Source organism: Paroedura picta, chromosome 5 (assembly GCF_049243985.1).
Source record: "Paroedura picta isolate Pp20150507F chromosome 5, Ppicta_v3.0, whole genome shotgun sequence".
Taxonomy (NCBI): Eukaryota; Metazoa; Chordata; class Lepidosauria; order Squamata; family Gekkonidae; genus Paroedura; species Paroedura picta.
In genome coordinates this window covers 18,946,452-19,090,630 of record NC_135373.1, presented here as the reverse complement: position 1 = coordinate 19,090,630, position 144,179 = coordinate 18,946,452, and the positions used below count along the sequence as shown (strand labels likewise).

General features: G+C 46.3%; 1 protein-coding gene and 3 long non-coding RNA genes across 4 annotated transcripts; 2 read left to right on the top strand and 2 right to left on the bottom strand.

The window, feature by feature from the left end:
* Window positions 1-33,899: 33,899 nt before the first annotated feature.
* LOC143838966 (uncharacterized) lies at window positions 33,900-43,728 on the bottom strand. The gene is made up of 3 exons (XR_013231500.1): window positions 43,606-43,728; window positions 37,842-37,991; window positions 33,900-34,052 (listed from the first exon to the last, which is right to left on the bottom strand). It is a non-coding gene; the product is annotated as an uncharacterized LOC143838966 (long non-coding RNA).
* Window positions 43,729-64,290: 20,562 nt separating this feature from the next.
* Window positions 64,291-86,809, bottom strand: LOC143837211 (uncharacterized). The gene is made up of 5 exons (XR_013230935.1): window positions 86,760-86,809; window positions 73,504-73,623; window positions 70,058-70,190; window positions 68,999-69,156; window positions 64,291-65,980 (listed from the first exon to the last, which is right to left on the bottom strand). It is a non-coding gene; the product is annotated as an uncharacterized LOC143837211 (long non-coding RNA).
* LOC143837210 (phospholipase A2 inhibitor and Ly6/PLAUR domain-containing protein-like) lies at window positions 81,788-104,149 on the top strand. The gene is made up of 6 exons (XM_077336804.1): window positions 81,788-81,952; window positions 84,941-85,108; window positions 92,483-92,602; window positions 95,370-95,519; window positions 100,482-100,628; window positions 103,662-104,149. The coding sequence occupies exons 2-6, from the start codon at window positions 85,060-85,062 to the stop codon at window positions 103,865-103,867; spliced, it is 672 nt and encodes a 223-aa protein (XP_077192919.1). The 5' UTR covers window positions 81,788-81,952; window positions 84,941-85,059; the 3' UTR covers window positions 103,868-104,149.
* A 7,019-nt stretch (window positions 104,150-111,168) lies between these two features.
* LOC143838965 (uncharacterized) lies at window positions 111,169-126,395 on the top strand. The gene is made up of 5 exons (XR_013231499.1): window positions 111,169-111,330; window positions 113,372-113,491; window positions 116,288-116,437; window positions 124,831-124,977; window positions 125,963-126,395. It is a non-coding gene; the product is annotated as an uncharacterized LOC143838965 (long non-coding RNA).
* The last annotated feature ends 17,784 nt before the right edge of the window (window positions 126,396-144,179 follow it).

Here is a 144,179-nt window from a genome sequence, read left to right as displayed (position 1 = left end):
TCCAATGAATTGCCAGGAGTCAACGGGTCCCACAGAGCATTCCAGAATCCAATAGGATCCATTAGCCTCCGCTACTAAAATATGTCCACTGCCCAACTGGGGGAGGGGTGGGGATTTGAGCCGGGCCTGTAGGGCATAGTGGTCTGACCACGGAACGGCAATAATGTTGAATATGGTTCTGAAGCATAGCTAGGTACTTGCCCAGTTGGGGCCCCTCCCCTTCCCACCCCCTGCAGGCCCATCAGGCCCATCATTGGCAATAATGAGGGGTGGATAGGTTAACAATTCCATAACTGGTCATATCACCTGATAAATGTTTAATAAATTTGAAAAATATATTAAAATTAATTAACTCCCACCATTCAGGAAACCCCTCCAGGGCCATCAGGATACCAAAGTTTTCACGAAACCTGGGTTGAGAACCCCTGCTGTAAGGGCTTCAGGAGACCCAGCAGATTTCCCACCCCACACTTGGTAGAGACATAGACCAGGAAGCCTCTGACATAGGCCTCCACATCCCCATGAGGATATGGCCACCAGAATTGCCAGTGGACTTAACAATAGGTTTTCATGAAGCTGAGTTGACTAGATGCTTTGTCATGGCACACCTCCAGAATGATAACCCTAAGTGTCTCTGGAACATATACCTTGTTGCCACTGTAAAACAGACCATTCAATTTCATGAGGGAACTCTTCAGTTTCAGGAAGTCGGGGTCCTTACTAAGCACTTCCCTGAATGCATCCGAGCAAACAACCCACAAGTTCTGAGGCAGTGATGGTGGACCTGCCTTCACTTTGCTACAGGTTTGGACCAATATTCCAAGCTGGTAAGAGGAAGACACTATGTCCACTAATACCTCCCATTTGATACCCTGCTCAGGCAAACAGGAGAAGGTATCTGCAAGAAATTTTGAATGTTCCAGAATATGACTTAACATAAAGTCAAAGAGGAAGAACTCAGCCAATCTGATTTGTTTGGCATTTAGCTTTAGTAACTTGCATAAGATTTCTTGTGATCTGTCTAGACCTGAAAAGATACACCCGTCACATCCAGGAAATGGTGCCTTGAAGTCAGGGCAGTTTTCCAAAAGCTGCCTCTTTTCCCCACACCACCCAGTTCCATTCTGCTTTGGTGAATTTACGGGATTGGAGGCACACAAGCACAACCAATCATGCTCCCCTTGGTAAAACAGAACTCCACCCATATGCCTATCAATATCATCTATTTGCACAATAGATTGGTGGCTAGGGTCTGGCCAGGTCAACACAAATTCAATGGTGAACAGCTTCTTGAGTTCCTCAAAAGCCAACTGGCACACCTCCATCCAATCTAGGAGGATACCTGGCTTAGTCACCCCCCTCCCCATTTCCATGCGTTTTTAGGAAGTTGATGAGATGTACAGTAACTAGGGAGATGTGGGTCTGGAAGTGTTGACAAAAACTGCCAAAGCCAAGAAGGACTGCAGCTGTAAGTGTGTTCAGGACATGTCCAAATCGAGGATGTCTCGGATCTTATCTGGTCTATTTGGATGGCCTCCAAGGAGACCTATATCCCAGATATTAAAATTCTCCCTATGGAACTTGCATTTGGAGAGCTTGGCATACAGTTTGTTGTCAGGGAGAAACTGGAAAACCTCATGCACCAAGGGTTCATGTTCTTCCAACGTCTGTCTGTACATAAGAACATCATCAAGCTAAATAACAATACCCCTGTAGAGTAGGTCATGTAAGACCTCAGCATGACAAGGTGCTCAAACTGCAATATGGGTGTGTTAAACACAGTTTCTCATTCATCACAGAGGACTATCCTCACATGAAATTATGCCTCCCTCAGGTTGAGCTTAATAAATACCTTTCCCCTCCCAACTGCCCCAACAAGTCCTTGATTAGGGGGATGGGTAGGCATTGGATTTTTAAATTCCATTGATGGCCCTGTAGTCCATGCATAGCTGGAAGGTCCCATCCTTCTTTTTCACAAAGAGAACCGGGGTGCTCATGGAAGCAGTACCAGGCCAGATAAAACCTTGGACGAGAGACAGATCAGGGAATCAATCCTGGTAACCAGATTAGAAGCCATTGCTCTCAACTATTTCACCAAGCTGTATTATCTACTAAAATTCCTGTTAGCATCTTAACTAGGGGATCCTTCAAACAGGCATTCATTCCTTAACCTTTTAATGTATTACATTTATTTAAGAAACCCATTGAGAATTACATCAATCTCAGGACTTTCCAGAATTCAGCCAAACTAATAAATTGCCATGCAGATTCTAATAACATTCTAATAACATTGCCATCTTATAAATAGAAGGGGATGGCACATAGGAAAATCCTCCAATGATGGTCTGTAATTATATAATCCATATTGCTTACTGGTTAGTTTTTCCCTTGCAGCCTTTTCGGGAGGCAAAAAGTTCTGACCGAGCAGAGAGGAAACACCAGAGGGGAATCCCATATGGAGGAATGCAAATGTGAGGTTTACCATCCTATGTTTGCAAGCAGGAGGCCATGTGCATTTTACCCCTCCTTGTGGAAATAGTCAGGGGATCTGGGTACCTACCAACCCAACAGGTTGACATCTCTAGCTGGAAAACCTTTAGATAAAATCATCAAACAGTTGATCCTTGAGCAGCTGGAGCACATGTCTGTAATTTCTAAGAGTCAGCATGGCTTTCATAAGAACAAGTCAAAACAGACTAACCTTATATTTTTTCTTATTTTCAGAAAGTTATTGCCTTGCTTGATTAGGGCATTGATGTGGATATAGTTTCCCTCAATTTCCGTAAACCTTTTGGCATGGTTCCACATGATATTCTCGTTGACAAGTTAGTAAAGTGTGGTATGGATCCTATTACTGTTAGGTGCATCAATAATGGGTTGACATATAACACCCAAAGTTTGCTTGTGAATGGTTCATCATCCTCTTAGTGAAGAGGGTCTCAGGCATTTGTCCTGCCCCCTGTGTTGTTCAACATATTTTTAAATTATGTGGATGAAGGAATAGAGGGAATGCTTATTAAATTTGAAGATTATCAAACTGGGAGGGGTAGCAAACACAGCAGAAGATAGAATCAGGATATAAGATCATTTTGACAGGCTGGAAAACTAAGATAAAATGAATTTCTATCGTTATAAATGTAAAGCTTTATAAATGTAAAGCTGTTTAAACAGGAAAAATCAAAAAGCATTATAGAATTGGGGAGCCGCACCTTGACAGTAGTTTGTTCATTTAGGATCTATGCGTCCTGGTAGACCATACACTGAACATGAGTCAGCAGTATGACTCGGTGGCTAAAAAGGCAAATGGGATTTCAGGCTGTATCAGAAGTACAGTAGATGTTACAGCTTAACTCTGCGCTGGTTGGACCTCACTTAAACTATTTATTCAATTTTGGTCTGGGAGACCAAGACATATGAGGAATGGTTGAGGGAGCTTGGTCTGTTTAACATGGAGAGGAGATGACTAAGTGGTGATATGGTATTCATCTCCAAGTACTTGAAGGGCTGCCACATAGAGGATGGAGCAGTGGTGTTTTCTGGTGCCCAGGTGGATTCAGCCAGAACCAATGGTTTGAAATGAATTCAAAAGGATTTTCGGCTAAACATCCAGAAGATGTTCCTGACAGAACAGTTCCTTAACAGAATAAGATTCCTCAGAAGAGAGCAAGTTCTCCTTCTTTGGAAGTTTTTAAGCAGAGTCCAGATAGCCAGATGACAGAAATGCTGATTTTGTGAACTTAGGCAGACAGTGAGTGTGTGGCCAGAAGGGCATCATCTGGGCATGGAACTGGGGTCACTGTGGTGGGCCGAGAGTTGTGACTTTCCTACATTCTGCATGGGGATGGTCCTTTCCAACTCTTGATCAAAAGAAAATAGCCTCCCTTTGGGATTTCCTCTCTCCAGCACCATCACACCATTAAGACAGGTCATCCGTGCAGAGAGAGAGAGAGAGAGAGAGAGAGAGAGAGAGAGAGAGAGAGAATTTTAGAATTGTCTGTTTGCAGGAGTCTCCCACAGGCGAAGGCTAGAGGGTTTGAAATTTGCTACCCAGGCTTCAGATAAACTGAAGGAGGTCCCCTGCAGTTCCAGCAGACATTTGAACCTTCTGTCTCTGAGTCTGAGATCTTTCTCCCAGCAGATTCTGTCTCAAAAGATCATCTGTTATCCCAGCATTAGGGACCCTGTCTTTGTTTGCATCCATGGTGGGATAGGATCCAAACATCCACATCGAGCCAGAGAAGTCTTCCAATTTATCCTTTGAATGGAAGCAGCAATTAAAAGGTGACACTATGGCTCACATTCGAAATCCAGTGTGTCCAGCCACCCCGGGAATGACAGCTACATCATGAATGTTTGCTCCAATGAGACAACACACCTCTTGGAACGTATTACCAGATCTACCAATTACTGCCTCCATTCCTCTCAGCAAGGAGTCTCCCACCACCACCACCATCTCCTCTGCAGTTCTTGCTCAAACCAACCTATCCTGGCCAATGGGGTGGGTTTTAGAGTAGGGGACATCCTCACACGCATCAGCCCTGGTAGATTGCCTTTCAACATATCCTGTGGAAACACAGAATCACAGGCTGAAAACCAAAGAATAAAGGCCAGGACCAATTTGCTTTTGACTCCTGCCTTTTGACTTGTGATGACACAAATATGTCAAGGCAAGGATTAAGGTACCTGCAAAGAAGAGACAACCAGACACAGTGACACAGATGTGGATCAGATTTTCCTAATTCCCCTCCACCCTTCTATACATTTGTGCCTTCTTGGGCCTGTAAGATGTTTTACAAACAGATATCAGTATCAAATGACCCTGATGCTGGGAAGAAGCAATTATGTGAGGTACAAATTGATGTCTTTAAATGTTTGTAGACTTATTGTCCCACATGTCCTATTACACCGTGATATTATGGGACATCTGGGAACAGCCTCAGTTTTCATCATTTTCAGCACCTCACCATTCCAGCTATTCCCATCTGTTGCCGTGAGGCTCCTGCTCTTGGCTTATAAATACCTGGCCATCATCTACCTTTTTCACTTCATCTCTGATACAAGCCCTTCCTGGCATTATGAGGACACTCCTAAGCACATGCCTGCTTTGGGCCCTCTTCTCTACAGGTTAGTAGAAACTCAAACTCCAGGGAAGGGAATATAAACAGTAGTTAGACAAAACCAGAAGAAAACAAGATTGAAAGGATTTGTGGGTTGACCTAGAAAAATAAAGCTAATGGCTTTCATGTCCATATTAGTATTACTGCCCTAATGTCCCAAGATATTAGGTGGGTACACATTGCATGCATCTAGTGAAGCAGGCTATTTCTTATGGAACTTAAATGTGCAACAGAGTCTAGAGGCTTGTAGTGAAATGACAGGAAGGAATCTTTCATTACTTGATTTAAACAAAATAAGAATGAGATGGTTAGTCATTTTACTGTTATGCCCATTCCTGTCCCTCAAAAAAGGAAAATTTCCCCAAAATTAAATAAAACTGTGTGTCCTGTCTATGGTGTACAGGTGGTTTACGTCAATAGCAGAAGACACAAAAGAATCATTGGGCTGATCCTGCGTTGAGCAGGGAGTTGGACTAGATGGCCTGTATGGCCCCTTCCAACTCTATGATTCTATGATTATATGATCAGAGGATCTGTAGCTTTCTCTGACACTTTGTGGTTAACCTCCACAAAGGGTGAGGGAATAAGATATTGTGGGTAGAGAGCATTTCTTTGAGGCCATTTTGCCTTTTAAAGTGATTTTTCAACACACACATATATACCCAAAGCTCTAAGAACTTGTCCCAGCCGGCATCAACACTCAGCACTATAAAACAACAGCCAATGTGCTAGGGCCTATCTGGCTACTCTCGTGGTAGCTATCGGTACTGGCCCTTTTTCTGTCAGTAACAAGAGATCAGAATAAAAATCATATCCAGGAGATTTTTTCCCCTCTCAGTTTTGTTAACATAAACAAGGTGGAAAACAAGGTATTGTGTGTCACAATGCCATAAAATGAGTTGTTGTTAGTTGTGAAGTCATTTCTGACCCATTGCGAACCCATGGACAATGATCCTCCAGGCCTTCCTGTCCTCTACCATTCCCCGGAGTCCATTTAAGGTCACACCGACAGCTTCAGTGACACCATCCAGCCACCTCTTCCATTAATGTGGTATCATCTGCATATCTGAGGTTGTTGATATTTCTCCCTGCAATCTTAGTCCCAATTTGTGACTCATCTAACCCTGTCATTCCCATGATCATAGAATCATAGAATCATAGAGTTGGAAGAGGCCATACAGGCCATGATGTGCTCCGCATACAAGTTAAATAGGCAGGGCGACAGTATACAGCCTTGCCACACTCCTTTCTCCATTTTGAACCAATCAGTGATTCCGTGCCCGGTTCTCACTGTTTCTCCACAACCTGTGTATAGGCTTCTCAAGAGACAGATAAGATGCTCTGGTATTCCCATCTCTTTAAGAACTTGCCACAATTTGTTGTGCTCCACACAATTAAAGGTTTTAGCATAGTCAATAAAGCAGAAGTAGATGTTTCTCTGGAACTCCCTGGCTTTCTCCATGATCCAGTGTATGTTGGCAATTTGGTCTCTGGTTCTTCTGCCTCTTCAAAATCCTGCCTGTATTTCTGGAACTTAAACTTACCTTTTCCAATTCTGTGGCTACTGTTGAGTTTTCCAAATTGGCTGCCATATTGAGTGTAGCACTTTTACTACAGTGAGTTTAAAGATTCTGAATAGTTCAACTGGAATGCTGTCACCACCACTAGCTTTATTGTTGCTCAGACTTCCTAAGGCCCTTTTGACTTCACATTCCAGGATGTCTGGATCCAGGTCAGTGACTCCCCCATCATGGTTATCAAGGATGTTAAGCTCGCTCTTGTATAGTTCTTCTGTATAATTTTGCCACCTGTTCTTAATCTCTCCTGCTTCTGTTAGGTCCCTAACATTTTGGTCCTTTATCATACCCATCTTTGCATGAAACATTATCTTCATATCTCCAATTTTCTTGAAAAGATCTCTGGTCTTCTGTATTCTATTGTTTTCTTCTATTTGTTTGCAGTGTTCATTTAAGAGGGCATTCTTATCTCGTCTAGCTATTCTCTGGAATTCTGCATTCAGTTGGGTGTATCTTTCTCTTTCTCCCTTGCCTTTCACTTCCCTTCTCTCCTCAGCTATTTGTAAAGCTTCCTCAGACAGCTATTTTGCTTTCCTGCATTTCTTTTTCTTTGGGATGCATTTAGTTCCTATCTCTTGTGCAGTGTTGTGAACCTCCATCCATAGTTCTTCAGACAATCTGTCTATCAGATCTAATCCCTTAAATCTATGTGCCACTTCTACCGTATATTCGTCAGGGATATGATTTAGGTCATACCTGGGTGGCCTAGTGCTTTTCACAATTTTCTTCATTTTAAGCCTGTTTAACAGCATTTCTGCCTCTTACCACTCTGCGCCACAAGAGGCTCTTTCTGGAAAATTTACCCCACTACGTATTTGACTGCTTACTTTACACTCAACTCAGGGCCAAATATCTCAATGAGATCTTACAGGGCTCTAACCTTCCCTCTGTTGCTGAAAAGAAAATCTCTCTCTTATCTGACCAGGTTAATAATGTAACATGTAAAACTGCACTATTTGCTTTGGCTGCAAGCAAAATAAGTGCCAACGTTACAACCGTTAAGGCAGGCTTTTAACACTCTTGCATTCTGTAGACATGTATGCTGTTTCAGTTCTTTGGTCTTAAATTTGGTATTTTTATACAGTTTCTTCTATTCTATCTTACTGTTTGTAGATTTATATTTTATATTTTGCAAAGCCTATGGCTATATTCAAATAAATGTATCTACTACAATAGATTCCTTCAATAAACGCCAAGAACAGATGCATCCTAATTCTGTGGTTCTAAAAGAAAACAATGGTCTGCTTTGTGAAATGTCATATCAGTGCTGCATCTGGCATGGATTCTCTCTCTTCTCTCTTTGCAGGGGCATCCCTGCAATGTTACGCATGTGCGAGCATAACAGGGCGATGTGCTGATTCTGAAATTCAACAGTGTTCACCTGGTGAAGATGCTTGTGTTTCCATAAAGGGATCAGCTACATTGCGTGAGTAAAAACAGGATATCTGCCTAAGGTGTAGCTTATCTTTCAATTTCCTATTCTAACATCAGCAAATGGGTCATTTACTCCCAGTCATAATTTGGTGTCTCTGTACAAGGCTGCACAAGAACAGAATTTCAGCCCAGAGACCCTGGAAACACTGACAGCGGAATTGTAAGAATAATTTGCTCAGAATAAGCCCCATTAAAGAAAGCAGTGTGTGGGCCTGATTATATGAGAACCTCGTTTGACTACATTTAGGACCAATACTATTTAATCCTGGATATAAAATTCTATGGTCAATAATGCCATGTTCAATAATAATCTTTAAACCGCTCCTGAGGAGCGGTATAAATAAAAGAGTAAGCCCTAAGGGGGAGGAGAAAGGGCGAGCCCTGTCCATGATAAAAACTCGAAGGGCCCAATCAGGAGCCCTGAAGAGGCTCCTGATAGGGCCCTCCGAGTGTCTCTCCAGGGCCAAGCTGCCAATGGGGAGCCACGCCTAGCGCAGCTTCTCATTGGCTGCTTGGCCCGGCCTTGCATGGGCCGGCCAGGGACTCACCAAACACAAGGAGAGACAGCCTTCCCTGAGAGTGAGTTATCCAGCGGCTTCCCCTCGCCCTCGGGATAGGAGCAGGGATGCGGCATCCCTGCTCCTTTCCCATCCCCCCCACCAGCGGCCTTCACCAGGGAACGCGGGGCCGTGACCCTCCTTTCCTGTCCAGCAGCCGCTGCCCAGGCCCACACAACCCATGCAGAGCATCTCGCCGCGCAAAGGCTTCCCAGGGCCTGGCGTGCTTCCGGTGGATGCTCTGTGCGGCCTGCATGGCCCTGGCCCACGGCTACTGGAAGGGAAACGAGCCCCGTGGCCCCGCGTTCCCCAGCGAGCCCGTGCCTCCCAGGCCCAGTGAAGGCTGTGCGTCCCCGGCCCTCCGAAGGCCTGCCCCTCCCCGGCCCAGTGAACACCGTGCCTCCCTGGTGTCAAGCGCTGACAAAACTCACAACCAAAACTTCTATAGCAAGAAAGCTTTAATTGGCAGCTGATCAGATCACTATAATATTCAAAGTCAAATCTGTCCGATACAGGAACAGTAGGCACTTATCAATACTTTTCTCCCGCCCAAAACTTGAGCGTTCCCAAGGGAGGGGGGCTCACTCAGGTGCCATCCCAGGCATCCTGCCAAGGTGTTGAAGTTGGTCAAGCCGGCGCCTTGGGCTAGGAGATAAGCTGTTTACAGGAACCAGGCAACATTGTTTCACAGTAGGGGAAATATGCAGTGTGAAAATCCAAGGATCAAAGCAAAGGGAAATCAAAGGAAAACTACAAGCAGGGGTTTTGGTTACATGGGAATGTTTCAGCAAAGACACAGCATACAAGATGGAGTCAGACAGGTTCACTGAATACTAACATGGCAGAGAGCAGGGACTGATCCTGACACCTGGCCCAGCAGAGGCCGCACCTCCCCAGCCCAGCGAACCTTCGCCTCTCCGCCCCGGCAAACAACTGCGCCTCCCAGCCCCAGCAAACGGCTGCGCCCCAGCACTGACCCCTACAGGAGCCTCACCGCGAGCTGCAACCCCTGCTGCAACCATGCCGCCGCCCTGCTCTGCCGTTGACGCAGAGGCCGCCCCCCCCCTCACACTGCCTTCTCCACCCGCCTACACATGGCCATTTTTACAAATGGGCTCTTTTACTAATACAAATAATAAAAGTTGAATTGCAGGCTGGCACTGTGCTAAATAAGACGTGACTCTCTATGCTGGCGTTAACATGGAGTGTACTCAGCCTCAATTCATAAACAGAGGGTTGGCCCAATTTGACCATGCAACCCCACAGCCCTCCAGCTGCTCCAATGCGGAGCCCAGAGGCGCCCCGGGACCACCCTTCCCAGCTGGAAAAGCCGATCCCTTGCCTCTGGAGTTCTCCACGAGGGACATGGCCTGTGCGAGGAGCCAATGGACAACCCTCTCATTTGGCTCCCCAGGTCGCTTGGCTTTGAGCCCCTGGCCACCCAGCAGGATCAGCCGTGCTTAAATCAGCCGGATCCTTAATGGGACTTCCAACACCTCAGGGAGTCCGGTGAACAAACCAGCTTCCTGCCAAACATGCTCCTCCTCATGTGCCCTAATCCGAAACTGTGACAAAACTGACAATATAAGAAGAAGAGGAAGAAGAGTTGGTTCATATATGCCGCTTTTCCCTACCCGAAGGAGGCTCAAAGCAGCTTACAGTTGCCTTCCCATTCCTCTCCCATAAATCAACAACATAAATCAGCCATAACCCATAAATAACCCATAAATCAACAACAACAACCGACAAAACTCTCGGGGTGGGAGGGCAGGAAGCTGTCCCGGCAGAGTCTCGAGTGGAGAGGCCAGGCCATGTCCTCATGGTGCCTTATAAAGGTGCTCGAATAGCCCCGCCTCCCCGCAGGACATTGTTTCTTCTCCCAGGACCCATGGTCCCAGGCCGTCATACCTAATTTGGTGGCCCGCCACTGCTTCAATCCGTGGCTGCTCTTAATGGCAGCTGCTCTTAAACAATCACATCATTCTCATTAACTGTCTTATTCCTCACATGTTGGCTAATGCACTTTAGAAGTAGATTACCCTGTTCCACACAGGAACGTCTAGCTGCAAAAGCGCATTGAGAGTCCATTACCCAATGTGTGAGGAATGAGCTGTTTCCTAATATGTTGCTAATTGGTAGTCTCACCAAATGTTTTAATCCAATTTTTACAAATAGCATGATAATAGCAACACAGTCATAACAGGAGAACAATAGCATAATGGTGATAACGTCCATTTTAACTGTAGCATGGTGATAGCACCATGGGATAGACATGTCGGTGGTGGTTTTCATGGGGCAGGCTCAGGGGCCATTGAGAAGTGATTAAAATCAGGTCGACTTCAACCAAAAACCTGGTGGAAGAGCTCCCTTTTACAGGCCCTGTGGAACCGTTTAAGCTCCGCTAGGGTTCTGATCTCCTCCAGGAGCTCGTCCTACCAGGTGGGGGCCAGGATGGAAAAAGCTCTGGCCCTGGTTGAGGTCAAGCCAGCTTCCTTGGGACTAGGGATCACTAGGCAGTTGTTAGTAGCAGAGCATAAGGCTCTTTGAGGGGTGTAGGCAGAGAGGCGATCCCTTAGTTACACTGGGCCCACACATCGGATGGCCTTAAAGGTGATTACCAGAACCTTAAGCCTGATCCGGAATGCGATTGGAAGCCAGTGCAGTTGTTGCAGGAAGGGCCAAATATGGGACCTCGCTGACGTTGCTGTGGGAACCAGAGCTACAGTGTTCTGGCCCAGCTGCAGTTTACAGATCAAGGTTAAGGGCAGGCCTGTGGACAGCAAGTTACAATAGCCTACCGGTGACCATTGCGTGGATCACTGTGCCTAGGTGTTCTGGCGTCAAGTAGGGAGCTAGTAGTTGGGCTTGGCGGAGGTGGTAGAATGCCAGCCATGCTACATGGGTGACCTGAGCCTCCATTGATAGGGAGGCATCTAAAACCACACCCATGTTCCTGGCAGAGTGAGCCAGTGATAGCTGCACTCCATCCAGGGTGGGTAGACACGTTTCCTCACTTGAGCCCTTCCTGCCCAGCCACAGCCGTCTTTGAAAGGTTGAGCTTCAGATGACTCTGCTTGAGCCATCTCGTCACTGCTTTCAGGCAGCTGGCTAATGCTTCTGGGGAGTCAGGGCAGCGATCCATCAGGAGGAAGAGCTGGGTGTCGTCAGCATATTGATGACAACCCAGCCCAAACCTCCGCACCAGTTGAGCAAGAGGGTGCATGAAGACGTTGAATAGGACTGGAGAGGGAACAGCTTCCTGAGGAACTCCACATGCAAGCTGGAGACGGCTTGAGGAGCTCTCTCCTATTGCTAGCCCCTATTGCTATCCTGGAGAAAGGAGATCAGCCACTGAAGGGCAGTCCCTCTGATCCCGGCATTGGCGAGGCAGGGAGCTAAAAGCTCAAGAAGTATGCCTGGCCTCAACATATATATTAATATTATTATTGATGATGATGATGATGATAATAATAATAATAATGTTGATGATGATGATGATGATAATGAGGTCCTGGAAGAGCTAAGGGCCCTCACAGAGCTTTCATAGTACTGCAGGGCGTGCTAGATGGAGCTGTTTCTCCAGGCATTTGGTTGAAGCCAGGTGAGATTAGATCAGGGCCCCTCCTTAGCTTAGCAGGGACAGCAGTCTATTCCCCCGTTAACATCCCCCTGAGATACGCAGTAGGATATTGTTGAGCAGGGGGGTGGAGGTAAGGTTTTAGTGTTAGTTTTTTTAAGCTGCAGATTTGTTTTTACTCTTTTATTGTGGGGTCGTACTGTTTGTAACCTACCATAACTGAGGCTGCAGGGAGCGGTGTGTATGAAATCCAATGGATAAATCAATAATAAATTAATATAAATAATACATTTGTTTATGAAGATTCTATACCATCCTTCCCAGGGGCTTACACCAAAAATACATTAAAACATTTCTGTCATTATCATACCACAAAAATTCATTAAAATTAATTAAAACCTGCCCAAGGTCTTGTCAAATAGCAAACCTAAATTTGACAATTTTGTGATTCACCCCTTGTATAAATTATATTTTAAGTATTTGGTGGACAAAATCCATTTTTCCCGTATTTCTACTTTTTAAAATCATCAGCCAATGTACATTTTTGACAATGGCACAAACAATTAAATCCAGAGATAATGGAACCAAACTGTTGGTCCTCTACACCTTCTTTCTTATTCCTCTTCACAGCTGTTATCCCCACGTACACTATCAAGGCTTGCGTGTCGTCATCACTGTGTAAATCAGGAAATACCAGCACAACCACATCACAGAACTTACAAGTTCAAATAATATTGCATTGTTGCAAAAACGACCTTTGCAACAATGGCATTCTTCGGGGTGAGTATCTGCATCTTTTCAGAAGCTGTAAAAACTCTGGTTCTTTTCCATCTTTGTGTTTTAGTACCAATGTGCCTCTGAGGGAAATTACATAATTACACTTGAAGACACCAACATTTGGGCAAGATTTGCCCTTCTACCCTAGCTGAACCTCCATGTCTTAGGAGAACAACTAGAGATTGTTCTCTCTTGCCCCAGTGGGACAGAGCAGAACGAATGGGATGAAATTAATTCAAAAGAAATTCCATCTAAACATCCGGAGGAAGTTCCTGACAGAGCGGTTTCTCAATGGAACAGGCTTCCTCGGGAGGTGGTCGGTTCTCCATCTTTGGAAATTTTTAAACAGAGGCTAGATAGCCATCTGACAGAGAGGCTGATTCTGTGAAGGGAAAGGGGTGGCAGGTTACAATGGATGAGCAATCGGGATGTGAGTGCCCTGCATAGTGCAGGGGGTTGGACTAGATAACCATGAGATCCCTTCCAACTCTATGATTCTATGATTCTGTCAGTGACCCTCACATTACACCTGTAAAATATTTGCACACATTATGGCCATTCTGTAGGAACTGAAAATTCACAACTCAGAACCTGAGTTTTCTTTTGCCACATATTTCTTAGAGGTCTTATGTTTCTGATTTTTTTTTAATTATTAGAATGGGAAACAGAGTCCGTGGACTTCTGTTGCTTTCCAGATACCTTCATTTTTCCCATTCGTTTTTCCTTTCTTTCTGATATTCCTTTATTGTTCTGTCCGTCTCTTTGTTCTTTCTTTTTTTGTTTTGCTCCTGACTTCCTGTCCTTTTCTCCCTTCATTCTCACGTTCATGTTTGCTTTTTCTCCATCCTTCACTTATTAAGAACTACTAGGGATTGAGCGGTGAAATCTGCTAGTTGCTGGTGCAGTAAGGAGAAGTCTTAGAATAATCCCTAAAACCCTCCATTAAAGGTATTAAGCAATGTGTTAGATCTGTGACTTCAGAGACTAGGGCAGAGTCTGCACTTACTTTTTTTATTCCATTGTCAATCCTGTTGAATTCAGATTGCTTTGAACTCGAGTCTTCCTCTTTCCCCCCCTCCCCATTGAAACAGGAAAGTCTTCTGCACGTGGTTAGGGAGGCTCAGAAGAGGAGGGGGGCAAATGAAGACTCTTTCTTTGTTTTCTTGAAGGGGGGAAAGGATCCAAGAAGTCAGAGGAGGGAGGGAAAAAATCCTGTCTTTTCTTGAAGGGGGGGGGGGGGGACGAAGAAGGCACACAAAAAAATCCAAGGCCGACAGAAGTTGAATGAACATAGGGGCTTCTCCTTTAAGGCAGGCTTGTCACATGACCATCTGTAGCCAATCACGGTCCTCTACCACGGAGAAGAGCCCAGATTCAAAACAATTTGATTTTCTGAATATATTCCGGATTTTCAGCACTCCAAGATAAAACACAATAAATGTAGGGTCACTCCGGATCAATCCTTCTTGCTGCAGAAGGAAAATTAAAATCGCCCCAAATCCAAACGGAAATCTCATTCTGTGTAGAGGGCAGGGACTGAATCGATCTGGGGTTGGAATAAAAACTCCGTGCAGTTTACACCCAGGACACTGGGAGTTCTTTTCAGTTCTTTATTGTGAGTCCAGCATGATGGTAAAAGAGGCAAAAACTGAACCAAAATTGAACCAGAGAACCCCTCCAAACCCCCCAACTTGTATCTCCCTCTTAAATGGAGAATTCCCAGTGGGGCTGAAGGAGCCGGTGGTTCACCCTTTCCTGATGAAAACTTCTCTGGATCTGCTGTGACCCCAACTGCGACCCCGTTTCACACTTAGTGTTCCTAGGGAAGGTGCTGGAAAGAGCTGCCGTGGGCCATCTGGCAGCATTCCTGGATGAAGCTTTGGTCCTAGACCAGCTCCATAGGGCTTCTGGCGTGGCCACGGGATTGAGACAGCACTGGTCACCCTTATGGATGATCTCCACCACCAGCTGGACCGAGACGGGTCAGCACTGCTAGTATTACTTGACTTTTTGGCAACATTTAACACATCTATTTGCAGCATTCGATGATGAGGTATTAGCTTGCCACCTCACCGATGCCAGGATATGAGGGACAGCCCTCCAATGGCTGATCTCTTTTCTATTGGAGAGAACCCATTACATAGTGGGAAATGCTCATGCAGGGTGCCTCAAGGAGTGATTCTCTCCCCATTCATATTCAATATTTTTATGCCCCTTCTTGCCCAGCTGGTATAGAGTTTTGGACTGGGATGTTACCAATACGCTGATGACACCAGCTCTTCCTCATGATGGATGGCCATCCTGATTTACCCCCAGATTTATTAGCCAGATGTCTGGAAGCAGTGACAGGCTGGCTCAAGCAGAGCTGTCTGAAACTCAATAAGACAGAAGTCCTGTGGTTTGGTAGGAAGGGTCCCAGTGAGGAATCGCAACTGCCCTAACTGAATGGGGAGCAACTACTAGTAGCTCACTCCATTAGGAATCTGGTGTGATCTTTCTTACCTCCTTTTTCATGGAGGAACAGGTCACAAGAGTAGCATGGCTAGAGTTCTTCCACTTGCACCAAGCTACTTGCGCCCGACCTGGCCCTCCTAGCCACAGTGATCCAGGTGATGGTCACCTGTAGGCTGGATTTCTGCAACTCGCTCTTTGGGTTCCCCTTATCCCTGATCCAGAAACTATAACTGGTGCAGAATGCAGAAGCCAGGGTTCTCACAGGAACACCTTAAAGGGCCTACATCCAACCCATTCTCCAACAGCTGCACTGGCAACCAGTTGCATACTGGATCAGGCTTAAGGTCCTGCTAATCACCTTCAAGGCCATACATGGTCAGGTCCCGGAGTCCCTGAGGGACTGCCTCTCTACCTGTGCCCCCCAGAGAGCACTACACTCTACGAACAACAACAGACTGGTGATCCCTGAGCCCAGGGAGGCTCATCTGACCTTGACCAGCACCACAGCCTTCTCTGTCCTGGCCCCCACTTGATGGAATGAGCTCCCAAATGAGATCAGGACTCTGCAGGATCTCAAACAATTCAGCATTGCCTGCAAAGTGGAGCTCTTTCACCAATTTTTCAGTCGAGACACACAAACCAACCAGAGCCAGAGGCCCCTATCACCAAAACCTTCCAGATGAAGAGCTGAACCACAGTGAAGTTAAATGCACAGTTGTAAAGTTATAATATTCTAATGTTAATTGTTAAAGTATTAAATCTATTGTTCTACTCTAGGGTTCTACTCTTAAAAATGTTCCACTGTTATGTTCTTGATGCTTCCTTATACTGTAGCGGCAAGAACATCTTATTGCATCCTTATGAGGGCATATGAGATGGTGGTTAGGGCACCAAAACATGAATTTTATGCCACCTCTATCGCGTCTGTGAGCTCTTGAGTGGCCCAATTATTTAGGGTATTTTGATCTCTGACCACCCTCGAGGAGAGATGCCAAAATAGTAGTCAATTGCCTTTAAGGAAATAGTGTGCTTTTTTGAGGACAAGGTCTTGTCACTCCACCTGGACCTTCCTGCCACTTTTAATACAGAGAGAAAACTAGAAGCCCCTTGGCCACCTTGGGTGGATATGTTTGATGGTTCCAGGCAGTTCTCGGGAACCAAAGTGGATGAGTTGCTGGGATCAGTGAAGGGAACCACCAGCCCCCTTGATCCCTGTCTGTCTTAGTTGCTCAAGATAAGGTACCAGAAGATCGGAGGCCCAGTCTCTAGGTTAGATCTCAGAGGTGCTGAAGGAGGCAGAGGTTCATCCCTTACTGAAAAATCCTTCGCTGGATCCTCAGGACCTGGCCAATCACCACCCAGTTCTGCATCTTGTATTTCTGGGCAAGGTGATTGGACAGGCTGCAGCAGACCAGCTCCTTGCATACATTAGAGGATGTTTCAGTGCTTGACCTATGCGAGTCGGGCTTCCGTCCTGATCACAGGGTGGAGATTGTGTTGGTTGCCTTGGTGGATGATCTCCAGCACCATCTGGATCAACGTCAAGGGCAGACAGACTGACAACTTGCTTCTGGGTTAATAGAAAGCTTTATTGATAGCAGATCAGAACACCTTAACGCTCAGGGTCGATTCTGGCCAATTCACAGACAGCAGGAACTTTTACCAGTTCTTTCCCACCCAAAGTTCCCCCGTTCCCAGAGAGCGAAAGCCCCCCTCTCACAGGTCCCATCCTGGGCTCCCGTCCAGACAATAACCAGGCTGTCATAGCCTTGGATGTTAGATAGTTCCTCCCTTCCTGTTAACACAGAACAGAACAGCAATTGCTAATCTAAATTACAGCTTGAAGCGGGCAGCTCAGGGTTACATAAACAGAGTTACACAGAGATCCTTAAAACAACACACACTAAACCAAAAAGCTGTTACACAGGTCATCGGTCACAAATCATGGCAGAGATCAGACCCCTGATCCTGACAATGAGGGTGGTTCGGCCATAATCATGATGCTTGATCTGTTGGCTGTGCTTGACATGGTCAGCCACAAGTTGTTGGGCGACTGCCTCACCAGAGCCGGAATTCAGGGGCCAGCCATTCAAGGGCTGTGCTCCTTTCTCTGGAATTGGACACAGAGGGAGGAATTATTGTGTCCTTATCAATTCCCTCCTGGGGTTCCGCAGGAGGTGGTACATCATTTAACATCTTTATGTGCCCTCTGGCACAGCTGGTCCAGAGTTATGAGCTGGAGTGTCACCAGTATGCGGATTACACCCAGCTTTAGCAGCAGACTGGCTCCTTGCATACTTAGAGGATGTTTCAGTGCTTGACCTATGCGATTCGGGCTTCCGTCCTGATCACAGGGTGGAGATGGTGTTGGTTGCCTTGGTGGATGATCTCCAGCAGCACCTGGATCAGGGTGGTTCGGCCATACTCATGATGCTTCCTCTGTTGGCTGTGTTTGCCATGGTCAGACACAAGTTGTTGGCCGACTGCCTCACCAGAGCCGGAATTCAGGGGCCAGCCATTCAAGGGCTGTGCTCATTTCTCTGGAATTGGACACAGACGGTGGCAGTGGGGGAGGAATTATTGTGTCCTTATCAATTCCCTTCTGGGGTCCAGCAGGAGGTGGTATTCTCCCCTACATTATCTAACATCTTTATGTGCCCTCTGGCACAGCTGGTCCAGAGTTATGAGCTGGAGTGTCACCAGTATGCGGATTACACCCAGCTTTAGCTCCTCATGGGCCACCATCTGGATTCACCTGCAGATACATTTGCCAGTTGTTTGGAAGCTGTTTCTGAATTGTTAGAGCAGAGTCACCTGAAACTCAACACCTCCAAGACAAAGTTCCTGTGGCTGGACAGTAAGGTGGCAGACCAGGAAGCGCACATACCCACCCTACCCAGGATGGAACTTAACATCTTGTCCTCAGCCAGGAATCTGGGGATTATTCTGGATACCTCTCTTTCTATGGAGGCCCAGGTAACAAGGGTAGCTCAGATGGCATTTGGCCACCTATGCCACGTAAGGCTACTAGTTCCCTATCTTATCCCGGACTATCTAGCCACAGTGATTCATGCATTAGTCAACTCAAAGCTGCATTTCTGTAACTTGCTCTATGCAGGCCTACTTTCTTCCTTGACCTGGAAACTCCAGCTGGTGCAGAATACAGCTGCTAGTGTCCTCAGTGGTACATCTTGGAGCACCCATATCCAGCCGGTGCTGAGGAAGCTGCATTGGTTGCCAGTCCTTCCTACCAGTGTGCACTATTTTTCAGTTTCCATTTAAACTGACTGGATCCAACAGTTGGGATCAAGTCATGCACTGGGTGATTACAGCACAGGATACGACCCTGCCTCAAGCCTCAAGGTCGGCCCTTGATAGATCTACAGACACCAATACAATGTACAGGCTATTTTTTTTCTAGGGAGGGACAAGGGGATGATAGTTTCATTAAATGTTGAATAGTGTATGGTGGAATGCTGAACCAACGGTCAGAGTTGTTTTTGCAGGGACTCAGGACATATATTTGGTTCCCAATGGGCATCTGTGTCCAGCCTGCTTTTCCATGGGGAGAAATAACTGCCAGCCAGTGGCATCAATTGCCTGCACTGGCAAGGAGACTCTATGTGTCAATTTTTCTGGTTCTGTGACTTTAGGTGAGTAGAGGTACTTTTTATATATGTAGAAGATGGATAGATATTTCTTTGTCTTCTGTAAAAAAAAAAACTATCCATGTGCATGCCCCCAACAGGGATCATATAATGTTTAATACTATTGGAGGTAAAAATGCAATGCAACAAGAGACAGAGAATCCAAATAGAAAGTGTGAGCCATAAACGTGCTGAAAAGGGAACACCAAGTAGCCAGACCATTCTGGTGAAGTAGTCCTGGCAATGGGGAAGGTTGACAACCAGAGCCCAGAGATGGAGTCCATTTCAGGCCACCTGTTTGATTATGTCACTCAGAGAGTGCTGTGATTAGCTAATTCCAACCATCTGAATGACCCCAGACCCAAGGGAGGATGCTTAGCTTCGACCAGGGCCTTTTCAGCGTTGGCTCCTACTTGGTGGAATGAGCTCCAACACAATATCAGAATCCTGACGAAACTCACCCAGTTTCACAAGCCCTGCAAGATGGAGCTCTTCCACCAAGCTTATGGTTGAGCCAGTGGAACCCCAATTACTACAACCAGACTGAGCCTCCCTCATGTTGCCCTCCCCTACTCTTCTATACTCTCCATGGGGATGATTTATTTATATATTATGTATTTATTTGATTTGCAGACCCCCACGTCCACACAGTTTCAGAGAGTGAGCAAAGCAGTCCTAAAGCCCCCCCCCCCCCCCCATTTTGCCAGGCTTATTGTAAAGGAGAGGAAAATGCCAGCAGAGTTTAAATATGCAATGAATTCCAAGCACCAGGCTGCATAAAATAATAAAATAATTTTATTTGGAAGAGAAACAAACTTTGTAGGGAAAGTGAGACAACCAGGGAGGAAGTATATACAAAAGAGCAAGAACTCTCCAATTAAGCCAATCAGGATTTGAAAATTATCAGAAATTTCCTGACCTAAGTCTGCTTAGGTCAGGAACATATTCTGTAGTAACCCAACAGGACATTCCCCATATTTCAATAAATCATGCACAGTACAGATTTTGTTCTCCCCCCCCCTTTTTTTTAAAGTGTGTTTTGTAAAATGGTGCCTGATTGCACCTTTGTTTTCATTACACATCACAATCCTACCATTCTGTGTCCTTGATGACCTCCAGCCCCACCCCCCAGCCCTCCATTCCCTCCAAAGTGTCCTGAATGTTTTTTTTTCTCCTTTTAACCCTGGGTTATCTGTTCCGCTTAATATTTCTGGTAAGGCCCAGGGGGAGGAGCTGGTCTCATGGCTTAAGTGCCACTTAGCACTTAACACCCACTCAGGGTGGCTGTCCTGCCGCTGAGTGCCTCTGCCTCCAACCAGCAGCCTGTCTGTCCAATAGCCAGCCAATCACCCTCCATCCCCCACCCCGACCACCCCCTCCTCCTTCCACGTCCCTCCAATTCTCAGAGGCTACAGATCCCTGCTGGTGAGTTCCCTGCCCAGGAGCCTGCAGCCTGCAGCCTTTCCAGGTCCTGGGGGGAGGGAGAGGCCATCTGCAGAGTTCTTCCACCCCCTATTAGTGCCCGTTGTATTCCTGAATGCAACAGGCTTTGGCCCTCGTCATATTATTATGCGCAAGACAACAATAAGCTAAAGGTAAAGGTAAAGGTATAAGAGCCTCTTGTGGCGCAGAGTGGTAAGGCAGCCGTCTGAAAGCTTTGCCCATAAGGCTGGGAGTTCAATCCCAGCAGCTGGCTCAAGGTTGACTCAGCCTTCCATCCTTCCGAGGTCGGTAAAATGAGTACCCAGCTTGCTGGGGGGTAAACGGTAATGACTGGGGAAGGCACTGGCAAACCACCCTGTATTGAGTCTGCCATGACTCAATACAGGGTGGTTTGCCAGTGCCTTCCCCAGTCATTACCGTTTACCCCCCAGCAAGCTGGGTACTCATTTTACCGACCTCGGAAGGATGGAAGGCTGAGTCAACCGTGAGGTGGCTGCTGGGATTGAACTTCCAGACTCATGGGCAGAGCTTGCAGACTGCATGTCTGCTGCCTTACCACTCTGTGCCAGAAAAGGCTCTAATAAGGAAAGGGGCATGCCCAAATGACTAAAAATGGCAGGCATGGGTGTGAGACGGGGTGTATGCACTTCTGCATTGGGCAGCCCCAAATCAGACTCAACCTTGACAGATGAAATTGTTGCAGCCAGGAATTTACAAAATGCATGGTAAGTGAGACAGTAATTTCAGACTTTTCCTAGACATGAGAATTTTAATGTGGAAAGAGATGGAAAAACCAGCCCTTTAAAAATGCAGCCCTGAATGATATTGCTGGAAACAGTCAATGAGTGATCAGGTGACAATAGTTCATCCTTGCAGATTATTAATCTGTACCCTCCCATCTGACAGAACATCTGACAAAAATGCTTGGAGCACAAAGGCCAGATTCCAGATGTACATGCACATCTGCTTTCTTGGCATAAGTACATCTGTAGCATCCTTGAGATGTAGAAACAAGTTTCTGTTCATATGTGGTGGGGGAGTTCTCCTTTTGAAGCTCTGGAAATCGATTTCCCTTGCTGATCAAATTGATTGTTCCTAAATATTCTACCTAGCACAGCTCCATGGTTTATTTGGGAGGTGGGAACTATTAGTTGAGTAAGGAGGCAATTGAAATTCGAAATCTCAAAGCAAGCATGTGTGACAATTTTTCTCCAGCACTCTTGGCTTTAAGTAAAGGTATGGGGGTGCAAGGAGATCAGAATAGCATTTTTCAGTTCAAGAGGCCACAGACCCCTTAAAAGGCATGTTCAACGCTAAAGAATCCATCTTCCGAAAGAGCCATTTTCTCCAAGACAACTGAACTTGCTAGTCTAGATATCAATTGCGATAGTAAACGATTTCTAAGTGTCAGCTGGAGACCACTAACTACTAGCAACCCCAGTACTCCCTATAGGATCAACTCCCTGCAAAGGACTGACTTGCGAGAAACTTCTTTAGAGTAGTGAAATGGAAGGACTGAACTGAAAACATTCACTATTTGAAGAAAAAATGTTGATTTTAGAGGCCTCAGAACATCATTCCCACTCTCTTCATCATTAAGGTCCCATTCTGCAACTTATGTGGATGCTCTTCCTTTTTTTCCCCTTGCAGAAATTGCAGGTGTCCTTATTCCACTGAGTGGTGCTGTCCAGGGATGCACTACACCAATCACATGTATCTACCGACCCCTGGAAGCGAGGCTTGCTAATAGAGTCAACATCAGTATCACTCGCATGGAATGTAGCAGTGGTACCATTGTGGGCACCCCACTGACCAACAGCACCTTGGACACTACCACACTACCCTTCCCGGGATAGCAAAGCTGACTCCTTGCAGATTATACCATTTATGGAAATAGGGAAGGAAGCTGTGGATTAAGTGCTTTGAACATCCTGGCTCCCTTCTTAAGAAGGGTGGAGGTGAATGGGTTTCCAAAAGGCACAGAAAACGGGTAGAAATTTTGCAATGGGGGCCTCTAGCTAAATAAAATCAGTAGAATGGGTCAATTTTCAATGAATTATAATCAAAATAAATTGATGCTTGCAAGCAATATCACTGGTTTCTGTGTTTAAAAAACGAGTCATTTGTTGAATGAGACAACAGTATATGTTTTTAAAAATCATTTTATTAGTAATAATTAAGGAGTTATTTGTTCAGTTCTTCCAAGAATGGGTCCCGGCATTCTTGAAATTCTTTCGGTGGTCTTCTATTGACGAGATTTGTAAGTTTAGCCATCACTGCAAGCTCTCTGATCTTTTCCACTCATTATTCTAGTCCAGGGAGTTGTTGCTGTTTCCATCTTGAGGAGATCTGTGACCAGTCAGCAGTGGTTGTGTTAACTTTGGCTAAATGCCCCTTTCTGCATTCAACAGGTTAAGCCCAATAGAAGGAGTGATCCATAGGCAGAACACTGGGGGCCGTTCCATACTTGTCCAGACAGACTATCAACAATGCTTCTTGATTAATAAAAAGCTTTATTGCTAGCAGATCAAGACGCCTCCACGTTCATAGTCGATTCTGATCAATACATGTAAAGCAAGCACTTTTACTCTCTCCCTTTCCCGCCCAAAGTTGCACAGTTTCCCAGGGAGGAGAAACCCCCCTCCCACAGGTACCAGCCCGGACTCCTTTCCAAGCGATAGCCAGGTCGCCTTGGCCTTGGGTGTTAGACAGTTCCTTTCCTCCAGATAACACGGCCCAGCAGAAATATTTGCAAAGACTAAATCACAGCACAAAGCAGACAGCTCATGGTTATACACAGGCTCTTAAAACAGCACACAGTGATTCAAGATAGAGTCAAACAGGTCAAATAGAAATGGCAGAGATTAGGGCGTCTGATCCTGACATTCTGCCCTTCCATAAACAATCCCACAAATCAACCACCTTCCGCAGGCTGAGGGCACACCGGAAATTTACGATGGAATTCCTTACCAATTTGGGTGCCCGCTTGTTCCCTGCCTCCACCCACTGATAGCCTGACATCAGAGCTTGCTCTACCCCTAAGAGGCTCAAAAGCTCCCGCCAGAACTTGGCAACATTCTGAGTTCCGCAGTCTGACAAAGTTCGCTCAGGTAGTTTATATACGTTTTCCACAATCAAAGAGGCTAGTTTGGGGGCTGAGGGCAGTCCAGCACATGGGATTGACTAGACATTCTGCTAATAATTTGGGGGGTTAAATACTGAGATTGATATCGCTAACATCGAGATCATTGTTAGATCTATTGTACTGGTGCCACCCTCTTCTGAATATTATTCTCCCCACCAGGCTGAACTTGGGGGGAAGTCGGGTAACTACGATCAGAATTGTGACCACTGAGATGGGCGGAGACATGGCACTTGGATAGCTCGAATACTTCGAGCTCCTGTTCCACTGAGCGTCAATTGCTGCTGTGATTGACAGAACCGGGTTTTGGGTACGCCAACCCACCCACCATCTACTCGGGAATTCCTTGTGAATCTCTGGGGCCTCTCTGTTCCGCAGGGAAATTAATTTTCCATGGAACGCAAGCTCAGTGTGCACAGGGTCCAGTAAGTGCCGTCCGCCATTTTAAAACTTTTTTCTTTTCTTTCAACTCTGCAATCTACAAAGCTCTTATTTTAATCTACAAAGCTAATTGGATACTTGCCTGCAAGACTTTCAACTCATCATAACTCCGGAGTGAAAACAACTGGCAGACATCAGATCGAGCCAACAAACAGTGAGTGGGGGTTTCCCCCGGCACCTTCTCCCCTGGAACAAACTCTCGCCGTGGAAAGCTGCTTTCTTTAATTTAAGCAAGATAGAGTGTAAGTGAAGCTACTTTGTTCCTCTACTATGATTTACTGCAAACGAATGCTGTGAACTGAGGGGAGGACATCTGCTAAATTCCAAGATATTAAGACATCAATTAACGCACAGAGACGCAAGTATTTTTCCGTTCCTCCGTTCCTCCCGTTTCTGGCTCTGCTTGAAGCCACCTCGATATGAGGCAGCTAATTCTTTTCTAAGAAGAAGAAGGACTTAAATCAACTCAAACTAATTAGTAATAGCTCTTACTGCATTTGTTTTGGTTTTCGGAGATAAGAGATAAGAGCCGTGGGTGGGAAGATCTCGTGAGAATTCTGTTCCAGTACGAGACATTGCTTTACTATGCTGCTTTACTGAGTTCAATATCATAACAGACTGTTGCTTTTCGTTAGGACTCCGAAGGACCTCTACTGATTATTTGCAAAATTGCCTAAGACTAAGAAAATTTCAAGCCTAGAACATGTCTACGCTAAAAAAATTTGCTTACTTATTAGAGAAACAAACTCAAGATTTGAAAGCATTTACAGATGGCTTGCTTAAAAATATGCTCAAGGAGTTCAAAGGCGGCAAGGAAGAAGTCTCTAACAAGAATGACGAATCAACAACAGTGGCTGATGATAGCTCTAAACAAGGTGGAAAACTACCAGCAGAAGAGAAACTTGAAACTATGGAGATGGAAAAGGGGATGTCGGAGCTTTGCAGTCTAGATAAGGACACCCTACCTAAGAAGACATACAGCCACTCTAAAGCAACAGTACAACAGTACACAAGAACCAATCAAAAGATATATGGATCTGCAGTGAAACTAATCGTTTTAAAGGAGCTTCTTGGAAAAAAAACTGTACTGATATTGGAGCCCAGGAGGTACAACTGCTTCAAGATTCACCGATGTATACTCCAAGGGAAAGAAAGTGCAGTTGTACTTTCTAAGCCAAAGGCCAACTGGACAGAACATAAGTCAATGGGAACAACAAGATGCAACAAGCCTCGATATGAGATCCCCTTAAGAAGCTTGGGGAACAGAAATAAGACACAGTGGTTGAAATTCTTTTCCTCTTTTTTTCTTTTTTCCGTAGCCATATAGGCAATATAACTAGTTAAGAAGTTAATCTGGGGTCTAAGATCTTCTAAGTAAGCTGAATTTGTATTATCAAATCTAACTTCGTAGTGTCTACCAGCCGAAAATTAAAGCTTAATTAAAAGGAGACACTTAATGGAATGGGTTTATACTACCATGTAAGTGTGGGGTCTTAGATTTCCTATGTTAGCTGAATTTGAATTATTTAACGTATCTCTGTAGTGACTCTCAGCTCAAACTTAAAGCATAACTAAAAGGAGGCACCTAACTGAGGAGGTGTAAATGTAACTAACGAAGACTTTATTTTACTAACTAATGAAGACTCTATTTTATCATTTTTGGTATCAATAATGTACACTTATATAACTTAACAACCTTAACAACCTATATATATATATATTTTTCTTTTTCTTTCCGTACAACTAAGTAGGCTTTTATTTTTCATTTTTTTATTTTCCCTAGTGGAAATGTGGATAAGTATAAATTGTTTATGATTGTTAAAATTGTTAAAAACTATGCAAACAAATGTTGAAACGATGGTAACAAAGTAGACTTCTCTTTTTAAATGTGGTGGAAACGTGAAAAAGTTTATAAGCTTTGGGTAAAAGTCCATAATATTGTAGCCATGTGGAGTCTTATAATCTTAAATGAAGAGAAGAGGGTTTTCAAGAACAATGGGGCCCTTATCTGATTTACCTAAAAGGGGATTGAAACGGGGTATCAAGTGTATCAAACGAAGAGCATAATCCTTTTCTTTCTGTATCAATAATGTAGATTACTTGCATTGTATTATCTTTAAATATTTTAAAAGGGGATTGAAACGGGGAACTAAATGTATCAAATGAAGAGCATAACCTTTTTTCTTCTGTACTAACAATGAAGATTGCCTGTATTTCATTATCTTTAATCCTGGAAAATAAAAATCTTATAAAAAAAAGAATTGTGACCACTGCCGCTTATATGTTATCTGTGATTTGTTGTTGTTGTTAATTGGGGTTTTTATGGGGATTTTATTGTGTTTTAACTGTTTATGTTGTAAACCGCCCTGAGACCTATTTGGAGAAGGGCGGTCTAAAAATTAAATAATAATAAATAATAATAATAGTAATAATAATAATAATAATACCACCTGTAAAACATCTTATCCTAATTTTCATATAAGAACTGACATTTAGTTATTTCGAGACCATAATTGTTCCCAAACTTCAAAAAATTCTGCATCTATTTTACCATGCACATTTTCACCTCCTCAATTTCTTATTCAATTTTCATCAAATAATCACTAAACATTATAAAGGTCAAGTTACGTGCAGACAACTCACTCCCTACCTGATTGGCTCTCCCTCGGGGTGTGTCATCAATAGCAAGAGTGCACTCTTCCAATGAGATCCAATCAAGTTCAAATTGTGGGCAGACAACTCACTCCCTATCTGATTGGACCTCCCTGGAAGTTTGCAACGGGGAAAGCAAAGCAAAAGAAACAATGAATTGTTTGGCCAACAATGAAGAAAAGGCGTATCTAATGTCTCTTTATTGTGTTTCATTTAAGCACTGATGAGAATTGATGCAGAAAACTGAGCTGAACAAAGTTCCAGTATATCCTTGTTTCAATTATATTTCAGCAACAGCAAAAGCTAAAAATGTGAGATAAGATAATAATACAAAATAGAAGTCTTGTTACAATTTTCAAGAATGGACAATGAATAAATTAGACTTACTCTATAAAGCGTAGAAAACAGTTCTAAGAACAACCAAGCTCAAGGTGGCTCTTTTAGCTTGTCGTGATCTAATTAAAAAATGGGGGAGGGAAATAATAATGGATGAAGATTTATCAAAATGAATTTTGTAAAATCCAGACAAAGACACACAAAAAAACTTTTTTGTGGAAAGTTACTTTATTCTCATGCTGCAGCATTTAACATTATGTAACATTCCCTGTAGATTTGAGATCTTCTCATGTTAAGATATTTCAATCACAGCAAGTTCTGTATTTACGTCTCACTCCCCCTTTGTGTCTAGTTTAAAGCCCTCTTCACCAGGTGTGCAAGGGTTCTCCCCAAAGTACCTTTTCCATCCCTTGTGAGATGTACACCATCTCCTGATAATAGCCCCTCATATTAACATCGTTCACCATGATCCAGAAATCCAAATTGTTCCCGTCGACACCATTGACGTAGCCAGTCATTTACTTGTATAATTTTTCTCTGTCTTCCTATGCCTCGGCCACTTACAGGAAGGACTGATGAAAACACAACCTGTGCTCCCAGGTCCTTTACCTTTTCCACCAGATCCACAAGGTCTTTATTTTCCATGTTCTACTGGGCAGTATTATTTGTTCCTAAATGGATGAGAAGGAAGGGGTAATGATCTGTAGGCTTGATGAGCCTGTCCAGCCGTTCTGTCACATCCTTGGTGCGTGCACCAGGTAGGAAGCAGACCTCTCGAGACAACAAGTCTGGTCTACACACTTCGGCCTCTACACCTCTTAGCAAGGAATCCCCCACTACCAGTACCCATTTCTTCATACTTCAGGCCATCATGGCTACTCATTTGAATCTCTAAAAGAAACTGTTTATCTTACTGGAGACTGTTGTTGCTGATAAAGCTGCTCTCGTGAGAACAGCTGGAAATGTAAATAAGGAAGTGGAAGTTTTAATTCGAGAGCAGCAGAGTGACAGGATGGACAAAGAAAGCATAAAGTTGGAAGTTGAAGAGGCGGAGAAGAAGAATAGGGGCGAAGAGACCAAATTGCCAGGGCTTATGAGATTCCAGGGCTTATGAGATTCCAAAGTGATTGGCAGACTGGAACTTCCTGCAACAGCTGCATGTAATTGAGAGAATCCCCGGTTGTTATTAGAAGCGGAGTGAGTGGAGGCTTTAGAGAGGATTCCATGTGACAGAGTATGACTCTGAAGACAAGCCTGGAGGCTGGAGGCCAAGCTATGAAATCAAACTATAGGAAAATTGTAGATAGCCACAGGAAAAAGGTCATTATATGTGTGTGTGTGTGTGTGTGTGTGTGTGTCTATTTGTAAGCCCTCTCTTTTGTTTCTTTCAGAGCCAGTTTGGTGTAGTGGTTAGGAGTGCGGATTTCTAATCTGGCGAGCTGGGTTCGATTCTGCGCTCCCCCACATGCAGCCAGCTGGGTGACCTTGGGCTCGCCACGGCACTGATAAAATTGTTCTGACCGAGCAGTGATATCAGGGCTCTCTCAGCCTCACCCACCCCACAGGGTGTCTGTTGTGGGGAGAGGAATGTGAAGGCGACTGTAAGCCGCTTTGAGCCTCCTTCGGGTAGGGAAAAGCGGCATATAAGAACCAACTCTTCTTCTTCTTCTTCTTCTTTCTTTTTCTACTGGAAGCCTTGCTAGATCTTCAGGCATCTTTTTTCTGTGGACCAGGTTTCATTTAACACAGTTTTTTCTTAGTGTTGAATTTTTGGGGCGAATTATTTTAAAATCTTTTTTTTTAAATAAAAGATTAGTAATACCATATCAACTAGCCCTCTGAAATAATCAGTTGTTTAATTAGCTGAATCAAATAATCAGTTGCTCTAATTTTACATTGATTGTTGTGATAATAAATTTTTATTGGTCATATTTTGGGGGTAAAGATTGATACTATAGGCAATCCGTGAATTTAAATTGTATACAGTATATTAGGTATAAAGGTAAAGGTAAAGGTATCCCCTGTGCAAGCACCGAGTCATGTCTGACCCTTGGGGTGACGCCCTCTAGCGTTTTCATGGCAGACTCAATACGGGGTGGTTTGCCAGTGCCTTCCCCAGTCATGACCGTTTACCCCCCAGCAAGCTGGGTACTCATTTTACCGACCTCGGAAGGATGGAAGGCTGAGTCAACCTTGAGCCGGCTGCTGGGATTGAACTCCCAGCCTTATGGGCAAAGCTTTCAGACGGCTGCCTTACCACTCTGCGCCACAAGAGGCTCGTATATTAGGTATATTAGCAGTATAATTAACAAATAATTAATATTGATAATTATAAGGTAAAGGTAAAGGTAAAGGTATCCCCTGTGCAAGCACCAAGTCATGTCTGACCCTTGGGGTGACGCCCTCCAGCGTTTTCATGGCAGACTCAATACGGGGTGGTTTGCCAGTGCCTTCCCCAGTCATTACCGTTTTACCCCTCAGCAGCAAGCTGGGTACTCATTTTACCGACCTCGGAAGGATGGAAGGCTGAGTCAACCTTGAGCCAGCTGCTGGGATGGAACTCCCAGCCTCGTGGGCAGAGCTTTCAGACTGCATATCTGCTGCCCTAGCACTCTGTGCCACAAGAGGCTCTTAATAAGCAGGTCACACAAAAAATATATATATATTTACAGTATAGTACCATTAAAATGTCCATTTATAAAACACCTATGATGGTGACAATTCTAAATCCCATAGAGCTAGCTATCATCTGCTCTCATCCGGTCTCAGGGGGATCCCGAGCACCAACCCATCACTCACATCAAGGGTCAGCTAATGGGGAATTCCAAATTCAGGTCTTCCTTCTCCTCTGCCAGGGGGGTATCAGATCTTCCTGGGCTGGCTTCAACCAAAGACCCGGTGGAAGAGCTCCGTCTTACAGGCCTTGCACAACACTGAAAGCTCCCTCAGCTTATCCTCAGCTCATTCCACCAGGTTAGGGCCAGGACTGAAGAATCCCTAGCCCTGATCAAGGCCAACCCTACTTTTAGAATCGTCTTGAAGTGATTTTAACTGCAAGTTAATTAATCTGTATATAAACTGTTATGTATTCACCTCACTGTGCATTTTGTTTGGGAAGAGACAAATCCTTAGTGTTCCACCTACGGATCCCTCCTTCTATTGGGCTTAACCTGTTGAATGCAGAAAGGGGCATTTAGCCAAAGTTAACACGACCACTACTGACTGGTCACAGATCTCCTCAAGATGGAAACAGCAACAACTCCCTGGACTGGACTCATGAGTGGAAAAGATCAGAGAGCTTGCAGTGATGGCTAAACTTACCAATCTCATTAATAGAAGACCACAGAAAGAATTTCAAGAATGCCGGGACCCATTCTTGGAAGAACTGAACAAATAACTCCTTAATTATTACTAATAAAATGATTTTTAAAAACATATACAGTTGTCTCATTCAACAAATGACTTGTTTTGTAAACATAGAAACCAGAGATATTGCTTGCAAGCATCAATTTATTTTGATTACAATTCACTGAAAATTGACCCATTCTACTTATTTTATTTAGTTAGAGGCCCCCAATGCAAAATTTCTACCCGTTTTCTGAGCCCTTTGGAAATCCATTCACCTCCACCCTTGTTACGAAGGGAGCCAGGATGTTCAAAGCACTTCATCCCCAGCTTTCTTCCCCATTTCCATAAATAGTATAATCTGCAAGGAGTCAGCTTTGCTATCCTGGGAAGGGTAGTGTGGTAGTGTCCAAGGTGCTGTTGGTCAGTGGGGTGCCCACAATGGTACCGCTGCTACATTCCAGGCGAGTGATATTGATGTTGACTCTATTAGCAAGCCTTAATTCCAGGGGGTGGTAGGCACAGGTGTTTGGTGTAGTGCATCCCTGGACAGCACCAATCAGTGGAATTAGGACACCTGCAATTTCTGCAAGAGGAAAAAAAGGAAGAGCATCCACAAAAGTTGCAGAATGGGACCTTAATGATGAAGAGAGTGGGAATAATGTTATGAGGCCTCTAAAATCAATATTTTTTCTTCAAATGGTGAATGTTTTCAGTTCATTTCACTACTCTAAGGAAGGTTCTCGCAAGTCAGTCCTTTGCAGGGAGTTGATCCTACAGGGAGTACTGGGGTTGCTAGTAGTTAGTGGTCTCCAGCTGACACTTAGAAATCGTTTACTATCGCAATTGATCTCTAGACTAGCAAGTTCAGTTGTCTTGGAGAAAATGGCTCTTTCGGAAGATGGATTCTTTAGCGTTGAACATGCCTTTTAAGGGGTCTGTGACCTCTTGAACTGAAAAATGCTATTCTGCCCCCTGCTACCTTTACTTAAAGCCAAGAGTGATGGAGAAATATTGTCCCACATGATTGCTTTGAGATTTCAAATTTCAATTGCCTCCTTAGTCAACTAATAGTTCCCACCTCCCAAATAAACCATGGATCTGTGCTAGGTAGAATATTTAGGAACAATCAATTTGATCAGCAAGGGAAATCGATTTCCAGAGCTTCAAAAGGAGAACTCCCCCACCACATATGAACAGAAACTTGTTTCTACATCTCAAGGATGCTATGGGTGTACAAGAAAGCAGATGTGCATGCACATCTGGAATCTGGCCTTTGTGCTCCAAACATTTTTGTCAGAAGTTCTGTCAGATGGGAGGGTACAGATTAGTAATCTGCAAGGATTAACTGTTGTCACCTGGTCACTCACTGACTGTTTCCAGCAATATCATTCAGGGTTGCATTTTTAAAGGGCTGGTTTTTCCATCTCTTTCCACATTAAAATTCTCTAGGCAAAGTCTAAAATTACTCTCTTACTTACCATGCATTTTGTAAATTCCTCGCTGCAACGATTTCATCTGTCAAGGTAGAGTCTGGATTGGGGCTGCCCAATGTAGAAGAGCATACACCCCGTCTTCCACCCATGCCGGCCATTTTTAGTCATTTGGGCAGGCCTCTTTCGTTATTAGGGCCTCTTCTGGCACAGAGTGGTAAGGCAGCAGACATGCAGTCTGAAAGCTCTGCCTATAAGGCTGGGAGTTCAATCCCAGCAGCCGGCTCAAAGTTGACTCAGCCTTCCATCCTCCCGCAGTCTGTAAAATGAGTACCCAGCTTGCTGGGGGGTAAACCGTAATGACTGGGGAAGGCACTGGCAAACCACCCCATATTGAGTCTGCCATGAAAACGCCAGAGGGCGTCACCCTAAGGGTCAGACATGATCCAGTGCTTGCACAGGGGATACCTTTACCTTTCCTTTTCCTTATTGTTGTATTGCACATAATAACATGACTAGGGTCAAAGCCTGTTGCATTCAGGAATGCAACGGGTACTAGATAGGGGGTGGAAGAACTCTGCAGATGGCCTCTCCCTCCCCCAGGACCTGGAAAGGCTGCAGGCTGCAGGCTCCTGGGCAGGGAACTCACCAGCAGGGATCTGCAGCCTCTGAGCCTTGGAGTGAAGTAGAAGGAAAAATGGGTGGTCGGGGTGGGGGGTGGAGGGTGATTGGCTGGCCATTGGACAGACAGGCTGCTGGTTGGAGGCAGAGGCACTCAGGGGCAGGACAGCCGCCCTGAGTGGGTGTTAAGTGCTGAGTGGCACTTAAGCCATGAGACCACCTCCTCCCCCTGGGCCGTACCAGAAATATTAAGTGGAACAGATAACCCAGGGTTAAAAGAAAAGAAAAAAAACATTCATGACACTTTGGAGGGAATGGAGGGCTGGGGGGGGGGAGTGGAGGTCATCAAGGACACCAAATGGTAGGATTGTGATATGTAATGAAAACAAAGGTGCAATCAGGCACCATTTTACAAAACACACTTTAAAAAAAAGAAGGGAGGGAAAGGAACAAAATCTGTAGTGTGCATGATTTATTAAAATATGGGGAACTAGAAATTAAGCCCATTTTATCATTGAATAAAGTGGGCACTAGGGGCCACCCCCCAGGGAAGCCCTCGTAGGGCGAAAGGCTTTCTGGGAGTGTGAGATGCAGGGGCAAGAGGGTGGGACATGAAAGGTTCTCCCGGCTGCGGGCTGGTGTCCTGGGGCCGGGAGTATGCGGGGGCTTCGTGCCGGGGGGCTTCTCCTGGTGGCAGGAGCAGCCTCGCTGTGTGTGCGACGCGGTGTGTCTACTCGTTGGGCCGGGAGAAGGCATCGTCCCCCCCCCACGGCAGAAGCGGGAAGGCGGCTCCCGGAGCCGAGAGAAGGCCGGCGTCCTCCCCCCACCCTCCCTGGAAAGGAAAAACGTGTTCTCTTGGCCCCGGGAGCCAAGAGAAGGCCTGAGGCAGCCCCCCCACCCGCCCCAAAGACGGAGGAAGGCTTCTCTGGGCCCCGGGAGCCGGCTCGCCGCAGTGAGGCAGCTCCCAGGGCCGAGAGAAGGGCGGCAGGAGGTGCCCCCCAGGCAGAAGCCTTCGGAAGCGGGGACGTGGGCCGGCTCCCGGGGCCAAAAGAAGGCCAGCAGCTGCCCCTCCATCCCCAGAAAGGAAAAACGCGTTCTCTCGGCTCCGGGAGCCGAGAGAAGGCCTGAGGCGGCCCCCCCCACCCTCCCTGAAGACGGAGGAAGGCTTCTCTGAGCCCCGGGAGACAGCTCGCCCCCGGGGCCGAGAGAAGGGCGGCGGGAGGCGCCCCCCAGGCGGAAGGATCCCAGTTGGGGGCATGCACATGGATAGTTTTTTTTTTTACAGAAGACAAAGAAATATCTATCCATCTTCTACATATATAAAAAGTACCTCTACTCACCTGTAGTTATGGAACCAGAAAAATTGACGCATAGAGTCTCCTTGCCAGTGCAGGCGACTGATGTCATTGGCTGGCAGTTATTTCTCCCCACGGCAAAGCAGGCTGGACACAGATGCCCATTGGGAACCAAATATATGTCCTGAGTCCCTGCAAAAACACCTGTGTAACAGCATTTTGGTTTAGTATGTGTTGTTTTAAGGATCTCTGTGTATCTCTGTTTATGTAACCCTGAGCTGCCCCTTCAAGCTTTAATTTAGACTAGCAATTGCTGTTCTGTTCTGTGTTAACAGGAAGGGAGGAACTATCTAACACCCAAGGCCACGACAGCCTGGCTATTGTCCAGAAGGGAGCACAGGATGGGACCTGTGGGAGGGGGGCTATTGCTCTCTGGGAACGGGGGAACTTTGGGCAGGAAAGAACTGGCAAAAGTGCCTGTTGTCTGTGAATTGGCCAGAATCAACTAAGAGTGTTAAGGTGTTCTGATCTGCTATCAATAAAGCTTTCTATTAACCCAGAAGCAAGTTATTTGTCTGCCCTTGACATTGATCAAATCACCTTGCCCAGAAATACAAGATGCAAAACTGGGTGGTAATGGGCCAGGTCTTGAGGGTCCAGCAATGGATTTTTCAGTAAGGGATGAACCACCGCCTCCTTCAGCACCTCTGAGACCTCCCCTAGAGACAGGGCCTCCGATCTTCTGGTACCTCATCTTGAGCAACTAAGATAGACAGGGATCAAGGGGGCTGGTGGTTGCCTTCACTGATCCCAGCAACTCATCCACTTTGATTCCCGAGAACTGCCTGGAACCATCAAACATATCCATCCAAGATGGCCAAGGGGGCTCTAGTTTTCTCTCTGTATTAAAGGTGGCAGGAAGGTCCAGGTGGAGTGACAAGACCTTGTCCCCAAAAAAGCTCACTATTTCCTTAAAGGCAATTGACTACTATTTTGGCATCTCTCCTCGAGGCTGGTCAGAGATCGAATTGCCCTAAATAATTGGGTCACTCAAGAGCAGGGATAGTCAAACTGCGGCCCTCCAGATGTCCATGGACTACAATTCCCACGAGCCCTTGCCAGCGAATGCTGGCAGGGGCTCATGAGAATTGTAGCCCATGGACATCTGGAGGACCGCAGTTTGACTACCCCTGCTCAAGAGCTTGCAGACGCGATAGAGGTGGCATAAAATTCATGTTTTGGGGCCCTAACCACCATCTCATATGCCCTCATAAGGATGCAATAAGATGTTCTTGCCGCTACAGTATAAGGAAGCATCAAGAACTTATAACAGTGGAACATTTTTAAGAGTAGAACCCTAGAGTAGAACAGTAGATTTAATACTTTAACAATTAACAGTAGATCATTATAACTTTACAACTGTGCATTTAACTTCACTGTGGTTCAGCTCTTCATCTGGAGGGTTTTTTTGATGGTGATAGGGGCCTCTGGCTCTGGTTGGTTTGTGTGTCTCAACTGAAAAATTGGTGAAAGAGCTCCACTTTGCAGGCAATGCTGAATTGTTTGAGATCCTGATCTCATTTGGGAGCTCATTCCATCAAGTGGGGGCCAGGACAGAGAAGGCTGTGGTGCTGGTCAAGGTCAGATGAGCCTCCCTGGGCTCAGGGATCACCAGTCTGTTGTTGTTCGTAGAGTGTAGTGCTCTCTGGGGGGCACAGGTAGAGAGGCAGTCCCTCAGGGACTCCGGGACCTGACCATGTATGGCCTTGAAGGTGATTAGCAGGACCTTAAGCCTGATCCAGTATGCAACTGGTTGCCAGTGCAGCTGTTGGAGAATGGGTTGGATGTAGGCCCTTTAAGGTGTTCCTGTGAGAACCCTGGCTTCTGCATTCTGCACCAGTTATAGTTTCTGGATCAGGGATAAGGGGAACCCAAAGAGCGAGTTGCAGAAATCCAGCCTACAGGTGACCATCACCTGGATCACTGTGGCTAGGAGGGCCAGGTCGGGCGCAAGTAGCTTGGTGCAAGTGGAAGAACTCTAGCCATGCTACTCTTGTGACCTGTTCCTCCATGAAAAAGGAGGTAAGAAAGATCACACCAGATTCCTAATGGAGTGTGCTACTAGTAGTTGCTCCCCATTCAGTTAGGGCAGTTGCGATTCCTCACTGGGACGCTTCCTACCAAACCACAGGACTTCTGTCTTATAAGGATTGTGTTCCAGACAGTTCTGCTTGAGCCGGCCTGTCGCTGCTTCCAGACATCTGGCTAATAAATCTGGGGGTAAATCAGGATGGCCATCCATCATGAGAAAGAGCTGGGTGTCATCAGCGTATTGATAATATCCCAGTCCAAATCTCTATACCAGCTGGGCAAGAAGGCGCATAAAAATATTGAATATGCATTGGAAGAGAATCACTCCTTGTGGCACCCTGCATGAGCATTTCCCGCTATGTGATTGGTTCTCTCCAATAGAAAAGAGATCAGCTATTGGAGGGCTGTCCCTCATATCCTGGCATTGGTGAGGTGGCAAGCTAATACCTCATGATCGAATGCTGCAAATAGATGTGTTAAATGTTGCCAAAAAGTCAAGTAATACTAGCAGTGCTGACCCGTCTCGGTCCAGCTGGTGGTGGAGATCATCCATAAGGGTGACCAGTGCTGTCTCAATCCCGTGGCCACATCAGAAGCCCAATGGAGCTGGTCTAGGACCAAAGCTTCATCCAGGAATGCTGCCAGATGGCCCACTGCAGCTCTTTCCAGCACCTTCCCTAGGAACACTAAGTGTGAAACGGGGTCGCAGTTGGCAAGTCACAGCAGATCCAGAGATGTTTTCATCAGGAAAGGGTGAACCACCGGCTCCTTCAGCCCCACTGGGAATTCTCCATTTGAGAGGGAGATACAAGTTGGGGGTTTTGGAGGGGTTCTCTGGTTCCATTTTGGTTCGTTTTTGCCTCTTTTTCCATCATGCTGGGCTCACAATAAAGAACTGAAATGAACTCCCAGTGTCCTGGTCTCTGAACTCACAGATCTAACACATTGCTTAATACCTTTAATGGAGGGTTTTAGGGATTATTCTAAGACTTCTCCTTACTGCACCAGCAACTAGCAGATTTCACCGCTCAATCCCTAGTAGTTCTTAATAAGTGAAGGATGGAGAAAAAGCAAACATGAACGTGAGAATGAAGAGAGAAAAGGACAGGAAGTCAGGAGCAAAACGAAAAAAGAAAGAACAAAGACGGACAGAACAACAAAGGAATATCAGAAAGAAAGGAAAGACAAATGGGAAAAATGAAGGTATCTGGAAAGCAACAGAAGTCCACAGACTCTGTTTCCCATTCCAATATATTTTTTAAAAAAATCAGAAACACAAGACCTCTAAGAAACATGTGGCAAAAGAAAACTCAGGTTCTGAGTTGTGAATTTTCAGTTCCTACAGGATGGCCACAATGTGTGCAAATATTTTACAGGTGTAATGTGAGGGTCACTGACAAAATCATAGAATCATAGAGTTGGGACCTCATGGGTCATCTAGTCCAACCCCCTGCACTATGCAGGACACTCACATCCCGATTGCTGATCCACTGTGACCTGCCACCCCTTTCCCTTCACAGTATCAGCCTCTCCGTCAGATGGCTATCTAGCCTCTGTTTAAAAATTTCCAAAGATGGAGAACTGACCACCTCCCAAGGAAGCCTGTTCCACTGAGAAACCGCCTTGTCAGGAACTTCTTCCGGATGTTTAGATGGAATTTCTTTTGAATTAATTTCATCCCATTCGTTCTGCTCTGTCCCACTGGGGCAAGAGAGAACAATCTCTAGTTGTTCTCCTAAAACATGGAGGTTAAGCTAGGGTAGGAGGGCAAATCTTGCCCAAATGTTGCAGTGTCTTCAAGTGTAATTCTGTAATTTCCCTCATAGAGGGGCATGGTACTAAAACACAAAGATGGAAAAGAACCAGAGTTTTTACAGCTTCTGAAAAGATGCAGATACTCACCCCGAAGAATGCCATTGTTGCAAAGGTCGTTTTTGCAACAACGCAATATTAATTGAATTTGTAAGTTCTGCGATGCGGTTATGGTGTAATTTCCTGATTTACACAGTGATGACGGTATACAAGCCTTGACAGTGTACGTGGGAATAACAGCTGTGAAGAGGAATAAGAAAGAAGGTGTAGAGGACCCAAAGTTTGGTTCCATTATCTCTGAATTTAATTGTTTGTGCCATTGTCAATAATGTACATTGGCTGATGATTTTAAAAAGTAGAAATACGGGAAACATGTATTTTGTCCACCAAATACTTAAAACATCTTTAACCGCTCCTGCGGTATTAAATAAAAGGGTAAGGCCACCTGGGGAGGGGTTGGGTGGGCCCTGTCCAGGATAAAAGAGGGCCCAATCAGGAGCCGCAAAGCGGCTCCTGATTGGGCCGTCCGAGTGTCCCTCCGAGTGTCCATCCAGGGCCAAGCAGCCAATGGGGAGGCGCGCAAAGCGCCTTCCTATTGGCACCTCACCAGGACAGACCAAAATTCCATTCACCCAGCCCAGCCCAGTCTGGCTGCCAGTCTCCAGAAAAGCCCCTTCTCACTTAAAATACTGCTCTGCCCGGAGGTTAGACACAGCCAAGCCATGTGTATTTCTTCTTTGCAACTCTCTGCAGATTTAAGGCCACTGCACAGTGTTATTCTGCAGAGGAAACTGGCTCTTTTGTCTCCTGTTTCATCTGCACAGCAACCCTGTGCAGTAGGCCTCAAGTCTTTCAATTCAACAACAACCTGTGTGGGAAGCCTTAAATGTTTCTTCTCTACCACAACCCTGTCCAAAGTAGCCCTTTCTGCCTGGGGAGCTGATCTTTTTACTTTGCAGGTGAGCTGTAATTCCAGGAGCTCTCCAGGCCACACCTGTAGGTTGGCTACCCCTGGGTTGGAAATATTCCTGGAGGTTTGGAGGTGGGACTTCAAAATCATTCAATGCCTCAGAGTCCAGCCTTCAAATGAGCCATTTTTGCCTGCATTTGGTAGGGAGTGGTGCAGGAGTGTCCCTCCTGGCCTGTGGGTTACGGCCAGCCCTTACCAGCAACTGTTTGTATTCTGGGGCACAGACAGGCAAACCAGCATCAGTCCTGTAAGTCTGGAAAGTGCAGGAAGATCTAAATAAATATTTACAGCCTGAAACTGTAAATAGAGAACAAGTAAATGTCTGGAGACACATAGTAACTGAAATGACTTATTGGCCTGGCAAATAACCTTGGCCTGGCAAATTAAAAAAAAAACAGTATAAAAAACCTTACTAAGGTCAAGACTGCTGTGCACAGAGAGTCTTCCTCTTAGGGTTGCCAGCTTCCCTGTGAGGCTCGCTACCCCACCTCCCTCATGTGGAGTCTGCTATAGGGAGAGAAAGGGAAGACAATTGGAAAATGCTTTGAGACACCTGGGGCCAGCTGGGTCACTGCGGCCCATTCCCAGTTCTCTCAGATCTCTCACAACCCCACATACCTCACAGGTTGACTGTTGTGGAGAGACAAATGGAAAAGGTGTTTGTTAACCGCTTTAAGACGCCTTTGGGTAGTAAGCAATAGGGTACACAAATCCGTTCTTCTAAGGAGCAACCATGAAAGAAGCATGTAGGCACATAACATTTTATCAACAGTGAAAACATGGGAGACAGAAGGAACAGGGTGGACACCTGTGTCCTGTGACTACCCCATGTGTATTAGGGCAGAGGGGCATTTCGGTGAATGTGGCCTAATTCACACAAGAAAGGAAATGACGCAGAACTGGGAGGAATTGGTTGCCATGTTATCTTCCCCTAAGAAGAGTCTCCAGTCTGATTTTCCCTTCACATATCTGAGGACATGGCTCTGGAAAGCTCATCTGTAACCACTATGCCAAAATTCCCAAAGGTCAGTCCTCTCCCACACTCAACGAACATTCCACACCACAGGTTCTTGACACCCATATCTCCACACCCATGTCCTCATTTGCCACCATGCCACCACAACCTCCCTCACAACACACCCATTCAACCCCATGTCCTTACAGACTGGACAACTCCTCTCCTTCCTCTTCCCACTGCCAAGCTCTAGCGCCCGTTGTATTCTTGGATACAACGGGCCTTGCCCCTAGTAATTTATACAAGGGATGAATCACAAAATGGGCAAATTTAGGTTTGCAGCTTTGACAAGTCCTTGGGCAGGTTTTAATGAAATTTAATGAATTTTTGTGGTTTGATAATGACTGAAATATTTTAATGTATTTTTGGTGTAATCCACCCTAAGCCCCTGGGAAGGGTGGTATAGAAACTTAATAAACAAATGTATTATTTATATAGATTTATTATTGATTTATCAATTTGATTTCATACACTGCTCCATTTTTATTAGTATTATTATTATTATTATCATCATCATCATCATCATTAAATGTATATATATTAATTTATATTATATTACATCATGTTGAGGTCAGGCATAGTTCTTGAACTTTTAGCTCCCTGCCTCGCCAATGCCGGGATCAGGGGTATTCCCCTTCAGTGGCTGATCTCCTTTCTCCAGGATAGCAATAGGGGCTAGCAATAGGAGAGAGCTCCTCAAGCCATCACCAGCTTGCATGTGGAGTCCCTCAGGAAGCTGTTCTCTCTCCAATCCTATTCAACGTCTTTATGCACCCTCTTGCTCAACTGGAGCGGAGGTTTGGGCTGGGTTGTCATCAATATGCCTACCCACCCTGGATGGAGAGCAACTATCACTGGCTCACTCTGCCAGGAACATGGGTGTGGTTTTAGATGCCTCCCTATCAATGGAGGCTCAGGTCACCCATGTAGCATGGCTGGCATTCTACCACCTCCGTCAAGCCAAACTACTAGCTCCCTACCTGACACCAGAACACCTAGACACAGTGATCCATGCAATGGTCACCTCTAGGCTATTGTAACTTGCTGTCCACAGGCCTGCCCTTACCCTTGATCTGTAAACTGCAGCTGGGCCAGAACACTGTAGCTCTGGTTCCCACAGCAACGTCAGTGAGGTCCCATATTTGGCCCTTCCTGCAACAACTGCACTGGCTTTCAATCGCATTCCGGATCAGGCTTAAGGTTCTGGTAATCACCTTTAAGGCCATCCGAGGTCTGGGCCCAGTGTACCTAAGGGATCGCCTCTCTGCCTACACCCCTCAAAGAGCCTTATGCTCTGCTACTACCAACTGCCTAGTGATCCCTAGTCCCAAGGAAGCTTGCTTGACTTCTTCAAGGGCCAGAGCTTTTTCCATCCTGGCCCCCACCTGGTAGGGCGAGCTCCTGGAGGAGATCAGAACCCTAGCGGAGCTTAAACAGTTCCACAGGGCCTGTAAAAGGGAGCTCTTCCACCAGGTTTTTGGTTGAAGTCAACCTGATTTTAATCAGTTCTCAATGGCCCCTGAGCCTGCCCCATGAAAACCACCACCGACATGTCTATCCCATGGTGCTGTCACCATGCTACAGTTAAAATGGGCGTTATCACCATTATGCTATTGTTCTCCTGTTATGACTGTATCACTATTGTACAACTTATCATGTTATTTGTAAAGATTGGATTAAGACATTTGGTGAGACTACCAATTAGCAACAAATTAGGAAACAGCTCATTCCTCACACATTGAGTAATGGACTCTCAATGCGCTTTTGCAGCTAGACGTTCCTGTGTGGAACAGGGTAATCTACTTCTAAAGTGCATTAGCCAACATGTGAGGAATAAGACAGTTAATGAGAATGAACAGATGAGTTTGTTTAAGAGCAGCTGCCATTAAGAGCAGCCACGGATTGAAGCAGTGGCGGGCCACCAAATTAGGTATGACGGCCTGGGACCATGTGTGCTGGGAGAAGAAACAATGTCCTGCGGGGAGGCGGGGCTATTAGAGCACCTTTATAAGGCACCATGAGGACATGGCCCGGCCTCTCCACTCGAGACGCTGCCGGGACAGCTTCCTGCCCTCCCACCCCGAGAGTTTTGTCGGTTGTTGTTGTTGATTTATGGGTTATTTATGGGTTATGGCTGATTTATGTTGTTGTTGATTTATGGGAGAGGAACGGGAAGGTGACTGTAAGCGGCTTTGAGCCTCCTTCGGGTAGGGAAAAGCGGCATATAAGAACCAACTCTTCTTCCTCTTCTTCTTATATTGTCAGTTTTGTCACAGCTTCGGATTAGGGCACATGAGGAGGAGCCTGTTTGGCAGGGAGCTGGATTGTTCACCGGACTCCCTGAGGTGTTGGAAGTTCCATTAAGGATCCGGCTGATTTAAGCACGGCTGGATTGTGCTGGGTGGCCAGAGGCAAAAAGCCAAGCGACCTGGGGAGCCAAATGAGAGGGTTGTCCATTGGCTCTTTGCACAGGCCATGTCCCTCATGGAGAACTCCAGAGGCAAGGGATCGGCTTTTCCAGCTGGGAAGGGTGGTCCAAGGGCGCCTCTGGGCTCCGCATTGGAGTAGCTGGAGGGCTGTGGGGTGCAGGTCCCCTCCTTCATGGTCAAATTGGGCCAACCCTCTGTTTATGAATTGGGGTGGAGTAAACTGCATGTTAACGCCAGCATAGAGAGTCACGTCTTATTTAGCACAGTGCCAGCCTGCAATTCAACTTTTATTATTTGTACTAGTAAAAAAGCCCATTTGTAAAAATGGGCATGTGTAGGCGGGTGGAGAAGGCAGTGTGAGGGGGGGCAGAGCGTCGACAGCAAAGCAGGGCGGTGGCATGGTCGCAGCAGGGGTTGCGGCCCCCTGTAAGGGTAAGTGCTGGGGCGCGGGCATTTGCCGGAGCGGATAGGTGCGGGCTTTGCCGGGCTGGGAAGGTGTAGCCTCCGCTGGGCCGGGGAGGCACAAGCCTTCACAGGGCCGGAGACGTGCACCCTTCTCTGGGTCTGGGAGGCAGGGGCTTGCCGGGGAACGCGGGGCCATGGGGCTCGTTTCCCTTCCAGTAGCTGTGGGCCAGGGCCACGCAGGCAGCACAGAGCATCTACCAGCAGCACGCCAGGCCCCGGGAAGCCTTCGGGTGGCTGGTGCGCGGCGAGAGGCTCTGCGCGGGTTGTGTGGGCCTGGGCAGCGGCTGCTGGACAGGAAAGGAGGGCCGCGGCCCCGCGTTCCCTGGCGAAGGCAGCTGGTGGGAGGGAGAGGTAAGGAGCAGGGATACCCCATCCCTGCTCCTATCCCGAGGGCGAGGGGAAGCCGGCGGATGTGTTCAGCAATTCCCTGGCCGGCCCATGCAAGGCCAGGCCAAGCAGCCAATGAGAAGCTGCGCTAGGTGTGGCTCCCCATTGGCAGCTTGGCCCTGGAGAGACACTCGGAGGGCCCTATCAGGAGCCTCTTCAGGGCTCCTGATTGGGCCCTTTGAGTTTTTATCATGGACAGGGCCCGCCCTTTCTCCTCCCCCTTAGGGCTTACTCTTTTATTTATACCGCTCCTCAGGAGCGGTTTAAAGATTATTATTGAACATGGGATTATTGACCATAGATTTTTATATCCAGGATTAAATAGTATTGGTCCTAAATGGAGTCAAACGATGTTCTCATATAATCAGGTCCACACACTGCTTTCTTTAATGGGGCTTATTCTGAGCAAATTATTCTTACAATTCCGCTGTCAGTGTTTCCGAGGTCTCTGGGCTGAAATTCTGTTCCTGTGCAGCCTTGTACAGAGACACCAAATTGTGACTGGGAGTAGATGACCCATTTGCTGATGTTAGAAGGGGCAACTGAAAGATAAGCTACACCTTAAGCAGATATCCTGTTTTTACTCACGCAGTGTAGCTGATCCCTTTAAGGAAAGGCAAGTATCTTCACCAGGTGAACACTGTTGAATTTCAGAATTAGCACATGGCCCTGTTATGCTCGCACATGCGTAACATTGCAGGGATGCCCCTGCAAACAGAAGAGAGAGAATCCATGCCAGATACGTCACTGATATGACATTTCACAAAGCAGACCATTGTTTTCTTTTAGAACGATAGCATTAGGATGCATCTGATCTTGGCGTTTATTGAAGGAATCTATTGTGGTAGATACATTTATTTGAATATAGCCATAGGCCTTTGCAAAATATAAAATATAAATTTACAAACAGTAAGATAGAATAGAAGAAACTGTATAAAAATACCAAATTTAAGACCAAAGAACTGAAACAGCATACATGTCTACTGAGTGCAAGAGTGTTAAAAGCCTGCCTTGATGGTTGTAACGTTGGGCCTTATTTTCCTTGCAACCAAAGCAAATAGTGCAGTTTTACATGTTACATTATTAACCTGGTCAGATAAGAGATAGATTTTCTTTTCAGCAACAGAGGGAAGGTTAGAGCCCCATAAGATCTCATTGAGATATTTGGCCCTGAGTTGAATATAAAGTAAGGAGTCAGATATCTAGAGGGGTAAATCTTCCAGAAAGAGCCTCTTGTGGCGCAGAGTGGTAAGAGGCAGAAATGCTGTCTGAAGATGTCTGTCCATGAGGTTGGGAGTTCGATCCCAGCAGCCGGCTCAAGGTTGACTCAGCCTTCCATCCTTCCGAGGTTGGTAAAATGAGTGCCCAGCTTGCTGGGGGGTAAGCGGTAATGACTGGGGAAGGCACTGACAAGGCCACCCTATATTGAGTCTGCCATGAAAACGCTAGAGGGCGTCACCCCAAGGGTCAGACATGACTCGGTGCTTGCACAGGGGATACCTTTACCTTTATATCTTCCAGATATTGTGCACCAGAAATACAAAAACACTGGGGTTTTTTGGTGTACAGCTAAAAATGGCCCGCCAATACCTCTGTGGGCATCTTTTCGAATTGAAGTGATGTAAAAGCTGCTCTGAGATTATGGTTAGTGATCTTAATTAGGTAAGAGGATCTACAGTGGTCATATTTAAACCACTTGAACCATGTTGCTGACTTCAAAATTTGCATTCTGTCTAACTGGGCATCACTTTTGAAGATCCAGTCTCTAAGGTGAGTTATTAGCTGAAGGATTTAGGAGGCCATCAGGGATGGAGTAGCGTGCAAGAAGGCTATTAATAAGGCTATGCCACTCGGGCACTAAGAGAAGGCAGACCGGTTTCTGCCCTCATCAAAACAGCCGGAGTTCCCCTTGGTAGGGCTAGAATTCACCTTATGTATTTTGAACAGATTCTAGCCTAGGTATGATGTTTTCCTTCCATTCCCAGACCTCTACTCCACACAATAGATGGAGGATAACCTTGTGCTTATATAATTTGAGGGCTGAATCAATGAGGAAGTCTCCTTTTGTATAATAAAACTTCAGAATAGTGCCCACTAGGCGTGTTGCAGAGGCCCTAATGGTGTCCTGATTAAGTTTCCAATTCAGGCTCTCACTAAATGTGATACCCAGATATTTGAATGAATTGCACTGGCTAACAGAATTTCCAGATATACTCCAAGATAACATTTGGCCCTTTTTAAAAAGACCATTACTTTTGTCTTATTGTAGTTTATTTTAAGACATTGAAGGATCTGTTGGGAAAGCAGGGAAAGTGTACACTTTCAGATTAAAAGTAAAATCTTACGCCCAAATTTGCATAGATATTTAACATTGAAAGAAATTTAATTTAATACATCTTTTGTTGTTGTAGTCATCCGTTCAGTTGTCTCTCACCCTTGGCGATACTATAGGAAATTTCCTGCCACTTGTCTATGTCAATGACCGCCTCTTTTAGTTGGTTCATGGTCAACCCTGAGTTGGCTTTGATCGTGTCGAGCCAGCAGATCCTTTGGCGACCACATTTCCTTTTGCCGTTGACCATGCTGAGCATTAATGAGTAACGAGTTTGATCGCTTGACGTGTCCAAAGTAAGTGAGCTTAAGCCATAGTATTTTGCCTTCTGATGGCATTTAAAACTGTCTTGTTGGTAACATTAGCTGTCCACGGTATTCGCAGCATTCATCTCCAACGCCATAATTCGAAAGCATCTATTTTCCTCCTGTCTTCTTTCTTTAGGGTCCAGCTTTTGCATCCAAGTTTGTTATGGGGATTACAATGACGTTGACTAGCCAGCGTTTTGTATTAAGGCTGATAGAAAACACCAGACGGTCAACACAGAAAACAGATTGACTATGTGCTCTGCAGCCAAAGATGGAGAAGTTCTAAACAGTCAGTAAAAACAAGACCAGGGGCAGATTGTGATTCAGATCATCAACTTCTTGCTGCAAAATTTAGGCTTAAAATGAAGAAAGTACGGAAAAGCACTAGGCCATGCAGGTATGAACTGGATCATATCCCTGACGAATATACGGTAGAAGTGGCACATAGATTTAAGGGATTAGATCTGATAGACAGAGTGCCTGAAGAACTATGGATGAAGGTTCACAACATTGCACAAGAGATAGCAACTAAAACCATCCCAAAGAAAAAGAAATGCAGGAAAGCAAAATAGCTGTCTGAGGAAGCTTTACAAATAGCTGAGGAGAGAAGGGAAGGCAAGGGAGAAAGAGAAAGATACACCCAATTGAATGCAGAATTCCAGAGAATAGCTAGACAAGATAAGAATGCCTTCTTAAATGAATAGTGCAAACAAATAGAAGAAAACAATAGAATACAGAGGACCAGAGATCTTTTCAAGAAAATTGGAGATATGAAGAGAATGTTTCATGCAAAGATGGGTATGATAAAGGACCAAAATGGTAGGGACCTAACAGAAGCAGGAGAGATTAAGAACAGGTGGCAAAATTATACAGAAGAACTATACAAGAGCGAGCTTAACATCCCTGATAACCATGATGGGGGAGTCACTGACCTGGAGCCAGATATTCTGGAATGTGAAGTCAAAAGGGCCTTAGGAGGTCTAGCAACAATAAAGCTAGTGGTGGTGACAGCATTCCAGTTGAACTATTCAAAATCTTAAAAGTCACTGTAGTAAAGGTGCTACACTCAATATGGCAGCCAATTTGGAAAATCCTGGAATGTGAAGTCAAAAGGGCCTTAGGAAGTCTGAGCAACAATAAAGCTCGTGGTGGTGACAGCAATGCCAAAGAATGTTCAAACTACCTCACTATTGCACTCATTTCTCATGCTAGCAATGTATGCTCAAAATCCTACAAGATAGGGTCCATTAATATGTGGACCAAGAACTTCCAGAAGTACAGGCAGTATTTTGAAGAGGCAGAGGAACCAGAGACCAAATTGCCAACATATGCTGGATCATGGAGAAAGCCAGGGATTTCCAGAGAAACATCTACTTCTCTTTCATTTACTATGCTAAAGCCTTTGATTGTGTGGAGCACAACAAACTGTGGCAAGTTCTTAAAGAGATGGGAATACCAGAGCATCTTATCTGTCTATTGAGAAACCTATATACAGGTTATGGAGAAACAGTGAGAACCAGGCATGGAATCACTGATTGGTTCAAAATTGAGAAAGGACTATGGCAACGCTGTATACAGTCGCCCTGCCTATCTAACTTGTATGCAGAGCACATCATGGAAATGACACGGTTAGAGGAGTCACAAATTGGAATCAGATATGCAGATGATACCACTCTAATGGCAGAGGTGGCTAGATGGAGTCACTGAAAGAGTTGGTGTGAACTTAAATGGACTCCGGGGAGTCGAGGACAGGAAGGCCTGGAGGATCATTGTCCATGGGGTTGCAAAGGGTCAAAAATGACTTCACAACTAACAACAACAAGTCATTTTATGGCCTTGTGACACACAATACCTTGTTTTCCAGCTTGTTTATGCTAACAAAACTGAGAGGGAATAAAATCTCCTGGATATGATTCTTATTGTGATCTCTTGTTAATGACAGAAAAAGGGCCAGTACCTATAGCTACCACGAGAGTACCCAGACATTGGCTTTTGTTTTATAGTGCTGAGTCTTGATGCCAGCTGGGAAAAGTTCTTAGAGCTTTGGGTATATGTGTGTGTGTTGAAAAATCACTTTAAAAGGCAAAATGGCCTCAAAGACATGCTCTCTACCCACCATATCTTATTTCCCCACCCTTTGTGGAGGTTAACCACAAAGTGTCAGAGAAAGATACAGGTCCTCTGTTCCTTTGGTGTCTTCTGCTATTGACGTAAGCCACCCGTCCCATCCTTTGTACATCATTTCACCAAGGTTGAAGTATGAGGCTTTCCCACATGTACATCTTATTTCAGCCATGAGATTTACACCATAGACAGGACACACAGTTTTATTGAATTTTGGGGAAATTTTCCTTTTTTTGAGGGACAGGAATGAGCATAATAGTAAAATGATTGACTAGCCCATTCTTATTTTGTCTAAAATCGAGTAATGAAAGACTCTTCCTGTCATTTCACTACAAGCCTCTAGACTCTGCTGCACATTTAAGTTCTATAAGAAATAGCCTGCTTCACTAGATGCATGCAATGCGTACCCACCTAACATCTTGGGTCATCATCATTATTATTATTATTATTATTATTATTATTATTATTATTATTATTATTATTATTATTTCGATTTATTTCCCGCCACTCCCAAATGGCTCGCGGCGGGTTACAATGTCTTAAAAACCCCATTAAAACTCCCATTAAAAGACTTTAAAATGTCACAACATGGCAGCACAATAATAAGATCCCCTTCCTACCCCCATTCCTAAAAAAGGGGGGGTGGAAGAGAAGGAGGTCAACGATGTTCAAGAAGCCCGGGGGAGAGCAGTCGATGTACCCCGGCAGCTCCAGCCTCAACCATAGACCTGGCGGAAGAGCTCCGTCTTGCAGGCCCTGCAGAACGTTAAAGGGTCCCGCAGGGCCCGCAGCTCACCTGGGAGCTCATTCCACCAGGTGGGGGCCAGGACCGAAAAGGCCCTGGCCCTGGTCGAGGCTAGGCGTGCTTCCCTAGGGCCGGGAACGACCAGAAGATTCTCACTCGCAGAGCGCAGAGCCCTGCAGGGGGCATAGGGCACTAGGCGGTCCCTCAGGTATGTGGGTCCCAGCCCGCGTAAAGCCTTAAAGGTTAGAACCAGAACCTTGAACCGGATCCGGACAGCAATTGGTAACCAGTGCAGCTGCCTCAGCACAGGAAGGATGTGGGCCCTCCAAGGTGTGCCGGTGAGGACGCTAGCGGCTGCATTTTGTACCAGCTGGAGTTTCCGGATCAGAGACAGGGATAGGCCCGCGTAGAGCGAGTTACAGAAATCTAATCTGGAGGTGACCGTTGCATGGATCACAGTGGCCAGGAGTTCGGGGGACAGGTAGGGCGCTAGTAGCCGGGCTTGGCGAAGATGGAAAAATGCCTGGCCGGCTACTTTCCTGACCTGCGCCTCCATAGTCAGGGAGGCATCAATGGTCACACCCAAGTTTCTGGCCTGGGACGCGATGGTAAGATGCGCCCCTGCCAGGGTGGGTAAATGCGCTTCCTGTTCCCGCCCCCTACTTCCCAGCCACAGGACCTCCATCTTGGAGGGGTTGAGTTTCAGGCGACTCTGCTCAAACCATTCTGTCACTGCTTCCAAACATCTGGCGAATGGTTCCGGGGGGGAGACTGGGTGGCCGTCCATGAGGAGATAGAGCTGGGTGTCATCAGCGTACTGATGGCAGCCCAACCCAAAACTCCGTACCAGCTGGGCCAGAGGGCGCATGAAGATGTTAAATAGTGTGGGGGAGAGAACCGCGCCCTGTGGGACCCCACAAGGGAGTCCATAAGGGCGCGAAAGCTCATCCCCCACTGCAACCCTCTGGGTCCGGTTCTGGAGGAAGGAGCGTATCCAGCGCAAGGCTGTAGGGCAATAATACTAATATGGACATGAAAGCCATTAGCTTTATTTTTCTAGGTAAACCCACAAATCTTTTCAACCTTGTTTTCTTCTGGTTTTGTCTATCCACTGTTTATATTCCCTTCCCTGGTGTTTCTACTCACCTGTAGAGAAGAGGGCCCAAAGCAGGCATGTGCTCAAGAGTGTCTTCATAGTGCCAGGGAGGACTTGTATCAGAGATGAAGTGAAAAAGGTAGATGATGGCCAGGTATTTATAAGCCAAGAGCCTCATGGCAACAGATGGGAATAGCTGGATTGGTGAGGTGCTGAAAATGATGAGAACTGAGGCTGTTCCCAGATGTCCCATAATATCACGGTGTAATAGGACATGTGGGACAATAAGTCTACAAACATTTAAAGACATCAATTTGTACCTCACATAATTGCTTCTTCCCAGCATCAGGGTCATTTGATACTGATATCTGTTTGTAAAACATCTTACAGGCCAAAGAAGTCACAAATGTATAGAAGAGTGGAGGGGAATTAGGAACATCTGATCCACATCTGTGTCACTGTGTCTGGTTCTCTCTTCTTTGCAGGTACCTTAATCCTTGCCTTGATATATTTGTGTCATCACAAGGCAAAAGGCAGGAGTCAAAAGCAAATTGGTCCTGGCCTTTATTCTTTGGTTTTCAGCCTTTGATTCTGTGTTTCCACAGGATATGTTGAAAGGCAGCCTCCCAGGGCTGATGCGTGTGAGGATGTCCCCTACTCTAAAACCCACCCCATTGGCCAGGATAGGTTGGTTTGAGCAAGGACTGCAGAGGAGATGGTGGTGGTGGTGGGAGACTGCCTGATGAGAGGAATGGAGGCAGAAATTGGTAGACCTGGTAATATGTTCCAAGAGGTGTGTTGTCTCACTGGAGCAAACATTCATGATGTTGCTGTCATTCCCGGGGTGGCTGGACACACTGGATTTCGAATGTGAGCCATGGTGTCACCTTTTAATTGCTATTTCCATTCAAAGGATAAATTGGAAGACTTCTTTGGCTCGATGTGAATGTTTGGATCCTATCCCACCATGGATGCAAACAAAGACAGGGTCCCTAATGCTGGGATAACAGATGATCATTTGAGACAGAATCTGCTGGAAGAAAGATCTCAGACTCAGAGACAGAAGGTTCAAATGTCTGCTGGAACTGCAGGGGACCTCCTTCAGTTTATCTGAAGCCTGGGTAGCAATCTTCAAACACTCTAGCCTTCGCCTGTGGGAGCGTCCTGCAAACAGAGAATTCTAAAATTCTCTCTCTCTCTCTCTCTCTCTCTCTCTTTGTGCACAAATGACCTGTCTTAATGGAATCACAGAGTTGGAAGGGACCATCCCCCTGCAGAATGTAGGAAAGTCACACCTCTCGGCCCACCACAGTGACCCCAGTTCCATGCCCAGATGATGCCCTTCTGCCCACCCACTCACTATCTGCCGAAGTTCACAAAAGCAGCATTTCTGTCGTCTGGCTATCTGGAGTCTGCTTAAAAACCTCCAAAGAAGGAGAACTTTTGCTCTCTTCTGAGGAATCTTATTCTGTTGAGGAACTGTTCTGTCAGGAACTTCTTCTGGATGTTTAGCCAAAAATCCTTTTGAATTCATTTCAAACCATTGGTTCTGGCTGAATCCACCTGGGCACCAGAAAACACCTCTGCTCCATCCTCTATGTGGCAGCCCTTCAAGTACTTGGAGATGAATACCATATCACCACTTAGTCATCTCCTCTCCATTTTAAACAGACCAAGCTCCCTCAACCATTCCTCATATGTCTTGGTCTCCCAGACCAAAATTGAATAAATAGTTTAAGTGAGGTCTAACCAGCGCAGAGTTAAGCTGTAACATCTACTGTACTTCTGATATAGCCTGAAATCCCATTTGCCTTTTTAGCCACCAAGTCATACTGCTGACTCATGTTCAGTGTATGGTCTACCAGCAGTGGTCCCCAACCTTTTTATCACTGGGGACCACTCACCGGGGACCACTCAACGCCTTTTACTGAGGCCTGGTGGGGGGGTAGTTTACTCCTCTACTCTCAACCACTGCCCTAATGCTCTCTGATCGCTATGGTAATGTTTAAACATCCCTTCAAAATAAGATACAGACACACCACAACAATGAGCATAAGGAACATTTTATTTTCATGGAAATTTTAACTCATGACAATGACAAATCAATGGGAACCTTGAGCTTGTTTCTCTGCAACGAGATAGTCCCATCTGGGAGTGATGGGAGACAATGGCACCTGAAGTGTGTTGTAAAGGGCCGGGGGGTATGAAGTAAAGGGCCGGGGGGGGGGAGAAGGCGTCCTTCGGGGCCCACCTCCAATTAGTTGAAGGACTACATGTGGTCCGCGGTCCACAGGTTGGGGATCGCTAGTCTACCAGGACACATAGATCCTTTCTGCATAAACTACTGTCAAGGTGAGTCTCCCCAATCCTATAATGCTTTTTGATTTTTCCTGTCTAAACGCTGAGCTTTACATTTGTAACTATAGAAATTCATTTTATCTTAGTTTTCCAGCCTGTCAAGATTATCTTATATCCTGATTCTATCTTATGCTGTGTTTGCTACCCCTCCCAGTTTGATAATCTTCAAATTTAATAAGCATTCCCTCTATTCCTTCATCCAAATAATTTAAAAATATGTTGAACAACACGGGGGGCAGGACAGATGCCTGAGATCCTCTTCACTAAGAGGATGATGAACCATTCACAAGCAAACTTTGGGTGTTATCTGTCAACCCGTTATTGATGCACCTAACAGTAATAGGATCCATACCACACTTTACTAACTTGCCAACAAGAATATCATGTGGAACCATACCAAAAGGTTTACTGAAATTGAGGGAAACTATATCCACATCAATCCCCTAATCCAGCAAGGCAATAACTTTCTCAAAATAAGAAAAATGATAAGGTTAGTCTTTTATGACTTGTTCTTATGAAAGCCATGCTGACTCTTAGAAATTAAAGACATGTGCTCCAGCTGCTCAAGGATCAACTGTTTGATGATTTTATCTACAAATTTTCCAGCTAGAGATGTCAACCTGTTGGGTTGGTAGGTACCCAGATCCCCTGACTATTTCCACAAGGAGGGGTAAGATGCACATGGCCTCCTGCTTGCAAACATGGGATGGTAAACCTCACATTTGCTTTCCTCCATATGGGATTCCCCTCTGGTGTTTCCTCTCTGCTCGGTCACAACTTTTTGCCTCCCGAAAAGGCTGCAAGTGAAAAACTAACCAGTAAGCAATATGGATTATATAATTACAGACCATCAGTGCAGAATTTTCCTATGTGTCATCCCCTTCTATTTATAAGATGGCAATGTTATTAGAATCTGCATGGCAATTTATTATTTTGGCTGATTTCTGGAAAGTCCTGAGATTGATGTAATTCTCAATGGGTTTCTTAAATAAATGTAATACATTAAAAGGTTAAGGAATGAATACCTGTTTAAAGGATCCCCTAGTTAAGATGCTAACAGGAATTTTAGTAGATAATACAGCTTGGTGTAATAGTTGAGAGCAATGGCTTCTAATCTGGTTACCAGGTTTGATTCCCTGATCTGTCTCTGGACCAATGTTTTATCTGGCCTGGTACTACTTCCATGGGCACCCCGGTTCTCTTTGTGAAAAAAAAAGGATGGAATCTTCCAGCTATGCATGGACTAAAGGGCCATAAATGGAATTTAAAAATCGAATGCCTACCCATCCCCCTAATCAAGGACTTGTTGGGGCAGTTGGGACGAGAAAGGTATTTATTAAGCTCAACCTGAGGGAGGCATAATTTCATGTGAGGATAGTCCTCTGTGATGAATGAGAAACTGTGTTTAACACACCCATGTTGCAGTTTGAGTACCTTGTCATGCTGAGGTCTTACATGACCTACTCTACAGGGGTATTGTTGTTTAGCTTGATAATATTCCTATGTACAACCAGACGTTGGAAGACCATGAACCCTTGGTGCATGAGGTTCTCCAGTTTCTCCCTGACAACAAACTGTATGCCAAGCTCTCCAAATGCCAGGGAGAATTTTAATATCTGGGATATAGGTCTCCTTGGAGGCCATCCAAATAGACCAGATAAGATCCGAGACATCCTCGATTTAGACATGTCCTGAACACACTGACAACTGCAGTCCTTCTTTGGCTTTGCCAGTTTTTGACAAGACTTCCTGACCCAAATCACCCTGGTTACTGTACCTCTCACCAACTTGCTAAAAAGTTGTGCTTGTGTGCCTCCAATCCCGTAAATTCTCCAAAGCAGAATGTAACTGTGAGGTGTGGGGAAAAGAGGCAGCTTCTGGAAAAATGCCCTGACTTCAAGGCACCATTTCCTGGATGTGGTGGGTGTATCTTTTCAGGTCTGGACAGATCACAATAAATCTTATGCAAGTTACTAAAGCTGAATGCCAAACAAATCAGATTGGCTGAGTTCTTCCTCTTTGACTTTATGTTAAGTCATATTCTGGGACATTCAAAATTCCTTGCAGATGCCTTCTCCTGTTTGCCTGAGCAGGGTATCATATGGGAGGTATTAGTGGGTATAGTGTCTTCCTCTTACCAGCTTGGAATATTGGTCCAAACCTGTAGCAAAGTGAAGGCAGGTCCACCATCACTGCCTCAGAGCTTGTGGGTTGTTTGCTCGGATGCATTCAGGGAAGTGCTTAGTAAGGACCCCAACTTCCTGAAACTGAAGAGTTCCCTCATGAAATTGAATGGTCTGTTTTACAGGGGCAACAAGGTATATGTTCCAGAGACACTTAGGGTTATCATTCTGGAGGTGTGCCATGACAAAGCATCTAGTCAACTCAGCTTCATGAAAACCTATTGTTAAGTCCACTGGCAATTCTGGTGGCCACATCCTCATGGGGATGTGGAGGCCTATGTCAGAGGCTTCCTGGTCTATGTCTCTACCAAGTGTGGGGTGGGAAATCTGCTGGGTCTCCTGAAGCCCTTACAGCAGGGGTTCTCAACCCAGATTTCATGAAAACTTTGGTATCCTGATGGCCCTGGAGGGGTTTCCTGAATGGTGGGAGTTAATTAATTTTAATATATTTTTCAAATTTATTAAACATTTATCAGGTGATATGACCAGTTATGGATTTGTTAACCTATCCACCCCTCAATATTGCCAATGATGGGCCTGATGGGCCTGCAGGGGGTGGGAAGGGGAGGGGCCCCAACTGGGCAAGTACCTAGCTATGCTTCAGAACCATATTCAACATTATAGCCGTTCCATGGTCAGACCACTATGCCCTACAGGCCCGGCTCAAGTCCCCACCCCTCCCCCAGTTGGGCAGCAGACGTATTTTAGTCTGCCTGCAGAGGCTAATGGATCCTATTGGATTCCGGAATGCTCTGTGGGACCCGTTGACTCCTGGCAACTCGTTGGATGCCATAGTGGAGGACTGGCAGTCCGCCTGGCAGATGCCATCGACAAGATTGCCCCTAGACATCCTTTCTGTCCTCGACTCAAACAGTCGCCATGGTATACCGGGGCGCTCTGGGCGAAGAAGAGGGAATTGAGACGTCTTGAGCGAGTGTGGCGGAAAACTCTTGACAAGGCCACAAGAACACCTTATTGCATGCTTATGAGGGCGTATGAGATGGCAGTGAAAGCGGCAAAACGTGATTATTTTGCCGTGGAAATTGCGTCTGCAAGCTCTCGCCCAGTCCAATTGTTTAGGGTAGTTCGATCCTTGACTGCCCTGGAGCATGGGTGCCAGAATATTAGGAGATTGGATCTTGGCTGTGAGCATTAGCGAGCTTTTTGGTGGATAAAGTCTTGTCACTCCGCCATGACTTTCCTGCCACACTTGATACAATAAATGCACCTAACAGTAATAGGATCCATACCACACTTTACTAACTTGTCAACAAGAATGTCACGTGGAACCATACCAAAAGGTTTACTGAAATTGAGGGAAACTATATCCACATCAATCCCCTAATCCAGCAAGGCAATAACTTTCTCAAAATAAGAAAAATGATAAAGTTAGTCTGTTTTGACTTGTTCTTATGAAAGCCATGCTGACTCTTAGATATTACAGACATGTGCTCCAGCTGCACAAGGATCAACTGTTTGATGATATTATCTAAAAGTTTTCCAGCTAGAGATGTCAAACTGTTGGGTTGGTAGGTACCCAGATCCCCTGACTATTTCCACAAAAAGGGGTAAAATGCACATGGCCACCTGCTTGCAAACATGGGTCAGTTTTTTGCCTCCTGAAAAGTTTGCAAGGGAAAAACTAAGCAGTAGGTAATATGGATTATATAATTACAGACCATCAGTGGAGAATTTTCCTATGTGCCACCCCCTTCTATTTATAAGAAGGCTGTGTTAGTAGAATCTGCATGACATTTCTGATTTCTGGAAAGTCCTGAGATTGATGCAATTCTCAATGGGTTTCTTAAATAAATGTAATACATTAAGAGGGTAAGGAATCGATACCTGTTTAAAGGATCCCCTAGTTAAGATGCTAACAGGAATTTTAGTAGATAATACAGCTTGGTGTAATAGTTGAGAGCAATGGCTTCTATGACCAAGCTAAAGAGGTTATCAAACAGCGAGTAGTGGATATAGAACGCCAACATGATCTAGCGAATACCACTGCCTTCATTGTTAGTGAAGGCTACAGGTATGTCACAGCTCCCTTGGCTTATTTAAAGAATCTTGAGGTGCCTAGCCACCGGAGGGCCTTCACTTTAGCTCGTTGCAATGCCCTTCCCTCAGCTGTCCTTGAAGGGAGATACAAGAAAATCCCCTATGGTGAAAGGAAGTGCCCCTGTGGCTCTGGTCAGATAGAAACATTGGAACATATCCTTTTGTATTGTCAGTTTTATGATGACATACGTTCCATATTTATCACACCATGGCTACATAGAGTCCCAGGGTGCTCAGGACAATTTTATATCCCCCTGCTGCTCACAGACACAAATTGTTCCATCACATATAGTGTCGCCAGGTTTTGTGCTGCAGCCATGAAAAGGCGGTGGAAGTTGACTAAAACTTAACAGACCCTGAGAGCATTTAGAACAATTTCCTATATTTCCATTTAATTCTAATTTATATTTTAGCAGACTCATAGTCTAAGTGTTTAACATAATGCTATTTTAGGAGTAAAACTGTGTTTTAGCCATATTATTTATGTAACTGTGAAATTGTTTTGATTTTGCTGGTCTATGACCGTAATAAAGAATACTACTACAGCTTGGTGTAATAGTTGAGAGCAATGGCTTCTAATCTGGTTACCAGGATTGATTCTCTGATCTGTCTCTGGTCCAAGGTTTTATCTGTCCTGGTCCTGCTTCCATGAGCACCCCAGTTCTCTTTGTGAAAAAGAAGGATGGGAACTTCCAGCTATGCATGCACTACAGGACCATTGATGGCATTAAAAATCTAATGCCTACCCATCCCCCTAATCAAGGACTTGTTGGGGCAGTTGGGAGGGGAAAGGTATTTATTAAGCTCAACCTGAGGGAGGCATAATTTCATGTGAGGATAGTCCTCTGTGATGAATGAGAAACTGTGTTTAACACACCCATGTTGCAGTTTGAGTACCTTGTCATGCTGAGGTCTTACATGACCTACTCTACAGGGGTATTGTTGTTTAGCTTGATAATGTTCCTATGTGCAACCAGACGTTGGAAGACCATGAACCCTTGGTGCATGAGGTTCTCCAGTTTCTCCCTGACAACAAACTGTATGCCAAGCTCTCCAAATGCAAGTTCCATAGGGAGAGTTTTAATATCTGGGATATAGGTCTCCCTGGAGGCCATCCAAATAGACCAGATAAGATCTGAGACATCCTCGATTTGGACATGTCCTGAACACACTGACGACTGCAGTCCTTCTTTGGCTTTGCCAGTTTTTGACAAGACTTGCTGACCCACATCTCCCTGGTTGCTATACCTCTCACCAACTTCCTAAAAACGCATGGAAATGGGGAGGGGGTGACTAAGACAGGTATCCTCCTAGATTGGATGGAGGTGTGCCAGTTGTCTTTTGAGAAACTCAAGAAGCTGTTCACCATAGAATTTGTGTTTACCTGGCCAGACCCTAGCCACCAATCTATTGTGCAAATAGATGATATTGATAGGCATATGGGTGGAGTTCTGTTTTACTAAGGGGAGCGTGATTGGTTATGCCTGTGTGCTTACATCTCCCGTAAATTCACCAAAGCAGAATGGAACTGGGTGGTGTGGGGAAAAGAGGCAGCTTTTGGAAAAATGCCCTGACTTCAAGGCACCATTTCCTGGATGTGGCGGGTGTATCTTTTCAGGTCTGGACAGATCACAAGAAATCTTATGCAAGTTACTAAAGCTGAATGCCAAACAAATCAGATTGGCTGAGTTCTTCCTCTTTGACTTTATGTTAAGTCATATACTGGGACATTCAAAATTCCTTGCAGATGCCTTCTCCTGTTTGCCTGAGCAGGGTATCAAATGGGAGGTATTAGTGGACATAGTGTCTTCCTCTTACCAGCTTGGAATATTGGTCCAAACCTGTAGCAAAGTGAAGGCAGGTCCACCATCACTGCCTCAGAGCTTGTGGGTTGTTTGCTCGGATGCATTCAGGGAAGTGCTTAGTAAGGACCCCGACTTCCTGAAACCGAAGAGTTCCCTCATGAAATTGAATGGTCTGTTTTACAGTGGCAACAAGGTATATACTCCAGAGAAACATAGGGTTATCATTCTGGAGGTGTGCCATGACAACAAAGCATTTAGTCAGCTCAGCTACCCGGATTCCCCCCCCCCTGTCCTGGCCACGGGGTGGAGACAGTGTTGGTCGCCCTGACAGATGATCTCCGTCGCCAGCTGGATCAAAGCGGTTCTGCTTTGTTAGTTCTATTAGATCTGTCGGCCACTTTTGATGTGGTCGACCATGAGCTACTAGCATGCCGCCTCGCCGGGATGGGGATAAGAGGTACAGCATTATGCTGGATACGCTCCTTCCTCCTAAACCGAATCCAGAGGATGGCCTTGGGGGATGAGTTAACAAGTCTATTTGGGTTCCCTTGTGGAGTTCCACTGGGCTCGGTGCTCCCCCTCACACCAGCTTGGTGTAGTGGTTAGGAGTGCGGACTTCTAATCTGGCATGCCAGGTTCGATTCTTTACTCCCCCACAGCAACCAGCTGGGTGACCTTGGGCTCGCCACGGCACTGATAAAACTGCTCTGACCGGGCAGTGATATCAGGGCTCTCTCCGCCTCACCCACCCCACAGGGTGTCTGTTGTGGGGGGAGGAATGGGAAGGCAATTGTAAGCCGCTTTGAGCCTCGTTCGGGTAGGGAAAAGCGGCATATAAGAACCAATTCTTCTTCTTCTTCTTTAACATCTGTATGCTCCCTCTGGCCCAGCTGGTCAGGAGTTACAGGTTGGGTTGCCATCAGTATGCTGATGACACCCAGCTGTATCTCCTGATGGATGGCTGCCCGGATTCCCCCCCGGATCCATTTGCCAGATGTTTGGAAGCCATAGCTGGATGGCTCAAGCAGAGTCGCCTGAAACTCAACCCTGCCAAGACAGAGGTCCTGTGGTTTGGGGGAAAGGGAGCAGCTCAGGAAGTGCGACTACCCACCTTGGCCGGGACGCAACTGACCATCGCGTCCCAAGCCAGAAATTTGGGTGTGACCTTGGATGCCTCATTAACACTGGAGGCCCAGGTCACGAAGGTAGTGGCCCAGGCTTTTTTCTATCTTCGCCAGGCTCGGCTACTAGCACCCTACCTGTCTCCTGACAACCTGGCCACAGTGATCCATGCGACAGTCACCTCCAGAATAGATTTCTGTAACTCGCTCTACGTGGGCCTACCCTAGTGCCTGATCCAGAAATTACAGCTGGTGCAAAATACAACTGCTAGGGTCCTCACAGGAACATCTTGGAGAACCCACATCCAGCCTATGCTGAGGCAGCTGCATTGGCTACCGATTGCTTGCCGGATCAGATTCAGGGTTTTGGTTTTAAGCTTTAAGGCCCTCCGTGGTCTGGGACCCACATACTTGAGGGACCGCCTGGCGCCCTCTGTCCCCTCGCAGGGCGTTACACGGGGACAAATTTGTTGGTAAATCCCAGCCCCCGGGAGGCACGCCTGGCCTCGCCCAGGGCCAGGGCCTTCTTGGTCCTGGCCCCTACCTGGTGAAATGAGCTCCCAGAAGAACTGTGGGCCCTGCGGGATTTACCAGTTTTCCGCAGGGCCTGCAAAACGGAGCTCTATGGTCTATGGTTGAGACCATTGCCTCCTTGTAAGATCGGGCCCCCCTTCCCCCCTTCCCCTCCAAGGGCTATATATGCAGAGCTCCCTGGTCCCCTCCTTGGGAATGCCACCACTGTCGGGTTGGTTGGGTTGGACGGTGTATTTTTTTTGTAGGATGTTTTTATGTATTAGGGGTTTTGTGGGTTTTGTTACTCGCCACGAGCCTTAGGGGAGTGGTAGCCTATAAATTGAAGTAAGAAAGAAAGAAAGAAAGAAAGAAAGAAAGAAAGAAAGAAAGAAAGAAAGAAAGAAAGAAAGAAAGAAAGAAAGAAAGAAAGAAAGAAAGAAAGAAAGAAAGAAAGAAAGAAAGAAAGAAAGAAAGAAAGAAATATTTGAGGGTTTCAGGGGTTTTTCAGGGGTAAAAAGTTTGAGAAAGGCTACTCAGTGGACTTATCACTGATTGACCTCCTGGTAATGCAAATATGGTAATTTGGGTGGTAGTGGATCTATTTCTCAAGCAAGCCACATTGTGCCTTGTGCCTCCCTTCCCACCCTGCAATGTTTAGCAGAACTGCTTGTGCAGTACATTCTTGATCTCCACTTTTGACAAGACCAAATTGTGTCTGATTATGGGGCCCAGTTTACCACTGAGTTCTGGCATGCCCTTCTGAAACTGGCTCTGGCTTAGTTCTATCTACTACTTTGCCACTAATGCTTACCGAAATGACTCAATCAAATCTTTTAACAGTACCTCCATTGCTTCATTAACTATCAACAGAATGACTGGATCTCAGTGTTGCTCCTGGCAGATTATACTTATAATAACACTCCTCATATGAATACTGGTTTATCACATTTCGAAGTGGTCTATGGGTATGCCCCATACCTATTTCTTGCCTTGGCACCTTCAACTGCAACTTCCATCACAGTTCCCTCGGGGTGGATGAGTGGGCTGCTAGGGTGCAGGTTTCCTGGGTAGGTGTTTTGGAGGCACTAGATGTATCCTAGGAAACATACAAAAAATGGGTGGATCAAAAGCAGCCCCCGAATCCAACCTTTAAGGATGGGGATATGGTGCTTATCTCTACCAAACACTTGAAAAATATGCTGCCCCAATAAGAAATTAAACTATCATTACGTTGGGCCCTTCAAGAGTCTGATAATGGTAAATGACATAGCGGCTTGGGTGGAGCTGCTGCTGTCATTCCACAGAGTCCACTCAGTGTTTCCCATCAACCTGCTGAAGATGGCTCTGGCCCTCAATAAATAGCATCTTGATTCTCCACCTCCTCCTCCAGACATGGTTGGAGAGGACAGACAGTATGAACTCTCCAGTCTCCTGAATTTGGGGAAATTGCAACATTTGGTTTCTTGGAAGGGTTTCCCTAATTCTGGTAAGTGGGTGGATGCAGTGGATGTCTCCAACCTGTCAGGATGACAGACTTGAAAACAAACAACTTCTTAATAAAGAAAGAGTTTATTTCAGCAGATCTATCCAGGACGAAAACAAAGCCAAATCTGGCATGCCAATGCAAAAATGCAGTTCTTATAACCCCTACTTTGAAGAAGAAGAAGTGTTGGTTTTTATATGCCACTTTTCTCTACCCAAAGGAGGCTCAAAGCGTCTTACAGTCACCTTCCCTTTCCTCTTCCCATAAGAGAAACCTTGTGAGGTGGGTGAGGCTGAGAGAGCCCTGATATCACTCCTCGGACTGAACAGTTTTATGATCGCAGTGGTGAGCCCAAGGTCACCCAGCTGGAGGAGTGCAGAATCGACCCCGGTAATCAGTGGGTGGATTCAGTGGTTGTCTGCAGATATATTATTTCAGCAGATATATCCAGGATGAAAACAAAGCTGAATCTGGCGCATCTATGCAAAAATGCAGTTCTTATCCCCCCTCAACTTTCCCGCTCAAACGATGTTCACACACATAGAGACAAAATAGGCAGTCAAGTCCAGGTGCCACCTGGGAACACATCCAACAAATGATAACATGCCTATCATTGGCCTTGGAGCGCTCATTGTTACTACTTCTACTATAACAACAGTTGTTACATTAATAAATGGGTAGCAGACAGGTCAGTGTCAGGATCAGTCCCTGCTCTCTGCCATGCTTGAGTTTCAGTGAACATAAGAGACTCCATCTTGGAGTGCTGTGCCTTTGCAGAACATTCCCATGTAACCAGAATGCTTATGTCTGTAGTTTTCCTTTGATTCTCCCCCTCCTTTGATCCTTGCATTTTCACACTGCATAATCTCCCTGCTGTGATACAATATTGCCTAGTTCCTGTAAACATCTTATCGGCTAGCCCGAGGCTCCGGCCTGACCAAGGCCGTGCTAACCTTAACACCTTGGCAGGAAGCCTGGGATGGCACCTAGGTGAGGGGATCCCCCCTCCCCTGGGAATGCTTGGGTTTAGGCGGGAGAAATGTATTGATAACTGTTTGCTGTTCTGGTATCGAACAGTCTTGACTTCGAATGTTATAGTGACCAGATCTACTCCCAATTAAAGCTTTCTTTCCATAGAAGTTTGTTTGTGAGTTTTGTCTGCACTTGACAGTCAGGGCTAAAATGCAGACAGCCAGATAGATACACAGAGCCTAAGCATAGTCAATCATGGCAGTAATCTGTGGATTCTGACACAACCTGAAGTTGGTCTGCAATTTTCATGAGGCTTATCCAGACAAGCCATATTCCCAATCACTTTGAGGTGGGGAAGGGGCTCAAGGGAGGAGGGTCCTCTTGGGTGGTGTCATTTCCCCATGTCAGTCTTTAGTATTTGTCCAGGACTTGGAGATGGATTCCTCCATTCCACCCCTCCCCTTCATTCCTTCATTCCTTTGCTTCAACATGAAAGGTGAGCAGCATTGCAGTGTTCCTCTTTGAAATGCTAAACAACCCTTGTAGGGGCTAGGCATGGAAGGCCAGCTGGAAAGATAACCCAACCCAGCTGGGACCAGTACTTGCACCTCTGATTTCAAACACTTTACTTGAGGACTCTGTTTCCTGCCTAGGCTCTAGGGGCAGGAGCCCTAACCTATATGGATATCCCTATGAGGTTTTTGTTTAAATTTTCTCCATTAATTTCTCTGCTGTGGAACTTCCATTTATGCCTGTTGATTGTACTGGATTTTAACAGTTTTGAATATTTTTATGCAGACTGCCTTGAGCCAGCTGGGCCAAGAGTGGTGTTATAGAAATGTAATAATAAACAAACAACCAAACCATTGGTCACTTCTGCTGCCTCTGTGTTGCCCAGTGATTCAATTCTCCCTAGAGAAGATGAGAGGTTTAACCATACTGGGGTGAGCTATAAACTGAACAAACGACAGGTGAAACTGGATAATTGCAGCCTCCAATTGAAAAATCTCATCCTTCCATGCTGGGATATATGAACACCAATGGGCCCACTGAGGCCGAGGAACCTCTGAGATGTCATCAAGTTTGCCCACAGGTTTCAGGTCACAGCGGCTCTGCCTACCAATTTTTCTTTACTTTCTTTTCTTCTTCATGCTGAATAAACGCTCTAAGGGATAAAAACTCTGATATCAATTAGAATTTTTAGCTTCTAGGGATTTTGGTGAGATTAATCTCTGAATACATTGCTGTGAATTTTCCGCCTCCCCCCGCCCCCCGGTTAGCTTGTTGCTGCTACCTATTTAATCTGAGTTAGTTGACCCTTTATTGTTATGCAGAAATAGAGCTTTAGTGGAATGTGTTGGCAAAACTCAAAGTAAAGCTAAGAGAAAGTATAAAAGAAACTGTTTATCTTACTGGAGATTGTTGTTGCTGTTATAGCTGCTCTCGTGAGAACAGCTGGAAATGTAGTGGAAGTTTTAATTTGAGAGCAGCAGAGCAGCAAAATGGAAAAAGAAAGCACAAAGTTGGAATTTGGAGAGGTGGAGAAGAAGAATAGGAGTGAAAAGTCCAAATTGCCAGTTCGTATGAAATTCGAAAGTGATTGCCAGACTGGAACTGGGTGTGGCAGCTGCGTGTGATTGAGAAAAACTCAGGCTGTTATTTGGAGCAGAGTGAGTGGAGGCTTAAAGAGCATTCCTTGCGATAGAGTATGACTCTGAAGACAAGCCTGGAGGCTGGAGGCCAAGCTAACACATCGAGCTATAGCAAAATTGTACACAGACACAGGGGGAAATATCTGTCTGCCTGTCATGTCTATTTGTAAGCCCTCTCTTTTGCTTTATTTTTCTTCTTTATTTTTCTATTGGAAACCTTGCTAGATCATCAAGTATCCTTGTTTTCTGTGGACTGGGTTTCATTTAACACAATTTTGACTTTGTGTTGGTCTAGAACTATAGGGGGGAATTATTTTAAAATCATTTTTATCTAATACGGGCTTAGTAATACCATAACCAACTAGCCGTCTGAAATAATCAATTGTATAAGTAGCCGAAGCAAATAATCAATGGCTCTAATTTTATGTTGATTGTTGTATTAATAAGTTTTTATTAGGAGTGCAGATTGATACTATAGGCAATCAGTCAATTTATATTGTATACAGTATATTGGGTGTATTGATGATTCTGAACGGTTATTAATTGTAGGAATTAATTTTTTGATTTTTATTTTATTTAATAAAGAAACAATATAACACAAAGATATCAGAATAATTTGCAACTACATCTCAGATACATGACACTCATAGCTTCCTCGAATTAGTGAGGGTATTATTATACCTCTAGCTACCTTTCTTTAGGTAGTCCAAATATTGGCTCTATTGTTCTTCAAATACATCCGTTGACCTTCGATTAATCAAGCAGGTAAGTCTGGCCATTTTAGCCAGTTCAGATAGTTCATCAAGCCAATGCGCGATAGAGGGGTCCTCCGTCGATTTCCAGTTTTTTGCCCAGATCAGTCTCACTGTGGTGGACGCATGGAAGAATAAATCCCTATGTGGCAGCTCCTCTGGATGCATGCTCAGCAACATGAAGGACGGCTTTAATGGAAAGCCAACTGAATATTTCCCGCAGTATTGTGTGAATTTTAGCCCAATAGCTTTTCGCTGACTCACAATTCCACCACATATGAAAAAAGGAACCAACACTATTATTACACTTCCAGCATTTGTTATTGTACCCTTTAGATATTTTTGCTATAACTTTGGGCGTGATGTACCATCTGTAGAGCATTTTGTACCAGTTTTCCTGTAATATCTGGCTATTCGTTTGTTTAGAGATTTTACACCACGATGTTTCCCAATCCTCCATGGTAATGGCTGCTCCAAAGTTTTGCATCCATTTTATCATAAAGCCTTTGACTTGTTCCTCTTCAGTGCCTGAAGAAACAGTGCAGAGACAGGACTTTGGTGAAAGCAAGAACCTCCAGATCAGAAGGCACTGCTCCTTTTTATTACCTCCCCACCAGCTTAGACAAAGGATTTCCTCAAGGCATCGTGTTCTGTCAGGATTGGTTTAGGCTACATTCCAAGCCAAATAAGGAAATAGGTCAAAAAGGTCGTCTTTGCAGGCTGGGGTCAGATGGAGAAGTTTTAGCTAACCAGGAGTGTGGTTTGCCAACACTCTCATCTAAAACTCCTACAGATGTCAAATTTCAAGAGGAGTTTATATATTTGCCCTTGCATATGGGGTTTATTTAAAAGAAGCATATTTTCAAACTCAGAGAGGGGAGCAGTCAAATCTGGTTGTTCGACAAAGTCTGTTGAAACTCTAGATAGTAGTTGATTATATTCCAGCCAGCGTATGTCTACATGTTCATTTTTCAATGTTTGTAGGCTCTTAAATTCACCAATCTTTATTAAGAGATCCTTATATTTGAAACAAAATATTCTCTTCTGCTGTGGCCTTGATAAATAAGACTCTAGAGGTGATTTGAATAGGCTGGTAGATAAGCATCGTCTTTTTTCATATTTATACCATACTTTCAATAAAGCTTTTGTCCAGGAATTCAGATTGTACTTTTTCTTAGCTTTTGTTTTCTGATGTGGCCAGAGAATATTATGAAAACCACAATCCAGATTGACCTTTTCCAACACCAAATCTCTGGACATTGGTTCAACTATATGCCCTGCTAAGGCTGTCAGAGTTGCTGCATGTAGTTAAGTTTAAAGTTGGGAACCGCTAGCCCTCCTCTTTTTTTTCATCTTGCAGAACTTTGAAGGCTATTCTGGTTCTCTTATAGCCCACATACATTTGTTCATTGCCGACTGCCATTTATCAAGTGTGGAGTTGTTGACTGCCAGTGGTAATACCTGAAATAAAAAATTAAAATTTTGGCAAAACAGACATTTTGACAGCTGTCATCCTTGCTGACCATGAGAGTTTTAAGTTATTCCATCTCTTCAAATCTTGTTGAATAGAGAGTCAAAGTTTGTCATAATTATATTCACACAATTGATCTGGATTAACACCAATCTTATTTGACCATTTTAGGATTGATCTCACAATCTAAATTGTGTTTGAGAATAGATACAGTCAAGTATCCAGAATCACCCCCAGTTTCCTGGCTGAGAACAAGATGTTAAGTTGCATACTGGCTACGGTGCGTATGTGCACTTCCTGTTTCTGTCCAGCCACAGGAGCTTTGTCTCAGAGGGGTTCAGGTGACTCTGCTCTAACAATCCAGAAACAGCTTCAAAACAACTGGCAAATGTATCTGCAGGTGAATCCAGGTGGTCGCCCATAAGGAGCTAGAGCTGGGTGTAATCTGCATACTGGTGACACTCCAGCTGGACCAGCTGTGCCAGAGGGCACATAAAGATGTTAAATAATGTAGGTGAGAGTACCACCTGCTGCTGGACCCCAGAAGGGAACTGATTAGGACACAATAATTCCTCCCCCACTGCCACCGTCTGTGTCCAAATCCAGAGAAAGGAGCACATCCCTTGAATGGCTGGCCCCTGAATTCCGGCTCTGGTGAGGCAGTCGGCCAACAACTTGTGGCTGACCATGTCAAGCACAGCCAACAGATCAAGCATCATGATTATGGCCGAACCACCCTCATTGTCAGGATCAGGCATCTGATCTCTGCCATGATTTGTGACCGATGACCTGTGTAACACCTTTTTGGTTTAGTGTGTGTTGTTTTAAGGATCTCTGTGTACCTCTGTTTATGTAACGCTGAGCTGCCCGCTTCAAGCTGTAATTTAGACTAGCAATTGCTGTTCTGTTCTGTGTTAACAGGAAGGGAGGAATTATCTAACACCCAAGGCCACGACAGCCTGGCTATTGTCTGGAAGGGAGCCCAGGATGGGACCTCTGGGAGGGGGGCTTTTGCTCTCTGGGAACTGGGCAACTTTGGGCAGGAAGGAACTGGAAAAATTGCCTGTTGTCTGTGAATTGGCCAGAATAGACTCTGAGCGTTAAGGTGTACTGATCTGCTATCAATAAAGCTTTCTATTAACCCAGAAGCAAGTTGTTAGTCTGTCGGCCCTTGACGTTGATCCAGATGGTGCTGGAGATCATCCACCAAGGCAACCAACACAGTCTCCACCCTGTGATCAGGACAGAAGCCCGACTTGCATAGGTCAAGCACTGAACCATCCTCTAAGTATTCAAGGAGCTGGTTTGCTGCAGCCTGTCCAATCACCTTGCCCAAAAATACAAGTTGCAAAACTGGGTGGTGATTGGCCAAGTCCTGAGGGTCCAGTGATGGATTTTTCAGTAAGGGATGAACCACCACCTCCTTCAGCACCTCTGAGACCTCCCCTAGAGACAGGGCCTCCGATCTTCTGGTACCTCATCTTGAGCAACAGGGATCAAAACAGACAGGGATCAAGGGGGCTGGTGGTTCCCTTCACTGATCCCAGCAACTCATCCACTTTGGTTCTCGAGAACTGCCTGGAACCATCAAACATATCCACCCAAGATGGCCAAGGGGCCTCTAATTTTCTCTCTGTATTAAAGGTTGCAGGAAGGTCCAGGTGGAGTGACAAGACCTTGTCCTCAAAAAAGCTCACTATTTCCTTAAAGGCAGTTCACTACTATAACAGTAGACCATTTTTAACAGTAGAACTCTTTTAACAGTACAAAATTTAATACTTTAACAATTAACAGTAGATCATTATAACTTTACAACTGTGCATTTAACTTCACTGTGGTTCAGCTCTTCATCTGGAGAGTTTTTTTGATGGTGATGGGGCCTCTGGCTCTGGTTGGTATGTGTGTCTTGATTGAAAACTTGGTGAAAGAGCTCCACTTTGCAGGCAATGCTGAATTGTTTCAGGTCCTGCAGAATCCTGATCTCATTTGGGAGCTCATTCCATCAAGTGGGGGCCAGGACAGAGAAGGCTGTGGTGCTGGTCAAGGTCAGATGAGCTGTCCCTGGGCTCAGGGATCACCAGTTTGTTGTTGTTCATAGAGTGTAGTGCTCTCTGGGGGGCACAGGTAGAGAGGCAGTCCATCAGGGACTCAAGGTCCTGACCATGTATGGCCTTGAAGGTGATTACCAGGAGCTTAAGCCTGATCCACTATTCAACTGGTTGCCAGTGCAGCTGTTGGAGAATGGGTCGGATGTAGGCCCTTTAAGGTGTTCCTGTGAGAACCCTGGCTCCTGCATTCTGCACCAGTTATAGTTTCTGGATCAGGGAACCCATAGAGCGAGTTGCAGAAATCCAGCCTACAGGTGACCATCACCTGGATCACTGTGGCTAGGAGTTCTGGGGCCAGGTCGGGCGCAAGTAGCTTGGTGCAAGTGGAAGAACGCTAGCCATGCTACTCTTGTGACCTGTTCCTCCATGAAAAAGGAGGTATCAAAGATCACACCAGATTCCTAATGGAGTGAGCTACTAGTAGTTGCTCCCCATTCAGTTAGGGCAGTTGCGATTCCTCACTGGGACCCTTCCTACCAAACAACTTCTGTCTTATAAGGATTGAGTTTCAGACAGCTCTTCTTGAGCCAGCCTGTCACTGCTTCCAGACAACTGGCTAATAAATCTGGGGGTAAATCAGGATGGCCATCCACCATGAGGAAGAGCTGGGTGTCATCAGCGTATTGGTAACATCCCAGTCCAAAACTCTATACTAGCTGGGCAAGAAGACGCATAAAAATATTGTATATGAATGGGAAGAGAATCACTCCTTGAGGCACCCTGCATGAGCATTTCCCGCTATGTCATTGGTTCTCTCCAATAGAAAAGAGATCAGCCATTGGAGGGCTGTCCCTCATATCCTGGCATCGGTGAGGTGGCAAGCTAATAGCTCATGATCGAATGCTGCAAATAGATGTGTTAAATGTTGCCCAAAAGTCAAGTAATACTAGCAGTGCTTACCCGTCTCGGTCCAGCTGGTGGTGGAGATCATCCATAAAGGTGACCAGTGCTGTCTCAATCCCATGGCCATGCCAGAAGCCCAATGGAGCTGGTCTAGACCAAAGCTTCATCCAGGAATGCTGCCAGATGGCCCACGGCAGCTCTTTCCAGCACCGTCCCTAGGAACACTAAGTGTGAAACAGGGTCGAGGTTGACAAGTCACAGCAGATCCAGAGATGTTTTCATCAGGAAAGGGTGAACCACCGGCTCCTTCAACCCCACTGGGAATTCTCCATTTGAGAGGGAGATACAAGTTGTGGGTTTTGGAGGGGTTCTCTGGTTCAATTTTGGTTCAGTTTTTGCCTCTTTTACCATCATGCTGGGCTCACAATAAAGAACTGAAAAGCACTCCCAGTGTCCTGGTCTCTGAACTCACAGATCTAACACATTGCTTAATACCTTTAATGGAGGGTTTTAGGGATTTAGGTTCTGAGTTCTGAATTTTAAGTTCCTACAGGATGGCCATAATGTGTGCAAATATTTACCTTTGTAATTTGAGGGTCATTGACAGAATCATAAAATCATAGAGTTGGAAGGGTCCTCCTGGGTCATCTAGTCCAACCCCCTGCACTATGCAGGACACTCACAACCCTATTGCTCATCCACTGTAACCTCCCAACCCTTTCCCTTCACAGAATCAGCCTCTCCGTCAGATGGCTCTCCAGCCTCTGTTTAAAAATTTCCAAAGATGGAGAACCGACCACCTTCCAAGGAAGCCTGTTCCACTGAGAAACCGTTTTGTCAGGAACTTCTTCCGGATGTTTAGATGAATTAATTTCTTTTGAATTAATTTCATCCCATTCGTTCTGCTCTGTCCCACTGGGGCAAGAGAGAACAATCTCTAGTTGTTCTCCTAAAACATGGAAGTTCAGCAAGGGTAGGAGGGCAAATCTTGCCCCAATGTTGCACTGTCTTCAAGTGTAATTCTGTAATTTCCCTCATAGAGGGGCATGGTACTAAAACACAAAGATGGAAAAGAACCAGAGTTTTTACAGCTTCTGAAAAGATGCAGATACTCACCCCGAAGAATGCCATTGTTGCAAAGGTCGTTTTATTTTAATTTGTACGTTCTGTGATGTGGTTATGGTGTAATTTCCTGATTTACACAGTGATGACGGTATACAAGGCTTGACAGTGCATGTGGGAATAACAGCTGTGAAGAGGAATAAGAAAGAAGGTGTAGAGGACCAAAATTCTGGTTCCATTATCTCTGGATTTAATTGTTTATGCCATTGTCAATAATGTACATTGGCTGATGATTTTAAAAAGCAGAAATACGGGAAACATGGATTTTGTCCACCAAATACTTAAAACAGAATTTATACAAGGGGGGGGGGGACAGGGGTGAATCACAAAATGGGCAAATTTAGGTTTGTTATTTGACAAGACCTTGGGCAGGTTTTAATTAATTTTAATGAATTTTTGTGGTATGATAATGACTGAAATGTTTTAATGTATTTTTGGTGTATACCCTAAGCCCCTGGGAAGGGTGGTATAGAAACTTCATAAACAAATGTATTATTTATATTGATTTATTATTGATTTATCCATTTGATTTCATACACACCGCTCCCTCCAACCTCAGTTATGGTAGGTTACAAACAGTACGACCCAACAATAAAACAGTAAAAACAAATCTGCAGCTTTTTTATTATTATTAATCTGCAGCTTAAAAAAGCTAACCCTCCTGGACAGTGCACACTAAAACCTTATGTTCACCCCCTGCTCAACAATATCCTACTGCGTATCTCAGGGGGATGTTAATGAGGGAATAGCCTGCTTTCCCTGCAAAGCTAAGGAGGGGCCCTGATCTAAACTCCCCTGGCTTCAACCAAATGCCTGGTGAAACAGCTCCATCTAGCATGCCCTGCAGTACTATGAAAGCTCTGTGAGGGCCCTTAGCTATTCCGGGACATCATCATCATCATCATCATCATCATCATCATCATCATCATCATCATCATCATCATCATCATCATCATCATCATCATCATTATTAAATTTTTATTATAATAATTTATAATATATATTATATTAATTTATATTAATTTACATCATGTTGAGGCCAGGCATAGTTCTTGAGCTTTTAGCTCCCTGCCTCGCCTTCATAAGCATGCGATCAGATGTCCTTGTAGCTTCGTCGCGAGTCTTCCTCCACACTCGCTCAAGCTGTCTCACTTCCTTCTTCCTCTCCCGAAGCTCCTGGGAGTACCATGGAGCCTGTTTGAGGTGAAGGCGGAGAGGGCGTCTAGGAGCAATCTTGTCAATGGTGGCCGTAAGGCGGGACTGCCAGTCCTCCACCAAGGCCGTCAACGAGGTGCCAGAGGGCATTGGGTCCCGCAGAGCATTCAGGAATCTCTCGGATTCCATGAGTCTCTGCGGGCAGACTAGAATACGTCCGTCAACCAAACGGAGAGGGGGTGGTATCCTCAGTTGAGTCTTCAGGGCATGGTGGTCTGACAATGGAACGATGTTATTCGCCACCAGATCTACCGCTACACCTGCACCAAAGATCAAATCGAGGGTGTGACCAGCCTGATGGGTGGGACCAGCAACAATCTGCGAGAACCCTAGTGTCTCTATGGCTGACACTAGATCCAGGCCAAGTCCTGAAGATGCCGCATCCGTGTGAACGTTGAAGTCCCCCAAAACTAAATGTTTTGGGTACTGCTACATCCAGGCAGCCACCGCCTCCAGCAGGCCTGGCAGGGAATCTGTAGGGGCAGTGGGTGATCAATACACCAACCAGATCGCCACATTCTCGATCGATTCCCACCCAAGACCGACACACTCAATCCCCAGAATCGTTGGCGCAGGGAGAGCCCTGAAGGAGAAAGTCTCTCTGACCAGAATTGCCACCCCCTCCCCTCCCATGGAGCCGGGGTTGATGCAGGACGGAAAACCCAGGCGGTGACAGATCTTTCAAGGCGACGGTCTCACCTTTGTGCACCCAGCTTTCCGTCACGCAAGCCAGGTCAGCCTCATGCCTTACGAAGTAATCCCGCAGAGTTGAGGACTTGTTGTTTATTGACCTGGCATTGCATGGGATCAACACCGGTGCCACCCTAGCCCTCTCCCCCATGAACCTGGGGATGGGACGAAGATTTGAAGGGCAACGTCCATATCGACCAGGCCACCAACCGTGGAAATTCCATGGTCAGGGCCTTCTTGGACTTAAGTACGTCGTTGCCCCCCTATTACTGAATCTCCTCCCACCGCTATGTTTGCCTTGGCCCAGAAGAACTGGTATTATATTCCCGGGCCGGATCCCCATCTCAATATCCACACTCACTTCCCTAGGCCACCATGTAGGGCAGTCCTTCATCTAACAATCTAATAGCTGTCTAAAAACCTCCCATCCCAAATCCTCCCTCAAAAACCCTCCCTCGACTAACTACAGCTATACTGGTCCTACCCACTAGCTAGCCAGGGTGTTATACCAAGGATACAGCTGAATACCCAGCTGCTCTCCTCTGGCCGTTCACCCCTACCTAACACTCTGGAAAAATAAAATCCCATCCCCCAACTGTCAGAACTTAGTCAGAGCAGTTCTGTCAACATCCAGGAGGTGGCGCAGGGGGATAGCTCGAGACAATCTCCTTCTTCTGCTACTCTTCAGACGTTGTCGTTGCACTTTGTAGCAGCAGGGGCCACGGGGCTCGTTTACCTTCCAGTAGCCACAGGCCAGGGCCACGCAGGCCGCACAAAGCATCTACCGGTAGCACGCCAGGCCCCGGGAAGCCTTCGGGTGGCTGGTGTGCTGCGGCGAGAGTCTCTGCGCGGGTTGTGTGGGCCTGGGCAGCGGCTGCTGGACAGGAAAGGAGGGCCACGGCCCCACGTTCCCTGGTGAAGGTGGCTGGTGGGGGGGACAGGAAAGGAGCAGGGACGCCGCATCCCTGCTCCTATCCCGAGGGCGAGGGGAAGCCAGTGGATAACTAACTGTCGGGGAAAGCTGTCTCTCCTTGTGTTCGGGGAATCCCTGGCTGGCCAATGCAAGGCCGTGCCAAGCAGCCAATGGGAAGCCATGCTAGGCTTCACGGCCCCTGATTGGGCCCTCTGAGCTTTTATCATGGACAGGGCCCGCCCTTTCTCCTCCCCCTTAGGGCTTACTCTTCTTTTTATACTGCTCCTCAGGAGCGGTTTAAAGATTATTATTGAACATGGCATTATTGACCATAGAAATTTATATCCAGGATTTAATAGTATTGGTCATAAATGAGGTCAAACTATGTTCTCATATAATTAGGTCCACACACTGCTTTCTTTAATGGGGCTTATTCTGAGCAAATTATTCTTACAATTCCGCTGTCAGTGTTTCCAAGGTCTCTGGGCTGAAATTCTGTTCCTGTGCAGCCTTGTACAGAGACACCAAATTATGACTGGGAGTAAATGACCCATTTGCTGATGTTAGAAGGGGCAATTGAAAGATAAGCTACACCTTAAGCAGATATCCTGTTTTTACTCACGCAGTGTAGCTGATCCCGTTAAGGAAATGCAAGCATCTTCACCAGGTGAACACTGTTGAATTTCAGAATTAGCACATGGCCCTGTTATGCTCGCACATGCGTAACATTGCAGAGATGCCCCTGTAAACAGAGAAGAGAGAGCATCCATGCCAGATGCATCACTGATATGACATTTCACAAAGCAGACCATTGTTTCCTTTTAGAACGACAGCATTAGAATACATCTGATCTTGGAGTTTATTGAAGGAATCTATTGTGGTAGATACATTTATTTGAATATAGCCATAGGCCTTTGCAAAATATAGTGAGTGAATTATCTAGTGCGGTAAATCTTCCCGAAAGAGCCTCTTGTGGCGCAGAGTGGTGAGAGGCAGAAATGCTGTCTGAATCTGTCTGCCCATGAGGTTGGGAGTTCTATCCCAGCAGCCGGCTCAAGGTTGACTCAGCCTTTCATCCTTCCGAGGTCAGCAAAATGAGTACACAGCTTGCTGCTGAGGGGTAAAACGGTAATGACTGGGGAAGGGAATGGCAAAACCACCTTGTATTGAGTCTTCCAAGAAAACGCTAGAGGGCGACATGACTCGGTGTTTACACAGGGGATACCTTTACCTTTATATCTTCCAGAGCTTGTGCAGCACTAATACAAAAACGCTGTTTTTTTTGGTGTACAGCTAAAATGGCCCGCCAATACCTCTGTGGGCATCTTTTCGAATTGAAGTGATGTAAAAGCTGCTCTGAGCTTATGGTTAGTGATGGTTAATTAAGTAAGAGGATCTACAGTGGTTATATTTAAACCGCTTGAACGATGTTGCTGACTTAATTTTCAAAATTTGCATTCTGTCTAACTGGGCATCCAGTCTTGAAGATCCAGTCTCTAAGGTGAGAGTTATTAGCTAAAGGATTTAGGAGGTCATCAGGGATGGAGTGGCGTGCAAGAAGGCTATTAATAAGGCTATGCCACTCGGGCACTAAGAGAAGGCAGACCGGTTTCTGCCCTCATCAAAACAGCCGGAGTTCCCCTTGGTAGGGCTAGTATTCTCCTTAAGAATGTATTTTGAACAGATTCTAGCCTAGGTATGATGTTTTCCTTCCATTCCCAGACCTCTACTCCACACAATAGATGGAGGATAACCTTCTGCTTATATAATTTGAGGGCTGAATCAATGAGGAAGCCTCCTTTTGTATAATAAAACTTCAGAATAGTGCCCACTAGGCGTGTTGCAGAGGCCCTAATGGTGTCCTGATGAAGTTTCCAATTCAGGCTCTCACTAAATGTGATACCCAGATATTTGAATGAATTGCACTGGCTAACAGAATTTCCAGATATACTCCAAGATAATTTTTTGGCCCTTTTTAAATAGACAATTAATTTCGTCTTATTGTAGTTTATTTTAAGACATTGAAGGATCTATTGCGAAAGCAGGGAAAGTGTACACTTTCAGATTAAAACTAAAATCTTATGCCCACATTTGCATAGATATTTAATGTTGAAAGAAATTTAATTTACCTTTTGTTGTTTTAGTCATCCGTTCAGTTGTCTCTGACCCTTGGCGATACTATAGGAAATTTCTTGCCACTTGTCTATGTCAATGACCGCCTCTTTTAGTTGGTTCATGGTCAACCCTGAGTTGGCTTTGATCCTGTCGAGCCAGCAGATCCTTTGGCGACCACGTTTCCTTTTGCCGTTGACCATGCTGAGCATTAATGAGTAACGAGTTTGATTGCATGACGTGTCCAAAGTAAGTGAGCTTAAGCCGTAATATTTTGCCTTCTAATGATGTCTAAAACTGTCTTGTTGGTAACATTGGCTGTCCATGGTATTCGCAGCATTCATCTCCAACGCCATAATTCGAAAGCATCTATTTTCCTCCTTTCTTCTTTCTTTAGGGTCCAGCTTTTGCATCCAAGTTTGTTATGGGGATGACAATGACATTGACTAGGCAGCATTTTGTATTAAGGCTGATAGACAACACCAGACGGTCAACACAGAAAACAGATTGACTATGTGCTCTGCGGCCAAAGATGGTGAAGTTCTGAACAGTCAGTAAAAACAAGACCAGGAGCTGATTGTGTTTCAGATCATCAACTTCTTGCTGCAAAATTTAGGCTTAAAATGAAGAAAGTCACGAAAAGCACTAGGCCACTCAGGTATGAACTAAATCATATCCCTGACGAATATACGGTAGAAATGGCACATAGATTTAAGGGATTAGATCTGATAGACAGAGTGCCTGAAGAACTATGGGTGCAGGTTCACAACATTTCGCAAGAGATAGCAACTAAAACCATCCCAAAGAAAAAGAAATGCAAGAAAGCAAAATGGCTGTCTGAGGAAGCTTTACAAATAGCTGAGGAGAGAAGGGAAGTGAAAGGCAAGGGAGAAAGAGAAAGATACACACAATTGAATGCAGAATTCCAGAGAAAAGCTAGACGAGATAAGAATGTCTTCTTAAATGAACAGTGCAAACAAATAGAAGAAAACAATAGAATACAGAGGATCAGAGATCTTTTCAAGAAAATTGGAGATATGAAGAGAATGTTTCATGCAAAGATTGGTATGATAAAGGACCAAAATGGTAGGGACCTAACAGAAGCAGAAGACATTAAGAACAGGTGGCAAAATTATACTGAAGAACTATACAAGAGCGAGCTTAACATCCCTGATAACCATGATGGAGCCAGACATCCTGGAATGTGAAGTCAAAAGGGCCTTAGGACTTCGGAGCAACAATAAAGCTAGTGGTGGTGACAGCATTCCAGTTGTACTATTCAAAATCTTAAAAGTCACTGTAGTAAAGGTGCTACACTCAATATGGCAGCCAATTTGGAAAACTCAACAGTGGCCACAGGATTGGAAAAGGTCAGTTTAAATTCCAATCCCAAAGAAGGGCAGTGCCAAAAAATGTTCAAACTACCTCACCATCATTTCTCATGCTAGCAATGTATGCTCAAAATCCTACAAGATAGGGTCCATTAATATGTGGACCAAGAACTTCCAGAAGTAGAGGCAGGATTTTGAAGAGGCAGAGGAACCAGGGACCAAAATGTCAACATACGCTGGATAATGGAGAAAGCCAGGGAGTTCCAGAGAAATATCTACTTCTGCTTCTTTGACTATGCTAAAGTCTTTGATTGTGTGGAGCACAACAAATTGTGGCAAGTTCTTAAAGAGATGGGAATACCAGAGCATCTTATCTGTCTCTTGAGAAACCTATACACAGGTTATGGAGAAACAGTGAGAACCAGGCATGGAATCATTGATTGGTTCAAAATGGAGAAAGGAATGTGGCAAGGCTGTATACTGTCGCCCTGCCTATTTAACTTGTATGCAGATCACATCATGGCCTGTATGGCATGTATGGCCCCTTCCAACTCTAAGATTCTATGATTCTATGATCATGGGAATCTCGGGGTTAGATGAGTCACAAATTGGGATTAAGATTGCAGGGAGAAATATCAACAACCTCAGATATGCAGATGATACCACTCTAATGGCAGAGGTGGCTGATAATGCCACTGCCTGGAGGATCATGATACTAATGGCAGAGTCACTGAAGCAGTCGGTGTGAACTTAAATGGACTCCGGGGAATGGCCGAGGACAGGAAGGCCTGGAGGATCATTGTCCATGTGGTTGCAAAGTGTCAGAAATGACTTCACAACTAACAACAACAACAACTCATTTTATGGCATTGTGACACACAATACCTCGTTTTCCAGCTTGTTTATGCTAATGAAACTGAGAGGGAAAAAAATCTCTTGGATCTGATTCTTATTGTGATCTCTTATTAATGACAGAAAAAGGGCCGGTACCTAAAGCTACCACGAGAGTAGACAGATAGGCCCTAGAACATTGACTGTTGTTTTATAGTGCTGAGTCTTGATGCCAGCTGGGACAAGTTCTTAGAGCTTTGGGTATATATGTGTGTGTTGAAAAATCACTTTAAAAGGCAAAATGGCCTCAAAGACATGCTCTCTACCCACAATATCTTATTTCCCCACCCTTTGTGGAGGTTAACCACAAAGTGTCAGAGAAAGATACGGGTCCTCTGATCTTTTGTGTCTTCTGCTATTGATGTAAACCATCACCCATCCTTTGTACACCATTTCACCAATGGTGAAGTATGAGGCTTTCCCACATTTACAGCTTATTTCAGCCATAAGGTGTACACCATAGACAGGACACACAGTTTTATTGAATTTTGGGGAAATTTTCCTTTTTTGAGGGACAGGAATAGGCATAACAGTAAAATGTCTGACCAGCCCATTCTTATTTTGTCCAAAATCGAGTAATGAAAGACTCTTCCTGTCATTTCACTACAAGCCTCTAGACTCTGCTGCACATTTAAGTTCCATAAGAAATCGCCTGCTTCACTAGATGCATGCAATGTGTACCCACCTAACATCTTGGGTCATTAGGGCAGAAATACTAATATGGACATGAAAGCCATTAGCTTTATTTTTCTAGGTAAACCCACAAATTGTTTCAACCTTGTTTGCTTCTGGTTTTGTCTATCCACTGTTTATATTCCCTTCCCTGGAGTTTGAGTTTCTACTCACCTGCAGAGAAGAGGGCCCAAAGCAGGCATGTGCTTAGGAGTGTCTTCATAGTGCCAGGGAGGACTTGTATCAGAGATGAAGCGAAAAAGGTAGATGATGGCCAGGTATTTATAAGCCAAGAGCAGGAGCCTCACGGCAACAGATGGGAATAGCTGGATTGGTGAGGTGCTGAAAATGATGAGAACTGAGGCTGTTCCCAGATGTCCCATAATATCACGGTGTAATAGGATATGTGGGACAATAAGTCCACAAACATTTAAAGACATCAATTTGTACCTCACATAATTGCTTCTTCCCAGCATCAGGGTCATTTGATACTGATACCTGTTTGTAAAACATCTTACAGGCCCAAGAAGGCACAAATGTATAGAAGGGTAGAGGGGAATTAGGCCACACCTGGAGTACTGTGTACAGTTCTGGAGGCCTCACTTCAAGAAGGACGTAGATAAAATTGAAAGGGCACAGAGGAGAGCGACGAGGATGATCTGCGGCCAAGGGACCAAGCCCTATGAAGATAGGTTAAGGGACTTGGGAATGTTCAGCCTAGAGAAAAGGAGGTTGAGAGGGGACATGATAGCCCTCTTTAAGTATTTAAAAGGTTGTCATTTGGAGGAGGGCAGGATGCTGTTCACATTGGCTGCAGAGGAGAGGACACGCAGTAATGGGTTTAAACTACAAGTACAACGATATAGGCTAGATATCAGGAAAAAAAACGTTCACAGTCAGAGTAGTTCAGCAGTGGAATAGGCTGCCTAAGGAGGTGGTGAGCTCCCCCTCACTGGCAGTCTTCAAGCAAAGGTTGGATACACACTTTTCTTGGATAAGTTGAAGGACTGCAATCTGGATTTTCAGATAGTTAAGTGGATGGGGAATTGGTTAGAGAACCGCACTCAAAGAGTTGTTGTCAATGGTGTTTCATCAGACTGGAGAGAGGTGAGTAGCGGGGTACCTCAGGGCTCGGTGCTCGGCCCGGTACTTTTTAACATATTTATTAATGATCTAGATAAGGGGGTGGAGGGACTACTCATCAAGTTTGCAGATGACACCAAATTGGGAGGACTGGCAAATACTCCGGAAAATAGGGAGTTCAACGAGATCTGAACACAATGGAAAAATGGGCAAATGAGAACAAGTTGCAATTTATTAAAGATAAATGCAAAATTCTGCATCTGGGTCAGAAAAATGAAAAGCATGCCTACTGGATGGGGGATACGCTTCTAGGTAACACTGTGTGTGAACGAGACCTTGGGGTACTTGTGGATTGTAAACTAAACATGAGCAGGCAGTGTGATGCAGCGGTAAAAAAGGCAAATGCCATTTTGGGCTGTATCAACAGGGGCATCACATCAGAATCACAAGATGTCATAGTCCCATTGTATATGACACTGGTCAGATCACACCTGGAGTACTGTGTGCAGTTCTGGAGGCCTCACTTCAAGAAGGACGTAGATAAAATTGAAAGGGTACAGAGGAGAGCGACGAAGATGATCTGGGGCCAAGGGACCAAGCCCTATGAAGATAGGTTGAGGGACTTGGGAATGTTCAGCCTGGAGAAAAGGAGGTTGAGAGGGGACATGATAGCCCTCTTTAAGTATTTGAAAGGTTGTCACTTGGAGGAGGTCAGGATGCTGTTTTTGTTGGCTGCAGAGGAAAGGACATGCAGTAATGGGTTTAAACTTCAAGTACAACGATATAGGCTAGATATCAGGAAAAAAAAATTCACAGTCAGAGTAGTTCAGCAGTGGAATAGGCTGCCTAAGGAGGTGGTGAGCTCCCCCTCACTGGAAGTCTTCAAGCAAAGGTTGGATACACACTTTTCTTGGATGCTTTAGGATGCTTTGGGCTGATCCTGCATTGAGCAGGGGGTTGGACAAGATGGCTTGTATGGCCCCTTCCAACTCTATGATTCTATGATTCTACTAGAAAGAAAGCCCATTTATAAAAACGGGCAGAGGTCGGGCTTGAGGCGAGGCTCCCGTACCTGGCAGGCTGTTGGGCCACTGGTGGGGGCAGGTTGTGAAGCGGCGCAGCGTGGAGTTCGGTCAGTGCAGGCGACGGGGAAGGGAAGGAGGGCTTCTGTGGAGTCTGGGCATGGTGGGCATGCGTGGTGTAGGTGAGGGGCGGGAGGCAGGGCAACGGGCTGAGCAACCAGGCATGCGCGTGAGTCCGCGCGTGCCTGGTTCATTCGCGTGCCGTGCGGCCCGGCGAGCAGGCAACGCTGGCTGGCGGCGTGGCTTGCAGGCCGAAGGGAAGATAGGGACAGGGATGAGGAGAACCGGCAGAAGGTAAGGTCAGATCAGGGAGCAGGGAGCGGCCGGGGGAAGGGTCAGTTGTTGTGGGGATTGGAAGGGCGGGGACAGGGTCTGGGGTAGAGGCAGCGGATGGTAGTCGGGGCGTCGGGGTGGGTCAGGAAGGGGTCTGGGGAGGGTGCGCGGGTGAGTGGGCAGCGGGTGGGTGGCGGAGTGTGTGACTGGGTGGTTGGCTTGGCGTCGGGAAGCGTCGGGAGTTCGGGAAGGGGTCTGGGGTGGGTTTGGGGGGGTTACAGGGCGCGGGTGGGTGTCGGAGTGTGGCTGGGCGGGTTTGTTTGTTTCGGGGAGTGGCAGCAGGTCAGGAAGGGGTGTGGGGAGGGTTGGGGGGTTGCCGGACGTCGGGTGGGTGGCGCAGTATGAGGGTACGTATGTGTGTGTGTGTGTGTGTGTCGGGAAGTGGCGTTGTGTTGGGAAGGGGTCTGAGTAGGGTTTGGGGGTGAGCGGGTGGCGGCTGGGCACGGGAGTGTGTGGTTGGGGGCGTCTTGTTGTCGTTGGGAGCAACGTCGGGGCGGGAAGGCAGGTGGGGATGGAGCGGGGGGGTCGTAGGACTCAGCCATTAGCGTAGTGTTGTGGGGTGGCGGGAAAGGAGCAGGGACGCCGCGGCAGAAGACGCAGCGGCATACCTGCTCCTTTCCCGCGGGCATTGGGAAGGAGTCCTTGGCGGGCGAGGCGGTGGCAAGCGGCTGAGGGGGAGGCACGCTTCGCGCGCCTCCCCATCATCCGCTTGGGCCAAGAGTGGCACTCGTAGGGGTGAATCAGGAGCCGCTTTGCGGCTCCTGATTCGCCCCTGCAAGAGTTTTTATCACGGACAGAGCCCGCCCTAACTCCTCCCCAATAGCCCTTAGGGCTTTATTTAATCCACTCCACAGGAGCGGTTAAAGAAGATTCTATGGATGCTTTAGGATGCTTTGTACTGATCCTGCATGGAGCAGGAGGTTGGACTAGATGGCCTGTATGGCCCCTTACAACTCTATGGTTCTATGATTCTATGAACATCTGAGCCACATCTATGTCACTGTGTCTGGTTCTCTCTTGTCTCCAGATACCTTAATCTTTGCCTTGATATATTTGTGTCATCACAAGTCAAAAGGCAGGAGTCAAAAGCAAAGTGGTCCTGGCCTTTATTCTTTGGTTTTCAGCTTGTGATTCTGTGTTTCCACAAGATATGTTGAAAGGCAACCTACCAGGGATGATGCGTGTGAGGATGTCCCCTACTCTAAAACCCACCCAATTGGCCAGGATAGGTTGGTTTGAGCAAGAACTGCAGAGGAGATGGCAAATCTGATTCATGATGTAACTGTCATTCCCGGGGTGGCTGGACACGCTGGATTTCGAATGTGAGCCATAGTGTCACCTTTTAATTGCTGCTTCCATTCATAGGCGAACAAACCGGTCAGTCCTAGAGGAGATCAGCCCTGCCTGCTCTTTAGAAGGTCAGATCCTGAAGATGAAACTCAAATACTTTGGCCACCTCATGAGAAGGAAGGACTCCCTGGAGAAGAGCCTAATGCTGGGAGCGATCGAGGGCAAAAGAAGAAGGGGACGACAGAGAATGAGGTGGCTGGATGGAGTCACTGAAGCAGTAGGTGCAAACTTAAATGGACTCCTGGGAATGGTAGAGGACAGGAAGGCCTGGAGGATCATTGTCCATGGGGTCGCGATGGCTCGGACACGATTTCGCACCTAACAACAACAAAACAGTAATAGGATCCATACCACACTTTACTAACTTGCCCATGGAAGCAGTACCAGGACAGATAAAACCTTGGACCAGAGAATCAATCCTGGTAACCAGATTAGAAGCCATTGCTCTCAAGTACTACACCAAGCTCTATTATCTACTAAAATTCCTGTTAGCATCTTTACTAGGGGATCCTTTAAACAGGTATTCATTCCTTACCCTTTTAATTTATTACATTTATTTAAGAAACCCATTGAGAATTACACCTATCACTCTCAGAATCAGCCAAACGAATAAATTGCCATGCAGATTCTAATAACATTCTAATAACACTGCCTTCTTAAGAGTCAGCATGGCTTTCACAAGAACAAGTCATAACAGACTAACCTCATCATTTTTCTTATTTTGAGAAAGTTATTGCCTTGCTGGATTAGGGGATTGATGTGGATATAGTTTCCCTCCATTTCAGTAAACCTTTTGGTATGGTTCCACATGATATTCCCATTGACAAGTTAGTAAAGTGTGGTATGGATCCTATTATTGTTAGGTGCATCAATAACGGGTTGACAGATAACACCCAAAGTTTGCTTGTGAATGGTTCATCGTCCTCTTAGTGAAGAGGGTCTCAGGCATCTGTCCTGCCCCCCGTGTTGTTCAACAGATTTTTAAATTATTTGGATGAAGGAATAGAGGGAATGCTTATTAAATTTGAAGATTATCAAACTGGGAGGGGTAGCAAACACAGCAGAAGATAGAATCAGGATATAAGATAATCTTGACAGGCTGGAAAACTAAGATAAAATGAATTTCTATAGTTATAAATGTAAAGCTCAGCGTTTAGACAGGAAAAATCAAAAAGCATTATAGGATCGGGGAGACTCACCTTGACAGTAGTTTGTGCATTAAGGATCTATGTGTCCTGGTAGACCATACACTGAACATGAGTCAGCAGTATGACTCGGTGGCTAAAAAGGCAAATGGGATTTCAGGCTGTATCAGAAGTACAGTAGATGTTACAGCTTAACTCTGCGCTGGTTAGACCACATTTAAACTATTTATTCAATTTTGGTCTGGGAGACCAAGACATATGAGGAATGGTTGAGGGAGCTTGGTCTGTTTAACATGGAGAGGAGAGGACTAAGTGGTGATATGGTATTCATCTCCAAGTACTTGAAGGGCTGCCACATAGAGGATGGAACAGAGGTTTTTTCTGGTGCCCAGGTGGATTCAGCCAGAGCCAATGGTTTGAAATGAATTCAAAAGGATTTTTGGCTAAACATCCAGAAGAAGTTCCTGACAGAACAGTTCCTCAACAGAATAAGATTCCTCAGAAGAGAGCAAGTTCTCCTTCTTTGGAGGTTTTTAAGCAGAGTCCAGATAGCCAGATGACAGAAATGCTGCTTTTGTGAACTTCGGCAGATAGTAAGTGGGTGGGCAGAAGGGCATCATCTGGGCATGGAACTGGGGTCACTGTGGTGAGCCGAGAGTTGTGACTTTCCTACATTCTGCAGGGGGATGGTCCCTTCCAACTCTATGATTCCATTAAGACAGGTCATTTGTGCACAAAGAGAGAGAGAGAGAGAGAGAGAGAGAGAGAGAGAGAGAGAGAGAGAGAGAGAGAGAGAGAGAGAGAGAGAATTTTAGAATTCTCTGGGGCTTTCCGCACTCCTTCAAAATTGCACAATGGTTACTAATTGAAAACGCTACAGTTTTGCCGTTATGCACAACGTCGTTGACAATCTGCAACACTCCTGAAACCGATCTGCAAAAAGCGCTTCATTGTAGCGCTTTCAGGGAAATCCCAAAAAGTGGATTCACCCTTCGGAAAGTGCTACACTCCTGCAACCAATTTGCAACACTAGCGGGAAAGTTCTGTGCGTTACCATTGTTGTGGTTTCTACAAAGCCCCTCCCCCTGGCTCTCTCCTCTGATCTTCTGGCGAAGCGATAGCCATTTTTTTTCTCTGAGTGAGCGGAGATCAACGCACCGGCGAGCCTCTGTTTAGCCAGTGAGGCTTCCCCGTCTGCAGTCCCTCTGTTTACAGTCACTAAGCACAAGCAATACAGAAGCCCCTTTGCTGATTTATTTTCCCTTTATTTTTCACACTGTTTTAGGCAGAAAATCGTGCCCGTGAGGGGGGGGGGATTTTTTTTTTTCACTCGGGGGGAGAGTGGCAACAATGAAACGGCAGATAAACATCACCTGCTAGCTGGATGGGTCTCTCCGTTGCAACGAATCAATGCATATTCGTTGCAACGGGTGTGTTTAAAAAAAAAACCTTTCTTAAAGGGAAAGGGGCTGTTTGGGAGCATGCTAACGGCCGCCTCCTTAGGCAGCCTATTCCACTGCTGAACTACTCTGACTGTGAAATTTTTTTTCCAGATATCTAGCCTATATTGTTGTACTTGTAGTTTAAACCCATTACTGCGTGTCCTTTCCTCTGCAGCCAATGTGAACAGCATCCTGCCCTCCTCCAAATGACAACCTTTCAAATACTATCATGTCCCCTCTCAAACTCCTTTTCTCCAGGCTGAACATTCCCAAGTCCCTCAACCTATCTTCATAGGGCTTGGTCCCTTGGCCCCAGATCATCCTCATCACTCTCCTCTGTACCCTTTCAATTTTATCTACGTCCTTCTTGAACTTCACACAATACTCCAGGTGTGGTCTAATTCCCCTCTACCCTTCTATACATTTGTGCCTTCTTGGGCCTGTAAGATGTTTTACAAACAGGTATCAGTATCAAATGACCCTGATGCTAGGAAGAAGCAATTATGTGAGGTACAAATTGACGTCTTTAAATGTTTGCAGACTTATTTTCCCACATGTCCTATTACACTGTGATATTATGGGACATCTGGGAACAGCCTCAGTTCTCATCATTTTCAGCACCTCACCAATCCAGCTATTCCCATCTGTTGCCGTGAGGCTCCTGCTCTTGGCTTATAAATACCTGGCCATCATCTACCTTTTTCGCTTCATCTCTGATACAAGTCCTCCCTGGCACTATGAAGACACTCCTAAGCACATGCCTGCTTTGGGCCCTCTTCTCTACAGGTGAGTAGAAACTCAAACTCCAGGGAAGGGAATATAACAGTGGATAGACAAAACCAGAAGCAAACAAGGTTGAAACAATTTGTGGGTTTACCTAGAAAGATAAAGCTAATGGCTGTCATGTCCATATTAGTATTACTACCCTAATGACCCACGATGTTAGGTGGGTACGCATTGCATGCATCTAGTGAAGCAGGCTCAGCATAGTCAACGGCAAACGGAAACGTGGTCGCCAAAGGATCTGCTGGCTAGACACGATCAAAGCCAACTCAGGGATGACCATGAACCAACTAAAAGAGGCGGTCATTGACATAGACAAGTGGCGGGAAATTTCCTATAGTATCGCCAAGGGTCAGAGACAACTGAACGGATGACTACAACAACAAAAGATAAATTAAATTTCTTTCACCGTTAAATATCTATGCCAATTTGGGCGTAAGATTTTACTTTTAATCTGAAAGTGTACACTTTCCCTGCTTTCCCAATAGATCCCTCAATGTCTTAAAATAAACTACAATAAGACAAAATAAATGGTCTTTTTAAAAAGGGCCAAAAAATTATCTTGGAGTATATCTGGAAATTCTGTTAGCCAGTGCAATTCATTCAAATATCTGGGTATCACATTTAGTGAGAGCCTGAATTGGAAACTTCATTGGGACACCATTAGGGCCTCTGCAACACGCCTAGTGGGCACTATTCTGAAGTTTAATAATACAAAAGGAGGCTTCCTCATTGATTCAGCCCTCAAATTATATAAGTGCAAGGTTATCCTCCATCTGTTGTGTGGAGTAGAGGTCTGGGAATGGAAGGAAAACATCATACCAAGGCTAGAATCTGTTCAAAATACATTCTTAAGGAGAATTCTAGCCCTACCAAGGGGACCTCCGGCTGTTTTGAGGAGGACAGAAACAGGTCTAGCTTCTCTTAGTGCCCGAGTGGCATAGCCTTATTCATAGCCTTCTTGCATGCTACTCTATCCCCGATGACCTCCTAAATCCTTCAGCTAATAACTCTCACCTTAGAGACTGGATCTTCAAAAGTGATGCCCAGTTAGACAGAATGCAAATTTTGAAAATTAAGTCAGCAACATGGTTCAAGCGGTTTAAATATGACCACTGTAGATCACTAACCATAATCTCAGAGCAGCTTTTACATCACTTCAATTCGAAAAGATGCCCACAGAGGTATTGGCGGGCCATTTTAGCTGTACACAAAAAAAAAAAACAGTGTTTTTGTATTTGTGGTGCACAAGCTCTGGAAGATATAAAGGTAAAGGTATCCCCTGTGCAAGCACCGAGTCATGCCTGACCCTTGGTCAGTGCCTTCCCCAGTCATTACCGTTTTACCCCCCAAGCTGGGTACTCATTTTACCGACCTCGGAAGGATGGAAGGCTGAGTCAACCTTGAGCCGGCTGCTGGGATAGAACCTCATGGACAGACAGATTCAGACAGCATTTCTGCCTCTTACCACTCTGTGCCACAAGAGGCTTTTACTGGAAAATTTGCCCCACTACATATTTGACTGCTTACTTTACACTCAACTCAGGGCCAAATTCCTCAATGAGATCTTACAGGCTCTAACCTTCCCTCTGTTGCTGAAAAGACAATCTATCTCTTATCTGACCAGGTTAATAAAAACCCGGCCGAGACTTACCTCGGCCGAACATTGACGCGGCGGAGGGCTTGCTGGGAGGGAGAGGCGACCTCTTGGGCTTTTTAGCGTGCGTGCTGACAACAGTGCACACAGCGTAAAGGGCGGGACCCGTGGAGAGTATTTAAGTCTCCATGTGCGCAGGTCTCGCCCTCTTCGCCAAGAACGCCGCGGGAGCTGCTTGCTCCCAACGGCGTTCAGGAGCTGCACGAAAGGAGCCGAAAGGACCGGGGGGCCCAGGGCGGCTTTCACAAAACCCGCCTTATTTTGGGCGGGTGTTGGGGAGAGGCTGGATGGGCCTTGCGGACCTGCAGCTTGCGGGCGCACCCCCCCCCCCCCGCTTAGCAAGCTCGTCGGCTCTGCGCGAAGAGGCCGTATGCTCCCCCTGGCAGGTCTGGCCCTGAAGGCAGAAGCGGCTCGCTAGGCTTGCGGCCGCCTGCCTCAAAGCACTTCAGGCTCTTTCCGCTGCTCGCGCAGCGGGCTGGGGACTGAGAGGCTGCCCGTTTTCAAGCCGAGCTGCACGAGGCGAGCTGCAGGGACCACGTGGCTCTGCGCAGCTCCCTCGGCGCCTGCCTGATCGAGGACAGGTTCTGAGAACAGCCGAGTGGGCCCTACAGATCGGGGCTTGTGTGCACACAGCTGCTCCTGCCTGTGGGGCGGGGCTTTTCAAGCTCTGAGAAGATGGGCAGGCACTCGTCAGTCCGGTAAGTCAGGCACTTTGGGCCGGGAGCGGCTTGCTGGGCGCAGCAGCCGCCCGCCTAGCAGCGATCCAGCCCCTTTGCACTCGGCAGGGGGCTGGGGCCGGAATCGCGAGGATCCACCCCTCTTCCTCCCATAAGGTGATGAGGATTTGGGAATGATTATGCCAGGTAGTGGCAGAGATGGAGAGAACGGCCCAGGTATACGCGGGTCGTATCCCCCTCAGACTTCCCACACCGCGATGGCAGGGCGAGAGACTTCATGGGCAGCATTGCAGCTGCTATATTAGCTGCCCCCCCCCCACTCATGTGGCCCTCCCACTTGCACTTTTCACGGTGTACAGCAGCCAGCTCTAAAAGGGGGGAATCCCTCAAAACTGTCCGGCTTGGGGGAGGGTCAGACTTTGTGCCCTGTGTTGGCGCATTGGGACTGCCCCCATTGCCTCTGCAACATAATCCCAGAAACAGAGTGGGTCGTGATAATAGGGGTCATCTAGTCTAACCCTCTGCACCATGCAGGAGCTCACAATTACCTGTCCACTCATGGTGACCCAATTGCATGCCCACATGATCTCTCCACCTAAATTCTCCAGAATCCAGCCGGGTTTGGATGAGGGAAAGGGGCTTTGGCTCAGTGTCAGAGCTTCTGCAATCATGTGGCAAATTCCATCCCCAGCATCTCCCATTTCAATGGAATTGGCAAGGGGAGAGCTGCTGTCAGCTTAGACTTTTGATATCACCTGCATTCGGATAGAGGCAGAAGCAATTAAAGTGGTTTCTCACATTCACGCTTGGTCTCCAAGGAGGGATGCTTCGAGCCTAGATGGACCCAGGGCAGACAATAATAAGACCCTGAGTACCCGTTGTTTCACATGCGGGGCAAAATGATTAAGTAATCAATAATTTGTAATCATAATGGTGGGATGGCCCTTTGCAACTCGAAGTATGATCAGCAGGCCATCAGGCATTCACCATTTAGTGAGAGTCCCTGCAAACCCCCCCCCCTCCAGCATAAACAAAAGGGACAGGGGAAGGGACGCTCCCGCCCTCCAACCTACATCCGTGATCTGGATGGCCTAGCCAAGCTTGATTTCAACAGATCTTGGAAGCTAAGCAGGATCCCCTGAAGTTAGTATTTGGATGGGAGACCACCAAGAAAGGCTGGGGGGTGCAATGCAATCAATGGCAAACCACCTCTAAATATCTCCTGCTTTGAAAACTGCACCAGGTTTCCCGTAAACTGTGATGGCAGTTTTCCTCTCCTCCTTCCAGGCACCTGGGGCAGGTCAGCCTGCTACACGTGATTCCAGATACAAGCCGGCTTGGCACAGCGCCGGCCACCTTGGGGCTGTGGCACAGGCATTGATGCCAATCTGGTTGGCTTGGTTTTATTCCCACTGCGATGCATGCAACCAGCTGGGGACTCTCATCATAGCACTGCACAGATCTTCTGATCGAGCAGAAAGATCAGGGCTTTATCAGTTAATTCTACACCAAGACACAGCTTGGTTTAGTACTTAAGAGTGCAACTTCTATCTGGTTAGCCGGGTTTGATTTCCCGCTTCCCCTTATGCAGCCATCTGGGTGACCTTGGGCTCCCCACAGCGCTGAGAAAGCTGCTCTGACAGAGCAGTAATATCAGGGCTCTCTCAGCCTCACCTCCCTCACGGGAAGTGTCCGTGTCGGGAAAGAGAGGGAGATTGTAAGCCGCTGAAAGATTTCTTCCGTTAGGGAAAAGTGGTATATAAGAGCCAACTCTTCTCCTCTCCCAGCCTCCCCTCCCTCACAGGCTGTCTGTTGTGGGGAGAGGAAAGGGAAGGTGACTGTAAGCTGCTTTGAGACTTCAAGAAGGGTAATGCGGCATATAAGACCCAACTCTTACCCCCAGTGTCTATTTGGTTCAGACATGGGGAAGGTAACTGAAGCCATGGGAACAGGACTTGCTTTATGCCCCAGAAAAAAGGACCAGGTGCAAGCATAGAGCCTCTGCCTCAACCCCTGGATGGCTATGGCCAACTGGAGCCACAAGGTCGGCTTTCAGAGCCGAGGATATCCTACCGGGGCAACACATCATAGGGATCCTGGTGAAGTAAAGTGTCAAGCCACGTGAGGAACGGGGGGAAAAGGTGGCAACTGGGCCCCGGGCCTCTGCACTAGGCATGTCGTTCATCAGTATCCATACATTCATTAACAGGATCCAGGGCAGCTGTCCCCTTTGTACACAGGTAGTTTCCTATAGGACCATGGCAACCTTCAAAGCAAGGCCACTCAGTTCGTGCCAGTTTGGAGCGTGGGAGAGGGGACCCCAAATGGTGAGCCGTAAGTACCGGGAGGCAACATGGTGCCTCATCATCAGGTAGGTCCTCTTGAGATAACGGGAAGGACACAAGCACAGCATGGCAGCATTGGCATGCTGGCAAGTCACCCCCCCCCCAAATAATAATAATAATACAAAGCGTCCTGGAAATACAAACAGCTGGCTCGGTGACTCCAGGATTGGCATACAGCTCTGCAGAGTGGCATGCCTAGGAAGGGGGCGGCTCAGCAGCCAGTGTCAGGCTTCATGCCATGGCCAGCTGAGATGGGCATTATTACTCATCACATCTGAGCTGGCTGGTCTTTTATCCAGTGGTGGTTGGCTCAATCGTGGCCAACAGGTTTCTTCACCCCTCCCCTCTTTTTTGCCACCAGTCGCAGCATTGCCAAGCACGGTGCCCCAACCTTGCTTTCGTCCAAGGGAGGTTGAGTCTCCCTGGGGTTGAGCCGAGACCTGGAAAGGGCCAGAACACTTGAGGTCTGAGGACAGGTTAATACAACAGAGGCCACGTGGTATTGGCACCCCTACCTGCCCGGCCATGCGCAGCCTGCAACGGGTTGGGTTTAGTGCAGACTGAGACCACTGTCACCTTGTCTGATGGATAGCAACAATCATCAGGGGTGCCAGCTCAACAACAGGACAATAACAGTTCGCCCAAGGCCTCGACGGGGATGCAGGGCAGCTCGACCAGTCTTGGCATACTCAAGCATTCCTTTCCCGGCCCACGGAGCTGGCACGGGGCCATGGTGAGGGAGGAATCCAGCACACAGGTCTCTGGGGGGCACAGGGCATCATGACTACCCACAAGCCTGTGGGACAGTCTTGAACCACATGCCTCAGTTCACAAGCATGTGCTTGAGTTACGGTGTTTTTTTCACTTTGACAGTTTTGAGGATATTTCGGACTCAGTGACAGTTCTGCCCCCTGTCCGGATGGAAAGGGGGGTTTCACTGCACCTGGGCAGATGGAGTGCTGCTTGATTTCCTTCCTTGTTCCCCAACCTCATTGGCAGATGGCATTCATGGGAACTTGGGTCATAGGATTACTGTTTTTCCCCCACATCCCCTAGCAGTTCAGCGGGCCATGGGATGGCCTTCACTCAGTATGAAGCTTGTATGCAGGTTTAATCCCTGTGTCTACCTTCTGAACTGTTCCAGGTCAGATGAAGTCAGCACCGGACGCGCAGGCAGGGTGTCATATTCTGGACGAGCTGTAGATGCGCAGGCTCAGGCTGTATGCCTCCCCAACGGGGTGTTGGAGATCGCCTTTGCATCACCTGGTTAGACACCATGGCAAGGCATAGCTCGGATTCAAGGACACCATTAGGAGGAAGGCTTCCCATAACAGTGCCCTGTTGATGATTGAATTTACCTGGCTGCAGTTGTTCCCTGATGGACCTGATGACCATGGCAGGGCCTCCTGAAACACAGACAGTTGGGCCAAGCTGTTGAGCATTATGTACAGGGGAGTGCATGTCATCCAGGACAATGCTGCGTGCGACCAGTGATGACCATGCAGCAGGATAGAAAGAGGTCATGCACCTGGGTCTTCGAACCAGCATCTAGACACTTGGCCAGGATATCGTGGCATGAGGTGGCCAGACTCTTGCACATTGGAGGCCCAACGCCCGGTCACCTTGGGTTATCTCAGTTCATCTGAGGCTGTCTTCCTGGAACAATGGGAGCATAGGATGAAGCAGGCAGGATCATCAAAGTGTGCTGTGATCGAAGGGTAGTGGTATTTTGCCTGCCATGCAGTCTCCTCGTTCTCCCCAAGCAATGGGGTCCAATTGCCGGACCTGGGAGCATCCAAGGAATGCAGGGGAAGTTCAGTGCCCTGCTGTTACGGAAGTGGCTCGGGGAGGGTTGGCGGGAACGGGGCCTGTTTGGCCTCGTTCTGTGGCGGGTTTGCATGGGATGGAGCCTGTTGGCAGGGAGCCCGGTGTGCGATCGGACTCCCTGGGGTTTGGGGCCTCTCCTGAGGCGGCGCGTATACGAGCGCGGCTTACCCAGCTGGGAGGCCAGGGGCTCGTTTGCCAGGTGGCCTGGGGGCAGTCAAAGCTGGTTGACGCCAGGTGGCTCCCCGCATAGGTCGCTTCCCTTAGTGGCGGACTTCAGTAGGCAAGGGGATCTGCTCTCCCGGCTGGGAACGGTGCGGGTCCCCAGGGCGCCTCTGGACTCCGCGGGTTGTTGGTGCAGTCTGCTGACTGCTACGTCAGGCTCCCCCTCCCATGCTGTGCCAACCCTCCTGTGGGGAGGTAAATAAAGCTGTGACCTTGTTTATCCCAACATTGGTGTAGCATCTAATTCCAGCACATAATGCCCTCCTGCAAGTCAATGTGACATGTAAAACTGCACTATTTGCTTTGGCTGCAAGGAAAATAAGGGCCAACGTTACAACCGTTAAGGCAGGCTCTTAATACTCTTGCACTCTGTAGTCATGTATGCTGTTCCAGTTCTTTGGTCTTAAATTTTGTATTTTTATACAGTTTCTTCTGTTCTATCTTACTGTTTGTAAATTTATATTTTATATTTTGCAAAGGCCTATGGCTATATTCAAATAAATGTATCTACTACAATAGATTCCTTCAATAAATGCCAAGATCAGATGCATCCTAATGCTGTCATTCTAAAAGAAAACAATGGTCTGCTTTGTGAAATGTCATATCAGTGATGCATCTGGCATGGATTCTCTCTCTTCTCTCTTTGCAGGGGCATCCCTGGAATGTTACGCATGTGCGAGCATAACAGGGCGATGTGCTGATTCTGAAATTCAACAGTGTTCACCTGGTGAAGATGCTTGCGTTTCCATAAAGGAATCAGTTACATTGCGTGAGTAAAAACAGGATATCTGCTTAAGGTGTAGCTTATCTTTCAGTTGCCCCTTCTAATATCAGCAAATGGGTCATCTACTCCTAGTCATATTGGTGTCTCTGTACAAGGCTGCACAGGAACAGAATTTCAGCCCAGAGGCCTCGGAAACACTGACAGCGGAATTGTAAGAATAATTTGCTCAGAATAAGCCCCATTAAAGAAAGCAGTGTGTGGGCCTGATTATATGAGAACATCGTTTGACTCCATTTAGGACCAATATTATTTAATCCTGGGTATAAATTTCTATGGTCATTAATGCCATGGTCGATAATAATCTTTAAACCGCTCCTGAGGAGCGGTATAAATAAACGAGTAAGCCCTAAGGGGGAGGAGAAAGGGCGAGCCCTGTCCATGATAAAAACTCAGAGGGCCCAATCAGGAGCCGTAAAGCCCAGCGTGGCTTCCCATTGGCTGCTTGGCCCGGCCTTGCATTGGCCGGCCAGGGACTCGCCGAACACAAGGAGAGACAGCCTTCCCCGACAGTGAGTTATCCACCGGCTTCCCCTCGCCCTCGGGATAGGAGCAGGGATGCGGCGTCCCTGCTCCTTTCCTGTCCCCCCTACCCACCATATTCGCCAGGGAATGTGGGGCCGCGGCCCTCCTTTCCTGTCCAGCAGCCGCTGCCTAGGCCCACACAACCGGCGTGGAGACTCTCACCGCAGCACACCAGCCACCTGAAGGCTTCCCTGGGCCTGCGTGCTGCCAGTAGATGCTCTGTGCAGCCTGCGTGGCCCTGGCCCATGGCTACTGGAAGGGAAACTTGCCCCGTGGTCCCACGTTCCCCAGCGAGCCTGTGCCTCCCAGGCCCAGAGAAGGCTGCGTGTCCTTGGCCCTCCGAAGTCCTGCGCCTCCCCGGGCCACTCAGGAGCCGTCGAGAAGTGATTAAAATCAGGTTGACTTCAACCCAAAACCTGGTGGAAGAGCTCCCTTTTACAGGCCCTGTGGAACTGTTTAAGCTCCGTTAGGGTTCTGATCTCCTCCAGGAGCTCGTCCTACCAGGTGGGGGCCAGGATGGAAAAAGCTCTGGCCCTTGAAGAGGTCAAGCAAGCTTCCTTGGGACTAGGGATCACTAGGCAGTTGTTAGTAGCAGAGCATAAGGCTCTTTGAGGGGTGGAGGCAGAGAGGCGATCCCTTAGGTACACTGGGCCCAGACCTCGGATGGCCTTAAAGGTGATTACCAGAACCTTAAGCCTGATCTGGAATGCGATTGGAAGCCAGTGCAGTTGTTGCAGGAAGGACCAAATATGGGATCTCGCTGCTGTTGCTGTGGGGACCAGAGCTACTGTGTTCTGGCCCAGCTGCAGTTTACGGATCAGGGGTAAGGACAGGCCTGTGGACAGCAAGTTACAATAGCCTAGAGGTGACCATTGCATGGATCACTGTGCCTAGGTGTTCTGGTGTCAAGTAGGGACCTAGTAGTTTGGCTTGGCGGAGGTGGTAGAATGCCAGCCATGCTACATGGATGACCTGAGCCTCCATTGATAGGGAGGCATCTAAAACCACACCCAGGTTCCTGGCAGAAAGAGCCAGTGATAGCTGCACTCCATCCAGGGTGGGTAGGCATGTTTCCTCACTTGGGCCCTTCCTGCCCAGCCAGAGCCGTCTTTGAAAGGTTGAGCTTCAGATGACTCTGCTTGAGCCATCTCATCACTGCTTTCAGGCAGCTGGCTAATGCTTCCGGGGGAGTCAGGGCAGCGATCCATCAGGAGGAAGAGCTGGGTGTCGTCAGCATATTGATGACAACCCAGCCCAAACCTCCGCACCAGTTGAGCAAGAGGGTGCATGAAGACGTTGAATAGGATTGGAGAGAGAACAGCTTCCTGAGGGACTCCACATGCAAGCTGGTGATGGCTTGAGGAGCTCTCTCCTATTGCTAGCCCCTATTGCTATCCTGGAGAAAGGAGATCAGCCACTGAAGGGCAGTCCCTCTGATCCCGGCATTGGCGAGGCAGGGAGCTAAAAGCTCAAGAACTATGCCTGGCCTCAACATGATGTAAATTAATAATAATGATAATGATAATGATAATGACAATAATGAGTTCCCAGAAGAGCTAAGGGCTCTGACAGAGCTTTCATAGTACTGCAGGGCGTGCTAGATGGAGCTGTTTCCCCAGGCATTTGGTTGAAGCCAGGGGAGTTTAGATCAGGGCCCTTCCTTAGCTTAGCAGGGACAGCAGTCTATTCCCCCATTAACATCCCCCTCAGATACGCAGTACGATATTGTTGAGCAGGGGGTGGAGGTAAGGTTTTAGTGTTAGTTTTTTTAAGCTGCAGGTTTGTTTTTACTCTTTTATTGTGGGGTCGTACTGTTTGTAACCTACCATAACTGAGGCTGCAGGGAGCGGTGTGTATGAAATCCAATGGATAAATCAATAATAAATCAATATAAATAATACATTTGTTTATGAAGTTTCTATACCGCCCTTCCCAGGGGCTTAGGGTGGATTACACCAAAAATACATTAAACCAGAAAAATTCATTAAATTATTTAAACCTGCCCAAGGTCTTGTCAAATAGCAAACCTAAATTTGCCCATTTTGTGATTCACCCCTGCCCCCCCCTTGTATAAATTATGGTTTAAGTATTTGGTGGACAAAATCCATGTTTCCCGTATTTCTACTTTTTAAAATCATCAGCAAATGACAATGGCACACAAAATTAAATCCAGTGATAATGGAACCAGACTTTTGGTCCTCTACACCTTCTTTCTTATTCCTCTTTACAGCTCTTATTCCCACGTACATAATCAAGGCTTGCGTGCCGTCATCACTGTGTAAATCAGGAAATTACAGCATAACCACATCACAGAACGTAAAAGTTCAAGTAATATTGCGTTGTTGCAAAAACGACCTTTGCAACAATGGCAGTCTTCGGGGTGAGTATCTGCATCTTTTCAGAAGCTGTAAAAACTCTGGTTCTTTTCCATCTTTGTGTTTTAGTACCATGCCGCTCTATGAGGGAAATTACAGAATTACACTTGAAGACACTGCAACATTTGGGCAAGATTTGCCCTCCTACCCTAGCTGAACCTCCATGTTTTAGGAGAACAACTAGAGATTGTTCTCAACGAATGGGATGAAATTAATTCAAAAGAACTTCCATTAAACATCCGGAAGAAGTTCCTGACAGAGCGGTTTCTCAGTGGAACAGGCTTCCTCGGGAGGTGGTCAGTTCTCCATCTTTGGAAATTTTTAAACAGAGGCTAGGTAGCCATCTGACGGAGAGGCTGATTCTGTGAAGGGAAAGGGGTGGCAGGTTACAATGGATGAGCAATTGGGATGTGAGTGTCCTGCATAGTGCAGGGGGTTGGACTAGATGACCCATGAGGTCTCTTCCAACTCTATGATTCTATGATTCTGTCAGTGACCCTCAAATTACATCTGTAAAATACTTGCACACATTATGGCCATTCTGTAGGAACTGAAAATTCAGAACTCAGAACCTGATTTTTCTTTTGCCACATGTTTCTTAGACGTCTTATGTTTCTGATTTTTTTAAAAAAAATATTGGAATGGGAAACAGAGTCTGTGGACTTCTGTTGCTTTCCAGATACCTTCATTTTTCCCATTTGTCTTTCCTTTCTTTCTGATATTCCTTTATTGTTCTGTCCATCTCTTTGTTCTTTCTTTTTTCGTTTTGCTCTTGACTTCCTGTCCTTTTCTCCCTTCATTCTCACGTTCATGTTTGCTTTATCTCCATCCTTCACTTATTAAGAACTACTAGGGATTGAGCGGTGAAATCTGCTAGTTGCTGGTGCAGTAAGGAGAAGTCTTAGAATAATCCCTAAAACCCTCCATTAAAGCTATTAAGCAATGTGTTAGATCTGTGAATTCAGAGACCAGGACACTGGGAATTCTTTTCAGTTCTTCATTGTGAGCCCAGCATGATGGTAAAAGAGGCAAAAACTGAACCAAAATGGAACCAGAGAACCCCTCCAAACCCCCCAACTTGTACCTCCCTCTCAAATGGAGAATTCCCAGTGGGGCTGAAGGAGCCGGTGGTTCACCCTTTCCCGATAAAAACATCTCTGGATCTGCTGGAACTTCCCAACTGCGACCCTGTTTCACACTTAGTGTTCCTAGGGAAGGTACTGGAAAGAGCTGCCGTGGGCCATCTGGCAGCATTCCTGGATGAAGCTTTGGTCTAGACCAGCTCCATTGGGCTTCTGGCGTGGCCACGGGATTGGGACAGCACAGGTCACCCTTATGGATGATCTCCACCACCAGCTGGACCGAGACGGGTCAGCTCTGCTAGTATAACTTGACTTTTTGGCAACATTTAACACATCTATTTGCAGCATTCGATGATGAGGTATTAGCTTGCCACCTCACTGATGCCGGGATATGAGGGACAGCCCTCCAATGGCTGATCTCTTTTCTATTGGAGAGAACCAATCACATAGTGGGAAATGCTCATGCAGGGTGCCGCAAGGAGTGATTCTCTCCCCATTCATATTCAATATTTTTATGCGCCTTCTTGCCCAGCTGGGATAGAGTTTTGGACTGTGATGTCATCAATACACTGATGACACCCAGCTCTTCCTCATGGTGGATGGCCATCCTGATTAACCCCCAGATTTATTAGCCAGATGTCTGGAAGCAGTGACAGGCTGGCTCAAGCAGAGCTGTCTAATATTCAATCCTAAGACAGAAGTGGAAGGGTCCCAGTGAGGAATCGCAACTGCCCTAACTGAATGGGGAGCAACTACTAGTAGCACACTCCGTTAGGAATCTGGTGTGATCTTTGATACCTCCTTTTTCATGGAGGAACAGGTCACAAGAGTAGCATGGCTGGAGTTCTTCCACTTGCACCAAGCTAAGCTACTAGCGCCCGACCTGGCCCCAGAACTCCTAGCCACAGTGATCCAGGTGATGGTCACCTGTAGGCTGGATTTCTGCAACTCGCTCTATGGGTTCCCCTTATCCTCTGATCTAGAAACTATAACTGGTGCAGAATGCAGAAGCCAGGGTTCTCACAGGAACACCTTAAAGGGCCTAAAACCGATCCATTCTCCAACAGCTGCAATGGCAACCAGTTGAATACTGGATCAGGCTTAAGGTCCTGGCAATCACCTTCAAGGCCATACATGGTCAGATCCCGGAGTCCCTGAGGGACTGCCTCTCTACCTGTGCCCCCCAGAGAGCACTACACTCTACGAACAACAACAACAAACTGGTGATCCCTAGGCCCAGGGAGGCTCATCTGATCTTGACCAGCACCACAGCCTTGATGGAATGAGCTCCCAAATGAGATCAGGACTCTGCAGGACCTGAAACAATTCAGCATTGCCTGAAAAGTGGAGCTCTTTCACCAAGTTCAGTCAAGACACACAAACCAACCAGAGCCAGAGGCCCCTATCATCATTAAAAAAACTCTCCAGATGAAGAGCTGAACCACAGTGAAGTTAAATGCACAGTTGTAAAGTTATAATGATCTACTGTTAATTGTTAAATATTGTACTGTTAAAAGAGTTCTACTGTTAAAAAAGGTCTACTGTTATAGTAGTCAACTGCCTTTAAGGAAACAATGAGCTTTTTTGAGGACAAGGTCTTGTCACTCCACCTGGACCTTCCTGCCACCTTTAATACAGAGAGAAAACTAGAGGCCCCTTGGCCATCTTGGGTGGATATGTTTGATGGTTCTAGGCAGTTCTCGGGAACCAAAGTGGATGAGTTGCTGGGATCAGTGAAAACAACCACCAGCCCCCTTGATCCCTGTCTGTCTTAGTTGCTCTAATAGCAGGGGTGGGAATAATGAGAGCTTCCACCATGTTGGGATTGTTTTTAAAGTTTTTAATGGGTATTTTAATGGGGATAGGATTGTTGTGACCCACCACAAGCCTACGGGGAGTGGCGGGAAATAAATCTAATTAATAATAATAATAATAATAATAATAATAATAATATTAATAATAATAATAATAGTAATAATAATAATAATAATAATAATAATAATAATAATAATAATAATAATAATAATAATAATAATAATAATAATAATAATAATAATAATAATAATAATAATATGAGGTACCTTGTCTCTAGAGGAGGTCTCAGAGGTGCTGAAGGAGGCAGAGGTTCATCCCTTACTAAAAAATCCTTTGCTGGACCCTCAGGACCTGGCCAGTTACCACCCAGTTTTGCATCTTGTATTTCTGGGCAAGGTGATTGGACAGACTGCAGCAGACCAGCTCCTTGCATTCTTAGAGGATGTTTCAGTGCGAGTCGGGCTTCCGTCCTGATCACAGGGTGGATATTGTGTTGGTTGCCTTGGTGGATGATCTCCAACACCATCTGGATCAACGTCAAGGGCAGACAGACTAACAACTTGCTTCTGGGTTAATAGAAAGCTTTATTGATAGCAGATCAGAACACCTTAACGCTCAGAGTCGATACTGGCCAATTCACAGACAACAGGCAATTTTCCCAGTTCTTTCCTGCCCAAAGTTGCCCAGTTCCCAGAGAGCAAAAGCCCCCCTCCCAGAGGTCCCATCCTGGGCTCCCTTCCAGACAATAGCCAGGCTGTCGTGGCCTTGGGTGGTAGATAGTTCCTCCCTTCCTGTTAACACAGAACAGAACAGCAATTGCTAGTCTAAATTACAGCTTGAAGTGGGCAGCTCAGCGTTACATAAACAGAGTTACACAGAGATCCATAAAACAACACACACTAAACCAAAAAGCTGTTACACAGGTCATCGGTCACAAATCAGGCAGAGATCTGACGCCTGATCCTGACAATGAGGGTGGTTCGGCCATAATCATGATGCTTGATCTGTTGGCTGTGCTTGACATGGTCAGCCACAAGTTGTTGGGCGACTGCCTCACCAGAGCCGGAATTCAGGGGCCAGCCATTCAAGAGCTGTGCTCGTTTCTCTGGAATTGGACACAGACGGTGGCAGTAAGGGAGGAATTATTGTGTCCGTATCAGTTCCCTTCTGGGGTTCAGCAGGATGTGGTACTTTCCCCTACATTATTTAATATCTTTATGTGCCCTCTGGCACAGCTTGTCCAGAGTTATGGGCTGGAGTGTCACCAGTATGCAGATTACACACTGCTCTAGCTCCTCATGGGCGACCACCTGGATTCACCTGCAGATACATTTGCCAGTTGTTTGGAAGCTGTTTCTGAATTGTTAGAGCAGAGTCACCTGAAACTCAACGCCTGCGAGACAAAGCTCCTGTGGCTGGACACAAAGGTGGGAGACCAGGAAGTACACATACCCACCCTAGCCAGGATGCAACTGAACATCTTGTCCTCAGCCAGGAATCTGAGGTTGATTCTGGATACCACTCTTTCTATGGAGGCCCAGTTAACAAGGGTAGCTCAGATGGCATTTGGCCACCTATGTCAGGTAAGGCTACTAACTCCCTATCTTGTCCCGGACTATCTAGCCACAGTGATTAATGCACTGGTCAACTCAAAGCTGGATTTCTGTAACTTGCTCTATGCAGGCCTACCTTTGTCCTTGACCTGGAAACTCCAGCTGGTGCAGAATACAGCTGCTAGTGTCCTCAGTGGTACGTCTTAGAGCACCCATATCCAGCCGGTGCTGAGGCAGCTGCATGGGTTGCCAGTCCTTCCTCCCAGTGTGCACTATTTTTCAGTTTCCATTTAAACTGACTGGATCCAACAGTTGGGATCAAGTCATGCACTGGGTGATTACAGCACAGGATATGACCCTTCCTCAAGCCTCAAGGTCGGCCCTTGACAGATCTACAGACACCAATACAACGTACTGGCTATTTTTTTCTAGGGAGGGACAAGGGGATGATAGTTTCATTAAATGTTGAATAGAGTATGGTAGAATGCTGAACCAAGTGTCAGAGTTGTTTTTGCAGGGACTCAGATCAAAAACATGATTCCCAATGGGTATCTGTGTCCAGCCTGCTTTGCCGTGGGGAGAAATAACTGCCAGCCAGTGGCATCAATCGCCTGCACTGGCAAGGAGACTATATGCCTCAATTTTTCTGGTTCCGTGACTTTAGGTGAGTAGAGGTGCTTTTTATATATGTAGAAAATGGATAGATATTTCTTTGTCTTCTGTAAAAAAAAAAACTATCCATGTGCATGCCCCCAACTGGGATCATATAATGTTTAATACTATTGGAGGTAAAAATGCAATGCAACAAGAGACAGAGAATCCAAATAGAAAGTGTGATCCATAAACGTGCTGAAAAGGGAACTCCAAGTAGCCAGACCATTCTGGTGAAGTAGACCTGGCAATGGGGAAGGTTGACAACCAGAGCCCAGAGATGGAGTCCATTTCAGGCCACCTGCTTGATTATGTCACTCAGGGAATGCTGTGATTAGCTAATCCCAACCATCTGAATGACCCCAGACCCAAGGGAGGATGCTTAGCTTCGACCAGGGCCTTTTCAGCATTGGCTGCTACTTGGTGGAATGAGCTCCAACACAATATCAGAGTCCTGACGAAACTCACCCAGTTTCACAAGCCCTGCAAGATGGAGCTCTTCCACCAAGCTTATGGTTGAGCCAGTGGAACCCCAATTACTACAAGCAGACTGAGCCTCCCTCATGTAGCCCTCCCCTACTCTTCTATACTCTCCATGGGGATGATTTATTTATATATTATTTATTTATTCGATTTGCAGCCCACTACTTCCACACAGTTTCAGAGAGTGAGCAAAGCAGTCTTAAAGCCCCACCGTTTTGCCAGGCTTATTGTAAAGGAGAGAAAAATGTCAGCAGAGTTTAAATATGCAATAAATTCCAAGCACTAGGCTGCATAAAATAATAAAATCATTTTATTTGGAAGTGAAACAAACTTTGTAGAGAAAGTGAGAGGAGAAAGACATACATCCCTGTTTTGCATTCATTCTTTCTATCTTGGAGACAAGCAGGGAGGAAGTATAAACAAAGGAGCAAGAACGCTCCAATGAAGCCAATCAGTATTTGAAAATTACCAGAACGTTCCTGACTTAAGTCTGCTTAGGTCAGGAACATATCCTGTAGTAACCCAGCAGGACATTCCCCATATTTCATTCAATCATGCACACTACAGATTTTGTTCCTTTCCCCCCCCCCTTTTTTTAAAGTGTGTTTTGTAAAATGGTGCCTGCTTGCACCTTTGTTTTCATTACACATCACAATCCTACCATTCTGTGTCCTTGATGACCTCCACCACCAACCCCCCCCCCCAGACCTCCATTCCCTTCAAAGTGTCCTGAATGTTTTTCTTTTAACCCTGGGTTATCTGTTCCGCTTAATATTTCTGCTAAGGCCCAGGGGGAGGAGGTGGTCTCATGGCTTAAGTGCCACTCAACATTTAACACCCACTCAGGGCGGCTGTCCTGCCCCTGAGTGCCTCTGCCTCCAACCAGCTTGCCTATCTATCCAATAGCCAGCCAATCACCCTCCATCCCCCACCCCGTCCACCCCCTCCTCCTTCCACTTCCCTCCAATTCTCAGAAGCTGCAGATCCCTGCTGGTGAGTTCCCTGCCCTGCAGCCTGCAGCCTTTCCAGGCCCTGGGGGGAGGGAGAGCCCATCTGCAGAGTTCTTCCACCCCCTATCTAGTGCCCGTTGTATTCCTGGATGCAACAGGCTTTGGCCCTCGTCATGTTATTATGTGCAAGACAACAATAAGGTAAAGGTAAAGGTATCCCCTGTGCAAGCACTGGAGCATGTCTGACCCTTGGGGTGATGCCCTCTGGCGTTTTCATGGCAGACTCAATACGGGGCGATTTGCCAGTGCCTTCCCCAGTCATTACCATTAACCCCCCAGCAAGCTGGGTACTCTTTTTACCAACCTCGGAAGGATGGAATGCTGAATCAACCTTGAGCCGGCTGCTGGGATTGAACTCCCAGCCTTATGGGCAAAGTTTCAGTCTGCATATCTGCTGCCTTACCACTCTGCGCCACAAGAAGCTTAGCCCTTTAAAAATGTAACCCTTAATGATATTGCTGGAAACAGTCAATGGGTGATCAGTTGACAATAGTTCATCCTTGCAGATTACTAATCTGTACCCTCGCATCAAGACACAACATCTGACTAAGAGAGCCAGTTTGGTGTAGTGGTTAGGAGTGCTGACTTCTAATCTGGCATGCCAGGTTCGATTCTGCGCTCCCCCACATGCAACCAGCTGGGTGACCTTGGGCTCCCTACGGCACTGATAAAATTGTTCTGACCAGGCAGTGATATCAGCGCTCTCTCAGCCTCACTTACCCCACAGGGTGTCTGTTGTGGGGAGAGGAAAAGGAAGGCGACTGTAAGTTGCTTTGAGCCTCCTTCGGGTAGGGAAAAGCGGCATATAAGAACCAACTCTTCTTCTTCTTCTAAAATGCTTGAAGCACGATGGCCAGATTCCAGATGTGCATGCACATCTGCTTTCTTGGCATATGTACACCCGTAGCATCCTTGAGATGTAGAAACAAGTTTCTGTTCATATGTGGTGGGGGAATTCTCCTTTTGAAGCTCTGGAAATCGATTTCCCTTGCTGATCAAATTGATTGTTCCTAAATATTCTACCTAGCACAGCTCCATGGTTTATTTGCGAGGTGGGAACTATTAGTTGACTAAGGAGGCAATTGAAATTCAAAATCTCAAAGCAAACATGTGTGACAATTTTTCTCCATCACTTTTGGCTTTAAGTAAAGGTAGCAGGGTGCAAGGAGATCAGAATAGCATTTTTCAGTTGAAGAGGTCACAGACCCCTTAAAAGGCATGTTCAACGCTAAAGAATCCATCTTCCAAAAGAGCCATTTTCTCCAAGACAACTGAACTTGTTAGTCTAGAGATCAATTGTGATAGTAAACGATTGTCAGCTAGAGATCACTAACTACTAGCAACCCCAGTACTCCCTGTAGAATCAACTCCCTGCAAAGGACTGACGTGAGAAACTTCTTTAGAGTAGTGAAATTGAAGGACTGAACTGAAAACATTAACTATTTGAAGCAAAACTATTGATTTAAGAGGCCTCATAACATCATTCCCACTCTCTTCATTAAGGTCCCATTCTGTAACTTATGTGGATGTTCTTCCTTTTTTTCCTCTTGCAGAAATTGCAGGTGTCCTAATTCCACTGATTGGTGCTGTCCAGGGATGCACTATACCAAACTCTTGTGCCAACCACCCCCTGGAAGCGAGGCTTGCTAATAGAGTCAACATCAGTATCACTCGCCTGGAATGTAGCAGTAGTACCATTGTGGGCACCCCACTGACCAACAGCACCTTGGATTATGCCACACTACCCTTCCCAGGATAGCAAAGATGCCCCATGCAGATTATACCATTTATGGAAATAGGGAAGAAAGCTGTGGATTAAGTGCTTTGAACATCCTGGCTCCCTTCTTAAGAAGGGTGGAGGTGAATGGGTTTCCAAAAGGCACAGAAAACGGGTAGAAATTTTGCATTGGGGACCTCTAGCTAAATAAAATCAGTAGAATGGGTCAATTTTCAATGAATTATAATCAAAATAAATTGATGCTTGCAAACAATATCTCTGGTTTGTGTGTTTACAAAATGAGTCATTTGTTGAATGAGACAACTATATATGTTTTTAAAAATCATTTTATTAGTAACTAGAAATTAAGCCCGCTGTCCTTCAAATACAGCGGGCGCTAGGAGTGTGAGTGAGCGTGTTGGGGCGGCTGTAGGGGTCGGGATGGGCGCGGGCAGAGCGTAGGGTGGGCTCCGGTGACAGTCGAGGCGTCTTGAAGCGTGTGTAGGCGGTCGTTGTCAGGGGGTGGTGGCGACAGAGGTTGAGGGAGGGGAAGAGGCCTGAAACGTAGTCAGCGGGGCGGGGCAGGGGGCCGGGCTTGGTGGGCAGGAAGCACACATGTGCGGGGCTCCGCACATGCGTGTTTCAGTGTAAGGCAGAGGCTTCTGGCGTGCGGGTCGCTCGGGCAGCGGACGGGCGTGGTGGAGACAGGCGATGGAGGAGAGGGTGAGTGCGTTGGGGGGGCGGGCGGGCGGGCGGGCCGAAGTGGGGGGGTGCTGGCGAGGCGTGTGGATGGGTGGGTGAGGGTCTCCGGACTGGGGACGCGGGTGTTTGAGGGTGGGATTGTGTTGGCTGGGCGTCAACTGATTGATGAGTCCTGGGCGTCGGGCAGCCTTACCGTGGGGGTGGAGCGATGTTTGGGGGATGCTGATGGCGCGTGCTGAGGGTTGAAGGCAGGCGGGTTTCGGCGGTTGTGGCAAGGCCAGTGGGAAGCGCGTCGTCTTGAGGCCAGCTTGAGGGGGGGAGGGTCGTGGAGGTCCCCCGGTCCATCATAGGGGAGTCTTCGCACGGGGTGGTCCTTTCTCCCTGGCAGTTTGGCGGCGAGGCTGTGCGGAGGGAAGGGAGATGCTCCGGCGGCGGGAAAGGACTCCTTTCCCGGCGGCGAAGCATCTGGGTGGCCAGTCCGGGGCGGGCCAAGTGGCCAATAGGGAGGCGCGCTATGCGCGCCTCCCAATTGGCCACTTGGCCCCCGGGTGGCAGTCGCAGGGTCTCAATCAGGAGCCGCTTTGCGGCTCCTGATTGGACTCCTCTGAGTTTTTATCCCGGATGAGTCCGGCCCTAACTCCTCCCACAGAGCCCTTACTGAAATATTTAGTCTGCGCCGCACCGCGGGCGGCGTTTAAAGATAATTAAGGAGTTATTTGTTCAGTTCTTCCAAGAATGGGTCCTGAAATTCTTTCGGTGGTCTTCTATTAATGAAGTTTAGCCATCACTGCAAACTCTCTGATCTTTTCCACTCATGAGTCCAGTCCAGGGAGTTGTTGCTGTTTCCATCTTGAGGAGATCTGTGACCAGTCAGCAGTGGTTGTGTTAAGTTTGGCTAAATGCCACTTTCTGCATTCAACAGGTTAAGCCCAATAGAAGGAGGGATCTGTAGGCGGAACACTGAGGATTTGTCTCTTCCCAAACAAAATGAAGACACAGTGAGGTGAATACATGACAGTTTATATACAGATTAATTAAGTGGTAAAGCAGTTAAAATCACTTCAAAACGATTCTAAAAGTTTGGTTGGCCTTGACCAGGGCCAGGGCTTTTTCGCTCCTGGCCTTAACCTGGTGGAATGAGCTCACGGATGAGCTGAGGGCCCTGTGGGAGCTTTCAGTGTTCTGCAGGGCCTGTAAGACGGAGCTCTTCCACCGGGTCTTTAGTTGAAGCCAGCCCAGGAAGATCTGATACCCTCCGGCAGAGATCTGATCTGATACCCTCCGGCAGAGAAGAAGGAAGACCTGAATTTGGAATTCCCCATTAGCTGATCCTTGATGTGAGTGATGGGTTGGTGCTCCGGGTCCCCCTGAGATCGGATGAGAGCAGATGATAGCTAGCTATGGGATTTAGAATTGTCACCATCATAGGTGTTTTTAAATGGACATTTTAATGGTACTATACTGTATATTTTATTGGGTTTTTTTTAGTGTGATCTGCTGATTAAGAGCCTCTTGTGGAGCAGAGTGGTATGGCAGTCTGAAGCGCTGCCCATGAGGCTGGGAGTTCAATCCCAGCAGCCGGCTCAAGGTTGTCTCCGCCATCCATCCTTCCAAGGTCGGTAAAATGAGTACCCAGCTTCCTGCTGGGGGGTAAATGGTAATGACTGGGGAAGGCACTGGCAAACCACCCTGTATTGAGTCTGCCATGAAAACACTAGAGGGCATCATGTATGGCCCCTTCCAACTCTATGATTCTATGATTCTACTATAAAGAAAGCCCATTTATAAAAACGGGCAGAGGTCGGGCTTGAGGCGAGGCTCCCGTACCTGGCAGGCTGTTGGGCCACTGGTGGGGGCAGGTTGTGAAGCAGCGCAGCGTGGAGTTCGGTCAGTGCAGGCGACGGGGAAGGGAAGGAGGGCTTCTGTGGAGTCTGGGCATGCGTGGTGTAGGTGAGGGGAGGGAGGCGGGGCACCGGGCTGAGCACCCAGGCATGCGCGTGAGTCCGCGCGTGCCTGGTTCATTTGCGTGCCGTGCTTGCCGGCGAGCAGGCAACGCTGGCTGGCGGCGTGGCTTGCAGGCCGAAGGGAAGATAGGGACAGGGATGAGGAGAACCGGCAGAAGGTAAGGTCAGATCGGGGAGCAGGGAGCGGCCGGGGGAAGGGTCAGTTGTTGTGGGGATTGGAAGGGCGGGGACAGGGTCTGGGGTAGAGGCAGCGGATGGTAGTCGGGGCATCGGGGTGGGTCAGGAAGGGGTCTGGGGAGGGTGCGCGGGTGAGTGGGCAGCGGGTGGTGGCGGAGTGTGTGGCTGGGTGGTTGGCTTGGCGTCAGGAAGCGGCGGGAGTTCGGGAAGGGGTCTGGGGTGGGTTTGGGAGGGTTCCAGGGCGCGGGTGGGTGTCGGAGTGTGGCTGGGCGGGTTTGTTTGTTTCAGGGAGTGGCGGCAGGTCAGGAAGGGGTGTGGGGATGGTTGGGGGGTTGCCGGACGTCGGGTGGGTGGCGGAGTATGAGGGTGCGTGTGTGTGTGTGTGTCGGGAAGTGGCGTTGTGTTGGGAAGGGGTCTGAGTAGGGTTTGGGGGTGAGCAGGTGACGGCTGGGCGCGGGAGTGTGTGGTTTGGGGCGTCTTGTTGTCGTTGGGAGCGACGTCGGGGCGGGAAGGCAGGTGGGGATGGAGCGGGGGGGTCGTAGGACACAGCCATTAGCGTAGTGTTGTGGGGTGGCGGGAAAGGAGCAGGGACGCCGCGGCAGAAGACGCAGCGGCATACCTGCTCCTTTCCCGCGGGCATTGGGAAGGAGTCCTTGGCGGGCTTCGCGCGCCTCCCCATCATCCGCTTGGGCCAAGAGTGGCACTCGTAGGGGCGAATCAGGAGCGGCTTTGCGGCTCCTGATTCGCCCCTGCAAGAGTTTTTATCATGGACAGAGCCCGCCCTAACTCCTCCCCAATAGCCCTTAGGGCTTTATTTAATCCACTCCGCAGGAGCGGTTAAAGATGATTCTATGGATGCTTTAGGATGCTTTGTACTGATCCTGCATGGAGCAGGGGGTTGGACTAGATGGCCTGTATGGCCCCTTACAAAATATGGTTCTATGATTCTATGAACATCTGAGCCACATCTATGTCACTGTGTCTGGTTCTCTCTTGTTTCCAGATACCTTAATCTTTGCCTTGATATATTTGTGTCATCACAAGTCAAAAGGCAGGAGTCAAAAGCAAATTGGTCCTGGCCTTTATTCTTTGGTTGTCAGCTTGTGATTCTGTGTTTCCACAAGATATGTTGAAAGGCAGCCTACCAGGGATGATGCGTGTGAGGATGTCCCCTACTCTAAAACCCACCCAATTGGCCAGGATAGGTTAGTTTGAGCAAGAACTGCAGAGGAGATGGCAAATCTGATTCATGATGTAACTGTAAGTCCTGGGGGGCTGGACACACTGGATTTCAAATGTGAGCCATAGTGTCACCTTTTAATTGCTGCTTCCATTCATAGGTGAACAAACCGGTCAGTCCTAGAGGAGATCAGCCCTGCCTGCTCTTTAGAAGGCCAGATCCTGAAGATGAAACTCAAATACTTTGGCCACCTCATGAGAAGGAAGGACTCCCTGGAGAAGAGCCTAATGCTGGGAGCGATCGAGGGCAAAAGAAGAAGGGGACGACAGAGAATGAGGTGGCTGGATGGAGTCACTGAAGCAGTAGGTGCAAACTTAAATGGACTCCCGGGAATGGTAGAGGACAGGAAGGCCTGGAGGATCATTGTCCATGGGGTCGCGATGGCTCGGACACGATTTCGCACCTAACAACAACAAAACAGTAATAGGATCCATACCACACTTTACTAACTTGCCCATGGAAGCAGTACCAGGACAGATAAAACCTTGGACCAGAGAATCAATCCTGGTAACCAGATTAGAAGCCATTGCTCTCAAGTACTACACCAAGCTCTATTATCTACTAAAATTCCTGTTAGCATCTTTACTAGGGGATCCTTTAAACAGGTATTCATTCCTTACCCTTTTAATTTATTACATTTATTTAAGAAACCCATTGAGAATTACACCTATCACTCTCAGAATCAGCCAAACGAATAAATTGCCATGCAGATTCTAATAACATTCTAATAACACTGCCTTCTTAAGAGTCGGCATGGCTTTCACAAGAACAAGTCATAACAGACTAACCTCATCATTTTTCTTATTTTGAGAAAGTTATTGCCTTGCTGGATTAGGGGATTGATGTGGATATAGTTTCCCTCCATTTCAGTAAACCTTTTGGTATGGTTCCACATGATATTCCCATTGACAAGTTAGTAAAGTGTGGTATGGATCCTATTATTGTTAGGTGCATCAATAACGGGTTGACAGATAACATGCAAGGTTTGCTTGTGAATGGTTCATCGTCCTCTTAGTGAAGAGGGTCTCAGGCATCTGTCCTGCCCCCCGTGTTGTTCAACAGATTTTTAAATTATTTGGATGAAGGAATAGAGGGAATGCTTATTAAATTTGAAGATTATCAAACTGGGAGGGGTAGCAAACACAGCAGAAGATAGAATCAGGATATAAGATAATCTTGACAGGCTGGAAAACTAAGATAAAATGAATTTCTATAGTTATAAATGTAAAGCTCAGCGTTTAGACAGGAAAAATCAAAAAGCATTATAGGATCGGGGAGACTCACCTTGACAGTAGTTTGTGCATTAAGGATCTATGTGTCCTGGTAGACCATACACTGAACATGAGTCAGCAGTATGACTCGGTGGCTAAAAAGGCAAATGGGATTTCAGGCTGTATCAGAAGTACAGTAGATGTTACAGCTTAACTCTGCGCTGGTTAGACCACATTTAAACTATTTATTCAATTTTGGTCTGGGAGACCAAGACATATGAGGAATGGTTGAGGGAGCTTGGTCTGTTTAACATGGAGAGGAGAGGACTAAGTGGTGATATGGTATTCATCTCCAAGTACTTGAAGGGCTGCCACATAGAGGATGGAACAGAGGTTTTTTCTGGTGCCCAGGTGGATTCAGCCAGAGCCAATGGTTTGAAATGAATTCAAAAGGATTTTTGGCTAAACATCCAGAAGAAGTTCCTGACAGAACAGTTCCTCAACAGAATAAGATTCCTCAGAAGAGAGCAAGTTCTCCTTCTTTGGAGGTTTTTAAGCAGAGTCCAGATAGCCAGATGACAGAAATGCTGCTTTTGTGAACTTCGGCAGATAGTGAGTGGGTGGGCAGAAGGGCATCATCTGGGCATGGAACTGGGGTCACTGTGGTGAGCCGAGAGTTGTGACTTTCCTACATTCTGCAGGGGGATGGTCCCTTCCAACTCTATGATTCCATTAAGACAGGTCATTTGTGCACAAAGAGAGAGAGAGAGAGAGAGAGAGAGAGAGAGAGAGAATTTTAGAATTCTCTGGGGCTTTCCGCACTCCTTCAAAATTGCACAATGGTTACTGATTGAAAACGCTACAGTTTTGCCGTTATGCACAACGTCGTTGACAATCTGCAACACTCCTGAAACCGATCTGCAAAAAGCGCTTCGTTGTAGCGCTTTCAGGGAAATCCCAAAAAGTGGATTCACCCTTCGGAAAGTGCTACGCTCCTGCAACCAATTTGCAACACTAGCGGGAAAGTTCTGTGCATTACCATTGTTGTGGTTTCTACAAAGTCCCTCCCCCTGGCTCTCTCCTCTGATCTTCTGGCAAAGCGATAGCCATTTTTTTTCTCTGAGTGAGCGGAGATCAACGCACCGGCGAGCCTCTGTTTAGCCAGTGAGGCTTCCCCGTCTGCAGTCCCTCTGTTTACAGTCACTAAGCACAAGCAATACAGAAGCCCCTTTGCTGATTTATTTTCCCTTTATTTTTCACACTGTTTTAGGCAGAAAATCGTGCCCGTGAGGGGGGGGATTTTTTTTTTTCACTCGGGGGGAGAGTGGCAACGATGAAACGGCAGATAAACATCACCTGCTAGCTGGATGGGTCTCTCCGTTGCAACGAATCAATGCATATTCGTTGCAACGGGTGTGTTTAAAAAAAAAACCTTTCTTAAAGGGAAAGGGGCTGTTTGGGAGCATGCTAACGGCCGCCTCCTTAGGCAGCCTATTCCACTGCTGAACTACTCTGACTGTGAATTTTTTTTTCCAGATATCTAGCCTATATTGTTGTACTTGTAGTTTAAACCCATTACTGCGTGTCCTTTCCTCTGCAGCCAATGCGAACAGCATCCTGCCCTCCTCCAAATGACAACCTTTCAAATACTATCATGTCCCCTCTCAAACTCCTTTTCTCCAGGCTGAACATTCCCAAGTCCCTCAACCTATCTTCATAGGGCTTGGTCCTTTGGCCCCAGATCATCCTCATCACTCTCCTCTGTACCCTTTCAATTTTATCTACGTCCTTCTTGAACTTCACACAATACTCCAGGTGTGGTCTAATTCCCCTCTACCCTTCTATACATTTGTGCCTTCTTGGGCCTGTAAGATGTTTTACAAACAGGTATCAGTATCAAATGACCCTGATGCTAGGAAGAAGCAATTATGTGAGGTACAAATTGACGTCTTTAAATGTTTGCAGACTTATTTTCCCACATGTCCTATTACACTGTGATATTATGGGACATCTGGGAACAGCCTCAGTTCTCATCATTTTCAGCACCTCACCAATCCAGCTATTCCCATCTGTTGCCGTGAGGCTCCTGCTCTTGGCGTATAAATACCTGGCCATCATCTACCTTTTTCACTTCATCTCTGATACAAGTCCTCCCTGGCACTATGAAGACACTCGTAAGCACATGCCTGCTTTGGGCCCTCTTCTCTACAGGTGAGTAGAAATTCAAACTCCAGGGAAGGGAATATAAACATTGGATAGACAAAACCAGAAGCAAACAAGGTTGAAACAATTTGTGGGTTTACCTAGAAAGATAAAGCTAATGGCTGTCATGTCCATATTAGTATTACTACCCTAATGACCCACGATGTTAGGTGGGTACGCATTGCATGCATCTAGTGAAGCAGGCTCAGCATAGTCAACGGCAAAGGGAAACGTGGTCGCCAAAGGATCTGCTGGCTAGACACGATCAAAGCCAACTCAGGGATGACCATGAACCAACTAAAAGAGGCGGTCATTGACATAGACAAGTGGCGGGAAATTTCCTATAGTATCGCCAAGGGTCAGAGACAACTGAACGGATGACTACAACAACAAAAGATAAATTAAATTTCTTTCACCGTTAAATATCTATGCCAATTTGGGCGTAAGATTTTACTTTTAATCTGAAAGTGTACACTTTCCCTGCTTTCCCAATAGATCCCTCAATGTCTTAAAATAAACTACAATAAGACAAAATAAATGGTCTTTTTAAAAAGGGCCAAAAAATTATCTTGGAGTATATCTGGAAATTCTGTTAGCCAGTGCAATTCATTCAAATATCTGGGTATCACATTTAGTGAGAGCCTGAATTGGAAACTTCATCGGGACACCATTATGGCCTCTGCAACACGCCTAGTGGGCACTATTCTGAAGTTTAATAATACAAAAGGAGGCTTCCTCATTGATTCAGCCCTCAAATTACATAAGCACAAGGTTATTCTCCATCTATTGTGTGGAGTAGAGGTCTGGGAACGGAAGGAAAACATCATACCTAGGCTAGAATCTGTTCAAAATACATTCTTAAGGTGAATTCTAGCCCTACCAAGGGGAACTCCGGCTGTTTTGATGAGGACAGAAACCGGTCTGCCTTCTCTTAGTGCCCGAGTGGCATAGCCTTATTAATAGCCTTCTTGCACGCCACTCCATCCCCGATGACCTCCTAAATCCTTCAGCTAATAACTCTCACCTTAGAGACTGGATCTTCAAAAGTGATGCCCAGTTAGACAGAATGCAAATTTTGAAAATTAAGTCAGCAACATGGTTCAAGCGGTTTAAATATGACCACTGTAGATCACTAACCATAATCTCAGAGCAGCTTTTACATCACTCCAATTTGAAAAGATGCCCACAGAGGTACTGGCGGGCCATTTTATCTGTACACACAAAAAAACAAGCTCTGGAAGATATAAAGGAAAAGGTATCCCCTGTGCAAGCACCGAGTCATGTCTGACCCTTGGGGTGACGCCCTCCAGCGTTTTCATGGCAGACTCAATATGGGGTGGTTTGCCAGTGCCTTCCCCAGTCATTACCGTTTACCCCCCAGCAAGCTGGGTACTCATTGTACCGACCCCGGAAGGATGCAAGGCTGAGTCGACCTGGAGCCGGCTGCTGGGATTGAACTCCCAGCCTCATGGACAGACAGATTCTGACAGCATTTCTGCCTCTTACCACTCTGTGCCACAAGAGGCTTTTTCTGGAAAATTTACCCCACTACATATTTGACTGCTTACTTTACACTCAACCCAGGGCCAAATTCCTCAATGAGATCTTACGGGGCTCTAACCTTCCCTCTGTTGCTGAAAAGACAATCTATCTCTTATCTGACCAGGTTAATAATGTGACATGTAAAACTGCACTATTTGCTTTGGCTGCAAGGAAAATAAGTACCAACGTTACAACCGGTAAGACAGGCTCTTAATACTCTTGTACTCTGTAGTCATGTATGCTGTTCCAGTTCTTTGGTCTTAAATTTTGTATTTTTATACAGTTTCTTCTATTCTGTCTTACTTATCTATCTTATTTATATTTTATATTTTGCAAAGGCCTATGGCTATATTCAAATAAATGTATCTACCACAATAGATTCCTTCAATAAATGCCAAGATCAGATGCATCCTAATGCTGTCGTTCTAAAAGGAAACAATGGTCTGCTTTGTGAAATGTCATATCAGTGATGCATCTGGCATGGATTCTCTCTCTTCTCTCTTTGCAGGGGCATCCCTGCAATGTTACGCATGTGCGAGCATAACAGGGCCATGTGCTGATTCTGAAATTCAACAGTGTTCACCTGGTGAAGATGCTTGCGGTTCCTTAATGGGATCAGCTACACTGCGTGAGTAAAAACAGGATATCTGCTTAAGGTGTAGCTTATCTTTCAGTTGCCCCTTCTAACATCAGCAAATGGGTCATCTACTCCCAGTCATAATTTGGTGTCTCTGTACAAGGCTGCACAGGAACAGAATTTCAGCCCAGAGACCTCGGAAACACTGACAGCGGAATTGTAAGAATAATTTGCTCAGAATAAGCCCCATTAAAGAAAGCAGTGTGTGGACCTGATTATATGAGAGCATAGTTTGACTCCATTTATGACCAATATTATTTAATACTGGATATTATTTAATACTGGTCAATAATGCCATGTTCAATAATAATCTTTAAACCGTTCCTGAGGAGCGGTATAAATAAAAAAATCCCTAAGGGGGAGGAGAAAGGGCGAGCCCTGTCCATGATAAAAACTCAGAGGGCCCAATCAGGAGCCATGAAGCCTAGCGCGGCTTCCCATTGGCTGCTTGGCCCAGCCTTGTATTGGCCAGCCAGGGACTCGCCGAACACAAGGAGAGACAGCCTTCCCCGACAGTGAGTTATCCACCAGCTTCCCCTCTCCCTCGGGATAGGAGCAGGGATGCGGCGTCCCTGCTCCTTTCCCATCCCCCCCACCAGCCGCCTTTGCCAAGGAACACGGGGCCATGGCCCTCCTTTCCTGTCCAGCAGCCACTGCCCAGGCCCACACAACCCACACAGATACTCTCGCCACAGCACACCAGCCACCCAAAGGCTTCCTGGGGCCTGGCGTGCTACCGGTAGATGCTCTGTGCAGCCTGCATGGCCCTGGCCCGCAGCTACTGGAAGAGAAACGAGCCCCGTGGCCCCGCGTTCCCTAGTGAGCCTGTGCCTCCCAGGCCCAGCGAAGGCTGCATGTCCCCAGCTCTCCGAAGCCCTGTGCCTCCCCGGCCCACTCAGGGGTCATTGAGAAGTAAAATCAGGTCGACTTCAACCAAAAACCTGGTGGAAGAGCTCCCTTTTACAGGCCCTGTGGAACTGTTTAAGCTCCGCTAGGGTTCTCCAGGAGCTCGTCCTACCAGGTGGGGGCCAGGATGGAAAAAGCTCCTGCCCTTGAAGAAGTCAAGCATCTTCCTTGGGACTAGGGATCACTAGGCAGTTGGTAGTAGCAGAGCATAAGGCTCTTTGAGGGGTGTAGGCAGAGAGGCGATCCCTTAGTTACACTGGGCCCAGACCTCGGATGGCCTTAAAGGTGATTACCAGAACCTTGAGCCTGATCTGGAATGCGATTGAAAGCCAGTGCAGTTGTTGCAGGAAGGGCCAAATATGGGACCTCGCTGACGTTGCTGTGGGAACCAGAGCTACAGTGTTCTCGCCCAGCTGCAGTTTATGGGTCAAGGTTAAGGGCAGGCCTGTGGACAGCAAGTTACAATAGCCTACAGGTGACCATTGCATGGATCACTGTGCCTAGGTGTTCTGGGGTCAAGTAGGGAGCTAGTAGTTTGGCTTGGCGGAGGTGGTAGAACGCCAGCCATGCTACATGGGTGACCTGAGCCTCCATTGATAGGGAGGCATCTGAAACCACACCCATGTTCCTGGCAGAGTGAGCCAGTGATAGCTGCACTCCATCCAGGGTGGGTAGACACGTTTCCTCACTTGGGCCCTTCCTGCCCAGCTACAGCCGTCTTTGAAAGGTTGAGCTTCAGATGACTCTGCTTGAGCCATCTCGTCACTGCTTTCAGGCAGCTGGCTAATGCTTCTGGGGAGTCAGGGCAGCGATCCATCAGGAGGAAGAGCTGGGTGTCGTCAGCATATTGATGACAACCCAGCCCCAACCAGTTGAGCAAGAGGGTGCATGAAGACGTTGAATAGAACTGGAGAGAGAACAGCTTCCTGAGGGACTCCACATGCAAGCTGGAGACGGCTTGAGGAGCTCTCTCCTATTGCTAGCCCCTATTGCTATGCTGGAGAAAGGAGATCAGCCACTGAAGGGCAGTCCCTCTGATCCCGGCATTGGCGAGGCAGGGAGCTAAAAGTTCAAGAAGTATGCCTGGCCTCAACATGATGTAATGTAATATAAATTAATATATATTATAAATTATTATAATATACATTTAACAACAACAACAACAACAACAACAACAATAATAATAATAATAATAAGCCCTCACAGAGCTTTCATCGTCCTGCAGGGCGTGCTAGATGGAGCATTTGGTTGAAGCCAGGGGAGTTTAGATCAGGGCCCCTCCTTAGCTTAGCAGGGACAGCAGTCTATTCCCCCATTAACATCCCCCTCAGATACGCAGTAGGATATTGTTGAGCAGGGAGGTGGAGGTAAGGTTTTAGTGTTTTTTAGCTTTTTTTAAGCTGCAGATTTGTTTTTACTGTTTTATTGTGGGGTCGAACTGTTTGTAACCTACCATAACTGAGGCTGCAGGGAGCGGTGTGTATGAAATCCAATGGATAAATCAATAATAAATCAATATAAATAATACATTTGTTTATGAAGTTTCTATACCACCCTTCCCAGGGGCTTACACCAAAAATACATTAAAACATTTCAGTCATTATCATACCACAAAAATTCATTAAAATTAATTAAAACCTGCCCAAGGTCTTGTCAAATAACAAACCTAAATTTGCCCATTTTGTGATTCACCCCTGTCCCCCCCCCCTGTATAAATTCTGTTTTAAGTATTTGGTGGACAAAATCCATGTTTCCCATATTTCTACTTTTTAAAATCATCAGCCAATGTACATTATTGACAATGGCACAAACAATTACATTCAGAGATAATGGAACCAAACTGTTGGTCCTCTATACCTTCTTTCTTATTCCTCTTCACAGCTGTTATTCCCACGTACACTGTCAAGGCTTGCGTGTCGTCATCACTGTGTAAATCAGGAAATTACAGCACAACCACATCACAGAACGTACAAGTTCAAATAATCTTGCATTGTTGCAAAAACGACCTTTGCAACAATGGCAGTCTTCGGGGTGAGTATCTGCATCTTTTCAGAAGCTGTAAAAACTCTGGTTCTTTTCCATCTTTGTGTTTTAGTACCATGCCCCTCTATGAGGGAAATTACAGAATTACACTTGAATACACTGCAACACTGGGGCAAGATTTGCCCTCCTACCCTAGCTGAACCTCCATGTCTTAGGAGAACAACTAGAGATTGTTCTCTCTTGCCCCAGTGGGACAGAGCAAAAAATGGATGGAATGAAATTAATTCAAAAGAAATTCCATCTAAACATCCGGAGGAAGTTCCTGACAGAGCGGTTTCTCAGTGGAACAGGCTTCCTCGGGAGGTGGTCGGTTCTCCATCTTTGGAAATTTTTAAACAGAGGCTAGATAGCCATCTGACGGAGAGGCTGATTCTGTGAAGGGAAAGGGGTGGCAGGTTACAGTGGATCAGCAATCGGGATGTGAGTGCCCTGCATAGTGCAGGGGGTTGGAATAGATGACCCATGAGGTCCCTTCCAACGCTATGATTCTATGATTCTGTCAATGACCCTCAAATTACACCTGTAAATATTTGCACACATTATGGCCATCCTGTAGGATCTGAAAATTCAGAACTCAGAACCTGATTTTTCTTTTGCCACATGTTTCTTAGAGGTCTTGTGTTTTTGATTTTTTTTTTAATTATTAGAATGGGAAACAGAGTCTGTGGACTTCTGTTGCTTTCCAGTCAGTCAGTCAGTCAGTAACCTTTTATTGGCATAAAATGTATAAGACATATAAAAATAGGGTTTAAAATTTGAACAAAATAGTAAAATGGGGTTACATAACCAAACAGATCTTAAAATGATTAAATAAACTATAAAAGATAAAATACAAGGTAGGCAGCATATTATAAAAGCATCTTAGTTAAAACTCTGGCAACTAAAATGGTTACCTCTGGGTCTTTGTCAGAGAGCAGAAATTGCTAGGTCATAGATTTACTTACAGAAGGCTTGTTTCCCAGCAAAGCAACAAAGCTGTCATCCTGACACTGCTCATATAAGGGGCAGTCTAACAAAATGTGTTAGACAGAGTCAGGGCAACCAGAACCACACGGACAGAGTCTCGCATGGTATGGGATACGGTGGAATCTTCCCTCTAAGACCTTTGAGGGGAAAGCATTCATTCATGCCAGGAGAAAAGCTCTTCTCAGGGGTGGGACATCAAGGAGATGCAAATATGTAGGCATAATATTTCTCTGCATAATGATGCCAAAGAATGCTGGTGAGCAGACTCGAGGCTGGGTAGGTATGAGTTCCTGCTGCTCATGGTCTAATATTCTCTGTTTAATAATCCGGAAGATACATTTTTCTTCCAGAGGTAGTAGGGAGTTCAGATCGATGCCAATGGAGGCTAATTTTTGTTCAATAGCCTGGAACCATCGAAATTTAAGAGGGTGAAGGGAAAGGGGTGGCAGGTTACAGTGGATGAGCAATTGAGATGTGAGTATCCTGCATAGTGCAGGGGGTTGGACTAGATGACCCATGAGGTCCCTTCCAACTCTATGATTCTATGATTCTGTCAGTAACCATCAAATTACATCTGTAAAATATTTGCACACATTATGGCCATTCTGTAGGAACTGAAAATTCACAACTCAGAACCTGATTTTTCTTTTGACACATGTTTTTTAGAGGTCTTATGTTTCTGATTAAAAAAAAAAATTATTGGAATGGGAAACAGAGTCCGTGGACTTCTGTTGCTTTCCAGATACCTTCATTTTTCCCATTCGTCTTTCCTTTTTTTCTGATATTCCTTTATTGTTCTGTCCGTCTCTTTGTTCTTTCTTTTTTCGTTTTGCTCCTGACTTCCTGTCCTTTTATCCCTTCATTCTCACGTTCATGTTTGCTTTATCTCCATCCTTCACTTACTAAGAACTACTAGGGATTGAGCGGTGAAATCTGCTAGTTGCTGGTGCAGTAAGGAGAAGTCTTAGAATAATCCCTAAAACCTTCCATTAAAGGTGTTAAACAATGTGTTAGATCTGTGAGTTCAGAGACCAGGACACTGGGAGTGCTTTTCAGTTCTTTATTGTGAGCCCAGCATGATGGTAAAAGAGGCAAAAACTGAACCAAAATTGAACCAGAGAACCCCTCCAAACCCCACAACTTGTACCTCCCTCTCAAATGGAGAATTCCCAGTGGGGCTGAAGGAGCCGGTGGTTCACCCTTTCCTGATGAAAACATCTCTGGATCTGCTGTGACTTCCCAACTGCGACCCCGTTTCACACTTAGTGTTCCTAGGGAAGGTGCTGGAAAGAGCTGCAGTGGGCCATCTGAGAGCCTTCATGGATGAAGCTTTGGTCCTAGACCAGCTCCATTGGGCTTCTGGCATGGCCATGGGATTGGGACAGCACTGGTCACCCTTATGGATGATCTCCACCACCAGCTGGACCGAGACGAGTCAGCACTGCTAGTATTACTTGACTTTTTGGCAACGTTTTACATAGCTATTTGCAGCATTTGATCATGAGCTATTAGCTTGCCACCTCACCTATGCCAGGATATGAGGGACAGCCCTCCAATGGCTGATCTCTTTTTTGGGGGGTAGCTATTGGAGAGAACCAATCACATAGTGGGAAATGCTCCTGCAGGGTGCCACAAAGAGTGATTCTCTCCCTATTCATATTCAATATTTTTATGCGCCCTCTTGCCCAGCTGGTATAGAGTTTTGGACTGGGATGTTGGCAATACGCTGATGACACCCAGCTCTTCCTCATGATGGATGGCCATCCTGATTTACCCCCAGATTTATTAGCCAGATGTCTGGAAGCCGTGACAGGCTGGCTCAAGCAGAGCTGTCTGAAACTCAATAAGACAGAAGTCCTGTGGTTTGGTAGGAAGGGTCCCAGTGAGGAATCACAACTGCCCTAACTGAATGGGGAGCAACTACTAGTAGCTCACTTCATTAGGAATCTGGTGTGATCTTTCATACCTCCTTTTTCATGGAGGAACAGGTCACAAGAGTAGCATGGCTAGCGTTCTTCCACTTGCACCAAGCTAATTGCGCCCGACCTGGCCCCAGAACTCCTAGCCACAGTGATCCAGGTGATGGTCACCTGTAGGCTGGATTTCTGCAACTCGCTCTTTGGGTTCCCCTTATCCCTGATCCAGAAACTATAACTGGTGCAGAATGCAGAAGCCAGGGTTCTCACAGGAACACCTTAAAGGGCCTACATCCAACCCATTCTCCAACAGCTGCACTGGCAACCAGTTGCATACTGGATCCGGCTTAAGGTCCTGGTAATCACCTTCAAGGCCATACATGGTCAGGTCCTGGAGTCCCTGAGGGGCTGCCTCTCTACCTGTGCCCCCCAGAGAGCACTACACTCTATGAACAACAACAAACTGGTGATCCCTGGGCCCAGGGAGGCTCATCTGACCTTGATCAACACCACAGCCTTCTCTATCCTGGCTCCCACTTGATGGAATGAGCTCCCAAATGAGATCAGGACTCTTCAGGACCTGAAACAATTCAGCATTGCCTGCAAAGTGGAGCTCTTCCACCAATTTTTCAGTTGAGACACACAAACCAACCAGAGCCAGAGGCCCCTATCACCATCAAAAAAACCCTCCAGATGAAGAGCTGAACCGCAGTGAAGTTAAATGCACAGTTGTAAAGTTATAATGATCTACTGTTAATTGTTAAAGTATTAAATCTACTGTTAAAAAGGTTCTACTGTTAAAATTGTTCTACTGTTATAAGTTCTTGATGCTTCCTTATACTGCATCAGCAAGAACATCTTATTGCATGCTTATGAGGGCATATGATATGGTGGTTAGGGCCCCAAAACTCGCATCTGTGAGCTCTTGAGTGGCCCAATTATTTAGGGTAGTTCAATCTCTGACCTCCCTCGAGGAGAGATGCCAAAATAGTAGTCAATTGCCTTTAAGGAAACAGTGAGCTTTTTTGAGGACAAGGTCTTGTCACTCCACCTGGACCTTCCTGCCACCTTTAATACAGAGAGAAAACAAGAGCCCCCTTGGCCATCTTGGATGGATATGTTTGATGGTTCCAGGCAGTTCTCGGGAATCAAAGTGGATCAGTTGCTGGGATCAGTGAAAGCAACCAGCAGCCCCCTTGATCCCTGTCTGTCTTAGTTGCTCAAGATGAGGTACCAGAAGATCGGAGGCCTTCTCCTTGTCTCTAGGGGAGTTCTCAGAGATGCTGAAGGAGGCAGTGATTCATCCCTTACTGAAAAATCCTTCGCTGGACCCTCAGGACCTGGCCAATTACCACCCAGTTTTGCATCTTGTATTTCTGGGCAAGGTGATTGGACAGGCTGCAGCAGACCAGCTCCTTGCATACATTAGAGGATGTTTCAGTGCTTGACCTATGTGAGTCGGGCTTCCATCCTGATCACAGGGTGGAGATTGTGTTGGTTGCCTTGGTGGATGATCTCCAGCACCATCTGGATCAATGTCAAGGGCCGACAGACTAACAACTTGCTTCTGGGTTAATAGAAAGCTTTATTGATAGCAGATCAGAACACCTTAACGCTCAGAGTCAATTCTGGCCAATTCACAGACAACAGGCACTTTTACCAGTTCTTTCCCGCCCAAAGTTTCCCCGTTCCCAGAGAGCGAAAGCCCCCCTCTCACAGGTCCCATCCTGGGCTCCCGTCCAGACAATAGCCAGGCTGTCGTGGCCTTGGGTGTTAGATAGTTCCTCCCTTCCTGTTAACACAGAACAGAACAGCAATTGGTAGTCTAAATTACAGCTTGAAGGGGCAGCTCAGGGTTACGTAAAAAGAGTTACACAGAGATCCTTAAAACAACACACACTAAACCAAAAAGCTGTTACACAGGTTTATTGATAGCTGTTACACAGGTCATCGGTCACAAATCATGGCAGAGATCAGAAGCCTGATCCTGACAATGAGGGTGGTTCGGCCATAATCATGATGCTTGATCTGTTGGCTGTGCTTGACATGGTCAGCCACAAGTTGTTGGCCGACTGCCTCACCAGAGCCGGAATTCAGGGGCCAGCCATTCAAGGAATGTGCTCCTTTCTCTGTAATTGGACACAGATGGAGGAATTATTGTGTCCTTATCAATTCCCTTCTGGGGTCCAGCAGCAGGTGGTACTCTCCCCTACATTATTTAACATCTTTATGTGCCCTCTGGCACATCTTGTCCAGAGTTATGGGCTGGAGTATGGGTGTAATCTGTGTAATCTGTGTAATCTGCCAGTATGCAGATTACACCCAGCTCTAGCTCCTCATGGGCCACCACCTGGATTCACCTGCAGATACATTTGCCAGTTGTTTGGAAGCTGTTTCTGGATTGTTAGAGAAGAGTCAATTGAAACTCAACCCCTTTGAGACAAAGTTCCTGTGGCTGGACAGAAAGGTAGAAGACCAGGAAGCGCTGAGGACAGGATGCAACTTAACATTTTATCCTCAGCCAGGAATCTGGGGGTGATTCTGGAAACTTCCCTTTCTATGGAGGCCCAGGTAACAAGGGTAGCTCAGATGGCATTTTAGCACCTATGCCAGGTAAGGCTACTAGTTCCCTATCTTCTCCTGGACTATCTAGCCTCAGTGATTCATGCATTGGTCAACTCAAAGCTGGATTTCTGTAACTTGCTCTATGCAGGCCTAACTTTGTCCTTGACCTGGAAACTCCAGCTGGTGCAGAATACAGCTGCTAGTGTCCTCAGTGGTACATTTGGAGCACCCATATCCAGCCAGTGCTGAGGCAGCTGCATTTATTTATTTATTTATTTATTTATTTATTTATTTGTTTGTTTGTTTGTTTGTTTGTTTGTTTGTTTATTTATTTGTTTATTTATTAGATTTATATACCGCCTCCCCGAAGGCTCAGGGCGGTTTACATTAAACTAATCAACAATACATGAAACAGTCTTCGTTAAAAACATACAGTAATTAATAACAGTATAACAGTATAACAGTATAACAATATAATAATTAGTATAACGATGCAACAGTGCAATACCACAACAGGTCCAGAGCGCTCTGGTGGAGTTCTGGGAGGAAGGGGGGGAGCGGCGGGAGCGGGGGCCCTTCATTCGCTGTTGGTTGTGCCTGGTCTCAACCAAATGACTGGCAGAAGAGCTCCTTTTTGCAGGCCCTGCGGAACTGTTTGAGCTCCGTCAGGGCCCTGATCTCCTCCAGGAGCTCGTTCCACCAGGTGGGGGCCAGAACAGAGAATGTTCTGGCCCTGGTCGAGACCAGGCAGACTTCTTTAGGGCCAGGGATCATTAGCCGGTTGGTGGCGGTGGAGCGCAGAGCTCTTTTGGGGGCATAGGCAGGGAGGCGGTCCCTCAGGTACACTGGGCCCTGACCGTGAATGGCCTTGAAGGTAATTACCAGGACCTTTAGTCTGATCTGGAATTCAACTGGCAACCACTGCAGTTGGTGGAGAATGGGCCGGATGTGGGACCTCCACGGTGTTGCTGTGAGGATCCTGGCCGCTGCGTTTTGGACCAGCTGTAGTTTCCGGGTCAAGGCTAAGGGCAGGCCTGCGTAGAGCAAGTTACAGAAGTCCAGTCTAGAGGTGACCGTCACATGGATCACTGTGGCTAGGTGTTCCGGGGCCAGGTAGGGCGCTAGTAGTTTGGCTTGGTGGAGATGGTAAAATGCCAGCCGCGCTACCTTTGTGATCTGGGCTTCCATTGTAAGGGAAGCATCCAGAATCACGCCTAGGTTCCTGGCGGAGTCAGCCGTAGAGAGCCGTACTCCATCCAGGGCAGGCAGGCGCGCTTCCTCGCATGGGGCCTTCATGCCCAGCCACAAGACCTCTGTCTTTGAAGGATTGAGCTTCAGACGACTCTGCTTCAGCCATCTCATTACTGCTTCCAGACAGCTGGCTAATGCTTCTGGGGGGGAGTCAGGGCGGCCATCCATCAGGAGGAAAAGCTGGGTGTCATCGGCATATTGATGACAACCCAGCCCAAACCTCCGTACCAGTTGTGCAAGAGGGCGCATGAAGATGTTGAATAGGATGGGAGAGAGGACCGCTCCTTGTGGGACTCCACAGGTAAGTTGCCGGCGGTCTGATGTTTTCTCTCCTATTGCAACCCTCTGTCCACGATCCCGGAGGAAGGAGATCAGCCATTGGAGGGCTGTCTCTTGTATTCTGGCATCGATGAGGCAGCGTGCTAGAAGCTCATGATCGACTGTGTCGAACACTGCTGAGAGGTCTAGTAATATCAGCAGTGCCGATCCGCCTCGGTCCAGTTGGCGACAAAGGTCGTCCGTCAGAGCAACTAGCGCTGTCTCTACCCCATGGCCAGGCCGGAAGCCTGACTGGGATGGGTCTAGGACCGAAGCTTCTTCCAGGTACTCTGTTAGTTGGTTTGCGACAGCCCTTTCAATCATCTTCCCCAGAAACGCTAAATGCGAGACAGGTCGATAATTGTTGGGCTCTCGCGGGAATTCAGTTGCCAGTGGGCGTAGCACAGCCTCTTTCAGTCCCTCCGGGAATTCTCCCGTTGTGAGAGATAGATTGATTATCTCCCGGAGGGGGCCCTTTATCCTTATGTCAGCTGTTCTTAAGAGCCAGGATGGGCAAGGCTCTAGTGGGCATGTGGTTGGCCTCGCTGTTGCTAGTATCCTGTCCACTTCGGTCAGTGTGAGTCGTCTGAAGTTTCTCAGGGTTTTCTCCAAAGACGGCCAAGGGGCCTCTAGTTCACTTTCTGTATCTAAGGTTGGAGGGAGGTCGTGGCGGAGTGTCGAGATTTTATCTGCAAAATGACTCGCGAATGCCTCACAGCTGATATCCAATTTGTTACTGTTTTGTTGCCCTTCAGCCAGGGCAGTAAGAGACCGAACTACCTTAAACAATTGAGCCAGGCGTGAGTCTGCAGATGCGATGGTAGCCGAGTAAAAATTGCATTTCACTGACTTCACTGCCATCTCATAGGCCTTCATCTGCATTCTATAAGATGTTCTCGAGGCTTCGTCACGAGTCTTCCTCCAGACTTGCTCTAGCCACCTCAATTCCCGTTTCTTGTTGTGAAGCTCCTCGGTGTACCAAGGGGCCCGCTTGAGTCGGGGCCGGAGAGGGCGTCGGGGAGCTATCTCATCAATGGCAGTCAGCAGTCTGTCATGCCAGTCGCTGACCAGGCCATTGAGAGAAGTGCCAGGAGGTTGACAGACCTTCCTCCCAGTCTGCGCCATTTTTCAGTTTCCATTTAAACTGACTGGATCCAACAGTTGGGATCAAGTCATGCACTGGGTACGACAGCACAGGATACGACCCTGCCTCAAGCCTCAAGCTCAGCCCTTGACAGATCTACAGACACCAATATAACGTACTGGTTATTTTATTCTAGGGAGGGAAAAGGGGATGATAATTTCATTAAATGTTGAATAAAGTGTGGTAGAATGCTGAACCAACGGTCAGAGTTGTTTTTGCAGGGACTCAGATCAAAAACTTGATTCCCAATGGGCATCTGTGTCCAGCCTGCTTTTCCTTGGGGAGAAATAACTGCCAGCCAGTGGCATCAATCGCCTGCACTGGCAAGGAGACTCTATGCCTCAATTTTTCTGGTTCCATAACTACAGGTGAGTATAAGTGCTTTTATATATGTAGAAGATGGATAGATATTTTGTTTTCTATAAAAACAAAAAACAAACTATCCATGTTCATATGTGGTGGGGGAGTTCTCCTTTTGAAGCTCTGGAAATCAATTTCCCTTGCTGATCAAATTGATTGTTCCTAAATATTCTACCTAGCACAGCTCCATGGTTTATTTGGGAGGTGGGAACTATTAGTTGAGTAAGGAGGCAATTGAAATTCGAAATCTCAAAGCAAGCATGTGTGACAATTTTTCTCCGTCACTCTTGGCTTTAAGAAGAAGAAGAATAGTTGGTTCTTATATGCCGCTTTTCCCTACCCGAAGGAGGTTCAAAGTGGCTTACTTTTGCCTTCCCATTCCTCTCCCCACAACAGACACCTTGTGGGGTGGGTGAGGCTGAGAGAGCCCTGATATTCCTGCTCGGTCAGAACAGCTTTATCAGTGCCGTGGCGAGCCCAAGGTCACCCAGCTGGTTGCATGTGGAGGAGCGCAGAATCGAAGCTGGCATGCGAGATTAGAAGTCCGCACTCCTAACCACTACACCAAACTGGCCCTTAAGTAAAGGTATGGGGGTGCAAGGAGATCAGAATAGCATTTTTCAGTTCATGAGGTCACAGACCCCTTAAAAGGCATGTTCAATACTAAAGAATCCATCTTCCAAAAGAGCCATTTTGTCCAAGAACTTGTTAGTCTAGCGATCAATTGTGATAGTAAATGATCTCTAAGTGTCAGCTGGAGACCACTAACTACTAGCAACCCCAGTACCCCTTGTAGGATCAACTCCCTGCAAAGGACTGATTTGTTAGAAATTTCTCTAGAGTAGTGAAATTGAAGGACTGAACTGAAAACATTAACCATTTGAAGAAAAACTATTGATTTTAGAGGCCTCAGAACATCATTCCCACTCTCTTCATCATTAAGGTCCCATTCTGCAACTTATGTGGATGCTCTTCCTTTTGTTCCCCTTGCAGAAATTGCAGGTGTCCTAATTCCACTGAGTGGTGCTGTCCAGGGATGCACTACACCAAACTCATGTAACTACTGTCCCCTGGAATTAAGGCTTGCTAATAGAGTCAACATCAGTATCACTCGCCTGGAATGTAGCTGTGGTACCATTGTGGGCACCCCACTGACCAACAGCACTTTGGACTACGCCACACTACCCTTCCCAGGATAGCAAAGCTGCCCCCATGCAGATTATACTATTTATGGAAATGGGGAAGAAAGCTGGGGATTAAGTGCTTTGAACATCCTGGCTCCCTTCATAACAAGGGTGGACGTGAATGGGTTTCCAAAAGGCACAGAAAATGGGTAGAAATTTTGCATTGGGGGCCTCTAGCTAAATAAAATCAGTAGAATGGGTCAATTTTCAATGAATTGTAATCAAAATAAATTGATGTTTGCAAGCAATATCTCTGGTTTCTGTGTTTACAAAATGAGTCATTTGTTGAATGAGACAACTGTATATGCTTTTAAAAATCATTTATTAGTAATAATTAAGGAGTTATTTGTTCAGTTCTTCCAAAAATGGGTCCCGGCATTCTTGAAATTCTTTCGGTGGTCTTCTATTAATGAGATTGGTAAGTTTAGCCATCACTGCAAGCTCTCTGATCTTTTCCACTCATGAGTCCAGTCCAGGGAGTTGTTGCTGTTTCCATCTTGAGGAGATCTGTGTCTAGTCAGCAGTGGTTGTATTAACTTTGGCTAAATGCCCCTTTCTGCATTCAACAGGTTAAGCCCAATAGAAGGAGGGATCTGTAGGTGGAACACTGAGGATTTGTCTCTTCCCAAACAAAATGAAGACACAGTGAGGTGAATACACGACAGTTTATATACAGATTAATTAAGGGGTAAAGCAGTTTAAATCACTTCAAAATGATTCTAAAAGTTTGGTTGGCCTTGACCAGGGCCAGGGCTTTTTCACTCCTGGCCCTGACCTGGTGGAATGAGCTCCCGGATAAGCTGAGGGACCTGCAGGATCTTTCAGTGTTCTGCAGGGCCTATAAGATGGAGCACTTCCACCGGATCTTTCTTTGAAGCCAGCCCAGGAAGATCTGATACCCCCCGGCAGAGGAGAAGGAAGACCTGAATTTGGAATTCTCCATTAGCTGACCCTTGGTGTGAGTGATGGGTTGGTGCTCGGGTTCCCCCTAAGACCGGATGAGAGCAGATGATAGCTAGCTCTATGGAATTTGGAATTGTCACCATCATAGGTGTTTTTAAATGGACATTTTAATGGTACTATACTGTATATTTTATTGGTTTTTTTTTAGTGTCACCTGCTTATTAAGAGCCTCTTGTGGTGCAGATTGGTATGGCAGTAGACATGCAGTCTAAAGCTCTGCCCATAAGGCTGAGAGTTCAATCCCAGCAGCTGGTTCAAGGTTGACTCAGCCTTCCATCCTTCCGAGGTCAGTAAAATGAGTACCCAGCTTGCTGGGGGGTAAACGGTAATGACTGGGAAAGGCACTGGCAAACCACCCTGTATTGAGTCTGCTATGAAAACACTTCAGATGGAGTAGAGGGCGTCACCCCAAGGGTCCGACATGACTCGGTGCTTGCACAGAGGATTCCTTTACCTTTACCTTATAATCATCAATATTAATTCTTTGTTAATTATACTGCTAATGGAGAGCCAGTTTGGTGTAGTGGTTAGGAGTGCAGACTTCAGTTCTGCGCTCCCCCACATGCAACCAGCTGGGTGACCTTGGGCTCGCCATGGCACTGATAAAGCTGTTCTGACCGAGCAGTGATATCAGGGCTCTCTCAGCCTCACCCACCTCACAGGGTGTCTGTTGTGGGGAGAGGAATGGGAAGGCAACTGTAAGCTGCTTTGAGCCTCCTTTGGGTAGTTTTGAGGCAGAGGGCAACTCAGCATACGGAATGAAATACTCTTGCTTAGAAAATGCATCCACCACCACCCAGATGACTGTTTTCCCATGGCTGGGTGGGAGGTCAGTTATAAAGTCCATAATGATCTCCTTCCCAGGAGCTGAGGGGGTGGGCAGTGGCTGCAGCAATCTTTTTGCTTTCCCCCCACTGAGACACACAGGGCACCCTTGAAAATACAACTCCAAATCCTTGCGAAGGGCCGGTCACCAATAGTGCCGATACACTAGATGCAAAGTTTTCACAAAGCCAAAATGTCCTGATGCCTTGGAATCATAGCACAATTTCACACTGTCCCCCCGCACTGCTGTGGGCACATATAGTTTGTCTCCCCAGCAAAACAATCCCTCCTTCTCCTGGAGCTCAGGCCGGAAGCGGGCGAATTCTGGGTTGCTCATGACATCCTCCTGGACCCACCCCCAGGGGAGGGAGCCCTGCCAGCCCCCCCAGCTCTACATCACCCCTTGCAGACCCAACTGGGTCGGCGTGACAATTGTATCCACCAATGGCTCCCGTTTGCACTCATATTGGGGGAGCCGTGACAGCGCATCGGCCAGAAAGTTAATTTTACCAGGCAGATGCTTTTGAGTAAAGTTGAAGCAGGAGAAATCCTCAGCCAACGCATTTGTTTCACAGACAGTGAGCAAGGCTGTTTCAACGCCTGCAGATTCTTATGGTCAGTCCAAACGACAAAGGGGAGGGTGGACCCTTCCAGCCAATGCCGCCATGTAGTCAATGCGAGCTTCATGGCTGCTGCCTCTTTTTTCAAATTACCCAGTTCTTCTCTGTCCTGGAGAACTTTTTGGAAATGTAGGCAAGGGGGTGTGGCTGCCCATCCTCACACTCCTGCAGGACCACCACCCCCATGGACACATCCGAAGAATCCACTTGTACCGTAAAAGCCTTGTTGGGTCGGCATGAGCTAGAAACGGCTCCATGGTAAAAAGCGCCTTCAGGGTCTCAAAGACAGTCTGACAACTTTCTGATGAAGCCATGGGAGCACTGGGTTTGGAAGCCTGTTCCCCACCCCCTTTTGCTTTTAGGAAATCTATTAAAGGCAGGGCCACCCTGGCAAAGTTGGGGATGAAGGAATGGTAGAAATTGGCGATCCCTAGGAAGCTTTGCAATTGCTTGCGCGTGCGGGGCGGCTCCCAAGCCAACAAGTCCTGAACTTTACTAGGGTCCATTTCAATGGCGGCAGGGGACACCTGGTAGCCCAGGAAGTCCACACAGACCTTGTGGAACTCACACTTGGACAGCTTTGCATACAAATGATTTTCACGCAAGCGGCGTAAAACTTCCCACACCAGCTGCACATGCTCAGAGGAATTTTCTGAGTACAGAAGAATGTCATCCAGAGAGACGAGGGCTCCCTTGTACAAAAGATCATGCATGACCTCATTTATCACATTCACGAAAACACTGGGAGCACCGGTCACACCGAACGGCATGTTTGTGTATTTAAATTGGCCTAGGGGCATGTTGAAAGCTGTCAGGTACTCATGTCCCTTCTTTATTCTTACTATGTAATAAGCCTCCCTCAAATCCAACTTGGTAAAGGTCTGCACCTTCCCCAAGTGACCCAGCAAGTCTTTTATCAAAGGCAGGGGGTAGGCTTTGGAAGTGGAAACCGCATTCAAACCCCTATAATCCGTGCACAGACTTGTGCCATCTTTCTCCTTTCCAAAAAGCACCTGTGCCGCCATGGGTGAAGTCGCGGGATGGATGAAACCCCTAGCCAGATTCTTGTCCAAGAAGGCTTGCAACTCAGCCATTTCCCTGGGGCTCATGGAATCCAACTTCACCTTGGAGAGGGGTTCCCCTGGTTTTAATTCGATGGCACAGTCCACTTTTTGGTGGGGTGGCAGCTGATCGCACTCCTTTTCCGCGAACACATCCTGCAAATCCCAATAGTCTCTAGGCAATTCAGGTGGCCCGGTGTGACACACTGCTGCGTGCTCGCCCCGCCTTTCCAAGGCAGTCTCCTGGGTTATCTGCCTGCAGTGCCTCCGGCACCCTGGGTTGTTAAACCTTAGCACCCGGGATCTCCAGCGCACACTGGGGTTGTGCTTACACAACCAGTCCAGACCCAAGACAAACGGGAAGGCTGCACTAGGTGCCATCACCAGCTGGATCCGTTCCCAATGTTCTATGACTTCCAAGTCCAGTGGGAGGGTGCAAGACACTGCCTCCCCCCTTTCACACGTTTCCCATCCATCTGGGCAAAATGGAGTGGTTTGCAGAACAGCTCCACTCCCACCCCCAACGACTGAACTAGCGGTGGGTTAATCAGTGTCCGGGTACACCCAGAGTCTAGATCGCTTTGCACCCCCACTTTACTCCCCGTTCCGAGAACAGTCAAAGTCACTGGGAGTAGTAGGGGGATGGGACTCACCAAGCACTTGCCCCTGCCTTGGACCAGCTGGCCAGGCCACCTCACAGCAGGTCATCCTCGTTTCCCGACGGCTCCCCCGAGGCTCTTCCATCCTCAGTCCCAGTCTCGCTAGTACAGGAGGACGAGTAGATAATGGGCTCCAGCAACGGGGTCAGCAGTGCCTTCGCTGACTTCTTTCCCACAGATGGTCCTTTCACCGGGCCGGTGGCGGGCTTGCTGGGTGTGGCCTTCCCCAGAGACTTTTCTTGGGTGGTCGTCATGGTCTTCTTGGAGGGGCAGTTGGCGAGGAAGTGCCCCTGTCTTCCGCATCCTAGGCAAAGTCCTTTCTCACAGCACCGAGACTGGTCCTTGGCATCCGGTGTGGAAGATTTTGGTGGAGGATTCTGCTTCGGGGTTTCTGGCTTCGTCACTCCCATAGGCTTTTCCTCTTCGAGTTGGGCCACCAGGTGCATCCTTTTCTCTACTTCACCGGCCAACCTCACCCAGCTCATCATGGTCTCCGGGTCATCCAGATGCAAACACTTCTTGACCACATCCTTGCACAGGCCCTTCCAAAATGCCTGGACATTCTGCGCCTCTACCCAGTGCAGGATGGAAGCCACCAGTTTCCGGAATTCTCAGGTGTACTGGCCCATGGACATCGAGCCTTGCCTCAAGTTTTGCAGGTTCTCCTCCACAGTCTCTACCTTGAACGGATCCTCGAAGCACGCCTGCATGCACTGGATGAAATGGTCGTAATTCTGGACTTTGGCTTGGGAGTACTTGTAGAGCCTTATGAACCATTTCGCGGCCTCACCATCCATGTAGTCACCCTCAAATCTAACTCGATCAGTGTCATCTCGGAAAGTGTTGCCAAATTCTACCACATAGCCCTGGAGTTGGATCAGGAAACTGTGGAACTCCTCGGGCTCTCCATTGAAGCGGGTGCAAAACCGGTGATAAAGGCATCCATCTGCGGCTGCCACCGGGGCTGTGGCAGTCTGCCCTGCCTGCGTGGTTGGTTTGGGGTCGCTTGGCAGGCCAGAGGCCGGTTTGCCTGATGTAGCGCCGTGGCCAGCGGTTCCCCCCCACCCGCAACTGGAGCGGCCACCTCTAGCACTGCCAATCACAGGGCCGCCAGCCCGATGACTCCCTCCGGGATCAGTGTTGGGCGCCGCAATTCTGCGAAGAAGAAGCATGTGTCCCGCTGTAGATCCTCGTCCGGATCCTCCGCCACCGTCGCAAGCCACTCTCGCATACCATCCATTTGATCCCAGAGCTCCAGGTTCTCCAGGAGGATTGCCGTCTCCTAGTTGGGGACCCCCCACCTCAGCACTGGTCCCCATTCAACCCCCACCAGGTCATCGTATCTAAAGAAGCATCTGCAATCCGTGACATGTCTCTCCAAATAAAAGTTTCCCCGCGAACTGTTAAGGGCAGTTGCCATCCCAGACCTGGTGACGGTCTGGGCGTCTGTCCTGGGACATGTCCGAGTGGGGGTTTCTTCAGTCGCGTTGCCGGTGGCCTGCTCGGTTCCCCCTTCGGGAGCCACCGCTCCATCCGGCAGTGGCTGGTCCTGGGTTGAATCCTCTCCATGGTCCAACATCCTGGCCTGGAGAAAGACGGTTGTGAGAATCAACTAACTGTCAAAGGCAGACAGACTCACAACTAGGCTTCTGAATTAATAGAAAGCTTTATTGGAAGTAGATCTGAACACTCCGACATCTGTAGTCGATTCTAATCGATACATGGCAAGCAAGCAGTTATCAATGCATCCTTCCCACCCAAATGCACCCTCTTTCCCAGGGTAGAATTACCCCCCCTCACAGATGCCATTTCTAGTCCGGCTGGCCTTGGGTGACAAGCGCCCTCCCTTTCAGATATCAAAGCACAGAGTAACATTTGCAAGAGAGAGAAACAGCATCAAAGGATACACAAGGCAGTGTGAAATAGTTCAGGGTTGTAAAAGGGTTACAAAAGGTTATTCAAACAAAACACAACAAACCAACATGGAGTTTCTTTGGTCAACCACAAATCATGGCAGAGATCAGAGGGGCTGATCCTGACACTTTGGGGGGATAAATACCATCTGTTCAGTTCAGTTAGTTTTATTACGGTCATAGACCAGCATAAGATGATACAGAAACATCCATTAAAACCAGGAATTAAAACATCTTAAAAGATAACAATAGAAAATAGAAAAGGTAGATAAACACATTGCCTCTTGTGGCGCAGAGTGGTAAGGCAGCAGAAATGCAGTCTGAAGCTCTGCCCATGAGGCTGGGAGTTCGATCCCAGCAGCCAGCTCAAGGTTGACTCAGCCTTCCATCCTTCCAAGGTCGGTAAAATGAGTACCCAGCTTGCTGGGGGGTAAACGGTAATGACTGGGGAAGGCACTGGCAAACCACCCCAGATTGAGTCTGCCATGAAAACGCTAGAGGGCGTCACCCCAAGGGTCAGACATGACCTGGTGCTTGCACACGGGATACCTTTACCTTTACCTTTAGATAAACACAGCTGTCCAGATTCATTTAAAACAGACCATTCTATTACAAATTTGGTCGCTGCTGCTCAGAACTTGGCAAGTTGTTTTATTTGCTATATCTGCAAGCAGCAGAGAAATGTAAAATTCTCCTGAGCGCCCTGGGAATATACCTAGCAATGGAAGAATTAGACTAGTTTGAATCTCATTATAGAATCATCATTGAAAGAGAACATGTTCCATGGTTTCTACATGTCCAGAGCCACAGGTGCATTTCCTTTCGGTATAGGGTATTTTCCTATATCTTCCTTCTAATACCGCCGAAGGGAAGGCATCACAGCATGCCAAAGTGAAGACCCTCCTATGACTAGGTACTTCAAGCTTGGCCAGATATGTCATAGGGAAAGATGAATATCTATCGGGTTCACTAATAATGAAAGATGGGTTATTAGCTAGGTCCTGTTGGCATTCTACCTCGGTCAATCTCTGCTTAACAACTTCTTTGGCCTGATCATATCCCATACTCAGTAGGAACTCAGGAGAGAACCCCAAGAGTGTGATTTTAGCTCTGATGTTTCGTTGCCATGATGATTGATAGCCATCCTCAGTTGTTAGTGGGGCAAGGCCACGAGGGAAAAAGGACCGTCTATGCCAGGAATTTAAAGCAGTCAGCCATACTCTAGCCTCCATCTTCATGAAACCTGTCTCAAGTCTCAGAGTAACATTGGAGACACACTTTGGCACTTGAAGAGCAGATCTTAAAAATTTAGATTGAACCCTCTCTAAGGGGGCCAAGTTTGAGAGGGGGCCCAACTGTGTGCCATATAATAGTTGTGATACTGCCTTGGCTTCAAATTATTTGAGTGCTGCAGGTACATATTGTCCACCTTTTGATCTAAAAAACTTAAGAATGGCATTTGCACTTTTCTGTGCGTTGTTGGCCATATAGTCCCCATGGGCTTTCCAGCTATCAGAGGTCTGAAAGATCACCCCTAAGTATTTGAAATCACAGACCTGTTCAATTCTGTGCCCATCAATGATCCAAGAATGTCTCTTATGTTTTTTAGCAAATGACATAATTTTGGTTTCCTGGTAATTTAGTTCTAAATGGTCCATTTTACAGTATAATATTAAAGCTTTCTGGGCTCTTTTGAGTCCAACAGCTGTTTTGGATAAAATTACTGCATCATCTGCATAGAGCAGGGTTGAAAGATGTCTTCCAGCAAATTTTGGGGGGGTGGAAATTAATGTTACAGAGGTGGCTCACCATATCATTAATATAGACGTTAAAAAGAAGTGGGGCCAAGATGCATCCTTGTTTAACACCTTTTTGGGTTTTAATATCTCTGGGGAGATGACCTTTGGGGTTGCATCGTACTTTAAGGGAGGTTTTCTTATGCAGTGTGCGTATTAAGTAAAGGAGACGGCGATCAAGTGAGGAGTCTCCATTTTTTCCCAAAGTTTGGTTCGTGAGTCAAAAGCAGCTTTAAAGTCTATAAAAGTAGCATAAACGGGAGAAATATTGCAGGAGAGATGTTTCTTGGTAAGATGGTGCAATACCAGACATTGGTCGATAGTAGATCTGCCCTCTCTGAAACCCGCTTGCTCCTCTGCAAGTATGTTTTCCTGTTCTAGCCAGTCTCGAAGTTTGGATTGCAAATGTCTTGCATATAGTTTGCTGATAATATTGAGGAGGCTAATGGGTCTGTAATTTGCAGGATCATTTTTCTTCCCTTTTTTATATATTGGGACAATAATTGCAAGTCCCCAGTCCTTAGGAATAAGTCCGTAGGTATCAATGCAAGTAAAAAGTGAGGCCAAAATAGGAACCCAAAAGTCCAGGTTGTTTTTTATAGCCTCTGCAGGAATTAAGTCTTCCCCTGGAGCTTTCCCTGATCTTAGCTGTGCTATTAGGCTCTCTATTATTTATTAGGCTCATTAGCCTCAGTCACTGGTGCCCATGCTGGTAGATTTTCTATAGATTGATTAGGGCATCCTCTATCGCCTGAAGAATCCATATACAGTTCCTGAAAATGAGTCTCCCAGGCTTCAGGGGAGATGTGACACTCCATTATACATGATCCATTATAGATGATTATAGATCATCCCTTTCTTTGGGAGCATGATGTCAAACGCCAAAATGAGGTTGGATCTTTGGATTTAACAGCTTGTATAAGACGTGACCAGTTATTTTTCATGGCTTCCTTTTTCTTATAAGCTAGCAATTGCTTATACAGTCTTTTTTGATGGAGAAGATCCATTGCAGTTGTTGAAGTAGTATTAGATATGAATGCCTGGTAAGTAGAAACAAGAGCTTTCTTAGCAGTGACACAATCCTTATCAAAACATGATCTCGAATAATAATGCTTCTGTCTTACAAATATACTGTCTTTGTGGAATAAATGCTGGTAGATTTCTTGGGTAAGAGCACTATAATTTTCCAGGAAAGCAGCTGGAGTTTTAGCTATTATTAGAGTAGTTCGAAGGCATTGTAGATGATCTGTGTCCAGTAAGTCAGTTATTGATTGATTTAGTTGAGGAGTCCACTTAGCATGACAGTAGGATCTACCTGTTGGCATTAAGGCAGGCTGATAACAGTCCTTAATATGAAGCCTTTGAGTAGCAACATTTATATTAAGCATGACTGGAAAATGGTCACTGACAAATTTAGGAATAACTTTTAAGTTCTTAACATATGGAAGAAGATCCCTAGATACAATCATGTAGTCGATAGTGCTTATTCTAGCCCCAGATAATAGGTAAATTCAGCAGGATGGTCTCCCTCTACTGCACCATTTAGTATATGGAGATTTAGCCTATAGGCCATTTGGGCTAAGCAGAAATCTGAAAAGTTTGGAATCTTATCATTGGAGCATCGTATGAGAAGAGTTCCGGTGTCGTCATGTGAAGGGGGTAAACATTTATTTTGTTTATAAAGAGTATAGTCATCTGGGCCCAGTCTGGCATTAAAATCCCCTCCCAAGATTATAGATGCATTTGAGTTTGACAGGATAAGATCAGCAATATACATCATATACTAGTGTTCACATAAGAGTTGACATTTAGTAAACTTTATATTTCTAAGCCATAAGTGTTCCCAAACTTCAAATAAAATATTCTCCCCAAAATTATGCATCCATTTTACCATGCACGTTTTCACCTGCTAACTTTCAGTTTCAAGTTTCAGCAAATGTTGGTTACTTTTTATTATGTTCTGTTTTATTTTTTTCATAATTGGAAAATTTATTGAATTTAAAAAAGAGAGAAAATAATGATACATAGTAATATTTAACATGTAAAATATAAAATACATTGCAAAACTATCCCTCCTTTCATATATAAGACCATATGAGACCCACCATCACAAATTAATCAATGACTGAATCCATTCTTTCTATTACACATGACCACAAAAAATCAACTCTGTGAACATCTTTATCATTTTGATAAGCAGTTAATTTCACTAGACTATAAATCTCTATTTATTTTCAGCAACCACTCCTGAAACTTAGGGGGGATGTTTTGTTTGCAACACCCAGCAAACACCTGTCTATCAGCTATCATATGCAATACCATCATTTGCTGATCCTATGGGACACTAAGAAGATAATTCAATAAAAACACCTCTGGGCTACAAGGAATTTGTATTTGTTGCCCAGTAGACAGATCCTGTTTGATTGGAAATGAAACTCAAATTAGTTCCTACAATTAATAACCATTTATAATCATCAAAAAGGTAAAGGTATCCCTTGTGCAAGCACTGGGTCATGACGCCCTCTAGCGTTTTCATGGCAGACTCAATACGGGGTGATTTGCCAGTGCCTTCCCCAGTCATTACCATTTACCCCCCAGCAGCAAGCTGGGTACTCATCCTCGGAAGGATGGATGGCTGAGTCAACCTTGAGCCGTCTGCTGGGATTGAGCCGTCTGCTGGGATTGTCCCCTCTCTTGTTCTCCAGTGGATCACCTATTGTCAGAGCTCTCTGCTATGACCTGTCCATCTTGGGTAGCCCTGCACGGCATAGCTCATAGCTTCACTGAGCTACGCAAGCCCCCTTGCCACAACAACACAGCGATCCTTGAAGGGGGATTTGGTGCTATATCCCACTTGAAATGTGGAGATACCTTTCTTGATTTAATGAAACATATATACTGTGGTCTAGAGGCAAGAATCCTGTCAATGGTATGCTAACTAACAATGTCATCCGGATTGGTAAGGGTACCAGGCAAGGATGTCCCTTGTCCCCTCTCTTGTTCAATCTGGTTTTAGAAATGTTAGCTTATAAAATTAGGAAGAATGATAAACTACCTGGTCTTAAGGTAGAAGGAGATTAAAGTTACGCAGATGATGTGGTTTGTGTATTATCTAACCCATTAAGGTCTTTAGAACTTTTGTTTGATGCATCTATTGTTGGTAAATATTCTGGTTACAAGGTGAATATGTCTAAAACCTAAATTATGCTCATTGCTGTACCTGACTTGACTGTATCTATTCTCAAACACAATTTAGATTGTGAGATCAATCCTAAAATGGTAAAATAAGATTGGTGTTAATCCAGATAAATTGTGTGAATATAATTATGACAAACTTTGACTTTCTATTCAACAAGATTTGAAGAGATGGAATAACCTAAAACTCTCATGGTCAGCAAGGATGGCAGCTGTCAAAATGTCTGTTTTGCCAAAATTTTAATTTTTTATTTCAGGTATTACCACTGGCAGTCAACAACTCCACACTTGATAAATGGCAGTCGGCAATGAACAAATGTATGTGGGCTATAAGAGAACCAGAATAGCCTTCAAAGTTCTGCAAGATGAAAAAAAGAGGAGGGCTAGCGGTTCCCAACTTTAAACTTAACTACATGCAGCAACTTTGACAGCCTTAGCAGGGCATATAGTTGAACCAATGTCCAGAGATATGGTGTTGGAAAAGATCAATCTGGATTGTGGTTTTCATAATATTCTCTGGCCACATCAGAAAACAAAAGCTAAGAAAAAGTACAATCTGAATTCCTGGACAAAAGCTTTATTGAAAGTATGGTATAAATATGAAAAAAGACGATGCTTATCTACCAGCCTATTCAAATCACCTCTAGAGTCTTATTTATCAAGGCCACAGCAGAAGAGAATATTTTGTTTCAAATATAAGGATCTCTTAATAAAGATTGGTGAATTTAAGAGCCTACAAACATTGAAAAATGAACATGTAGACATACGCTGGCTGGAATATAATCAACTACTATCTAGAGTTTCAACAGACTTTGTCGAACAACCAGATTTGACTGCTCCCCTCTCTGAGTTTGAAAATATGCTTCTTTTAAATAAACCCCATATGCAAGGGCAAATATATAAACTCCTCTTGAAATTTGACATCTGTAGGAGTTTTAGATGAGAGTGTTGGCAAACCACAGTCCTGGTTAGCTAAAACTTCTCCATCTGACCCCAGCCTGCAAAGACGACCTTTTTGACCTATTTCCTTATTTGGCTTGGAATGTAGCCTAAACCAATCCTGACAGAACACGATGCCTTGAGGAAATCCTTTGTCTAAGCTGGTGGGGAGGTAATAAAAAGGAGCAGTGCCTTCTGATCTGGAGGTTCTTGCTTTCACCAAACTCCTGTCTCTGCACTGTTTCTTCAGGCACTGAAGAGGAACAAGTCAAAGGCTGTATGATAAAATGGATGCAAAACTTTGGAGCAGCCATTACCATGGAGGATTGGGAAAGAGCGTGGTGTAAAATCCCTAAACAAACGAATAGCCAGTTATTACAGGAAAACTGGTACAAAATGCTCTACAGATTGTACATCACGCCCAAAGTTATAGCAAAAATATCTAAAGGGTACAATAACAAATGCTGGAAGTGTAATAATAGTGTTGGTTCCTTTTTTCATATGTGGTGGAATTGTGAGTCAGCGAAAAGCTATTGGGCTAAAATTCACACAATACTGCGGGAAATATTCAAAGTTGGCTTTCCATTAAAACCGTCATTCATGTTGCTGAGCATGCATCCAGAGGAGCTGCCACATTATTCTTCCACGCTTCCACCGCAGTGAGACTGATCTGGGCGAAAAACTGGAAATCGACGGAGGACCCCTCTATCGCGCATTGGCTTGATGAACTATCTGAACTGGCTAAAATGGCCAGACTTACCTGCTTGATTAATCGAAGGTCAACGGATGTATTTGAAGAACAATGGAGCCAATATTTGGACTACCTAAAGAAAGGTAGCTAGAGTTATAATAATACCCTCACTAATTCGAGGAAGCTATGAGTGTCATGTATCTGAGATGTAGTTGCAAATTATTCTGATATCTTTGTGTTATATTGTTTCTTTATTAAATAAAATAAAAATCAAAAAATTAATTCCTACAATTAATAACCATTCAGAATCATCAATATACCCAATATACTGTATACAATATAAATCTACTGATTGCCTATAGTATCAATCTGCACTCCCAATAAAAACTTATTAATACAACAATCAACATAAAATTAGAGCCATTGATTATTTGCTTCGGCTACTTATACAACTGATTATTTCAGAGGGCTAGTTGGTTATGGTATTACTAAGCCCGTATTAGATAAAAATGATTTTAAAATAATTCCCCCCTATAGTTCTAGACCAACACAAAGTCAAAATTGTGTTAAATGAAACCCAGTCCACAGAAAACAAGGATACTTGCAAGGTTTCCAATTGAAAAATAAAGAAGAAAAATAAAGCAAAAGAGAGGGCTTACAAATAGACATGACAGGCAGACAGATATTTCCCCCTGTGTCTGTGTACAATTTTGCTATAGCTCGATGTGTTAGCTTGGCCTCCAGCCTCCAGGCTTGTCTTCAGAGTCATACTCTATCACATGGGATCCTCTTTAAGCCTCCACTCACTCCGCTTCAAATAACAGCCTGAGTTTTTCTCAATCACACGCAGCTGCCACATCCAGTTCCAGTCTGCCAATCACTTTCGAATTTCATACGAACTGGCAATTTGGACTCTTCACTCCTATTCTTCTTCTCCGCCTCTCCAAATTCCAACTTTGTGCTTTCTTTTTCCATTTTGCTGCTCTGCTGCTCTCAAATTAAAACTTCCACTACATTTCCAGCTGAGAACATGAGAGCAGCTATAACAGCAACAACAATCTCCAGTAAGATAAACAGTTTCTTTTATACTTTCTCTTAGCTTTACTTTGAGTTTTGCCAACACATTCCACTAAAGCTCTATTTCTGCATAACAATAAAGGGTCAACTAACTCAGATTAAATAGGTAGCAGCAACAAGCTAACCGGGGGGCGGGGGGAGGCGGAAAAGTCACAGCAATGTATTCAGAGATTAATCTCACCAAAACCCCTAGAAGCTAAAAATTCTAATTGATATCAGAGTTTTTATCCCTTAGAGCATTTATTCAGCATGAAGAAGAAAAGAAAGTAAAGAAAAATTGGTAGGCAGAGCCGCTGTGACCTGAAACCTGTGGGCAAACTTGATGACATCTCAGAGGTTCCTCGGCCTCAGGGGGCCCATTGGTGTTCAGATATCCCAACATGGAAGGATGAGATTTTTCAATTGGAGGCTGCAATTATCTTTACCAGTTTCACCTGTTGTTTGTTCAGTTTATAGCTCACCCCAGTATGGTTAAACCTCTCATCTTCTCTAGGGAGAATTGAATCACTGGGCAACACAGAGGCAGCAAAAGTGACCAATGGTTTGGTTGTTTCTTTATCATTACATTTCTATAACACCACTCTTGGCCCAGCTGGCTCAAGGCAGTCTGCATAAAAATATTCAAAACTGTTAAAATCCAGTACAATCAACAGGCATAAATGGAAGTTCATCACAGCAGAGAAATTAATGGAGAAAATTTAAACAAAAACCTCATAGGGATATCCATATAGGTTAGGGCTCTTGCCCCTAGAGCCTAGGCAGGAAACAGAGTCCTCAAGTAAAGTGTTTGAACTCAGAGGTGCAAATACTGGTCCCAGCTGCGTTGGGTTATCTTTCCAGCTGGCCTTCTATGCCTAGCCCCTACAAGGGTTGTTTAGCATTTCAAAGAGAAACACTGCAATGCTGCTCACCTTTCATGTTGCAGCAAAGTGTATACAGGAATGAAGGGGAGGGGTGGAATGGAGGAACCCATCTCCAAGTCCTGGACAAATACTAAAGACTGACATGGGGAAATGGCACCACCCAAGTGGACCCTCCTACCTTGAGCCCCTTCCCCACCTCAAAGTGATTGGGAATATGGCTTGCTAAAACCCTGAATCTGATCCAGCAAGCAATCGGTAGCCAATGCAGCTGCCTCAGCATAGGCTGGATGTGGGTCCTCCAAGATGTTCCTGTGAGGACCCTAGCAGTTGTATTTTGCACCAGCTGTAATTTCTGGATCAGGCACTAGGGTAGGCCTACGTAGAGCGAGTTACAGAAATCTATTCTGGAGGTGACCACCGCATGGATCACTGCGGCCAGGTTGTCAGGAGACAGGTAGGCTGCTGGTAGCCAAGCCTGGCGAAGATAGAAAAAAGCCTGGCCCACTACTTTCGTGACCTGGGCCTCCAGTGTTAATGAGGCATCCAAGGTCACACCCAAATTCCTGGCTTGGGACACGATGGTCAGTTGCGTCCCGGCCAAGGTGGGTAGTCGCACTTCCTGAGCTGCTCCCTTGTCCCCAAACCACAGGACCACTGTCTTGGCAGGGTTGAGTTTCAGGCAACTCTGCTTGAGCCATCCATCTATGGCTTCCAAACATCTGGCAAATGGATCGGAGGGAGGGGGAATCCCGGCGGCCATCCATCAGGAGATACAGCTGGGTGTCATCAGCATACTGATGGCAACCCAAGCCGTAACTCCTGACCAGCTAGGCCACAGGGCACATAAAGATGTTAAAGAGTGTGAGGGAGAGCCCTGAGCCCTGTGGAACTCCACAAGGGAACCCGAATGGACTCGATAACTCATCCCCCAAGGCCACCGTCTGGATTCAGTTTAGGAGGAAGGAACGTATCCAGCATAATGCTGTACCCCTTATCTCCATCCCGGCGAGGTGGCATGCTAGTAGCTCATGGTCGACCACATTGTGGCCGACAGATCTAATAGAACTAACAAAGCGGAACCTCCTCGATCCAGCTGGCGACGGAGATCGTCCGTCAGGGTGACCAACACTGTCTCCACCCCGTGGCCAGGACGGAAGACAGACTGATATGGATCAAACGCCGAAGTTTCCTCCTGGAATGTCAGGAGCTGGTTGGCTACAGCCCTTTCAACTACCTTTCCCAGGAACACTAAGTGCATAACTGGGCATTAGCTGGCCGGGTCTCGTGGATCCAGCAATGGCTTTTTAAGGAGCGGGCAGACCACTGCCTCCTTTAGCAGCTCTGGAAACTCCCCTGATTGGATGGAGCAGTTAACAATGTCATAGAGCTGCTCTCCTACCCTCGGCCACCATTTCTTGAGGAACCAAGAAGGGCAGGGATCCAGAGGACAATTGGTCACCCGCACCTGCCCCAGCAACCTGTCCACTTCAGGTATAGAGAGCTGTCTGAAGCCATCGAACACCACATCCAAGGCCGGCCAACAGGTCTCCAGTTGATTTACTGTATCAAGTGTGGCAGGAAGGTCATGGCAGAGTGACAAGACTTTATCCGTCAAAAAGCTCGCTAATGCTCACAGCCAAGATCCAATCTCCTACTATTCTGGCACCCATGCTCCAGGGCAGTCAAGGATCAAACTACTGTAAAAAATTGGACCGGGTGAGGGCTTGCGGACGCAATTTCCATGGCAAAATAATCACGTTTTGCCGCTTTCACTGCCATCTCATACGCCCTCATAAGCGTGCAATAAGATGTTCTTGTGGCCTCGTCGAGAGATTTCCACCACACTCGCTCAAGTCGTTTCAATTCCCTCTTCTTTACCCAGAGTGCCCCGGTATACCATGGCGATCGTTTGAGTTGAGGACAGAAAGGACATCTAGGGGCAATCGTATCGATGGTGTTTGCCAGGCAGACTGCCAGTCCTCCACCATGGTGTCCAACGAATTGCCAGGAGGAAACGGGTCCCACAGAGCATTCTGGAATCCAATAGGATCCATTACTCTCCGCAGGCGGACTAAAATACATCCGCCACCCAACTGGGGGAGGGGTGGGGACTTGAGCCGGGCCTGTAGGGCATAGTGGTCTGACCACGGAACGGCAATAATGTTGAATATGGTTCTGAAGCATAGCTAGGTACTTGCCCAGTTGGGGCCCCTCCCCTTCCCACCCCCTGCAAGCCCATCAGGCCCATCATTGGCAATATTGAGGGGTGGATAGATTAACAAAACCATAACTGGTCATATCACCTAATAAATGTTTAATAAATTTGAAAAATATATTAAAATTAATTCCCACCATTCAGGAAACCCCTCCAGGGCCATCAGGATACCAAAGGTTTCACGAAATCTAGGTTGAGAACCCCTGATTTAAGGGCTTCAGGAGACACAGCAGATTTCCCTCCCCATGCTTGGTAGAGACATAGACCAGGCAGCCTCTGACATAGGCCTCCAGATCCCCATGAGGATGTGGCCACCAGAACTGCCAGTGGACTTAACAATAGGTTTTCATGAAACTGAGCTGACTGGATGCTTTGTGGTCATGGCACACCTGCAGAATGATAACCCTAAGTGTCTCTGGAACATATACCTTGTTGCCACTGTAAAACAGACCATTCAATTTCATGAGGGAACTCTTCAGTTTCAGGAAGTCGGGGTCCTTACTAAGCACTTCCCTGAATGCATGCGAGCAAACAACCCACAAGCTCTGAAGCAGTGATGGTGGACCTGCCTTCACTTTGCTACAGGTTTGGACCAATATTCCAAGCTGGTAAGAGGAAGACACTATGTCCACTAATACCTCCCATTTGATACCCTACTCAGGCAAACGGGAGAAGGCATCTGCAAGGAATTTTGAATGTCCCAGAATGTCCCAGAATATGACTTAACATAAAGTCAAAGAGGAAGAACTCAGCCAATCTGATTTGTTTGGCATTCAGCTTTAGTAACTTGCATAAGATTTCTTGTGATCTGTCCAGACTTGAAAAGATACACCCGCCACATCCAGGAAATGGTGCTTTGAAATCAGGGCATTTTTCCAGAAGCTGCCTCTTTTCCCCACACCTCCCAGTTCCATTCTGCTTTGGTGAATTTACAGGATTGGAGGCACACAAGAACAACCAATCACACTCCCCTTGGTAAAACAAAGCCCCACCCATATGCCTATCAATATCATTTATTTGCACAACAGATTGGTGGCTAGGGTCTGGCCAGGTCAACACAAATTCAATGGTGAACAGCTTCTTGAGTTCCTCAAAAGCCAGCTGGCACACCTCCATCCAATCTAGGAGGATACCTGGCTTAGTCACCCCCTCCCCATTTCCATGTGTTTTTAGGAAGTTGGTGAGAGGTACAGCAACCAGGGAGATGTG

Coding starts and splice junctions, on each gene's coding strand:
- LOC143837210 (XM_077336804.1), top strand. CDS start 85,060: ATGAAGACACTCCTAAGCACATGCCTGCTTTGGGCCCTCTTCTCTACA. Junction 85,109..92,482: donor TTGGGCCCTCTTCTCTACAG/GTGAGTAGAAAC, acceptor CTCTCTTTGCAG/GGGCATCCCTGGAATGTTAC. Junction 100,629..103,661: donor TTCTGGTTCCGTGACTTTAG/GTGAGTAGAGGT, acceptor TTCCTCTTGCAG/AAATTGCAGGTGTCCTAATT.